This window comes from Brachycentrus maculatus, unplaced genomic scaffold (assembly GCF_059751285.1).
Source record: "Brachycentrus maculatus isolate JH-2025_06_01 unplaced genomic scaffold, ASM5975128v1 h1tg000397l, whole genome shotgun sequence".
Taxonomy (NCBI): Eukaryota; Metazoa; Arthropoda; class Insecta; order Trichoptera; family Brachycentridae; genus Brachycentrus; species Brachycentrus maculatus.
In genome coordinates this window covers 230,715-372,738 of record NW_028281146.1, presented here as the reverse complement: position 1 = coordinate 372,738, position 142,024 = coordinate 230,715, and the positions used below count along the sequence as shown (strand labels likewise).

General features: G+C 33.8%; 4 protein-coding genes across 6 annotated transcripts; 2 read left to right on the top strand and 2 right to left on the bottom strand.

The window, feature by feature from the left end:
* The first annotated feature begins 35,110 nt into the window (after nt 1-35,110).
* LOC148302915 (uncharacterized) lies at nt 35,111-89,654 on the top strand. Of its 2 annotated transcripts, none has more exons than XM_088270856.1 (9): nt 35,111-35,176; nt 58,228-58,533; nt 77,245-77,437; nt 78,301-81,133; nt 82,001-82,189; nt 82,847-83,086; nt 84,544-85,205; nt 85,709-85,818; nt 87,252-89,654. In XM_088270856.1, exons 2-9 carry the CDS (start codon nt 58,374-58,376, stop codon nt 87,962-87,964), a joined length of 5,100 nt encoding a protein of 1,699 aa, XP_088126982.1. In that variant the 5' UTR covers nt 35,111-35,176; nt 58,228-58,373; the 3' UTR covers nt 87,965-89,654. The 2 variants fall into 2 exon arrangements, with proteins under 2 accessions (XP_088126982.1, XP_088126983.1); XM_088270857.1 differs by lacking the exon at nt 35,111-35,176 and adding an exon at nt 55,431-55,564.
* A 6,506-nt stretch (nt 89,655-96,160) lies between these two features.
* Nucleotides 96,161-103,167, bottom strand: LOC148302914 (three-prime repair exonuclease 1). Its single transcript, XM_088270860.1, has one exon. It carries the CDS (start codon nt 102,576-102,578, stop codon nt 101,652-101,654), a length of 927 nt encoding a protein of 308 aa, XP_088126986.1. The 5' UTR covers nt 102,579-103,167; the 3' UTR covers nt 96,161-101,651.
* Nucleotides 103,168-104,185: 1,018 nt separating this feature from the next.
* LOC148302913 (BLOC-1-related complex subunit 7-like) lies at nt 104,186-109,278 on the top strand. Its single transcript, XM_088270855.1, has 3 exons — nt 104,186-104,473; nt 106,900-107,102; nt 108,391-109,278. The coding sequence occupies exons 1-2, from the start codon at nt 104,336-104,338 to the stop codon at nt 107,077-107,079; spliced, it is 318 nt and encodes a 105-aa protein (XP_088126981.1). The 5' UTR covers nt 104,186-104,335; the 3' UTR covers nt 107,080-107,102; nt 108,391-109,278.
* Nucleotides 109,279-114,797: 5,519 nt separating this feature from the next.
* Nucleotides 114,798-125,371, bottom strand: LOC148302912 (uncharacterized). Of its 2 annotated transcripts, none has more exons than XM_088270853.1 (8): nt 125,191-125,371; nt 122,621-122,783; nt 121,636-121,752; nt 120,569-120,626; nt 119,298-119,395; nt 118,285-118,493; nt 117,530-117,759; nt 114,798-115,960 (listed from the first exon to the last, which is right to left on the bottom strand). In XM_088270853.1, exons 1-8 carry the CDS (start codon nt 125,199-125,201, stop codon nt 115,452-115,454), a joined length of 1,395 nt encoding a protein of 464 aa, XP_088126979.1. In that variant the 5' UTR covers nt 125,202-125,371; the 3' UTR covers nt 114,798-115,451. The 2 variants fall into 2 exon arrangements, with proteins under 2 accessions (XP_088126979.1, XP_088126980.1); XM_088270854.1 differs by having other exon boundaries at nt 114,798-115,957.
* Between the last annotated feature and the right edge of the window lie 16,653 nt (nt 125,372-142,024).

The following is a 142,024-nucleotide window of genomic DNA, read 5'->3' as shown; positions in this document are numbered from 1 at the left end:
AATTGGTGAATGTTACACGTGTGTAAAGTGATGACTTGAACCAGCGTATGACGGTCGTCAGACTTCCATATTCGTCTTCATCTTTGACGAGATGTCAAAAAATAATATCTATAAATCTTGTATATAATAAGCCATGTAATTAATAAATGCAATTCCCATCTAAAAAAACAGACAAAGGGGGAAAAATGATAAATGGTTCATGTGTCAAAAACGTTTGAGAAATCATGCCCTGAACACTGTCCACCAAGAAGTGCCATGTGCTCCGTAAGCAGATCACATCGACAACCTTCGGTTCGTCGCTCGACAGCCCTCCTCCATGTCCCAATCAATTTCTCGTGATTCTTCGTCCACTCTTGTCTCGGACACTTCCTTGGCTCCGTCTCTATTTGGCCACGAGTCTCTAGCGACAGGTTTGGCCGCCTCCTCGGCGTGACGTCACTCCGCGCTCAGCCGGTCCTCGCGCAACGCCATTTTTGCAACACTCCCACCGGGTCGCCCACGCGCCGCCTCGCCCACGCTGCTCTGTGCTCCGTATTGCGATCTGGAGTAGTGATGGGTAATTAGCGGGCCGTGGACCACATCCGGCCCGGAGAGATTCCTCCGCGCTCCTGCGGATAGCTTTAAAACAACTCGACGCAAGAACTAATTGATTTGGGAGTCACTTGGTGTTGGATTTTATATCCGGGAATGTTCATAAGGAACTCTCGCGAGAGCTGGTATGATCATCTTCGTGAGCCCTCTTTCCTCCACTGCTAGATATAGATCTCTTCCCCTTCTTTCCATTTCCAGTCGGGTTCTACCCCCCACAGCGACTATGTCGTCGGACCATCTCTTTTGAGGTCTTCCGACGCCTCTTTTATTCTCCGATATGGTCAGAAACGTGAATGTGCTCCAAAGAGCAAGAGCAGGGAGACAGTTTCTGACTGATATCAAGGTCCGGCAGGTGTCCTATCTGGGGCATGTGCTGAGAGGAGACAAGTACGAGCTATTGCACCTAGTGGAGGGTCCACGAGGTGTGGGCAGGAGGCAGATCTCCTGGCTCCGGAATATACGAGATTGGACGGGGATCGGAATTGCCCTTGACAAAGACCAACTAAATTGAACTTCGAGCCCACTTTTCAAAATTTTATTTTTGTACAAATCGCTCACTCCTTTCAAGAACGTCATAAATCAAAAAACTTGATTTTTCAGGAGAACATTTTTAAAGTTAAGAAATATAAAACAATGTATTGAAAATAAATATCAAGCCACTTATTGAACTTTTTACTGTGCAACAGATCTTTTTAGGTAAAACCTGAATGTTTGTTTCTCCATTTGAAAAATATTTAGTATATTTGAAAAATAATTAAACAATACCTTTTCTTCAAAATACAAAAACAACACTTTCTGCCCTGTAGCGGGTAAATATTAAGTTAAAAATATGCCCTTTTGCTGGGATACAGTGCATTTTCTGTGCATTCCGAAAACATGCACAACTGAAAATTGACGATTTTTGCTATATGACGTTCTTGAAAGGAGTGAACGAAATGTCAAACCGTAATAATTTTATTTTAATGACCCGATGATGGAATGATTATTCCATCACCGGTAGTCACGGATAAGTGTTTATAAAAGTGGTATTACACAAAGTGAACGATGAATGATAAGGAGAGTGTTATATTACCATACCACAATGTTAACAATGCTTTTAATATACGAAATATAACTAAATATATGATTAAAGAAAACACTTGTTTTGTACCACTTGTGTTTTATTAAAGACTACATGTTTCAGAAGTTAAACTTTCATCATTCAGTTACTATACAGACCTGAATGATGGAAGTTTAACTTCTGAAACATGTAGTCTTTAATAAAACTCAAGTGGTATAAAACAAGTGTTTTCATTAATCATTGTAACTAAATAGGCATTGAACCTTTCTGGGTGAATAGTTGACGACCCCTGCCGCAAATTTTGAGGACCATAATATAATCATAGCATCAACTCTCACGGAGAAATCGCATATTTTAATTTAATTGTTGAAAATTCAATATGTGTAACAATACTTTATTTATTTATTTTTCACAGTACTCATAATTAAAATTTACAATACAGTGCCCTCACTGAGTTTTCCCGTATCAAGGCCGCATTTTACAATACTTATTTATAAAATTATTTTAAAGAACTTTGTTTATGATATGCAATTAAATGCGACATGGCCGAATGACGCGATCTATTTCAGATCTACCCGTTTCCACTATCCATTTATTACTTTTGACATCTCATCAAAGATGATGAAGAATATGGAAGTCTGGGCATTTACGGGGCTGACGACCGTCATAGGCGGGTTTAAGTGATCACTTTACACACGTGTAACATTCACCAATTCTACCCATTATTGACAAACACGCTACTCAAATTCTTGGGGTTCTATATATCGCTCACTCCTTTCAAGAACGTCATAAATCAAAAAACTTGATTTTTCAGGAGAACGTTTTTAAAGTTTCAAAATACAATACAATGTTTTAAAAATAAATATCAAGCCACTTATTGAAGTTTTTACTGTGTAATAGATCTTTTAGGTAAAACCTGAAGGTTTTTTTCCATTTGAAAAATATTTAGTATATTTGAAGAAATAATTACACAATACCCTTTCTTTAAAATGCAAAAATAACACTTTCTGCCCTGTAGCGGGTAAATATTAAGTTTAAAATATGCCTCTTTTGCTGGGATACAGTACATTTTCTGGGCATTCCGAAAACATGCACAACTGAAAATTGACGATTTTTGATTTATGACGTTCTTGAAAGGAGTGAGCGATATATGAACCAATTTCGAAACATTGTTCTTGAATCACTAGAACTTCACTAGAGACATCTATTGGTGAGATGAAAAGGAGCTTTTTACTAAGCAGAAACTCTTATATTAGTATGTGAGGTCTGAATCCTGGATTATAATCACATACATGAGAAACGCCAGAAAATTTCATTTTAATTTTTATTATTTTAGCTTATAATTTGACCAGTTTATTCATTTACAACACTCAAAATGTTGTATATCCATTTATTAATAGTTCTTTTATGATTAGTTTATTTATTTAATGACTTTATGGTTAATCGAAGCAGGTTGTACAACTTTATTGCATAATAATCAAAGATCTTTTGACCAAAAGAGGTATGGATTTGTTCGATGTGTTTCTGTTTTTTGCGATCTTGTGTAGTTCTTTGTGCGTTTCCAGGCAGTGTTGATAGGCTTTTGTCACGATGTTGGATTATTGGCTAATAAATTAACATGAAAAATCACAAGACTATTAATAAAATTCTTATTGAAATCTGTAGGGAACTAAGGGAGACATGAAGGTTTAAACTTTAGATATTTTAATAAAACTAAAAACGTGCGTTCGCATACGTCATCAAATTTCCGTCATCGAACGTTTTATGACGTCATATCGTTTTATTGTCTATGGTTTATAGAGCTGTAATAGTAGTAGTGAGGATTGTTTGTTTTCCACTACACTATCATTTGTGTTATACAATATGAGGGGAGGGGGGGGGGTGGGAGGGTGGACCATAGACATCAACAAATAGAGCCGCCAATAATTTACCTATAACACCAACATTAAAATTACTCCATCGTTTTTGTGACGTCATTCAGTGCCAACTTACGAAAATAACGTTTTTTCGAAGGGGAATTTTCCAATAGAAAATGATGAATGAAAATATTAATTATATCGGCTGTTATAAACACTTGACGAGTCTAATACAATCCTTTATAGGTTGAGTATGTTAAATTAGTTATTCCTCCCGTCTGACAAAAATCCATTATCAGTTTACATGTCGCATATTAAGTTTTTGTCTATTTAGATACCTAAATATTGTATGTTGTTTAATTTTGTAATATTTTAATATACTATATACAATATAATATACAAAGGACCTCTGTAGCCTTCAATAGCATGGAATGCCTTTCGCTTCTAATAATTGATTTGGCTAACTGCACTCAGCTAAGTGTTATAAAACAGATATAATTTCCGTTTTCAATTCAAATTATAAACAATATTTATTTATTTATTTTTTAAAACATATAACATACACAAGTTATATATAATATTCCCGATGAGTACTTTCTCTTTCTCATTTTGGGACATGGGATTAGGGTTAACAAGACTGGAACACAAATAATAAAGTTACAAAAAGATATATTTTTTTGAATAACCGAAACCAATACATGGCAAAACATAAAAACGATAAACAGGGATAATAAATAGGCATAAGAAGCATATTTAAAAGAAACAATGAGAAAAACATAAGGTATCTAAACATAATATATCTTTGCATTCCTTCCTTATTTCACTATTCGAACATATATATATATATATATATATATATATATATATATATATATATATATATATATATATATATATATATATATATATATATATATACATATATATATATATATTATATATATATATATATATATATATATATATATATATATATATATATATATATATATATACATATATATATATATATATATATATATATATATATATATATATATATATATATATATATAACGTGGTAATATTTTCCTTTTGAAAATTAAGTGTAAATAATATGTAAAGTGGGTGTATAATAATAAAATAAACAATGTGTTGCTTTGTAATTAAAGTTTATTCTTAATTTATCTTTATAATAATTTTTATATCTATCTATCTATCTATCTATCTGATTCTGACAGTTAATAATATTATCGGAAGTCTTTTGTTTTATTCTGAGCGACGCATGCGGCATCTGGTGGTAGAACTGTTTTATGTAGGTACTTTTTTTAAGTACTTAATAAAATGTATAGGTAGGTACCTAGTTATTTTATTACATCTCCCCCCTTGGGGATGAAAATTCATAGTAAAATTTTCACTCGTCCTCCGGATCATCTTCTTGTAGTGAAGGGACTGGTATAAGTTTAGTGATATGATAAAGTTTTTTTTTTTTTTCTTTCTTTCTTTTTTTTTATTTTTTTTTTCTTTCTTGTTTTTTTTTTCTTTCTTTCTTTTTTTTCCGTTCTTTTTTCTTTCTTTCTTTTTTTTGTATTTTTTTTCTTGACCCTTTTAAAGTAGACACAGTTTTTTTCAATCCATTTGTTTTTTTCTTTTGAATTCCTTCATTTTTATTCAGATCTCTTAAAGTATCTTCTAATATAACCAAATGTACAACTTTTAATTGTTCATCTGTATTTTTATTCGATTCTAAAACTGGATTCCGGCTTAGACAATCTACTTCTAAATTCTTCTTTCCTGGAGTATATTTTATTTCATCTTTCGTAGAAGTTTTTTCTACTTTATTTTTATTTTCATTTTTCAAGCACTGTTTCTGTGTTATTTGTATGTCTTCATTTTTATTCTGATCTTTTAAAATATCTTCGAATTTAACCAAATTAACAACTTTTAATTGTTCATCTGCATTTTCATTCGATTTTAATACTGGATTCCGGCTTAGACAATCTACTTCTAAATTCTTCTTTCCTGGAGTATATTTTATTTTATCTTTCGTAGAAGTTTTTTCTACTTTATTTTTATTTTTAATTTTATCACTAGTTCTTAAATTTCCACGTCTTCTTTGATTATCTTCTAATCGTTTTCTTTGATCATCTTCTAATTTTTCTCTCTCACTCCGAACATATTGTAGTAATTGTTTTAATACATCTAATGTTTCATAATCCATTTCCAATTAACAAAATTGTCGTTTTATAACGTGGTAATATTTTCCTTTTGAAAATTAAGTGTAAATAATATGTAAAGTGGGTGTATAATAATAAAATAAACAATGTGTTGCTTTGTAATTAAAGTTTATTCTTAATTTATCTTTATAATAATTTTTATATCTATCTATCTATCTATCTATCTGATTCTGACAGTTAATAATATTATCGGAAGTCTTTTGTTTTATTCTGAGCGACGCATGCGGCATCTGGTGGTAGAACTGTTTTATGTAGGTACTTTTTGTAAGTACTTAATAAAATGTATAGGTAGGTACCTAGTTATTTTATTACATATATACATATATATATATATATATATATATATATATATATATATATATATATATATATATATATATATATATATATATATATATATATATATATATATATATATATATGTATATATATATATATATGTGTATATATATATATTTCATTTCTTGACAATAACAAGTGCTTGCGCAGCGTTCGGTCAGTGTTTTTGCACGCACGCTGTTTCTTATTTTGCAAGTTTCTCAACACACTCCATAGTCCTTTAGTCCGATAGTGACCAGATCGGGCAGGTACCTACCGCGGTCCAGTTACGGGCATGTCAGCGCAGGTCTGGCAACACTCTCCGCGGCCGTCGTGAGAGAGTGGTGGCCACACCGGTAGCCGCTCGGAGAAGGTCGACTGGCAACACCATGATCTGCGGCACGATTCCTAATTCAAGTTTGAATTTGGATTTGAAAAAAATGGGATAGATATTTTTGTTCTCACGATATATATTACACATATCGCTTACTCCTTTCAACAACGTCGTACATCAAAAAACTTGATTTTTCAGGAGATCGTTTTTAAAGTTTAAAAATATAATCAAAGTATTAAAAATAAATATCAATGCACTTATTGAACTTTTTACTGTGCAACAGATCTTTTTAGTTAAAACCTGAATGTTTTTTCTCCGTTTGAAAAATATTTAGTATATTCAAAAAGTAATTAAACAATACATTTTCTTCAAAATGCGACAACAACACTTTCTGCCCTGTAGCGGGTAAATATTAAGTTAAAATTTAAAAAAATATATATTTTTTCGGGAATTGTACAGCTTTACATTTAGTAAAAGTATATAACAAAAAATAGTTACATTCATAAAAAAAGAAAGCCAATTACACATGCTGCTTTTGCTGGGATATGGTACATTTTCTGGGTGCATTCCGAAAACCTGCTCAACTGAAAATTTACGATTTTTGATAAATGACGTTGTTGAAAGGAGTGAGCGATATATTGTATCTCAATTTTATACTTCATAATAAAAATATAGAATTAATAAAATTTTCTACTTATTGTCTTTTTCTACTTACAACCCGCGGATATATTTGCGACTTATACGAGGACATAGGCTGCTCGACATATGAGCTGAAGAAGGTTTCGGGAAATAGACTAGAATGGTGAAGGAGATGTCATTTGTCGCTGTAGACCAATCCACAAGATTGAAACAAAAGAAAAAGCATGTTGAGTGTGTCCAAATACTTATTCACAAATCAGGATAATATCCACTCAGGACTTATTTTTTACATAACTTATTGTAGATAATCCAGATTTGCGAACAAGTACTTGGATACCCTCAAAATGTTGTAAATAAATAACTGGTCAAATGACATGCTAAAATAATTGTTTCTCATGTATGTTAATATAATCCAGGATTCGGACCTCACATACAAAAGCTCAGCTTAATAAAAGCTTTCCTCATCCCACCGTAGAGGACTATTTAGAACTCGGGCATACTGTGTTACGATTTTGATCAATGTATCTAGAAGTTAGATGTATGATAGATGTTCGAATAGTGAAATAAGGAAGGAATGCAAAGCTGAGATAAGCATTATCGATAAAATTAAGAAAGGTGTGTTGAGATGGTTTGGACATGTAGAACGAATGAGTGAGGAAAGAACGGTAAAACAAATTTATGAGGCAAATGTAGTCGGTTAAAGGAGCAGAGGAAAGCCGAGAAAAACATGGCACGATCAGGTATGCCAAATACTTGAAAGTGGTCAGGTTAGGAATCGTAATAATCAGCAAGATCGGAGGAAATGCATGAACGTGGAAGAGGCGAAGAATGTTTGCAAAGACAGAGTGGTGTGGCGTTCTATTTCTCTCTGCCTACCCCTGCGGAGAAGTGTCGTGATGGTGAGTTAGTTAGTTAGAAAGTTATCTAGAAGTTTCAAAAAATTGGGTAGTGTGGTTGTCAATCATGGATAGAACTGGTGAATGTTACACGTGTGTAAAGTGATCACTTAACCAAGCTTATGTCGGTCGTAATCCATGTAATGCCCAGATTCCCATATTCTTCTTCATCTATGTTGAAATGTCGAAAAAAATCGACTTATTTGGATCTTGTGGTTCTGTGAACGTTTCCATAAAGTAATAATAATAAAATAAAACCCTTATCCGCACCCCAATGGTGCATAGGGCACTGCTTCATATAAAACGCAGTGTTATCTTCATCATTTACACATGAAGGAAAGGTGATCAGCCCTCCACTTCAGGTACCAATCCAGGGTAATATTGAATAAATATTACAGTGAAAAAATCACTTATTTTTATTTGACCCCTCCTGGGAATCGAACCCGGGACCTCCAGAACGGTAGCCGAGCGTGCTGACCATTACACTACGGAGGCGGACAAAATAAAGCACAGTAAAGTACAATGTAAAATTGTCAAAAAAGGTAAAAATTATAGTAAGATGACAACTCGGCTGTCCAAACTTAAAACACAGTAAGGGACATTTTTTTGTAGTACGTTTTTTTTTGCATTTTTGGACTAAGTAGAATCTACTTAGTCCAAAAACGCAAAAAAACCCTACCACAAAAAAATGTCCCTTACTGTGTTTTGATTTTGGACAGCCGAACTTCAATCTAATAAAAGGGTTGAACCTACATTTAAAAACGTGCCTTCTACAGCACAAGTGTTCAAGTAAGCCCATATACGGAACTGTCCGAGTATTTATTACTTAAAAGGATATACATTTAATTACTTTAAATATTTGCTTCTCTTTATGTAAGCGTGACGTGAAGTGCATACATACAATTCCATTTTAACTATACTTACTTCAAACTGGGTCAAATTCGTTACCCAACCAACTATGATGATTTTTCTTATTTTATTTGATACCTTCATCTTATAAACTAATCTTCTATCGTACAATGTCTCAAATACCACTTAAAGACTACGATAACTAATAAAACAAAATGGAAATAATAAAATATCAGGCAGATCTTGAACACTTGCAATGGGTCAGTTCAGGAGTCGGTATAATTGGCGTATATGTTTGAGAAGATTTATATTTATACATCTTCTCAAACGTAACGATGTATATGTGGAAGAGGTGAAGATTGTGATGGAAAGACAGATTGGTGTGGCGTTCTATCCTCTCTGCCTAACCCTGCGGGGAAGCGGCGTGATGTTTAGTTAGTTAAAAAATAAAAATAGAAAAATTATAAAGAGAGATCTCATAGAAGCCGTAGCTAAATTGGCAGTACCCATGGAGTCCTGGTACCGGCTTAAAATATGGAAGTGAAGCATGGAGTTGGCAAAAGAAGGACGAATGCAGTCGAAATACGATCTCTCAGTGCGGCAAAACCATGTTTTAAGGATGAAACAAGGAAAGAATAAGCAAGGCTAAGATTAGCATTATCGATAAAATTAAATTAGGCGTGATGAGATGGTTTGGACATGTGGAACGAATTAGTAAAAAAAAAATTATGAGGCATATCGCTCACTCTTTTCAACAACGTCATATATCAAAAAACTTGATTTTTCAGGAGATCGTTTTAAAGTTTGAAAATAAAATTTATTACAAATAAATATAAAGCCACCTATTGAACTTTTCACTGTGCAACAGATCTTTTTAGGTAAAACCTGAAGGTTTTTTCTCCATTTGAACTTGTGTATAATTGAACTCCTAAATGGAGATAATAAATAAATAATAAAATCCTTATCCGCACCCCAATGGTGCATAGGGCACTGCGTCATATAAACGCAGTGTTATCTTGATTATTACTTGATTCTTGACATTATCTGGGCATTCCGAAAACATGCACAACTGAAAATTGACGATTTTCGATATATGGCGTTGTTGAAATAAGTTGGCGATATTCAATAATATTCTAATGTTCATTTTGATATAAATAATAACGCTCTAATACGGAATTGTAAATACGCTAACCGTTTTTTGTTCTGAAACTTGAATCTAATACCAAGTATTTGTTCGGATTGGACCGAATGGTCTTTCCGTGGTGAATTTTCGGTGCCTTATTGACAGTTGAGAGAATTGCGAAGTCGCCACAAGGTCGGAATCGAGTCAGTCTTTTGGCAGGTGGACATTTGACATTCACCAAATAAAAAGTTTATCCGCAGACTCGTTCGCGCATATCGCTCACTCCTTTCAAGAACGTCATAAATCAAAAATCGTCAATTTTCCGTTGTGCATGTTTTCGGAATGCCCAGAAAATATACCATATCCCATCAAAAGAGGCATTTTTCAACTTCATATTTACCCGCTACAGGGCTGAAAGTGTTGTTTTTGAATTTTGAAGAAAAGGTTTTGTTTCATTATTTTTTTAAATATTTCATTTTTTTAAATTTTATTTTTTGTCCGCCTCCGTAGTGTAATGGTCAGCACGCTCGGCTACCGTTCTGGAGGTCCCGGGTTCGATTCCCAAGGGGGGTAAAATAAATATAAGTGATTTTTTCACTGTAATATTTATTCAATATTACCATGGACTGGTACCTGAAGCGGAGGGCTGATCACCTTTCCTTCATGTGTAAACGATCAAGGTAACACTGCGTTAATATGACACAGTGTCCTATGCACCATTGGGGTGCGGATAAGGGTTTTATATTTATTATTATATTTTTTTAAATATACTAAATATTTTTCAAAGGGAGAAAAAACCTTCAGGTTTTACCTAAAAAGATCAGTTGCACAGTAAAAAGTTCAATAAGTGGCTTGATATTTATTTTTAAAATATTGTATTATATTTTTAAACTTTAAAAACGTTCTCCTGAAAAATCTAGTTCTTTGATTTATGACGTTCTTGAAAGGAGTGAGCGATATTTGAGCACGACTCGAAAATAAACTATTCGTTTGTTTTGGTAAAAATCTAGTTGACTTTTGCAGAAACAACGGTATTAAAATATAATGCAAACCGATAAATATGCTGAGATCATTTCTAGGGTTTGAATACATATTATGGCTATGGTATTACTCTGCCTCCGTAGTGTAATGATCCCTACTTTCGGCTAACATGCTGGAGGTCCCGGGTTCGAATCCCAGGTAGGGGTGAAAATAAATATTAGTGATTGTGCACTCTTATTTATTTAATATTACCCTGGACTGGTCTCTGAAGGGCAGGAGTGATCACCTTGCCCTCATGTAAGTAACGATCAAGATAACACTGCGCCAATATTATGCAGTGGCCTATGCACCATTGGGCGCAGACAAAGGTTAGCACAAGAAGAAGATTACTAGGTTATGTCCTCTTATTATTTTCTATCTTATCTACCTATCCATATACATGCATGTATGTATATGTATGTATGTATATCAAAAATCGTCAATTTTCAGTTGTGCAAGTTTTCGGAATGCCCAGAAAATGTACTTTATCCCAGCAAAAGCGGCATATTTTAAACTTAATATTTACCCGCTACAGGGCAGAAAGTGTTTTTGCATTTTGAAGAAAAGTTATTTTTTAATTATTTTTTGCACTAAATATTTTTCAAATGGAGAAAAAACATTCTGGTTTTACCTTCTAAGACCTGTTGTACAGTAAAAAGTTCAATAAGTGTCTTGATATTTATTTTGAAAAAAAAGTATTTTCAAGCTCTAAAAACGACCTCCTATTAAAAAAATCAAGTTTTTTGATTTATGACGTTGTGGAAAGGAGTGAGCTACGTGTCATATTTTTCTGTCAATCCAGTTTTCCTATAAAAATTGGAAAATCCTGTGCTTCTTTGCGTACAAAACCATTGTAGCAGTTCGGCTGTCCAAACTTAAAACACAGTAAGGGACATTTTTTTGTAGTACGTATTTTTTGCATGTATGGACTAAGTAGAATCTACTTAGTCCAAAAATACAAAAAAAAACGTATGACAAAAAAAGTCCCTTACTGTGTTTTAAGTTTGGACAGCCGAGTTTAGTTTCATCAAAATTCCTAATACGATAGTCGTGAAATTCCTATACAAGGCAATTCGTAAAGAGGCGATTTGAACCATTTAAATTCACATGATCGTCTCGCGATAATGAGTGGGCAGCATTTATCCGTTACGTTTCCTCTCCCTCCGACACTTAGTGAATTAGCTGGACGTCATCTCGAGTTGGGCATTAGCGCCGAAACCGGTTGTCCTTGAGGATTGGTATCAAAACACCGAATCTGAGACGTGTTGTGTAATGGGCCGGCGCTGTATCAACACCGGGCATGCCCGCGTCGTGTAGCCACAGTCGAAGCCAAATGTCAAATTCGGCCAGAATTCTGGCGAAAAATAGCCTAGAAATCGGCGCTACTGTTCACAGTGCGCCACGTAAAAATTGAGAATTGAAAATAGCAGTAATAAAAAGATATTTTTATTGGTTGCCTTAAAAAAATTCTCCTCGCTTATTATTTACAAGGATTTGCAGCATATTTAGTTTATATCGCTCACTCCTTTCAAGAGCGTCATAAATCAAAAATCGTAAATTTTCAGTTGTGCATGTTTTCGGAATGCCCAGAAAATGTACTTTAATACCACTTTTAAAAACACTTATTCGTAATTACCGGTTTCTGAATAATCATTCGATCATCGGGTCATTAAAATAAAATTATTACGGTTTGACATTTCGCTCACTCCTTTCAAGAACGTCATAAATCAAAAATCGTAAATTTTCAGTTGTGCATGTTTTCGGAATGCCCAGAAAATGTACTTTATCCCAGCAAAAGAGGCATATTTTTAACTCAATATTTACCCGCTACAGGGCAGAAAGTGCTGTTTTTGTATTTTGAAGAAAAGGTATTGTTTAATTATGTTTTTTAAATATACTAAATATTTTTTAAATGGAGAAAAAACTTCAGGTTTTACCTAAAAAGATATGTTGCACAGTAAAAAGTTCAATAAGTGGCTTGTTATTTATTTTTTCATACATTTTATTATACTTTTCAACTTTACAAACGATCTCCTGAAAATCAAGTTTTTTTTATATATGACGTTGTTGGAAGGAATATGAGCATTACCTAAGCAATATGAGCTTTGTATGTGTAGGCCTTGTAGCCTGTTTTTAAGAGGGATTAGCCTCTTGCAAATCAGATTCCCAGCTGCCAATCCATATCTTTGGTGGTCTGTCCGAAAGTCGTCTTGGGGTTGGACGTGCATTGCGATGTGGGGGAGTCTGGATATACATACATGGAGCTTACTGAATTCTGTGATTGCGATTTAAAGGTTGTTTTTTCATTACTATGTTAAATTTTAACAGGAATTGCGAATACACCTTATAATTTTGTTTAAAAAAACGCAACATGACGCAGTTTGTATTATTAAAAGCGAAACTAATGTTAATTGCAAGTTAAGCATAATAATTATTTAAAATTAGACATTGGTATATATACCAAAAAAAACGTCTTTTTAACCTTGATCAAATTGAATGATAATTTCAAACGTAGTTATGACAAAAAACGCTACTATGAACATATTTAATAAGGAAAAAATAAGAAAATAACATTTCATTGTCAGTTACATTCAATTTTTATTAGCCTTACTCAATTTTTTAAGTAATACTTTTTAGGCGGCGATTCGATAATCGATAATTAGATGTAAATTGACAGCGAAACTTAAGGACAGCGTCACGTTTATTATGTACATTTCGTTACATGACAGAGAAGATAGATATAACGTAGACGGAAGAGAAAGGGAGCTAAATACTACTTGAAATCATGAGGCTAAATAGTACTAATGATTCAAAATAGTACTGAAAATCTTGTCTAAAAACTTGAGTACACATCGCGCGCACAGACTATGACAGCGCGCTGCGGAGGCTTACCACCTTGACAACTAACGCACTCGCTAGTCTTAAGAATAAAAGATGTGGGCAGGTATTCACATTAACGATGTTTGCAGTATTAATATGAAATAGAAATTAAATAATTTAAAAAAAAGATAAATATTTTTTTATTTTTTATTATTTACACAAATATTTATGTTTCATTCTATTTCTGTGAGCCGAAGCGGTTAATTATTAGAAATAGGTATTAAATTGTTCTAGAGTGGGTTCGAACCGAGAAACTCTGACTTAAGAGTCCGCGACACTAACCACGGGACCACAACCAGATACAAAATAGATAAAAACAATAAAAAACGTATTTAAAAAGAACTCCACCGACAATATACACAAGGTGACTTGGTGGGTCTTTACAAAAATATATGTTTATATATTTTTTTTAATAAATGTATACAGTTTATGTAAAAAAATATTATTACGCGTTACACGTAACAAAACTAACTGTTATTTTTTCCTCTTTATCGCACGTTTTGAATCTTTAATAGTTCGTTCGTAACAACACGTTCGTTCGTATATTAATCAATCCTTTCTTTTTCCGTAATTATGACGAATGGCCGAAGACTGATAGAATCATACAACATAAGTACAGAAAAGTTTTGCACCGATTATATAAAAAAAAATTCCCACACTCGGCTTGAATGATACATAGTTTACACCATGAATCGATGGTTTGATTAGTATTATTTTTATACATCGCATCAAAGATGATGAAGAATATGTAAGTCTGGGCATTTACGGGGCTGACGACCGTCTGGCTTAAGTGGTCACTTTACACACGTGTAATATTCACCAATTCTGCCCATTATTGACAACCATACTACTCAAATTCTTGGAAGTTTTATATAACTGATCCGATTTCGAAACATTGCTCTTGAATCAATTGAACATCACTAGAGAAGAGAAGAGAAGCTTTTTATTAGGTTTGATTAGTTTTTTTCATGTTTATAAATATATATATATATATATATATATATATACATATATATATATATATATATATATATATATATATATATATATATATATATATATATATATATATATATGTATATATATATATATATGTATATATATATATACATATATATATATATATATATATATATATATATATATATATATATATATATATATATACAGTATCTACTCAATGAATTAGGGCCACCCATTATTTTTTTGAATACTCTGAAATCTTTTGGATTATTATATTTATTTTACATAAATACTTTAAGTTTTCTATTGACATCTAATATCATGTATATTACCTTCAATAATATGTAAAATATACCTGGATTATTTAAGCCTTTATAAAATTTCAAACCCTTTTTCTGAGAAAGGTCCCTAATTAGCACAGGTAGACAGATAGTTGAAAGTTCAAAAAATAGTCCTATCTTATTTATTAGTGAAGTTTCTTGAGTTCTGGTTGTTGTTTTGTTCAGAGAAGTTATATAGTTATCGTGTCTTGTGAAAAAAACTTAATTTTTAATTTTAGTTCATAAAGTATAATTTTTTTTTGTAAACACAAGTGTTTTTTTTGAAAAGGACAAAATGGGAAAAAGTAAAGATATTTCCGAGGAAAAAAAGTCTAGTGTTATAGTGCTACTGAAATTAAGAATACTATCTATTAGAGAAATTTCAAAAAAAGAAAACGTTTCTCGTCAAACAGTGGACTAAATTTCAAAATCAATAAAAAATCAGTCACCCGCCACCAGCAATCGGCGAAAGAACTGTCGTAGGATTAGAAAAACAACACCGAGGACTGATCGAAAAATCGTTCAAAGTGCCTTAGAAAACCGTAGTGCATCAGCAAAAACATTAAAAATAAAATTGGAAGAAGAGGGTATAAATATATCGGTATCAACACTGAGGCGACGTCTTTACGAAGTAAATCTGAAATGCAGGCGCCCTGTAAAAGTACCAAAATTGACACCACGAATGAAAGCGGATCGATTAAAATGGGCCAGGCTACATCGAAATAACTCGGTAGATGATTGGAAAAAGGTATTTATTTAAATTGAATTTTCAACATATCATTTTAGTAAATAAACTTATATATTTGAATTAAACTTAAATTTTCATTATTTTTCAGGTCATCTTTAGTGATGAGTACCGGTTAGAAGCCGTGACAGAGAGCCGTCGATTCGTCAGGAGAACACCAATGGAACGTTACGATGAGGCTTGTGTGGTAAAAGTTATCAAACACCCCCCTGCAACAATGATATGGTCATGTATTATTAACAATTTACCTGGGCCGTTGTTTTTCGTGGAAGGAATAATGAACCAAAATTCCTATAAGCAGGTCCTCGAACGAATTTTATTGCCCTTCTACCATACACTCGACCCAACAGAAGGTCCATACACCTTCATGCAGGATGGGGCACCTTGCCACCGGGCTAAATCAATAATAAAATTTTTGTCTAACAAAAATCTGCCTTTGCTCCCCTGGCCTGGAAATTCTCCGGACCTTAATCCTATAGAAAACGTATGGAGCATGTTAAAAAATAAGGTATACTCATTTCCAAATCCGACAGTAGACTGTCAAAAAAAAAATATTAAAAAAATTTGGTCAGAAGACGAAGAAATAAAAAACATGATAAAACAGTGCATTTTAAGTATGCCAAAAAGAATTGAGGCAGTTATTTCTGCCAAAGGTGGAAATACTAAATACTAACTATATTTATATGAAAATATATGCATAATTTAAGCGTAATAAAGTGTTCATGTGTAAATAAAATTCAATGTTGTTTTATTCAAGGTTTTCTCTGAGTTATTCCTGTTTGAATTGAGAAATTGCGCGAAATTCTGCGTGGCCCTAATTCATTGAGTAGATACTGTATATATATATATTTATATACATATATATATATATATATATATATATATATATATATATATATATATATATATATATATATATATATATATATATATATATATATATATATATATATATATATATATATTTTAAACACTTTGAGTGTGTCCAAATACTGTTCAATGTATTTCTCAATTTTGGGTGCTTTGCCGACAGCAACAAAAAAACTTGTTCACAAATCTGTATTATCTTCTACTTAAGAGTTATTTATTTATTTATTTTATCCTTGCATACAAATAACAAGAGTCGCTGCTTAAAAATTCCTTTCCTATTCCAACATGGATGGCTGTTGTGAACTCACATGTACTGGGTCACGAGTTTGATGAATGTACCTAGGAGTTCCAAAAAATCCAGAAGTGCATAGTAAATACAGTTCCACGAAGAAATGTCAGTACGAAACTAAAAAATATCCATAATATATCATCATCATTCACTTTGTGTACTACCACTTAATTTTTGTTAAGTGGTATTACATAAAGTGAACGATGAATGATAAGGAGAGTGTTATATAACCATACCATAAACGTAACGTTGCTTTTAATATACAAAATACACAACTTATCATTTATTACCTCGCTCATTAATTTATATATTTTCCTCCAATATCACATCTCATATGTTTGCTTATATTTCCTAGCTCTTAGCGGCTGTAACACGTTTAAAAAGACATCGATTCTCGACAATTGATAAAACAGCGTTTCCAGTTCTGTTCATTCGCTAGATACCTCGTCGTAGGAAGCAGTTGACATTGTAGCGTCCTCTTCAGCAAAATGGCGGCCACATTTTGACGTTTCACGCCTTCGATAAATATGAATATGTCATTCCGTGTTTCATGTTTGTTGCTGCTATTGTACTAAGCGTAGAAGGAGTAAATGACATATTTTAATATTTGGATGATATAGAATTGGATTCTGAAGAGTATTAGGAGATATTTGCCTTAATAAATCGAAGCTTTATCTGCACTTTTCAAATAGAAAACTGTTTTTATCTATGGATAAACGTTCACAAAATAACTAACTAACTAACTAACCATCACGCCGCTTCCCCGCAGGGGTAGGCAGAGAGAATAGAGCGCCACACCACTCTGTCCTTGCAAACATTCTTCGCCTCTTCCACGTTCATGCATCTCCTCATACATACCCGCTGATTGTTACGACTCCTAACCTGACCACATTCAAGTATTTGGCATACCTGATCGTGCCATGTTTTTCTCGGTCTTCCTCTGCTTCTTTTCCCGCTAACATTCGCCTCATAAATTTGTTTTACCGTTCTTTCCTCCATGTCCAAACCATCTCAACACACCTTTCTTAATTTTATCTATAGGTAATGCTTATCTCAGCTTTGCATTCCTTCCTTATTTCACTATTCGTACATCTATCATACATCGTTTTGTCGCACATTCTTCTGAGAGATCGCATTTCGACTGCATTCAGTCTACTTTCATCCTTCTTTTGCCAACTCCATGTTTCACTTCCATACAGTAGAGTTGGAACCAGGACTCCGTTGTGCACTGCCAGTTTAGCTTCCTCTGATAGGTTTTTATTTGCTATAACTGATTTCAGTGAACCATTAACTTTGTTCCCAGCATTCACTCTCCTTTCTAAGTCTTTATCAATCTTTCCCCATCCCTAGAAAATAGAAATCTCAAAATGTATCGACTAATTTCAAGTTTCATTGATTCGGCAGCCACTTGGTAAAATCTATTCATTTTTAATTTAAGTTATACTTATAAACTTATAAGTAAATATGGACCACTATTTCTTAAAATCTATCGTGTTTGAAAATGATGCGGAATGATGCATCGAAACACGTGTCACAATAGGTTTTTAAAAAATATTGGTATTTATGTACTTAATAATCTCACGTGGTTTGTTATTAGGTTGATAATTTGTCGAAAAATAAATAAATTAGTTAAATGGTTCTTGTTACGGATGATATACAGTATGAAATAATTATACATCCTACTGAAATTCTATCATATGCGCCAATTAATGAAAATCTCGTGTTACATACTTAAGTATAACATATAATTACTAATAAAAATAAATATGTACCTATCTAAAAATATGTGTTGGAAAGAATTCTTGTCGATTTTTTGCATTTGTTTTTTGGTGCTTAAATTCGCTCGCTAATTCATTGCAATTTCCGCATACTTTGGTTTTATGTATCAATTCTTTTAATATTATGTATATATATATATATATATATATATATATATATATATATATATATATATATATATATATATATATATATATATATATATATATCTACATATCACTATTTTTTAAGTATTTCAAGATGTGGAAACTTTGGAATAGGTAGATGATTTTGTATATTTGGGAAGAATCTCTTCTAGTAATAGAAAAAAAGATAAATATATTGAAATGAGAGTAAATTATGCACGGCACAGTGAAAGCTAAACTGGGAGTACACAATGAAGGCCTGGTACCAACTGTAAGTTAAGCATGGAGTTGGCAAAAAAAGGATGAAAGTAGACTGAATCCAGTCGGAATGCCATCTTTTACTGTGGTAAAACCATTTATGATAGATGTTCGAATGATGATATAAGGAAATAATGCAAGGCTGACATATACATTATCTAAAGTTGGTAAATATCACTATTTGAAATAGTGAAATTTACCAAGTAAAACTTGCATTTAAAATGAATAGATATTACCACAAAATGACTGCCGAATCAATTAATAAAAATTAGCATTATCGATGAAATTAAGAAAGGTCGGCTGTCCAAATTCAAAACACAGTAAGGGACATTTTTTTTGTAGTAGGTTTTTTTTTGCATTTTTGTACTAAGTAGATTCTACTTAGTCAAAAAATGCAAGAAAAACGTTCTACATAAAAAATGTCCCTTACTGTGTTTTAAGTTTGGACAGCCGAGGTGTGTTGAGATGGTTAGGACATTTGTAAAGAACGGTAAAACAAATTTATGAGGCGAATCTTGTTAGAAATAGAAGCAAAGGAAGACTCGAAATGAACAAGTATATCCAAATATTTGGGCGTGACCAAGAGTCGGAATAATCAGCAGATCAATATGAGAAGATGCATGAATGCTGAAGAGGCAAATAATGTTTCGGGTTGTGGTCCCGTGGTTAGTGTCGCGGACTCTTAAGTCACAGTTTTTCAGTTCGAACCCACTCTACCACAATTTGATACCTATTTCTAATAATAAGTCGCTTAGGCTCACAGAAATAGTATGAAATTGAAATATTTGTGTAAATAATAAAAACACAATTCATATCCAAGAATTAACAATATCCAATAATTAACAATAAATATGGGAGTCCAACACTGCAATATATCGTTCCGAACAATTTTAATTTGTTGCCGACGGAGGTTAGAGGTAAAAATAAAATATGGAACAAAGGCTAAATAAAGGAATGGGTAAATGATCAAAAGTTTATTTATTTTTTGACATCTCATCAAAGATGAAGAAGAATATGGAAGTCTGGGCATTTACGGGGCTGACGACCGTCATAGGCTGATTTAAGTGATCACTTTACACACGTGTAACATTCACCAATTCTACCCATTATTGACAACCACACTACTCAAATTCTTGGAAGTTCTATATATATGAACCAATTTAGAAACCTTGTTCTTGAATCACTAGAACTTCACTAGAGACATCTGTTGGTGAGATGTAAAGAAGCTTTTTACTAAGCAGAAACTCTTATGTTAGTATGTGAGGTCCGAATCCTGGATTATAATCACACACATGAGAAACGCCAGAAAATACCATTTTCATTTTTATTATTTAAGCTTATAATTTGACCAGATAATTTATTTACAACATTTTGAGTGTGTCCAAATACTTGTTCACAAAATCTGGATTATCTCCAATTACAGGAGTTATTTTCATTTGTAATTGGAGATAATCCAGATTTTGTGAACAAGTATTTGGACACACTCAAAATGTTGTAAGAGTTAATTTTATGAAAATTGTAAAATGTTTATATTCTTAACTTTTTTCTCTTTTTTGTGTCTATATTGGGTTAAAATCGTTAAAAACAATAAAAAATGTATTAAAATAGAACTCCACCGACAAGACACACAAGGTGGCTTGGTGGGTCACTGCAAAAAAGTTTTAAATACTTACGTTTAAAATGTGATTTAAATAAATGTATACAAAAAAATAATAATAATAATAAAAAACAAATATTTCTCTTAAAAAAAAAGACAGATTAGTCTCGCGTTCTTTTCTCTCTGCCTACTTCTGCTGTGTAGCAGCCTGATGATTAGTTAGTTAGATAGTTACATATTGTAAATTGGTGTATAATTGATATCCCATATGGTACATTTGTGGTACAACAGGTGTGCGTGCTGTTACAGGCTGTACGCGATTCGGGAACATTTCGTACGTGGCGTAGTGGTTAGGCAGGCCGACTTGTATTCTGAAACACGGGTACATTTCCTGTCACGATCCGCAGTACGTGACTATATTACACGCCTTGTAAACAGATATGAAGGAGTTGAGAGGAAAGCTGGGTAGAATTACCACTTGAGGCAGTGCGTATTTTGTATAATAAAATAATGTGGTCAAATGTTTACAGGGCTTGCGACCTGTCATATGCTGGTTGAAGTTATAATTTTACACATGTGTAACATTGTCCGCCTCCGTAGTGTAATAGTCAGCATGCTCGGCTACCGTATTGGAGGTCCCAGGTTCGATTCTCAGGGGGATCAAATAAATATAAGCGATTTTTTTAGATAATCCGGATTTGTGAACAGTATTTGGACACACTCAAAACGTTGTAAAATAAATCAACTGGTCTTATTTATAATAAAAATTAAATAAGTTTTCTAGCATTTCTCGAGTATGTGAATATAATCCAGCTTCTCTCGTCTTATCATAGATGCCTCCAGTGAAATTCTAGTTAATTCATTAATCTTGTTTGTTTCGAAATAAATAAATATAATTAGAAGTTCCAAGAATTTGGTAGTATGGTTATCAATCATGGGAAGAATTGGCGAATGTTACAAGTGTGTAAAGTGATCACTTAAACCAGCCTATGACGGTCGTAAGCCCTGTAAATGCCCAGATTACTATATTATTCTTCATCTTTATTGAGAAATAAAAAACAATTACAAGTTTATTTTATTTTGTATTTTTTAATTATTTAATATGGTTACAAAAGTTTTTTTTATATTTTTAATTCATTTTCTAAACATTTCTACTTACAATCTTAAAATAAAAGTCGCAGTTCTTTCCAATAAAGAGACTGAGCTCTTGTGCTTGTAGAGGGACTTACACTTGTTAGTTATGTTTGTTGGTAATACATTTTTTTATATAATTTATATTTGAAGCACTAACTTTGTGATTTTCCATTTTATAATTAAAATGTATCTTTATTTTAAAATCACTATAAATATTTTGTTATAACTTAATTATAATGTTTACCGGTTTCGAAGCTAACCGGTTCTTTGTCAAGAAGCGGTTAGCTTCGAAACCGGTAGACATTATAATTAAGTTATAATAAAATATTTATAGTGATTTTAATACAAAGTTACATTTTAATTATTCAATTTTTTTTTATCTTTTTTAGTGTTATTTTCTCTCTTAGATTAACACACATAAAACTCATTCAATTTATTTCTTGGTGTTTTAATTTCTTTCTTTTTTATATTTTTGAATAACAAGTTAACCTCAGTCTCCTCTATAGATTGATACATGGTTCGGTTTAATTGAATATTAAACCTCGGCTTAGCGAGCTATTACCGCGTATTGGCTCAATTTGAATCGCACGGACCTGTGTTGGCCTATAGCTCGTTTAATCAACCGCTAAAGCGTATGCCGACCACATAATCTGGTCGTTAGCCATATTAAAAGCATCAATATGTTTTGGACGTGCGTCAGACTCATCTTAATTACGGCGAAAAAACTAAATACATGTTCAAATTACCCATTTCTTAGAACGTTTCATTTCTGTGTATGTGTTTTAATGGGGTACTCGCAAACATACAATTCAGTAATGTCTCTGCGCACATTTAAAAATATTATTTTACGGGAATTTTTTTTTATACGGGAGTATATATTGAAAAAATAGTTTTATTCCTTTTTTTTAACTTCCAATACAAAAACGGTATTTTTTAAATACCGTTTTTGTGTTGAAAGATTTTTTCTTCGAAATTAATAATTGGTTTTGAAAAGAAAAGAGTTATTGAAAGATAAAGAATTACATTTTCAAAACACTTATATTTTGTATTTTAAAAGAATCGTTATCTTTTTGGTTTTGTAATATAACACTCTCCTTATCATCCATTGTTTACTTTGTGTAATACCACTTTTATAAACACTCACTCGTGATTACCGGTTTCGGAAAATCATTCCATCATCACAAAGTAAAAAAACAATGGATGATAACGAGAGTGTTTTATGACCATACCACAAAATTATCAATGCTTTTAATATGCAAAATAAATTATGTATATAGTTTTTCAATATCCATTTTTAAGTGCGACAAGACGTCTTACCCTAGCGCGGCCGATCGCGTCTTAATTTGGACGTTCCAGATCTCATCCTTAAGTGGTGTGAGTTGACATTTATTCCTCCCATGTCCACTTTATCATAACACTACATTAACATCTTCACAAGACATCCCATAAAATTGCACCCTAATTGGTCATTACAATACTTTCCGAGAATGGGTCTCATGGTGTTCCGCAAGGACGTCTCTCGCTCCCATTACTTCATCTATGGAATGCTCAAAGCACAAGTAAATCATGTCAACAAAAATAATATTTTAATAAAAAAAACTGTTGAAACATGTACATTTTTACATTTTGACATCTTAACTTCAATGAAGAAGAATATGGATATCTGAATTTTTACAGGGCTTACAACCTCTCACTTACTAACCTTTCACCAGGTCGTAAGCCCTGTAAATATCCAGGGTTCCATATTCTTCTTCATCTATGTTGAGATGTCAAAAATGTTAAAATAACTCATAAGAGGAGAAACTCAGATTTGTCAACAAGGATTTAGACACACTCACATGTTGTGAAAATAATTTCAAACCATGAATTTGTTCAAACTATGATTAATAAAATCATTTTGTTTTAATGCTAGATATTTCTATGACCATTTTTATGACCACTGCTGATAATTCGTCGGCAGTTCTCATCATAATTTCGGGACACGGATCTGACTTGGGAAGATGGAAATGAGCTGGAAGCCGACAGAAAAGTCTGGAGACAGTTTGTGGACTCCATATGATCCACTTAGGGAGCGGATATGGTTTAATTTTATTTTGTTTACATAATTCAATCAAGGAAAGAATGCAAGGCTGTGATAAGCACTATCGGTAAAAATTGAGGAGGTTTGTTGAGATGAATTCGGCGTGTGGATCGAATGAGTGAAGGAAGAACAGTAAAACATTTACGAGGCGAATGAAGTTGGAAATAGAATCAGAAGAACACCGAAAAAACTTGGCAGAATCAAGTATTTCTAATACTTGAACGTGGTCAGGTCAAGAGCCGGAATAATCGGCAGCTGCGAGAAGATGCATTAATGTGAAAGAAGCGAAGTTTGTTTGCAAAGACAGATTAGTGTGGCGTTCTATTCTCTCTGCCTACAGGGGCGGGGAAGAGGCGTATTGTTAGTTAGTTAGTCAATTAAACCGTCTTTACATAATATGTAGTTGATATCAGTGTTGGAATACTAGAATTTTCAAAACGCTGGCTGCAGACTTTAGCCGATGTTCGTCTAAGCACTGTGTATGCATACACACATGTGCCTGCATTACAAGAGCTAACAGGTTTTACATAACGTTGATTTATTAATCCCATTACCTCCCCGGAGCTATTCCACAATACACGATAATCACGCAGAGTTTCGCCTGTTTCACGCATCATCTCACCCACGCGAACGCGTTCTCGGCCTATACAAATATCGGGAATAATTGATTCGAATGCCTCATTTTAATCGCAAATTTATGTTAATGTCTTCGATCGCGGTAGGAAAATGCGACAGTATTAACTAAGCCAATTTTATTGCTTCAAAACTATAATATTATCAATATATAAGGATGCCATTCTTCATCTTCTTCTTCCTGGCTCCATTCAAACTTATCGTCTTTGCAGACTGTTGGCGTCAGCTCTCCTCGTCCTCAGGTTGTAGATCCTTCTGTCATGGACAACGTCATCAAGGTCATGCCTTCGAATCATGTTATCTTCTACAGCATCTATGAATTCTTTGGTCTTTCTCTAGATGTCTTTCGAGGAAGATCCATGGCGATTGCCTGGTTCACAATATGATCAGGTTCTCTGCGTCCTATGTGCCCATACCATCTCAATTGCCTTTCCCTTACCTTACTATTGATGCCTGTTACAGGCTTCCACGAAAGCGTGAACTCTTTATTTTGTCTCTAAGGGACATTTGAAATGCCTTTAAGGAATATTGTTTATTGTTTATGTATGTTAAAAGGTTTCTCAATAAATATTGTACATAAAATATTCTTGAAAAATATATATTTTTTAAAAATTACTCGGAAAAAATGGCGTCATTCTTTCTTGGAATTTCACTAAAATGGTATCTTATCCTAACGAACAAAGAAATCTTTTATACGAAACGTTTTCTTCTTAGTATTCTATCGGCCGAGTCGTTAGTATGGTGTGTGGATACTAACGCTCCGTGTCATCGGTGACTACTGACGTCAGTGAGACAATATCATAACACTGGTAGAATTACAAGAACATACTTCGCTTTGCGAAGAAGTTTTCGCTGGAGGAGGCTGTTTGAATATACACAAGTTCAAAAAATTAATGCCAGTAGTGTGTTAGTAGCCAAACACAAGTGGAACTAGGCAGGTCATCATTTTATGATTGAATGTCATCATTTCAAACACATGCTATGCATGTTTTGAATTTTGAAAGCACTAACCTAGTGGATCATATTGATATATTATTTTGAGAAATGAAAATTCTTTGTTTTTTGATCCACTCACATTTTAATTAACAACTAACTAGTTTCGGCAACAACCTGTTGCCCTCTTCAGTTATAAATTAAACCCTGACGAGGGCAACAGGTTGTTGCCGAAACTAGTTTATTTTTATATTATTTTTTGATATCTCATCAAAGATGAAGAAGAATATGGAAGTCTGGGCATTTACGGGGCTTAGTTTATTTTTAATAAAAATTCAGTGGATCAAATACAAAGTATGTTTATTTCTCAAAATAATATATGCCATGCACATAATCAATAAATATAGTCATGTTGAAATATTCACTACATTATTTATAGATTTGGGGTTTAATTTGTAGCACTCCATTTTAATTTATGTAATAAATGTTAAATCAAACACTGATTTTTTGAGTCTACTAAGTTGTATTTTACAAACATTCGTTTTAAAATGCCATAACTAGGCGAAACAATTGACACAAAATTTATTTTTTATGTGTTTTTTACAATGAAATACAACTTAGTATCTTTAAAAAAAATCTGTGTTTGATTTAACATTTAATACATAAAATAATCACTACTCCCCAAACTTGAGGCCACGCGCTAGTTGAGAGGAATTTAGTTTGTACGGTATTATAAACATTTTAGTTTTAGATGAGCTTTACTGTATGTATTTGAATTTGAGGGGAAAGACTAAATGCCGTTTATATCTTCAGTACGGTTTCGTTTCTGAATTCGGCCCAATCGGCATATCGCGTTCTTGCACGTTTGGCGTACTCGGTAAGGAATTTTGTCACACATATGTCATACTCTTCACCGGTTGAGATTTTAACTGCTGACAGGTTCTGCGAGATGTTGAATTGCACCTCTGACTCCATTGTACCTTCCTGAAAACTGCACATAAACAATGCACTAATAGGAAACGAAACGCATGGTTTTATTACCTTACCTTACGTTTTGTTACCTTAGCTATGAAACCTGTTTTATGACGGAAAAATCTTCTCGTTCCGCGCCTTATTGGTCCACTGCGCTTTTCATCTACTTCGATAGTTAGTTTGTATTGACTTACGTGCCCCGCTGACAGTGATAAGGACGTTCAAAGGATTTCTTCTTCTCTCTTTTAAATTTCTATTTTTTACTGCTGGATATAGGCCTCTTCCGTTTCCTTCCATACCTTACCTTATGATTTGTAACTTTAAGTATAAAACCTGTTTTATGACTGAAAAAAACATTTTGTTCCGCGCCTTAGTCGTCCACCACGCAAGATGTTTTCAATTGAAACATAAATACAATATTATAAACATAATACTGCAAAATTTGATCAATGTGGTTGTCAACAATGGGTAGAATGGTGAATGTTACGCAGTGTATAGATGAATACCTAGACTTCCATACTCCCAAAATAAACTTCTTCATCTATGTCGAGATATCAATTAAAATGTAAATAAATATTTGATTATTCCACGTGTTTTCTGAATGTTGGTAATAGAATTATAAGAAAGAGTTTAACGAATGGGTAAGAAAAAAACGGTGAAAAATTGTCATCTCAATGTAATCAAGATGTAGAAGATTTTTTGAATTTTGAATTTTATTTCTTTAATTAGCTTATATTACACTTTTATAAACTATTATTTACACTTAATTTACATAATATATTTACATATTCATAAAATAAATAAATAAATATTTTTAAAATTCTTTCAGACTCTTTTCATTCTTCATACATTCAGGCATCTCATCATACATTTTCAAACCCTTATATGTACATTAAACAATTTTGTGAATATGGAAGTCTGGGTATTCGAATGGCTTACGACTTCTCATAGGCTGGTTCGATCGCATACGAAAGATCGCATTTTTGCTAAATTCTCCTCTTCTTCGTATGATAGATGTTCGAATGGTGAAATAAGGAAAGAATGCGAGGCTCAGATAAGGACTATCGATAAAATTAACAATGAAGTGTTCAGATGTTTTGGACATATGGAACGAATGAGGAAGGAAAGAACGGTAAACAGTTTTATGATTCGAATATAGTTGGAAAAAGGAGCAGTGAAAGGCCGAAAAAATTGGACATAAGCAAGTGATTGAAATACTATTAAATAATAAATAAATAGCCGTGTACAGGTCAGGAATCAGAATAATATAAACCAGCTTATGAAAAGTCGTAAACCCTGTAAATGCAAGACTTGAATATTCTTATTAATATATGTTGAGATATCAGTAAAAAGACTGATAGGGTTAAGTGATAAAAAAAAACGCTATAGAGCCACATGCCTACGTAATCGATATATTCACAACATCAGGAGGTATTTGAATGCGAACAACGTCTTGAGACAGAATTTAATTAGCATGTTTTAAAGGTACAGTGACCTCTTGGACAATACCCAAAAGAGACCCAAAGGAGGTTCCAGGACAACGAAGGTCATAGAAGCATTGACTTCTGTCTCTAAAACATATTTCCCAACTCCGTGGATGAAATAAAACGCACAAAAAGCCACGGTATTGTGTTCTGGCTTTTTTAAACATTCGATTTGATACGGCAATCCTGCGCATTCATTGTTTTTTGCCCTTTTTAGGCTTGGACGAATCGACCCGAGGAATAATGCTTTATTGAGGTTTAGTGTTTTATTAGGTTATTTTTTAGATCCTTTTTCAATGTTGGAAATTCGCGGACTTGCACAATCAGATTTTATTGACCTTCCAGCGGGCGCGTTGTCATAAAATTTATGACAAATCCTCCTTATCGCTTCCTCTGCCCTTACCACTTAATTGCAAGCATCCAGCTCCGAGCTATTCCAGGCTCAGTGTCTATCTAAACTACAGATGTTCCTAGTGTACTAAGAAGTTTTGGTTTTTCTTTGAAATTTAGAAATTTCCTTTAAGCGTAAATTTAAAAAATCGCTCCTTGAAGTGTAAGCATATGGAAATAAACTATTTTTTTCATTTAAATCGTTTCTTTTATAGTTACATAAATGTATTTTTTATTTATTTTAGACGTGTTTTAACAGGAAAACATGTCAGATCAACGGGAGAGAGGAGAAAACAATGGTAGAATTTTTAACTGGAAAAAATAAATTTACACGATGGTGAAAGACAACGTACCGTATTTCTGCAAAAAGCAAGGAGATTTTTAAGTACATTTATCATTTTTAATTACATTACAGCAATTTCATAATATTTATTTAGAGAAAACATAATTTACATACAGAAAACTTGATGAAACTTTGTCAAATACGGTAGAATAAATAACAATATCGTTCAGTCTTGTATTGTATTTCACTGCTTGATTTGTTGATAAAAGAAAAACCTTTGTGATCCCATTATGGATATAAACGACCAACAAGTTTGACCGAGTGTCTCTTATTCCAGTCTTTTTATCTTCGAACAGGTTCTAGATACACTTTCCATGTTTCTATCTTAATGAAACGCATATTTTCCACTTTTCCATCTCTCGGACTACGGTGGGATGGCTATGCTACCATACCGATATGGCACCAAGTCTTCAGCAAGAGAAATGACCATAACTTTATGGAAAACGAACATGTCGAGATACATTTGCTGATACAGGTTGATAAAAGCAGACTCGAACTGAAGGCGAAAAGAAAACTGGACTAAATTAACCTATTCGCGCCATTTTTGGGTGTATCCAAGGTGTGTTAGATTGTAAAATCTGGGTTTATCCGCTTAGGAATAATTATTACATTTTTGATGTCGCAACATAGATGGAGAAGAATATAAAAGTCTTGGTTTTTCATGCATACTGTCACATTTTTATATTTACAGGGCTTATGACCTATCATAGGCTTGTTGAGTGATCACTTTACACACGTGCAACATTCACCAATTCTACCCATGATTGACAACCACACTACTCAACTTTTCGGTACTCCTAGAAATACTCGTATTGTACTCATATATACCCGCAGATTATTACGACTCCTGACTTGACCACTTTCCAGTATTTAACATACTTGATTGTGCCAAGTTTTTCTCGGTCTTCTTCTGCTCTACTTTCCAACTGCATTCATCTCATCATGTTTATTCATCTCCTTATACTTACTTGCCAATTATTCCGACTCTAACCTGATCGCTTTCAAGTACATATTTGACAAATTTAATCAAGCGTTCTTCTGCTCTTTCAAACCCTTATCTGCACCCAATGGTGCATAGGGCACTGCATCATATAAACGCTGTGTCATCTTGATCGTTAATACATGAAGGAAGGTGATGAGTCCAGCTCTTAAGGTCCAGGGTAATATTAAATAAACATTATAAGAGTGTAAATCACTAGCATTTATTTTGATCTCTCCCCTGGAAATCAAACCCGGGACCTCCGTCGCATTAGCTAACTACTAACTATTACACACTAACTATTACACCACGGAGGCAGACACCTCATACCAGTGGCGGTACTTCCCTAGAAGCCCAAAAGCCCGGCCTGCCTAAAAACTCCAAATAAAAATGACTAAATCTAGACCAAATGATTAAAAATACATAATTAATTTGTGACTGTTTTTAAATTATCGTGCGCTTATATGATTATTAAACACTATGCATGCCATTATATGGTGATGGTACTTATTGGTAATGGTTGATATCTGAGGAAGATATTTTATGATAGTGAACATTTTCTTTGTTTAAAGGTGATGGCTATACCTTACAAAAGTTACATGTATGCATATTTTTACAATGATTACAATACATTGTTTATATTTATAATACTTTCTGGGTGCTAACTATACTGGGAATGATATGACATGAAGAAATTATAGGTACATCATGTATTCACGAATGTGAAAAATAATGGCCTTGCCTTACTGGTAAACCCTAGGCACGCCACTGCCTCATACATACCGGCCTATTATTTATTCCGACTCCTGACCTGACCACTTTCGAGTATTTGACTTACTTGATCAAGCCAAGTTTTTCTCGGTCTCCTTTCTTTTTGTAAATTCGCGATGTTATAAATATTTGACGATGTCTAGTCCAACTCTCCCATTGTTGCGCACAGCAGTTTCCTTGTAAGGTGATCAGTTGACGGGTGGCGGGTGACTAGTTGGCTATAACCTGATCCCACCTGCGGTGGATGGGCAGTGTAATGTATACAGCAATACAATACAGCAATCAAGTACTTAATATGACTCACTGGCCGATCTCTACTCCTCGAGTTGTCTAGAAACTAGACCACACCAACTTAGGGGAGATTAAATCCAACCATTTTTCAATTAACCATAGAAAAAAGCGGAGAAACGTTCTCTAATACTGGATTTGGTGAAATTGATCAAGTATGTTTATTTAGGTCACAATTTCCTTTTTTTTTTGGTTTTCGCCTTCTTGCCAATTTTTTTCTTAAATGTGTCAATTTTCTTCAGTTTCACGTCATCTTTAGATTGAAATCCAACTACATTATTATATTTTTCAATTAACCATATAAAAAAGGCGGAGAAACGTTCTTTCATAAACTGGTGAAACTGATCGAGTATATAGTGATCAGGTCTTTAAGAACAGTGTCCGTCGATGGTTACTTAACATTGGAAGGGACAAGGTGGAAAGTGAATTAATTAAAGTCCAGGTGTAATTATCACACTGAAAAACTTTAAAACATAAATTATTTTTGTATCTCCTGTATGTTATGTTTATAATCTAATCATTAAAAAAAATATATGGATATTAAAAATTTTAAAAAAATATATACTTATAAACTTTGTATTACCATGTTAGTATTCGGCTCAACACAGGCCATGCCTAAAGAGCCGTAATACGTATAATAAATGTGTATATGAAATGAATATGTATATTGAATGTATCTATGTATTATGAAAATAAATAAATAAATAAATAAAATAAAATAAATATTTTTTTATGGCACAATTTCCTTATTTTTTTTGGTCTAGTACCTTTTTGCCATTTTTTTCTTAAATGTGTCAATTTTCTTTACGTCAAGTGTAAATTGATTACTGTGACCTTAAAATCGAATGTTTTTTTCCAAAACCGGTAGTCGTAAAGTAGAGTTTTTAAAAGGTTTTACACAAAGTGAACGATGAATGATAAGGAGAGTGTTATATTACCATACCACAAAGTTAACAATGCTTAAGTATACTAAATATATTAAAATAATATGTTTTTAATATATACATAGTACCTACTACGTTTATGAGATTTTATTCAAGGCTACCTTCATTTTTTTCATGTATTTTTACATTTTTTAAACGTAGTATCTTCTAAGATAATAATTATTAGGCGTTTTTTTTTTAAACTAAGTACCTACTTAGAATGGTTGTATGAAAACCCTTCTTTGTTAAGTTACCTTGCATTTGACATTATTTATGAACAATTCACCTTTTCTCAAACAAAAAACGTAATTTTTTCGAATAAAAAGTCATAACAAAAAAAAAGCGTCAACTTTTCTTGGAAATAGGTCTCATAAAGTAGCTTTATGTACTTAAAATATGGTCTTTTTAAAATATTAATCTAGTGTAATTCATATTTTGTTACTAAGGCGTTTATGGTAGAAAAATATGTTTTAAATGTTTCCTGCCTATCATTGAAGAGTAATTGCCGTGGACCCGATAGGGAAATTTCACGCCTATCAAATTCTTATCACGAAGGACGTAGGTAGCCACGTTGAAAAGTTCAAATTAAAATGATCAAATTTTGTAAATTCTGTTGAATATTTTCTTCCTCTATCAAATTAGGCAGTCGAGGTTTATGAATATGTATGTTTAAACCAGGGGTGGCCAACCCACGGCCCGCGGTCATGTATTATATGAGGAATATATTTTTCAACTTGTGATGTATATTTGTGATACACGGTTTGATATATCAACAAAATTTATACGCTCAAGTATTATCTATGACCAAAGTCATGCATGTTGTTATAAAAACAGTAAATAATATTCGTTCGCACGGTCTTTGGCATCGCCAATTTAATGTAATCTCGAAAAATCTCGAAAACCAGTTAAGTTGTGCAACTTTTGAAATAGATTCAACAAAATTAAGTAAGCAAAAAGATACTCAAATCTCGCACTGAGTGGCCATTGATAAATTGGTTTTATTTCAAATAAAATTACTATTCATGTTTGAAGCACTAACTTTGTTTCAAAATCACTATAAATATTCAATTATAACTTAATTATAATGTCTACCGGTTTCGAAGCTAACCGCTTCTTTATCAAGACTGATCAATTCTAAAATATTGATCAGTCTTGATATAGCAGCGGTAAGCTTCGAAACCGGTAGACATTATAATTAAGTTTTAATAAAATATTGAAAGTGATTTTAAAACAAAGTTACATTTTAATTTTAAAATAAAATTGTGAATACTTATTGTTTGATTTATGTTTCATAATTAATAATTTTGATTGTTAAAAATTATCTTAATGTTTATTACTATACAAATACATTTTTTGTTTGTTCAATGTGTGTTTTCTTCTCACATCTGGTCGTAGTAATGTTTTTTTTCATAATTACCCTGATTGTACTTTCTGATTACATTTGCACTCAAATTATTTATAATTTGGACTTACAATCACTTTAAATATGAAATTCGTTGTTTTAAAACAATTTGACTATTTTTTCTAATGTCTGTATGCGGCCCTTGGGAAAATTTAAGGTCATCGATGTGGCCCGGGTGTAATTTGGGTTGACCAGGCCTGGTTTAGACGAATGAAGTACAAATGTTTTATTTTATTTACCTGCTAACACAAGGATATCCAAGGTAACGCGACAGCTTAGGAAAGGTCACCCGCGACCCACGAGATAAATGCGAACATCTGGTCACAATAAAAGTCTATTGAATCAAGCACGTAATCTTGAAACTTCAATTTTACGTCAAATTTACATGAATTTCACGTAGCGCCATTTCAAATCATTGTTTTTATTTTTTAAATGTGTATATTTGTTAAAGTTATACACCCAAATTTGGTTAAAACTAGCTTTTAAAATGTTTTGAACATTTCCAAATCTTTGTACATAAAACAAAAACATATGTAGATCGTCATATATGCCACGTTTAATCCGAAGAACACAGAGTATTTCGAGATAAAATAAGTTAAATAAGAGCCGTTATAAAATGAATAATGCAGGTGGAGGAATGCGTAATTGATCGTGTTATTTGGCCACGTTATCCATGATTGCGTGACCCGTGATGGACGAATAACAAAAAAATAATTTGCTAGATAAATAGTGTAAAATGCGCCACGAGAAAACTCAGTGAGGACATATTATTTTAATTTGATAAAATGAAATATAAATAGAATATAATATATTTTGTAATATAACATACTTATTACATAAAAAAATTGCGCTGTATGCATTCAGAAATTATTTCAATTTATAAATTGGTATGTATATATATATATATATATACATATATATATATATATATATATATATATATATATATATATATATATATATATATATATATATATATATATATATATATATATATATATATATATATATATATATATATATATATATATATATATATATATATATATATATATATATATATATATATATATATATATATATATATATATATATGTATGTATGTTTTTACGTATAAAGGCATTAATATTTTAAAACAACTAGTTTTTTTCTGATTAAACCATGGGTTCTTCCCGTTTGTTTATGCAAATAAACGCAATAATCGGTGATTTATTTACCGGTTGTTTTTTTCTAATACGTCGCAATAAAATCCTACGTAAATATAAATAAACATCTCAGTCGATCCGACCGTTTGTGAGATTCCCGTAATTTGGTTCTGAAGCGAATTGAATATGCTAATAACAGCCATTACAACTGTCAAACTCGCAGCCGACGAGCGCCGCCAATATTAGAACGACTCCCAACTTTATGACGTGGCGGCCATGTTTTTATCTATGGTCGAAGGCTGGCGGTGATTGGGCGGCGGGGTTCGAAAAAGGAACGAAATTCGACCTCTGGCGGCAACCTGACATTAACAGGACATTGCGTTTAGGGAAAATTACTATTTTGAGTAATATATACTAAATAATAATGAATTATTCTTCAATAAAGAATTATTATATGCCGAAAAGTTAAATGGCGTACGGTCAAAACGAGTTTTATTATATAAAAAAAAAAACACGTGGAAATAAAGATTAAAATAAAATGGTTTATTATTTTATGAATGGCTGTCAGAACAATTTGAAGGATAGAAATATAGCATTTAAAGATAATTAAAAAAAGGATTTTAATAATATTTTGAATAAATAACAACATTGTAAATATGATCAACTACTTTTTTTCATTAAAAATCTTTTATTTTGTAAAAACGTTCCTTAATTACCGTACAAAGAAACGACTTTGTATAAATTGTGTGTACCTACTTTCTCTTTTGATCCTTTCTACATTATGTATATGTATGTAAGATGTCATTATTATTCAGTGCCTTATACACCATTAGGTGCAGCTGGAGGTGTGAAAAGGAAGAGATTTTATTTATCTACATTATTAATAAACATTTTCTCTTTATTTCAGATAAGGACAAAACAGATTTGGATTGTGCCAGAGATGACTTTAGGACGACCTCTCTAATTATAGAGTAAGAAATTACATTTTTATACCTTACCAATAAAGTTAAAGATACCTAAGTTGTTGGATTGCAGTGCTGGGCTGGTTTTTCTCGGTCTCCCTCTGCTTCTATTGGCAACTACATTCGCCTCATAAATTTGCTTTGCTGTTCCTCCCCTAATTATTTTTTTCACATGCCCAAACCATCTCAAAACACATTTCTCAAATTTATCGATGACGGTTATATCAACCTTGCACTCTTTCCTTATTTGATGTTAGTGCGGAAGCCTGGTAAATACCCAGATTTCCATATTTCCATCTCAATAGTTTTTTCATCATTGTTGAATCTTCTCAATCAATCAATGTCTTCAATTATTTTTCTATTATTTCGACCCATTTTAGTATACAACGGTGCTTAGAGCACTGAAGTGGATAGTGATCATCAAACGTTACAAGATAACCCTCATTAAACTTCATTTTCCATTTAAAACATAATCGATTAATCCACGAAGAAGATTAGGCCGAGAAGTCTTCCTTGTGGAACTCCATATTTTCTGTACCGTTTGCCTTTATGTAAACCTCTCTAGGATGCCTTGATATTGTATTGAGATCGTATAGCAGTGGTCCATTGTAAAAGCATAATACACACGTTATGTATATAGCAAAACCTTGATATAACGGACCTCTATTCAACAGACTTCGTATATCATGCAAAAAAAATCCAGTCAAGTCTAAAAAAATTAAAAACGTCCTGTTAATATTATACATGCTTAAATTCAAGTGCTGCCGCATGTAAACAATTTTAAGTGGCCATGAAAATCACGTCATACGTCTAGTACTAGAATTTGAGACATAATGCCGTCCTGTTCGTAGACTGCACCTAGTCGGAGCAACAACAACACTGCCAAAAAAGTTATCAGTGGTAAGATCACATCTCGACGATCTAATAACATTTATTGACCGTTCGTCAGATAACGAAATTCAACTACTTTATAAATATTTTTTGCAATTTAAGAGAGAGTTGACTATAAAAATAATAATGAAAAACAGATAACTTCAAAAGAGCGAATAAAACTTGATTTCTTTTCCTAAGCAGGATTACCGAAAGCAAGCCCGTCGATATCAAACAGCAACGTCACTTCACGACGAGTATCCCAAGACAATAAGTAGAATTTTGTTTGTGGTCTGTATTGTTTATTTATATCTAAATACAGTGTTCATATTTTCAAAAGGAGAGCTATTTATATTTATTTCAAACAATATATAAAATTAAAAATAATATAAGTATTAGACTTTCCCTTGTTATTGCAAATGATAAAATTTACGCCCCAACCAGAAACACGAAAAACCGTCATATATATATTTGATTGTAATAACAGCCGGACAGTGTCTGGATTCAATACTCCTATACACCGAATGCAAAACCTCGGCAATGATTTCGCGGACCATATCGTTATCTGGAATATGTCACTTCCTAATTATAAAGCGATAATAATTACAATATATCAGGCTAATGCATAATTCCTTGTTATATATGTTCATCCTTGTTTTTACCAGTACTTTTCGAACCAATAAAAAAAATCTTCAAAGGAGAAAACATTATTTTATCATTAAGTATACAACATGTTATTTTTGACATCTCAACATAGATGAAGAAGAATATGAAAATCTAGGCGTTTCCGAGGCTCCGTCATAGGCTGGTTTAAGAGACCACTTTACACACGTGTAATAGATGTCTCTTGTGAAAATTCTAGTGATTCTTTTGCAATGTTTTGAAATTGGATCATATAAAATAAAATTTCAAGAGTTTGAGTAGTGTGGTTGTCAATCACGAGTAGAATTGGTGAATGTTACACGCGTGTAAAGTAATCACTTCAACCAGCCTATGGCAGTCGTAAGCCCCGTAAATGCCCTGACTTCCACATTCTTCTTCATCTACGCTGAGATGTCAAAAAATAACATGAAATAACTCCTATAATTGGAGATAATCCAAAAGTATTTGGACACACTCAAAATGTTGTTTATGCACAAATTGTCTAGGGCCGTTAATAAAGGAGAAAAAACAACTATTTTTATACATCGGCCTTTCGGCTTTAACGGACTCCCCCTCCCCCTAAGCAGTCCGTTATATCGAGGTATTACTGTACTTGTTCCACCGGATAGTTACATGTTGTATTGTACAGATGTGTCGCTATGACATAACCGCTTAGTGTTGTATTATCTCATATTGTTTTTTTTATAGCCACAAGTGAAAGCAACTTGCCCCAAATTCTCTACAGCTTACTTGCTTTTATTAAGCTACATAATGTATCTAAAAAAACCTTAAACCAATATACCTTTTACTATTTTTATACGTATATTGGCGAACGTGAATATTTTTTTAGAAGGTGTAATTGTTGTCTAAGTATTTTTTCAAGGAATGGCCCGCATATTCTCTATTTTCTAAGGCTTTTCTGCAGGTAGGATAGTAAGAATAGGAAGTTGGATATGTTAAAACATTTCTTGAATGTTTTTCGCAGATACTTTGTGGCATATTTTATAGTATCTTTATAAAATTAATTAACTTTGTTTTCACCCCTTTTTATTAATTCAATTTAGCCTACCGCTTTCGACAATACATTTTCATCATCAGGGTTTATTTTAAATCAAAAACATTAAAATAATTTCACCAAAAACTTCAACACACTCCATAAAAATCCTATTAAAGATTTTTATTTACAACATTTTGATTGTGTCCAAATACTTGTTCACAAAATCTGGATTATCTCCAATTACAGGAGTTATTTTCATATTATTTTTTACATCTCACCAAAGATGAAGAAGAATATGGGCATTTACCGGTCAAATTATAAGCTTAAATAATAAAAATGAAAATGGTATTTTCTGGCGTTTCTCATGTGTGTGATTATAATCCAGGATTCGGACCTCACATACTAATATAAGAGTTTCTGCTTGATAAAAAGCTTCTTTACATCTCACCAATAGATGTATCTAGTGAAGTTCTAGTGATTCAAGAACAAGGTTTCTAAATTGGTTCATATATATATATAGAACTTCCAAGAATTTGAGTAGTATGGTTGTCAATAATGGCTAGAATTGGTGAATGTTACACGTCTGTAAAGTGATCACTTAAACCAGCCTGTGACGGTCTTCAGCCCCATAAATGCCTTGACTTCCATATTCTTCTTTATCTTTGATGAGATGTTAAAAAATAAATATTTTTATGGAACATTTGTTCATTTATTGTACCTATCCATTTTTAATTAAAATTTTTACTTAGTAAATACCACTATTTCTTAAAATCTACCGTGACACGTGTTTCGATGCATTCCGCATCATTTTCAAACACCGTATGTCGAAGGTAATTCTAAATTTTAGAGTTGGGTCCTTGGGACGTTGACGGTTGAAGACAGTAGGGGCTATTTCTTATTTTTATTTACTTATTTGATTATAATTTTTTATTCCTTATTAGTGGGAACATAGACAATAGGGGGGAGGCTTTAGTCATTGTCATATTGTTAATCATGGGTTTATTATTATTTATATTTTTTTGTATTTCTATTGTTTCAAAATGTTGCGGATTATCACTTTTCGAATTAATTATTTGTAGGACATCTGCGTTCATCATCATCTTCTAAAGGCAGCGCCTTGTTGTGTCAGCCACTTGTCTCTGTCAGTCGCCATCCTCTTGAGCTGCGAATAGGAGGAGACGTCCATGAGCCGCTTCAAATCCTGGAAGTATGAAGTTCTGGGGCGGCCTCTTGTTCGTTTTCCCAAGATTCTTCCTTCGAAGATGTTGCTAAGAAAGGTGCTATGTCTAATTGAGTGCCCTATTAGCTTGGCCTTCCTCTTCAAAATATGATTTATAAGCTCTCTTCTTTCTTTTACGTCCTGCAACACCTTTTCGTTGGACTTCCTTACGACCCATGATGTTTTGGTCATCTTCCTCCAAACCCACATCTCAAATGCTTCAAGCCGGTCTTTTTCGTACTTTTGGATGGTCCAGGTTTCACACCCATACAACAAAACATCTGCGTTATTGTGGTTAAATTTGTGATCATTATCCTTTTATTATTTTCTGTAAGTGTATATTTTCTATTGTTCTATTTGGGATGCAAATTTTGTATGAAGGATAACGAAACACCAATCCACATTCTCTATAATTGTGAGGCACTCGCTCGCAAACGAAGTCACATCCTTGGAGGACCTCTACTGGACTACGAGAAGGTAAAGCTCCTACCACCAAGACAGGTCATGAGTTACATGACTCCTGTAGGTGTTGAGAGTGAGCTGTGATACAGAGGGAGGTCATAATAGACCTAATATGGTCGCAGTGACATAAGGGATGCAAGATCCCTTGACCTCACAACAAAAAAAAGCCCTGGGATGACCCTTAGACTTCCATCTTCTTTCGTATAAAAACGATAGATACTAAGTGTATCTCGTATTTTTTTTGACATCTCTATTAATTCAACTGAGTCTAAAGCAGTCGTATTCGCAAGTCGGGGTGACCTGTACGTATTACAGATTCAATACAGCTCAAATCTCGACACTCGTGGGAAAGTCTCGTGCGGCGGTCTGCTCTCGTATTTTGCACGTGTCGGGCTGAGATTTCCCGAATCGATACGTTAATATATTCACGGACGGCCGAAGGCGCTTGTTGTAGGCATTTCCCGGAGTTGGTGATAGCGGAGCACAGAACACGCCGACGCGGACATAACGGTGTGCCAACACAATTCAATCATGCGAAATTTCATACAACTCGTGTCAGATGATGCTAGGAAAGCGATGGAGAGATGGCCCCACCTGAGAACGTGGTAAAAGATGAATAAAAGGTTGAGAAGGGGATGGAAGGGGAAATACTTGTTCACAAATCTGGATTATCTCCAATTACAGGAGTTATTTTTCGTATTATTTTTTGACATCTCATCAAAGATGAAGAAAAATATGGAAGTCTGGGCACTTACGGGGCTGACGACCGTCATAGGCTGGTTTAAGTGATCACTTTACACACGTGTAACATTCACCAATTCTAGCCATTATTAACAACCACACTACTCAAATTCTTGGAAGTTCTATATATATATATGAACCAATTTAGAAACCTTGTTCTTGAATCACTAGAACTTCACATAGGACATCTATTGGTGAGATATAAAGAAGCATTTTATCAAGCAGAAACTCTTATATTAGTATGTGAGGTCCGAATCCTGGATTATAATCACACACATGATAACGCTAGAAAATACCATTTTCATTTTTTATTATTTATGCTTATAATTTAACCAGATAATTTATTTACAATGATTTGAGTGTGTTCAAACACTTGTTAACAAAATCTGGATTATCTCTAATTACAGGAGTTATTCCTGTAATTGGAGATAATCCAGATTTTGTGAACAAGTATTTGGACACACTCAGAATGTTGTTAATAAATTATATTTTGTTCTATGACGTCAGTCTACGTATTAATTGAACAGGCAAGTATAAGATAGCGGGGGATTATCGATTTTTTCTCATCGTTTCTAAACGTAATCGCTATTAGATTATTGTTTATCCTTCCATAATGATACAGATCGATCAGATGTGTCATGCTGTGACGCTAAGATGAATATCAACCGAGTCATTTCAATGCTGATATACACAAATTTCTAACGTTTAAACTTGGTTACGCAATCTCTATTAAATAAGGCACCTACATATATGGAGGCTGTGTTCTCGACCGGCTTGTCACCGTTAAACAAGATTTTGCATATTCGAGGAAGCTTGTTGCTAGAGGTATGCAATCTAATACGTATATATATATATATATATATATATATATATATATATATATATATATATATATATATATATATATATATATATATATATATATATATATGTATATATATATATATATGTATATATGTATATATATTTATATATATATATATATATATATATATATATATATATATATATATATATATATATATATATATATATATATATATATATATATATATATATATATATATATATATATATATATATATATATATATATATATATATATATATATATATATATATATATATATATATATATATATATATATATATATATATATATATATATATATATATATATATATATATATATATATATATATATATATATATATATATATATATATATATATATATATATATATATATATATATATATATATATATATATATATATATATATATATATATATATATATATATATATATATATATATATTATATTACTCAAGTGAAAAAATGTAACTGGAATGTTATTTTTTTTAAATTTAATTTTTTATGTTATTTTTGTCCGCTTTCGTAGTGTAATGGTCAGCACCCTCGGCTACCGTTCTGGAGGTCCCGGGTTCGATTCCCAAGGGGGGTAAAATAAATATAAGTGATTTTTTCACTGTCATATTTATTCAATATTACCCTGGACTGGTACCTGAAGAAGAGGGCTGATCACCTTTCCTTCATGTGTAAACGATCAAGTTAACACTGCGTTTATATGACGCAGTGCCCTATGCACCATTGGGTTTTATTATTTATTATTACTTGTTAAATATTCTGTTTGTTTTCTAATAAATAAATCAAATAAACGCATGGGGACTCCTGACAAGCTTCATCTTGGTGTTGTTACTCTCACCCCAGTCATTCCAGATGTTGTCTAGCTTAGAGATGGCGATACGATGTCTTTATATTTTAATAATGGACTATAATATATTTTTTTTTAAAGTTTATGTTAATCATATTGTACAAGAATGGTATAATTTTTGGTGACCTTTGAAATACTAAATTGGCTGTAATTCAATATGTGGGTCACCGATAGCCATTTTTTTAACAAGACCTTATAACGCCTAATATGGTAGACTAGCCGTAAATGGAAATCACTTCAAGTTTGTGGGTGCTATGCATGCTATAAGAAATAAATATTCAAATCCGAGAAAGGTCATTTATTGCAATTTAATTCTTTACACATATATATATATATATATGTATATATATATATATATATATATATATATATATATATATATATATATATATATATATATATATATATATATATATATATATATATATATATATATATATATATATATATATATATATATATATATATAAATATATATATATATATATATATATATATATATATATATATATATATATATATATATATATATATATATATATATATATATATATATATATATATATATATATATATATATATATATATATATATATATATATATATATATATATATATATATATATATATATATATATATATTTACATTTATATATTTACAAAAAATCAAATAAATATAAGTGATATTTTCACCATAATATTTATTCAATATCACCCTGGACTGGTACCTGAAGCGGAGCGGCTGATCACCTTTCCTTCATGTGTAAACGATCAAGATAACACTGTGTTCATATGAAGCAGTGCCCTATGCACCATTGGGGTGCGGATAAGGGTTTTATTATTATTATTATATATATACATAATATAATAAAATTGTAAAAGTCTGATGATGTCGGTTACGATGAAACCCGGTTGCTGGTCAAATAAAATTCATGTGGAAAAAATTACATAAGTAGTCTTATTTTATTATATAAAATGCAGTTCCACCATGAAATGTCAGGACAAAACTTAAATCTAAGATCTAATCTAATATTTTTTTACCACTTGAGTTTATTTTATTATGACGACTAGTTTCGGAAGTAATGCTTCCATCTTCAGGTCTAAATATAAACTAAAACAAAATAAATAATTATCTGTTCTATAAATAAGGAGAGAGGTAAGTTAGGAGGAGGGGGGTTAGTCAAGGGGGTGTAGTTTGAAAATAAGGTAAAAATAAAAAGCAAAGATGGAGAATTTTGAAAAAATATATTATTTATTAAATTATTATTAGAATTTAAGTTTTTTTGGATTTCTAAATTTTCTAAATCATTCATAATTTGGCCTTTATATGGAACAAGGTGTAATAATTTTAATTTATGAGAGTAGAATGAGTGATTTGTATCTATTATGTGATTTGCAAATTCCAAAAATAATTACTAACAAGACCGCTACGAAGTTTTTTAATTCTAATCTTTAAAATTCTCGCGGTTTGACCTATATATTTTCTATCGCAATCCCCACAAGAAATTTCACAAATACCACTTTTTTGTAATATAAGTATCTATTTTTGATTTTGAGTTATCGAGAGATGTCTTAACTAATGCATAAAGGCAACTAGCCGTAACTCAAGTTGCGGCTGTTTGGCGTAACACGGCTCGAAGAATTCTTATAACTGGCCTCTATCATATACAATGACAGATTTTGCTCTATCTCTCTCCTTTACCGAGATATTCATTATCCAAAATGCCGCAAAATTTTATTAATTTGATATATCGCTCACTCCTTTCAAGAACGTCATAAATCAAAAACTTGATTTTTCAGGAGAACGTTTTTAAAGTTTAAAAATATAACACAATATATTAAAAATAAATATCAAGTCACTTATTGAACTTTTTACTGTGCAACAGGTCTTTTTAGGTAAAACCTGAATGTTTTTTCTCCAATTGAAAAATATTTAGGATATTTAAAAAAATAACTAAACAATGCCCTTTCTTCAAAATTCAAAAACAACATTTTCTGTCCTCTAGCGCGTAAATATTAAGTTAAAAATATGCCTCTTTTGCTGGGATATATGACATTTTCTGGGCATTCTGAAAACATGCACAACTGAAAATTGGCGATTTTTGATTTATGACGTTCTTGAAAGGAGTGAGCGACATGTGTTGGCAAAAAGCATTATCTCAAAACTACTGTTTTTAACTTGCGGCTATTTGCCTTTGCACATAAGTTAAAGAAAATTAAGTTGCAAATTATCGAATACTGGTCCTAAATGCTAACATTCATCAATAAATAAATTTATGAGGCGAATGTTAGCGGGAAAAAAAGCAGAGGAAGACCGAGAAAAACATGGCACGATCAGGTATGCCAAATACTTGAAAGTGGTTAGGTTAGGAGTCGTAACAATCGGCGGGTATGTATGAGGAGATGCATGAACGTGGAAGAGGCGAAGAATGTTTGCAAGGACAGAGTGGTGTGTAGCTCTATTCTCTCTGCCTAGCGTGATGGTTAGTTAGTTAGTTTTTTTTTTTGGTCCTAAATGCAAATTAAATTTTGACCATTTGTGAGTTTAATAATGAATTAACCAAATTCATAGTACTACCAGATTAGCGTGTGTCACGTCTTCCTGATGTGTCCTCGACTCTACAATACGTGTTGACACATACCTCACAACATGAACGTGTGACTAATAATTCCTCAAGGCAACTTGGCCACAGTTTGAAAAACACAAATCTCGCTATATTCCCAATTCGCTAAAATCGACCTCGTACCTATATCTGTGTCCGTACATGCAGAACGTGTTACATAAACCATAGTATAACTTGAAAACTTGACTAATCATCACACTGCTCCCCGCAGGGGCGGGCAGAGAAAATAGAACGCCACGCGACTGTATTTGTAAACATTCTTCGCCCCAACATTCATGCATCTCCTCGTACATATTATTAAACCATATCCGCTCCCTAGGTGGAGCATATGGAACCTTATACATACCCGGCGATTATTCCGACTCCCGACTTGACAAAATTCAAGTATTTTACATATCGCTCGCTCCTTTCAACAACGTCATAAACCAAAAAATTTGATTTTTCAGGAGATCGTTTTTAAAGTTTAAGAATATACTGAAATGTATTGAAAATAAATATCAAGCCACTTATTGAACTTTTTACTGTGCAACAGATCTTTTTAGGCAAAACCTGAATGTTTTTTCTCCATTTAAAAATATTTTGTGTATTTAGAAAAAATAAACAATACTTTTTCTTAAAAATGCAAAACAACACTTTCTGCCTGTAGCGGGTAAATATTGTATCATTTAATTCTAAATATTGATGCACCTATAACTTATTGAAGTAATAAAAAATTAATGAAACCCTGAAGGAATCTCTAACATATTCTAACCCTTATCCGCACCCAATGATGCATAGGGCACTGCATGGTATTGACGCAGTGTTATCTTGATCCTTACTTACACGAAGATAACATGATTACTCCTGCTCTCCAGGGACCAGTCCAGGGTAATATGAAATAAATATCAGAATTTAAAATGTGTAGTGAAAAAATACCTAACATAAAGTCAGAAAATGTAATTGATACTTAAAATAAATAATCGTGACGTCACATCCGACGGATCCGGTATTTCTCGCTAGACTACCGATTGCCGATACATTTTGGTGACCAAAGGGTTAAATATCATTTTGCCATATGTTTTGCAGATACCTATTGGCCTTGGGGGATAATTGTAATATGTTCGGTTGCCCAGTCAGGAAATGCACCCGATTTGGCCGCAGACACGAGCGAGTCGGCCTCCATCCAAACCTTGGCCTCGTGATCATCGGGCCCCGGTCGGATCTCGACTTAAAAGATAGTTCAGCATCATTATATAAACTACTGGCAGCTGCAATTAAAATATTCTTCTTAGTCTTCTCGGTATTCTTAGTCTTCAGGCCTTGTGGCCTGTTTTTAAGAGGGATTAGTTTCCTGTGATATCGATTCCCAGCTGTCAATCCATCTCTTTGGTGATCATCTTGGGTATTTATTGTAACTGCAGACAGTTGGTAGAATTCCATATTGAATTGTTGGGTAATATATCCAAAATTGAACACGGTTTATTTGGTTGAATTCTACATTTATTTAAGTATATTTTAACACATGACGCGTTTCGTCTTCTTAGGACATTATCAAACACACAGTGTGTGGACATTATCAAACACACGGGAAAAGTGTAGCTATAATAAAAAAGACGTTAGTAGAAAGTGGTCATACTCTGTTTACTCTCTACCAATAACCTAGTTAAGTTATGGGTGGGGGGTGAACGGTGCATGACAATTTTTTTTCTGTATATATAATGTATATGTACATATATGTATGTATATATATATATGTGTGTATGTATGCGTATGATGTATATGTATATTTATAAATATATTTTTAAACTTTTTACCTAAAAAAAAATCCTTTAACCACCCTTATTAATTCCTCTCCTTTTCTTCTCCTTCCTGCTAAATCTATTATTTTGTATAATACTCTTTTTTTGTTTAATCTCTGAATGTTTTTTCATAGTTTTATAACATAAATGTGGAATTGTTTAATTGACTTTTTTTTTAACGTAACTATTTTTTGTTAATGTAATGTAATGTTTATTATTGTTAATGTAACTATTGTTTTATATAATTTTTTTATATATAAGCTGTACAATTCCCGAATAAATTAAATAAAATAAAATAATGTCCTAAGATCATTATCAAAAACACAAAGTGTTTGATAATGTCCTTAGAAAACGAAACGCGTCACGTATTAAAATATACGTAAATAAATGTAGAATTCAACCAATTAAACCGTGTTTAATTTTGGATATATTTATTACCCAACAATCTATCTTGGGGTTGGCCGTGCAGTGTATGGGGGAGTCTGGATGGTACTATTCTCCTCACATGCGCGTACCATTGTCTCCTTCGTTGCCTTCCCCACCTAACGACATCTTCGATCTCGCATATTTCCCTTATCCTGGTGTTCCTTATTCTATCTCGTGGACTCTTGCCAGATATGCTCTTTAAAATCTTCATTTCTGACACTCTTAGCGCGCGTTTTGTTACTGCGGTGTCCACTCTGCATTTCGATCCCATGTCATGATGGGTCGCACACAAGTCGCTCACTCCTTTCAAGAAACTTGATTTGTCAGGAGGTCGTCGTTAAAGTTTTAAAATATAATAAAATGTATTAAAAATAAATATCAAGCCACTTATTGAACTTTTTACTGTGCAACAGATATTTTTTGGTAAAACCTGAAGAGATTTTCTCCATTAGAAAAATATCTAGTTTATTTAAAAAAAAAAACAATTAAACAAAACCTTTTCTTCAAAAGGCAAAAACAACGCTTTCTGCCCTGTAGCGGGTAAATATTAAGTTTAAAATATGCTTCTTTTAAACTTAATATTTATTTTTTTCCGGGAATTCTGAAAACATGCACAACTGAAAATTGACGGTTTTTGATTTATGACGTTCTTCGTTAAGTTCGTTAAGACTTCAAAACACTCTCTTTATCATTCATCGTTCACTTTGTGTAAAACCACTTTCACAAAGTGAACGATGAATGATAAGGAGAGTGTTATATTATTGTTATGTTATAATGTTATCAATGCTTTTAATATACAAAGTATTCTATATTCTTCTTCATCTATCTTGAGATGTCTTAAATGAAAGAAGAAGAGTATAATTAATGATCTTAGTTAAAAACGTCATTGAAATAATCGCATTATATCTTGTAAGGTCGTATCACTAACTCGCCGACTCGACAATGCACTCTAATTTTGCATGTACAGTAAAACCTCGATATAACGGACCTCTAAATAACGGGCTTCGGGCCTATAAATAGAATTTTGTTTGTCATATTATTTTTTGACATCTCATCAAAGATGAAGAAGAATATGGTATGGGCTGGGCATTTATGGGGCTGACGACCGTCATAGGCTGGTTTAAGTGATCACTTTATTCTTCTTCATCTTTGATGAGATGTCAAAAAATAATAACTTATATAATTGGAGATAAAGTGAACGAGTATTTGGACATACTCAAAATGTTGTAAAGAATTTTGTTTGTGTTTCGTACTGTTTATTTATTGTCTTATATCGCTCACTCCTTTCAAGAACGTCATAAATAAAAAAACATGATTTTTCAGGAGAACGTTTTTAAAGTTAAAAAATATAACACAATGTATTAAAAATAAATATCAAGCCACTTTTTGAACTTTTTACTTTGCAACAGATCTTTTTAGGTAAAACCTGAAGATTTTTTATCCATTTAAAAAATATTAAGTATATTTAAAAAAAATTAAAAAATACCTTTTCTTCAAAATGCAAAAACAACATGTTCTGCCCTGCAGCTGGTTAATATTGAGTTAAAAATATGCCTTTTTTTGCTGGGATATAGTACATTTTCTGGGCATTCCGAAAACATGCACAACTAAAAATTTACGATTTTTGATTTATGACGTTCTTGAAAGGAGTGAGCGATATATCTTAACACAGTGTTCATCTTTACAAAAGAAAAGTTTTTTGGTTCAATGAAACCTTTTTTTTATATAACGAACTTTCGATTTTAGCGGACACCCCCTTCTCCCAATTTGTCCGTTATATCGAGTTGTTACTGTACTATAATAAATATCCTTGGAGTTAAATTCACTTGCTCTTTAGTAGGTCACTCGACTGTCTTTGTTTATTCTTTCATTGTACAACAAATAGGTTTTTTTCTATTGTTTAAAAAAATGCTTAATTTATATTATCTTTTAAAAAAACATGTTTCGAAATACAGCTATATATTCCAGAATGTAGTCAATTATTTATTTTTTATCATACTAATATTTTAAAATTACAATAATGTACCCTCACAGAACTTTCCATGTATCATTTTATAATTTATATATTTTTTGTATGTTGGGGCCCAGCATTCGTTAAGTCGCAACATAATTTTCGCTATATCCAGGTAACATTTTACGGAATTGATTTTTTTCTCAAAATACCGTTATAAACACCGAAAAATAAAGTTTTTCTTCAAAATAATTATATTATTTTTCAAAGAAAACAGTTATTGAAAGGTAAGGAAAAAAAAGTAATTCTGTATAAAAACAAACAAAAAATATCCTATGTATATTCCTTAAAAAATGGGCTTAAACAGACATGTCGCTCACTCCTTTCAAGAACGTCATAAATCAAAAAACTTCATTTTTCAGTAGAACGTTTTTAAAGTTTAAAAATATAATGCAATGTATTAAAAATAAATATCAAGCCACTTACTGAACTTTTAACTGTGCAACAGATCTTTTTAAGTAAAACCTGAAGATTTTTCTCTATTTTAAAAATATTTAGTTTATTTAAAAAAATTATTAAACAATATATTTTCTTCAAAATGCAAAAACAACACTTTCTGCCCTGTAGCAGGTAAATATTAAGTTAAAAATATGCCTCTTTTGCTGGGATATAGTACATTTTATGGGCATTCTGTAAACATGCACGACTGAAAATTGACAATTTTTGATTTATGACGTTCTTGAAAGGAGTAAGCGATGTGACCTCTCCGGTGGTCCACGTTGGAATGAATTCTGTGTTAACGAATATCCCCTTAAAAGCATTGAAAGCAAGAAACAGCAGCAACAATAAAAGTAGTTAAAAACAATTTTAAAGTTTTATTTTATAAAGTTTATAAAATATTAAAAAAACTAAGTTTAGTTTTTTTGTATGAATGTGCCACAAAGTATCAGCAAAAAAACATTGAATATTTATAAGTTGTAAGTAAAGTAATCCATTCCTGAAGATCACATCGCCCACTCCTTTCAAGAACGTCATAAATCAAAAAACTTGATTTTTCAGGAGAACGTTTTTAAGGTTTCAAAATAAAACAAAATGTATTAAAAATTCATATCAAGCCACTTTTTGAACTTTTTACTGTTCAACGGATCTTTTTAGGTAAAACCTGAAGGTTTTTTCTCCATTTGAAAAATATTTAGTATATTCAAAAAAATTATAAACAATACCTTTTCTTCAAAATGCAAAAACAACACTTTCTGCCCTGTAGCGGGTAAATATTAAGTTAAAAATATGCCTCTTTTGCTGGGATATAGTACATTTTCCGGGCATTCCGAAAACATGCACAACTGAAAATTACCGTTACCGTTAAAATGTACCAAAAATAAAAGTGGTCAAAATAATGTTGGAGATATATTTTATAAAGTTTATAAAATATATTGTTTTAAAATTCAAATATCAACTAATTAATTTTGTATTTACACGCGAATGTCATTTTTATGTTTTTTTTTACAAAGTGTCTTTTTTGTACATATTTGTCAAAGTGACGCTAAGTGTCCTCAAAATATTCGTTTTCACCTTGAAAACCTTGGGGTCCAATGACTCAGTCCGTATTCGGACGACCGAGGTCCACTTATGTCGTGAAATGTCGTGTATCTCACTGGTTTTACTCTTAGTCAGACAAAATATAATATTACTTGTATATTAAAAGCATTATTAACCAAAGTTAGTCAAATGGTATGGTAATATAACACTCTCTTTATCATTCATCGTTCAAGCATCGTTCATTTTATGTAATACCTCTAAGTTAGACAAAATAGCTAGGTACTCGATATAATACTCGTATGTTAAAGCATTGTTAAGTATGTGGTATGGTAATATAACACTCTCCTTATCATTCGTACTTCACTTTGTGTACCACTAAGTAAGATAGATAAAATAGCTTGGTATTAGATATTACTTGCTTATTAAAGCATTGATAACTATGTGGTATGGTAATATAACACTCTCCTTACCATTCATCGTTCATTTTGTGTATATAATACCACTAATTCAGATAAAATAGCTAGGTATTAGATATTACTTGTTTATTAAAGCATTCATAACTTTGTGGTATTGTAATATAACACTCTCCTTACCATTCATCGTTTATTTTGTGTATATTATACCACTAATTCAAATAAAATAGCTAGGTATTAGATATTACTTGTTTATTAAAGCATTGATAACTTTGTGGTATTGTAATATAACACTCTCCTTACCATTCATCGTTCATTTTGTGTATATTATACCACTAATTCAGATAAAATAGCTAGGTATTAGATATTACTTGTTTATTAAAGCATTGATAACTTTGTGGTATGGTAATATAACACTCTCCTTATCATTCATCGTTCACTTTGTGTGTCTAATACCACCTAACCAGCCTAAACAGGTCGCAAGCCCTGTAAATACCCAGACTTCCGTATTCTTCTTCATCTATGTTGAGATGTCAAAAATATTAAATAACTCCGAAGTGAATAAATTCAGATTCGTATACAAGTATCATTTTTTCAGCTCAGTCTCTTTTTTTGGAGAGGCTCAGCGCAACTAAAGTTATAAGATTTTATTAAGAAGAAATGTATAGAAAATGTAAAAAATTGTGTAAAAAATTAAATTATATTAAATAAAAAATTCACACTTTTGTCAAATTGTTTAATGCCGTAACTGCTAGTAAAGAGCGGGGTATCTGCCGAACCCGCTCTTTGGATCCGCTCCTTATACGGGCGGCGCGAGGTCCTCTTCGCGGCTCAGTTTGGGTCAGTGGGTAAGTGGCTAGCCTTGCGACCAAATGTCCATTGTTCGTGTCCTCGAGCCTTATAAGGGCTCCTCGCTAAGGGTAAAGGGACATGTCGCCAATAAACCATCATTAGCCCTTAACGCAGGCCAGTTATATATCGTGGTCGTACAGGAGAAAGTGACCAACTACCAAAACGTAAAATGTTCAGGAGGGCCATTTAAGTCACTTTTGCTTGGCAAGAAAATAAACACCAATGCAGTTAGTAATTTTTAACTAGTCGATATATTATACTTCCAAGTTTTGAATCCTTTGGGATGTTTTTCAGGGCAATATTAAGCTAGTAAGATATCAAATAGTCAATGATCACGTTTTTGTATATAAATGCACTTGGCCACTTTCTCCTGTATGACTACGATATGGCAGAAATTGTAAATAAATTTTATTAGGTAGAGTAATATAATAATAAAAAAATAATAAAACCCTTATCCGCACCCCAATGGTGCATAGGGCACTGCATCATATAAACGCGGTGTTATCTTGATTGTGAAATCGGTGTTATCGGTGTTATCTTGATCTTTTTTTTTTCAGAGTAATAAGTAGAATATTTTATCCTACGGCAAATTCCCTCTCCAAGCATAAGAGCTCAGTTTCTTTTTTGGAGAAGCTCAGTGCAACTAAAATTATAAGATTTTATTAAGTACATATTAAAAAAGTATTAAGTCTGCCTCCGTAGTATAATGGTCAGCACGCTCGGCTACCGTTCTGTAGGTCCCGGGTTCGATTCCCAGGGGGGTTCTAATAAATATAAGTGATTTTCCACTGTAATATTTATTCAATATTACCCTGGACTGGTACCTGAAGCGGAAGGCTGATCACCTTTCCTTCATGTGTAAACGATCAAGATAACACTGCGTTATATGACGCAGTGCCCTATGCACCATTTGGGTGCGGATAAGGGTTTATTATTATTTATTATTTAATAAGTACAAATGTATAGAAATTGTATAAAAAATAGACATCAACAAATAATTTAGCAATGACACCAACATTAAAATAACTCCATCGTTTCTGTGACGTCATTCATAGCTAACTTACGAAAATAACGTTTTTTCGAAGGCGAATATTCCAAAAGAAAATGATGAATGAAAATATTAATTATATCGTCTGTTATAAACACTTCACGAGTCTAATACAATCCTTTATAGGTTGAGTATGTTAAATTAGATATTCCTCGCGTCTGACAAAGATCCATTGCACCAAAAAGTAGTTACAATATAATTATTGCTTTAATTGATTCGGCAGTCACTTTGTGGTAAAATCTATCCATTTTTAATTAATGTTTTACTTAGTAAATACGACTATTTAGAAAAAGTGGTATGTACTAAGTAAAACATTAATTAAAAATAATTATTGCTGTGCCACGTTTCATGACAACAATAAAAGAAGTTTCAGTAAGATTGAAAAAGTGTAAGAAGGAAGAGTATTGTATTTTATCGATTGATCCATCAATCAGTTGGCACCACTTATCACTGTATGCCAACCTAACAGTGCTAAAGTGTCTAAACATGTCGATAAGTTGACGTGATGGGTATTGTAGTCGATGAAAATTCGGTGAATCAGGTCCATTATGCGCCGATCATCTCAACTTCCAATTTTTTCTAAGGTTGATAAAAACATCTGAATTATACCGAGTAAAATAGAGCCTGTAATTTAAATTTCACTTTTTTATATATTTTTTTGACATCTCAACAAAGATGAAGAAGAATATGGAAGCCTAGGCGTTTACAGACCTTACGACAGTCATAGGCTGGTTTAAATTATCACTTTACGCACGTGTACCATTAACCAATTTTACCCATAATTGATAACAACCCTATTCAAATTCTTGGAAATTCAATCCTATTTCGAAACATTGTGCTTGAATCTCTAGAATTTCACTATAGACATCTATTGGTTGACATCTAATTTGTTTACAACATTTTGAGTGTGTCCAAGTACTTGTTTACAAATCTGGATTATCTCCAATTATAGGAGTTATTTTTCATTTTATTTTTTTCATAGTAAAAATATATGAAAAATAACTCCTATAATTGGATATAATTCAGATTTATAAACAAGTATTTGGAAACACTCAAAATGTTGTAAATAAATTGAGTGTTTAAATTATTAGCTAAAATTATAAAATAAAAGGATATTTTCTAACGTTTCTCATGTATACATAGAAATGAAAGCGTTTCTGCTCAAAATTCTTCTTTCATCTCATCGATAAATGTCTCTAGTAAACTTTAAGTGATTCAAGCAAAATGTTTTGAAATTGGATCATATATGTATACAACTTCCAAGTATTTGAGTAGTGTGGTTGTCAATCATGGGAAGAATTGGTGAATGTTACACGTGTGTAAAGTGATCACTTAAACCAGCTCAGACTTCTATGTTGCGATGACAAAAAATACTACTAATCTGTTTATTACACCGCTCTTCCACATTTATGACTCGAACGTCAATACGAAATCACCCGGCGTGTTAAAATTCATATGTGTACGTGATGGACCAGAGACAATACAGAAAAAATTACAGTCGCCATATCGCTCACTCCTTTCAAGAACGTCATAAATCAAAAATCGTCAATTTTCAGTTGTGCATGTTTTCGAAATGGTCAGAAAAGGTACTATATCCCCGCAAGAGCGGCATATTTTTAACTTAATATTTACCCGCTACAGGGCAGAAAGTGTTATTTTTGCATTTTGAAGAAAAGGTATTGTTTAATAATTTTTACATACTAAATATTTTTCAAATGGAGAAAAAACCTTCAGGTTTTACCTAAAAAGATCTGTTGCACAGTAAAAAGTTCAATAAGTGGCTTGATATTTATTTTTAAAAGATTCTATTATATTTTTAAATTTTGAAAACGTTCTCCTGAAATATCAAGTTTTTTATTAATGACGTTCTTGAAAGGAGTGAGCGATATGCATACCGGCATCTGTAGCCACCATTCAGAATCATCAATATTCAGTGTCACGTTCCTATATTATTCCTCTGATCGGAGATGAACAATGATAATTTCGGATCATCATGGATCCGGAACGCAGGACGGATAGTCGATCATTTGAATACAATTATCCGAAGGTTTGCTTCCCGCGCGAAAATTCCTCAGCCCAAACTGGGAGGTATCATTTTGTAATACTCGCAGATCGTGCTTCATTTGTAAGGCGAGCCAACCTATTATTAATTTTTAACACTGATTAAGCTGAGGTAATTATATTTGAATGCGATTATCTCATTTGAATATCTTCTGGTTCAAATATTAAATTAATTGGATTGAGTTTATCGATTTGCAACAGTTGGATACTTGAATCGTAGGTTTTTTTTTTATTACTAAGAAATCTAGTTTGAAGCAAAAAATGTGTAAAATAAATGGAAAATTTCTGCTCTATAAATGTCGTAGAATGGTTTAAAAGCGTTTCTAAAACCCTCCTGAGACCTTTCTAGAACTGTGTCGCCTACTTTCAAAATCCGCCAGATCCATGTAAGTCGATTTTAATTCGTACTGCCCAAAAATGTACTATATCTCAGCAAAAGAGGCATATTTTTAACTTAATATTTACCCGCTACAGGGCAGAAAGTGTTGTTTTTGCATTTTGATGAAAAGGTATTGTTTGATTATTTTTTTTAATGTACTAAATATTTTTCAAATGGAGAAAAAGCCTTCAGGTTTTACCTAAAAAGATCTGCTGCACAGTAAAAAAGTTCAATAAGTGGCTTGATATTTATTTTAAATACATTTTATTATATTTTTTAACTTTAAAAAGATCTCCTGAAATATCAAGTTTTTTTATATATGACGTTTAAAGGAGTGAGCGAAATATGACTTATGTTTGTAATATGTTTTGAAATAAATGAATCAATAAATAAATGTAGAAATACCATTTAATTTCCATAGATCGCGACGTTACGTCACTCTCGACCGGGTCAGTCGTTAGCGATAACAGAATCGTAGGGCTCCGTTGCGCATGCGCGAATAGCTCATCCACATATGGCGCAAAATGGCCGCCTCCGACCAGCTGTTTTTCATTTTCGTAAGAGTCGCTCTCAAACGCGGAAAATTGGGTCGAATTTAAACCAATTCGGATATCACGAGTCGGAATCACATTAGATTTGTCGACAAAATGGAATTTACGAGGTATTTTACTATTTTTTTAAAAAATTTTCTTCATGAGCCCTCTGACCTCCAACTCCTGGATATTGGCTTGCAGCCAGTTTTGACCTTATTTAACTTGTTTGTGTGTCTTAATCCTTGTTGACAAAATCTGGATTATCTCCAATTACAGGAGTTATTTTCATAAAAGAGTTTCTGCCCACCAATAGATGTCTCTAGTGAAGTTCTAGTGATTCAAGAACAAGGTTTCTAACTTGGTTCATATATATAGAACTTCAAAGAATTTGAGTAGTGTGGTTGTCAATGATGGGTAGAATTGGTGAATGTTACACGTGTGTAAAGTGATCACTTAAACCAGCCTATGACGGTCGTCACTCTCCCAGGCATGACCTGGTCTAACACCAGTTTCAGGACTATCCATGGTTTATGGGACAGCCTGTATAGTGCTCTTCTACTGACGTGAATCACGTTGTTCGTTACGTAACATTCCTAACTGCCAGATATGTAGACTGAACCTTCACCAGGAACGGACTTAATAAGTGTTAATAAAAAAAAAATAAAAAATAAAAAAACAAACTAACTAAATAACTAACTATCACGCCGCTGACTGCAAGGGTAGGCTGAGGGAATAAAATGCCACACCAATCTGTTTTTTGCATTTTACAATATATGTAATATAATTTGTTTTCAAACCCTTATCCATGCAAAGGGCACTGCATCAATAAATGCAGTGCTATCTTTCGTTCGTTAACACATGAAGGAAAGGTGATCAGCCCTCCGCTTCAGGCACCAGTTCTTCTTTTATTTATTTACCCCCGAAAAATTATTTTATTTATTTACCCCCGCTAGGAATCGAACCCGAGACCTCTAGAACGGTAGCCGAGGGTGCTGACCACTTCGGAGGCGGACAATACTATTTTATAAAATATAATTTTTCTTTATTATTTATGAAGTTATATCATTTATGCATAAATTGCATAGTATATACATTATTTTTTTAATGTTAAATTCTAATAATTATTTTCTCCTTTTAAACATTTATTTCTTTACTATATAAGGACATATATATATATAAATACATATACTGTATACATTCATTAAAAATTTTATAAAACTAACTTTTTTATTCAGAGACCCACCAAGCCACCTTGTATGCTTGTCGCTGGAGTTCTTTTTACATACCTACATTTTTTATTGTTCTTATCTATTTTAACCTAATATAGACACCAAAAATATATATTTTTTTTTACAATTTTCATACAATTAACTCTTGATCATTTACCCATTCCTTTATTTTGCCTTTGTTCCATATTTTATTTTGACCTCTAACCTCCGTCGGCAACAAATTAAAAATGTTTGTAACGATATATTGCAGTGTTGGACTCCCATATTTATTGTTAATACTTGGGACTATCAAACCTTCGTTGTGGGTAAATCGTGTATCAGGTTTGTGTACTATATTTTTTAAGATATTTTTTCTAGTTTGTTGTTCAACGGTGTTAAATCCGGATCTGGCAGCATTGAGTTAAATGTCATGTGAAAGTGTTTTCTGCGCTTCTAATCTCATCTTGTCTTCTCTGTTTTCTGATTAACATAAATGTTTCATAATTTTCCAATTGATATATTTGTTATAATTTTGACATCTCTCACGGAACACCTATCAAGCATTTGATTGATCGGGATAATAAAATTTAAATGTTATGTAAAAATAAATAAGACGAATGTGTGGCAAAACGAATGAGCAATTGAAGCAATCGAGCATGAAAAATTGACATCTCAGTGTCATCAAGATGTAGAAGAATATGGAAATCTGGGTATTTACAGGGCTTACGACCTCTCATAGGCTGGTTCGATCGTAAACGAGAGATCGGATTTCCACAAAATTTTCCTCTTCTTCGTATGATAGATGTTCGAAAGTTGAAATAAGGTAAGAATAAGCATGATCGATAAAATTAAGAAAGGTGTGTTGAGATGGTTTGGACATGTGGAACGTATGAGTGAGGAAAGAGCGGTTAAACAAATTTATGAGGCAAATGTAGTTGGAAAAAAAGCAGAGGAAACCGAGGAAAACTTGGCACAATCAGGTATGTCAAATACTTGAAAGAGTCAGGAGTCGTAATAATCGTCGGGTATGTTGAGGAGATGCATGAATGTGGAAGAGGCGAAGAATGTTTGCTAAGACAGAGTGGTGTGACGTTCTATTCTCTCTGGCTACCCCTGCGAAAATACAAATACGTATAGAACCTATACACATACTAACAGTGCATTAGTTTTATGAGCGTTAATGAGCGTTTATTAGTTGCCTTAGGCCAGTGTTCCGCAAACATTTTCTATTCAAGGGACACCTACCAAATTAAGAAATTTTAGTTGTGCATACTTTCCATATTATGGTAACATATTTAACGTATTATGTTTAATGCGAAATGTGGGTCTACTTAACTGAGCACAGGCAATCAAAATTTAGAGCAATTGTGTTATTTTCATAAAACTAGACGTTTTTGAAAACTAGACGGTACACACGTTGCGGAACAATGCCTTAGAACATGCATCGTTAAACGTGAACATTTAAGTGAATTCCATTCATTTATTGACCGACCATTCAATACTGTTTGGTGTGCCGTCATAAACATATCTTAATCACAGCAATAATTTCGTTATTTTCATTAACATTGTTGTATAATTTACAGATGTCGTAGAGAGAGGATCACCGATCGCAGAAAACGAATAAAACTTATACGCGAAACACGAAAATTGAGTCATTAATGTCCGAAATACTGAACAGAGATAAAGGGAGGTAGAGGACTCACCAAACCGACGAAACAGCAAGGTACCCATGCCTGATGCAGACGAAACGCTAGAGCAAACAAAAGACGAAGAAACGACAAATATAGAGGAGGAAAGAGATAAGAAGAGTTCGGGAGAGAACTCACAGAGCCCTGGAACTAAGCAGAGAAGTGTATCGTTCAACAGAGACGTCCACGTAAAACGAATCGGTAGGTTTTTGGACAGACTGACAATTTGTGACTCACAAGTAATACGGTATCTAGAAATTAACGCTCTTCTTGTACCTAACAGTTGAAACGTGGATTTCGAAACTCTAACAGTTAGAACATGATATTTGAGAACTCTAACAGTGAAAACATGATTTCTAAAAACTCTTGACTGTGAAAACATGATACTTGAAAACTCTAACTATGAAAACATGACATTTAAAACTCTAACTGTGAAAACATAACATTTAAAAACTCTAACTGTGTAAACATGACATCTATGGTAAAAACTCTAACATCGAAAACGTGATATTTAAAAACTCTTAACTGTGAAAACATGACATTTAAAAACTCTAACTTTCAAAACATGACATTTTAAAACTCTAACTGTGAAAACATTACATTTAAAAACTCTAACTTTGTAAACATGACATCTATGGTAAAAACTCTAATATTAAAAACGTGACATTTAAAAACTGTGTAAACATGACATCCATGGTAATAACTCCAACATTGAAAACATAATATTTAAAAGCTCTTACTGTGAAAACATAACATCTATGGTAAAAACTCTAACTTTGAAAACTTCTAACTATAAATATAAAGAAAAAAGTAAAATCATTTGCATATTAGTTTAGAATTAGGACTGATTGACAATGTTGTAGTTGCTTGCATACACCGTATGGTGTTTGATAACGATGTTAATTGCATCGAAACACCTGTCACAATAGATTTCGAGAAATTGTGTTATTTAACTTTGTGACAGGTAAAAACACGTTTTGTAATTAATTAAAAAAACGATTTTTATAACTTGATGGTAGTGCCATCTTTTGAAAATAACTGCAATACACGCAATACTATTTTTTTAAATGACGGACATCTTGCTTCTTGACGTCTGTTTCAAATCTATAAAAAATAATTAACTATGAAATTTTGCTATGTATTGGGTTGATGCAAAAGTTTTGACCGTTTTTTACATATATTTTTTTTTAATTTTTTTTTCTTGTGTATTATTTATTTAATAAATTATATAATTTCCATCAGTTCTTTTAACCTTCTTTCATCTTTCTATCAACTTATTAATACCAGTAGTATAAAATTCCGCGGATTTTAATGCGAAAAATGAAGTAAGGGATGTTTTTACCTGCTCTATTGAATAATTTTTTTCATCATTAAAATTTTTTCGCAGTGATCGGAATAAATAAAAATCAGAAAGAGCAAGATCTGGAAAATACAGTGGATGCTTGATAACATCCCAATTTAACTCATTTAGCTTGTGTTGGGTCATCATAGCCACATGTGGTCGCGCGTTGTCGTGATGAAACACTGCCCCTTTTCTGTTTACCAATTCTGGTCTATCCTTTTGAAGGACCATGTTCAATTTGAATAATTGCTGACAATATCGTTCTGTTGTACTTGTCTTATCGTGTTCCAAGAGTTCAAAATACACAATACCCTTATTATTCCACCAAACACAAAGTATAACTTTTTTATGGATTTCGGCCTTCGAAGTTGTTAATGGGGCTTGTCCAGGTATAGTCCAATGTCTTTTTCTTGTCACGTTGTTGTACACGACCCATTTCTCATGTCCCATCACCAAACGATGCAAAAAAGGTTCATGTTTTTGTCTCGCACTCAAAGCAACGCGCGTTGAAACACGATCCAATAAATTGGCAGCCGACAATTGATGAGGTATCCAAACGTCGTACCGCGAAACCATTTCCATACGCTTCAAATGTCTTAATGCGATTGTTTGGTTGACTCCCATCATTGACACAATCTCCCTGATGGTTAGACGTAGATTGGTGTCAATTATGACTTTTAATTCGTCGTCATCAGACTTCAATGGCCGCCCGGTACGTGGTTTATCAATGAGTGAAAAATTTCCAGATCGGAATTTTCCAAACCATCTTCGTACCTGTCGAACTTTGATGACATCTGCTCCATACACTTCACAAATGTTTTTGGTTGCCACACTCGCGGTATTGTCTTTACGGAATTCATAAAGTAAACAATACGTAAATGCACTTTATCGAACGACATTTTGAAAAAATACAAGGGGTTATTACTGTACTCTGGCCAGGCCAAAACTGAATAGAAAGTAGAGGGAAAGCATCCTTTATACAATGGAATCATAAAAAAGAAGATTCCATTCATAATTTATGAAAAAAATAATTTTTACCTGGGATCATAAAAAACGGTCATTACTTTTGCATCAACCCAATATTCCCAACCCGTTCGCTGAATCGAGAGCCTACTTTAAAAAAATTTTAAAAATTCTCACGATTCATAATTTGTATCAATAAATTAATTTCTTGTTGCAAAATAATTAATTGCCTGCGATTATTGATCTCGAAGTATATCAAATCACCTCCATTCCACGGAGAAAGATTACACACCTTTGTATAATTTTTTTACTTAATTGATATGTCTATCAATTTATTTCGCAACATATAATTGCTACCATTTCCTCATTGAGAAGTATACTTCTTTACTTTTTATATAATACTAGATGAACCCGGCTGCGGCTCAGTCTGGTTAAATGGGAAATAAATCAAATAGAAAACACACATTCCTAATGTTACATTTCAAAATGTTCGTGAAATAATGAAAATATCAAATATCTGTGAAATAATAAAAAATGATAAAAAGTGACAAAAAGCACGCTGTCCGCCATGAGCTATGTTTAGTATTGCGCGTGTAGCTGTTACTTTCAACACATGGCGCTGCCACCGCTATGAAAAAGTTAATTTATTGATTGAAACAGCATGTTTTTAGCAATACAACATTGTGTAATTTCAAAGCAATCTGTGAATTACTTTAGGAGATTAAAAGTTTTGAACAAGCTAACATTACATTTTTTATTCATATACAAACACACACACACACATATATATATATATATATATATATATATATATATATATATATATATATATATATATATATATATATATATATATATATATATATATATATATATATATATAATATATATATATATATATATATCACAACTACGTTTTTCTGTAATCTTGGTACTAATACCCGTTAGTATAATTATCTACTAGTTTAGTTAAAACATAATATACATAGTAATAATTATTAAAAACAAATAAATTAAATAAAATATTACTATCATTCGTAACTAACTAGTTATACACGTATTTCTTTATTGATAACCCGATATTACAGTAGTTATGAAACTTATACACGTATTTCTTTATTGATAACTTATATTACAGTTCCGACAACTTTATACACGTATTTCTTGATTGATAACCTAATATAACAGACAAATTTATACACGTATTTCTTTATGGATAACTTGTATTCCAGAACCGACAAACTTATACACGTATTTCTTTATTGATAACTTATATTACAGTTCCGACAACTTTATACACGTATTTCTTGATTGATAACCTAATATAACAGACAAATTTATACACGTATTTCTTTATGGATAACTTGTATTACAGAACCGACAAACTTATACACGTATTTCTTTATTGATAACTTATATTACAGTTCCGACAAACTTATACACGTATTTCTTGATTGATAACCAAATATTACAGACAAACTTATACACGTATTTCTTTATTGATAACTTATATTACAGAACCGACAAACTTATACACGTATTTCTTCATACGAATAATAACAGCAATAACAATGACTGGATTTAATGTGAATAACAACAGCAACGTGAATAACAAAGCTAACACGTCGGTGACACGTCTGCAACATGTCTGCAACATGTCTGTAACATGAAAACTGTGGATAACCAGTGGCAAACATGTCGATTTCTTCGCACCTACTTAAATACCAGGATTTTGGGATATCTTTCTGTTTGGTTTGGTGTTTTCTATATATATATATGTATATATATATTTCTTGTGTATTTTGTATGTATGTATTAAATTATATAAAATAACGTTATATAACGAAAAATTTATAATTTTTATTTATCTTAGTTACTGTCGGGATTAAGGTAAGTTATTACAATTTCTAGTGTTTCCATTAATTTAACGGTTTCATTTATATTTTATTTACATATCGCTCACTCCTTTCAAGAACGTCAAAAATAAAAAAAAACTTGACTTTTCAGGAAAACGTTTTTAAAGTTTAAAAATATAATAAAATGTATTAAAAATAAATATCAAGCCACTTATTGAACTTTTTACTGTACAACAGATCTTTTTAGGTAAAACCTGAAGGGTTTTTTCTCCATTTGAAAAATATTTAGTTTATTAAAAAAAAATATATTAAACAATGCCTTTTCTTCAAAATGCAAAAACAACACTTTCTGTCCTGTAGCGGGTGAATATGAAGTTAAAAATATGCCGCTTTTGCTGGGATATAGTACATTTTCTGGGCATTCCGAAAACATGCACAACTGAAAATTTATGATTTTTGATTTATGACGTTCTTGAAAGGAGTGAGCGATATGTGATCCTTTATACTGCATCTAATTACATTTTGTACAAGCACTATCTGCCCACTGATTTTGTTCGCCTCCGTAGCGTAATGGCCAGCACGCTCGGCTACCGTACTGGAGGTCCCGGATTTGATTCCCAGTGGGGGTGGACTAATAAATACAAGTGATTTACTCTAATATTTATTCAATATTATTACCCTGGACTGGTACCCATGAGGGCTGATTACATTTCCTTCATGTGTTCACAATCCAGATGACACTGTGTTTATATGATGCAGTGCCCTATGCACCATCATGTGCGGATAAGGGTTTCAAGAAGGAAGAAGAAAGTAACACTTTCCTTATCATTCATCGTTCACTTTGTGTAATACGTTTTTGATAAACACTAATTCGTGACTACCGGTTTCGGAATAATTATTCCATCATCAGGTCATTAAAATGAAATTATTACGGTCTGCCTTTTACACAAAAATTCAATTTTAAAAAATGAAATTTTAAGTTACAAAATATAAGAAGAAAGCAGTTTTTTTAGTGCGAATTGATTTTTTCGCAAGTGTGCGGAAGAGTTAAATAACAGCGTGTGCATCGACCTAAACTTTCGGATGGTGATATCACCCACAAAACTAAATGATTAACATTTTTCAAAGAATCGTCGATCAGTGGGTGAGTGGTACAGTTAGCTGCGACCGAGACGAGATTCCTGGTTCGATTTCCGACGTCCCACGCCGGCCAGGACACCGGCATAAAAGCTGCAAGTCCTTTTTAGGAGATGGTCCATTCTGCATGAGAAAGCACGATTAGTTGGCACGATGTTGCAATGATAGAGGTCGACGAGAATGACAGATGCAAAGGTGACAGTCTGCTAAGAGACGATGACGGAAATCTAAATATCATTATATTTGCATATTCGCAATATTATTCATATTTAAAGCATTTACTCTGGTTAGTCATTTTTACTTATTTATTTCTTTACAAAAATGTTAATAATATTAGTATATAACCACTCACCGAGATTTTTGTGTCTACCGGTTTCGAGACGTACCCGTCTCTTCGTCAGGACAATCACTACCACAGCATGCAAACAATACCACCCTTCACCACCATAGCACCATTCACACACTACACAAAATGTTTAACACATGCGATTTTTGGTCGACCCGAAGACCAAAAATCGCATGTGTTAAACATTTTGTGTTGTTTTAAGTGTGTAAATGGTGCTATGGTAGTGAAGGGTAGTATTGTTTGCATGCTGTGGTAGTGATTGTCCTGGCGAAGAGACGGGTACGTCTCGAAACCGGTAGACACAAAAATCTCGGTAAGTAGTTAAATACTAATATTATTAACATTTTTATATTTGAAATTGTGTCACTATAAAGCTTCTGTTTTTGCTTAGAAATTTCACTCATGAACTACGTGAAATTTCACTCATGTATTACGAATTGTATATACCTCTCAGATCATCATCTATCACATCGTTCTTCCCAAGGAAGAACACTTTCCATTCCTCGCCATAACACATCATTCTTCAGTAATTCCTTCTCTGTCCAAGCGGCCAGACTATGGAACGAATTACCTCTCCACGTAAACAAATGAACCTTCTCTAATAACTTTTAAGAAACGTCCGAGACATTACTATCTATCATTAGAATCCCAACTGTCCATCAATCCTCCTCCCTTAGTTTTTCCCTCTACCTCCATCCCTATTTTTTTGCACTCCCATTTTACTTTGCCCTCCTTATTATCATCTTTTGTAATTTATGTTTTTTTTAATGTTCTAGTACTATCTACCCCCTGATTGCAAACAGCTATACTCGTATATATGGTATTAAACGTTTTGATCAATATTACTTACTATTCAGGTTTTTGGTTGGTTGGAAGATATTCCTTTTTAGCAACAAACCCGCAAATGTGCTTATTCCTTTTCTGGACAAATATGAAATTATAGTAACTTTAAAGATAAAGAGTATAGTTCATAAGGAACTCTCACGAGAGGTGGTATCATACATGATAAAACTAGTGAAGGACATTGGTACCATAAACTAAGCTAGGACACAAAATGCCGAACCCTCTTCAAGTGGAACGGAAGGCCTGTTGACGACAGTCAGCAGTCCACCTTCTCCTGAGGAGTGCAACGTGGTTTCCTCCCAGCAATGAGCAAATGCTGACAAGTTCCTGATTGGCCCACACTAGATTATCCCTCCTGTTCCCAACACAGGTTCAAATAAAACATGTTTTTTAGCTAGTTAAACAAAAATCCAATCAATGATCTATGAACCTTGTACATAATAAACAAAGCAAATAATAAATGCAACTCCCATCTAAAAAAAATACTTTTGACTTACATTTTCTTTAAATTTAAGTTTTATTTAGTAAACACCGCTATTTCTTAAAATATATTGTAACACGTGTTTCGATGCATTCCGCATCATTTTCAAACACCGTATGTGACGCTAAGTCCAAATTTAAAAGTTGTGTCCTTGGGACGTTGACGGTTTAAGAGGGGGTAGGTCGTAAGCCCTGTAAATGGCCTGACTTCTAAATTCTTCTTCATTCATGCTGAGATGTCATAAAATCATGTAAATAATATTAATACTGTTAACAAATAAAATATTTTAATACAGATAGAGAATTCAGGGAATGCTCTTCGTGAACATTTTCGTGTTTGTTGTGGATGAAAAACACAATTTGGACAGCCCTGAAATCTAAATAATCGCAATAGGGTATTATCACTCGGGAGGAATATCTAATTTAACATAATCAACCTATAAAGGATTGTGTAAGACTCGTTTATGTTTATAACAGCCGATATAATCAACATTTTCATTCATCATTTTCTTTTGCAAAATTTGCCTTCGTAAAAAGGCTGTTTTCGTAAGTTGGTAACGAATGACGTCACAGAAACGAATCTACGCTACTACTATTACAGCTCTTTAAAGCAGATACATAAAGGGATACGCCCCATAACACACCAAATGACGTAAAATTTGATGCCGTATAGCGGTGTACGTTTTTTGTCTTATTAAAATATCTAAAGTTTAAACTTTCATATCTCCCTTAGTTTTCTACAGATTTCAATAAGAATGCTACCGATAGTCTTGTAATTTTTCATATTTATTTAGTATTCAATAATAACACATTATGAGAATGATCCATTAGTGTACGGCGAAAACAAAGTATCTGCCAAATTGTGAACCTACAGTTATGCTTCGCATAGCGTACTGAATTCGTTCCAGGAGGAAATTCGTTGCGTGAAACGTGTTTTTCCATAGCAATACATGTCTAAAAGTTTAAACCTTCATATCTCTCTTACTTCTCTACAGATTTCAATAAGAATGTTACCGATAGTCTTGTGATTTTTTATATTAATTTATTAGCCAATAATAAACACATGAGAATGATCCATTCTCTGTGGGTGTTTCCACTAAGAAAAACACAGTTTCCGCCGTGAGGAGATGACGCCAGTACAGTGTTTAGCGGGGTATGCAGAGAACGATGCACATACCGTAAGGACGGCCACCCACTTGGCTCCTACGACGACAGTTAAATAGACAATTTTTGATTCGTAAATTTAATAGCAATAATAAGGAAGACATCGATGGCGTTATGCAGAATTTAAAATATGTACAAGTTAATGTCTTAGAAGAAAATGGCGTCAACAAGGAAATGAATACGTTCTGAAACGATGACAACAGATTTGCAATTCATTGCATTATTGTGCTACATATATTCTTCTGAGGAGTGCAACGTGGTTTCCTCCCAGCAACGAGCAAATACTGACAAGTTCCGGACTGGCCCACACTAGATTATCCCTCCTGTTCCCAACACAGATTCAAATAAAACATGTTTTAAGCTAGACAAACAAAAATCCACTAAATGATCTGTAAACCTTGTACATAATACATTTGTCCGTCTCCGTAGTGTAATGGTCAGCACGCTCGGCTACCGTACTGGAGGTCCCGGTTTCGATTCCCAGGGGGGGAGTCAAATGAATATAAGTGATTTTTTCACTCTAATATTTATTCAATTTTTCCCTGGACTGGTACCTAAAGCGGGGTGCTGTTCAGGTACCAGTCCCAGGTTTAACCAGGTTCAAAAAAAAAGAATGAAATGCCCAGACATATTCTATTTCATCTGTGTTGAGATGTCAAAAAATAATATGAAAAATAACCCCTATAATTGGAGATAATCCAGATTTATGAACAAGTACCTACTTGGATACACTCAAAATGTTGTTAGTAAATATCATAGTACATTTTTTTTATTTATTTAATAAAGTTACATTTTTAAGTACAATATAATACATTTTCTAAACATTTATACGTATGGCAAACTTTTAGTTTTAGATTTGCTGTGCCTCTCCAAAAAAGAGACTGAGCTCTTGTGCTTGGAGAGGGACTTACACTCATGGTTATTTTGTTTATATTCATCTCGCAGCAGGTCCCGATCGGCCGTACGTGCCGTGGCGTTGTGTAGAGACGTGTGTGTGGGTACGTGTGTGACGTGTATTGCATGTAGCATATAGGTAATCTGGTCTGGTTCAGCCCGCCTTTGTAAATTTTGTGACGGAGTCTTAATGCATTGATGACTTCATCGTGTGCGACATCCTTCAGGGACGCACTGGTCTGCGAGCAGGCGTGTTGCCCACTCAGCTAGCTATAGAGGATAGACCGCCACGCCACTCCGTTTTTTTGTTGGAAAACCAACAGCTACATGACAGTAAACAAAACAACTGAAAATAATAGATTTCTTTTAGATATGGTTATATATCGTAGTCGTACAGGAGAATGTGACCAACTAAAAAAACGTAAAATGTTCAGGAGGGCCATTTGAGTCACATTTGCTTGACAAGAAAATAAACATCAATGCAGTTAGTCATTTTTAACAAGTCAATATGTTATTCTTCCGAGTTCAAAATCGCTTTGGGATTTTTTCAGGGCAGTATTAAGCTAGTAAGATATCAAATAGTAAATAATCACGTTTTTGTAAAAAAAAATGCACTTGGTCACTTTCTCCTGTATGACTACGATATGTAAATACCCTGTCAATCCCCAGACCTCTTTATTCTTCTTCATCTATGTTAAGATATGAAATTTTTAACAAAATATATGAAAATTTACAAAAGTACAATATTTTGTGATGTTCTACATCTTTGTTCACAAATTCGGGTTTCTCAACTTGTAACTTATTTATATTGACATCTCAACATAGATGAAGAAGAAAATCAAAGTATGGGTATTTACAGGGCTAATGGCCTGTCATAGGCTGGTTAAGTGATCACACTATACACGTGTAACATTCACCATTCTACCCATGACTCACAACCGCACTACTCAAAATTTTGGAAGTCAAACTTGTATGATCCATCTCATGACTTTATGTGATTGAGTTTACAGCATCCGTCTATGTTGGATAAAGAAATTTTTTATTTAGCAGAGACCCTTTTATTTGGAAGTATGCAAGATCCGAACCCCGGATTATTTTTACTTACTGAGAAAAATATTTTAAATATTTTTTTACGTAAAATCAAATACAGCAGGACCTCTATAATCCGAACGCCGAAAATTTACCCTCTGTTCGGTCTAGTGGAGCGTTCGGATTACAGTACAGAGAATCCGTAGCGTATTTGAAATAAATTAAAAGTGTAATGTGTAATTTTAAATCTATTTATTCAACTTTTTTAAAGACAAAAAATACATATTTTAGTTCGTCGAGATTTATTTAATAACAAGTTAAAGGCTTTGTATCTCAATTTACGTCAAAGCATCTTCTCTGGCACAGGAATATACCACATACTAAGAAACGCCTGAAAACAAGATTTAAAAAAAACGTAGCTTTTTATATTATATAAACGTAACTCTTTGATATTTTTTTAATTTATCGCTCACTCCTTTCAACAACGTCAAATATCAAAAAACTTGATTTTTCAGGAGATCGTTTTAAAAGTTTAAAAATATAATTAAATGTATTAAAATAAATATCAAGCCACTTATTGAACTTTTTACGGTGCAACAGATCTTTTTAGGTAAAACCTGAATGTTTTTTTCTCCATTTGAAAAATATTTTGTGTATTTAAAAAAATTATTAAACAATACCTTTTCTTCAAAATGCAAAGAAACAACACTTTCTGCCCTGTAGCGGGTAAATATTATGTTAAAAATATGCCGTTTTTGCTGGGTATAGAACATTTTTTCGGCATTCCGAAAACATGCACAACTGAAAATTAAGGATTTTTGATGTATGACGTTGTTGAAAGGAGTGAGCGATATATTTTATGAATTAACTGAGTACGGTCCTTTTCCCAAATGAAGAATTCACAATGAAAGGCAAACATTCAGCTGTTTTCCGTTATTAAAACACAAATAAAGTTGTTATATTTTAAGCATACAAATCAATTTGTATTGAAGCGATAACGCAACACTCGCTTCAATTAGCGTACGGCAGAAACAAAGTATCCGCCAAATTGTGAACATACGGTGATTGCCTCGCACAGCGTACTCAATTCGTTCCAGGAGCAAATTCGTTGTGTGAAACAAGTTTTCCAATTACAATACATGTTTAAAAATTTCATCGTTTTTCTTCAACCCCTTATCCGCACCCCAATGGTGCATAGGGCACTGCATCATATAAACGCTGTGTTATCTTGACACATGAAGGAAAGGTGATCAGCCCTCCGCTTCAGGTGCTAGCCCAGGGTAATATTGTTGGTGATAAAACCGAGAAAGGCCGAAGAAAAATTGACATGATGCTAGGGTGTTGTCAGGAGTCGGAAGAATCGGTGGGTATGTATGAGTAGATGTATGAATGTGGAAGAGGCGAATATTGTTTGCAAAGACAGAATGGTGTGGCGTTCTATTCTATCTGCCCACCCCTGCGGAAAGCGCCGTGATGATTAGTTAGTTTTATTTTCGAATGCATTTTTAAACGAGTTGACAGAATCACAGCAGCTGTTAAGAAGCACGCTATCGCCATGAGCGTGTGTATTTTTCTTCTTTTCTTCTTTTTTTTGCATTTTACAATATTTTATGATTATAAGTGCAAAAAAACATAAATACAAACATACCCATTCCTTTATTTTGCCTTTGTTACATATTTTATTTTGACCTCTTACAACCGAAGTGTTCTTCTCTGTTATACAAATATTCTGACATAAGTTTTTTTTAAATATATGGATAAATTATATTTTAAACACGCAAAACACGCTAGCCAAACCTTAAAAGCTGGTACGAACTATAAACCGAAAAAAGCTGACGATTACCATTCCAATCGACGAACTGAAAATGTAACACTATCCCACCATTCACATCACTAATTGTAACAGTGTTTTAGATTTTTAACCTTTATTTTTTATCAGTCGAATATTGATTCGATTAATCGTCCGATAAATTCAGACTGAGTTTTTTTCCTTGGGTTATTTTACAGTCAAACTTTATCAAGTTTTTAAAATCCCCATTAACACTTGACGCCATTTTAAACATACATAGATATCTCAATATCAAAGGCACAGCGCCAAAGTACGTTTTGCATAACCACAGATAATCTCGCGCATTAAATTGTCTATGACTTTAAGAGGCCGATTAATCCACAGATAAAACCATAAATCTATCTTACAAAGTACCTAAACTTGATAGCCTTTTGAATAGTTATGCAAATATATATCTGGTTTAAACAAATTACATCGTCGCTCGTATTTTTTTTTATTTTCCTCGCCTATCAGAATTTATCTATGTATATATCAACGCTTTGAAATGGCAGTCGTTCGTAAAATATTTTTTACAAACAATATTTTTAAAAGCTTAAAGAAATTTTAAAAATACAGTTTTTTATATCTCGCCATAGATGAAGAAGAATATGGAAGTCTGGGTATTTACAGGGCTTATAACCTGTCATAAGTTGGTTAAGTTATGATTTTATACACATGTAACATTCATCAATTCTATCCACGATTTTTTTTTGGAAAAAAAAGAGGAATATTAGTGTTTTTATTGTTTTCACAAATATTTCAATTTTATCTATTTCTGTGAGCCTAAACGGCTTATTATTAGAAATAAGTTGTGGTAGAGTGGGTTCGAACCGAGAAACTTTTATTTTAAGAGTCCGCGACACTAACCACGGGACCACAACCCGACACCACACTTCTCACATTCGAAACATAGTACTTGAATTTACTAGAATTTCACTAGAGACATCTATGCTGAGATGAAAGAAGCGTTTTATTGAGGAGAAACTTACTATGTGAGGTCGGAATCAAAAACGCATTTACTAGACTTCGGCTGTCAAATAAGCGCTCAAAAACTTATCAAATTAACTTTGCTGGTCAAATTTGCGATCAAAAACACATTTACTTGAATTCGGTTCTCAAATTCACGCCCAAAAACTCATCTACTTGACTTCGGCTGTCAAATTAGCGCTCAAAAACTTTCCAACTTAACTTTGCTGATCAAATTGGCGATCAAAAACATATTTGCTTGAATTCGGCTGTCAAATTCACGCTCGAAAACGCATCTACTTGACTTCGGCTGTCAAATTGGCGCTTAAACGTTTGCTTGACTTCACTGTCGAGTTCAAACAAAACTTTATTTTATTTTATACGTAATTCGAGTGTATTCTTGTGATTTGGGCGAGTAGTTTTTTAAAGGCTTGTCTTATCATATACGTATTTCGATTGTTATATAATTAAAACGTTTCGAATTAAAATACCAAAATGTTGATTTTATTTTTGTTATTTTTATTTATTTACTGATAGCTAGTATTCGTTTACGACCTCTTTCTGGCGTCAACAATTATTAAATTACTTTTTTTTTACAATCCCATTCCCCATTTGATATAAATCATTCCCAAGTATCCCATGTAACCCTTTGTAACCCGGACTAAAGTATTGAAGAGATTTATTATATTTTTTCTTAAATATATTTCGCAGTTACTTTGTGGCACATTTTATAAACTTTATAAAATGAAACAACTTTGTTGGGTGATATATCCAAAATAAAACACGGTTTTTTGGATTGAATTCTACATTTATTTATGTATATATTAATACGTGACGCGTTTCGTCTTCTTAATACATTATCAAACACTCTAGTGACATTATCAAACACTGAGTGTATTATTATATACATAAATAAATGTAGAATTCAATCCAAAAAAACGTGTTTTATTTTGGATATATAACCCAAAAATTCAACATGAAATTCTACCAACTGTCTACAGTTACAATAAATATGAAACGACTTTGTTTTAACCAGTTTTTTTGGTAATTTTTTTCCCCAACCGGTTTCGACAAGAAACTTGTCATCAGTTCATGTTTAAAGCTGACGATGACAAGGTTCTTATCAAAATCGGTTGTGGAAAAAATGTACCAATAAAAAAGTGGTTAAAAACAAAGTTGTTTTTATTTTATAAAGGTTTATTATAATTTATTATGATCAGACACTGAATTTTTCACACTAAGGATGAAATAATATAGGTCACATCTTTACAGTCTGACTTGACTCAGATGAAACTTATATAGTTTTTTTGTTTAAATATGAAATAAGTTGGAAGTCTGAGCATCTCAGGGCTTACAACCTAGCATTTGGCTGGATTAAGTGGTCACTTTATACACTTGTGTAACGTTCACAATTCTGTCCATCAATATTAATTTAAATATTTTTTTAATAGTTGTATTTATGCAATTGTCTTCGATTCCTATAACATGCGAGTAGTTATTTAATAGATTTGGAAGAATGCCTGACAGTGGCGCCATCGGTTTTAGAAATTTCGTTAAATTGTTCGCTGTATTTGAATACGCGTATGTTTTAATATACTTTTGTGACAGATATATTTTTTAAATATTTAAAACACCTATTTCACTGTAATGGCAGCGCTATCTATTGAACATAACAGCAACACAAGCAACACTAAACAAGTTCATGGCGGACAGCATGCTTCTTGACAGTTTTCAATTATATTTTGGTTTCGTAGATATTTTCATTGATACACAAATATTTTCAAATTTAACACATTAGAAATGTGTGCTTTTTGTTGGTTTTTCATTTTCATTTTACCACACTGAGCCACAGAAACGCGTAGTTGGTTACAGTTGGTAAATAAGAACTTAAATAAGGAAGCAAATTAAAACGTAGAAATTATTTCACAAAAATGCGTCATTTTTTAAACAACACCGCGTAAAAGGGTTAAATGTGTTTTTAAAAAATCGTTACGCGTTTCTCAATTTATCAGCTACGATAAACCAAAGAGAGTATTAAAAAAACTAGATATACTCGTTTTCAAGTCAAATTCGTTAATATCGTTTATATGGTGTTTATTTGTTGGAGGTTAAGGGGGAATGCCCCAAAGAAACGTTCAAATATATATATATATATATACTTATATATATATATATATATATATATATATATATATATATATATATATATATATATATATATATATATATATATATATGTATATATATATATATATATATATATATATATATATATATATATATATATATATATATATATATATATATATATATATATATATATATATATATATATATATATATATATATATATATATATATATATATATATATATATATATATATACTGGGTTGATGCAAAAGTAATGACCGTTTTTTTATGATCCCAGGTAAAAAAAAAAATTTTCACAAATTATGAATAGTATCTTCTTTTTTATGATTTCATTGTATAAAGGATGCTTTCCCTCTACTTTTTATTCAGTTTTGGCCTAGCCAGAGTACAGTTATGACCCCTTGTATTTTTTCAAAATGTCGCTCGATAAAGTGCATTTACGTCATTGTTTACTTTATGAATTCCGTAAAGACAATACCGCGAGTGTGGCAACCAAAAACATTTGTGAAGTGTTTGGAGCAGATGTCATCAAAGTTCGACAGGTACGAAGATGGTTTACAAAATTCCGATCTGGAGATTTTTTACTCATTGATAAACCACATACCGGGAGGCCATTGAAGTCTGATGACGACAAGTTAAAAGTCATAATTGACTCCAATCCACGTCTAACCATCAGGGAGATTGTGTCAATGATGGGAGTCAACCAAACAAACGTATTTAGAAATTTGAAGCGTATGGAAATGGTTTCGCGGTACGACATTTGGATACCTCATCAATTGTCGGCTGCCAATTTATTGGATCGTGTTTCAACGTGCGTTGTTTTGAGTGCGAGACAAAAACATGAACCTTTTTTGCATCGTTCGGTGACGGGAGATGAGAAATGGGTCGTGTACAACAACGTGACAAGAAAAAGACATTGGGCTATTCCTGGACAAGCCCCATTAACAACTTCGAAGGCCGAAATCCATAAAAAAGGTTATACTTTGTGTTTGGTGGAATAATAACGGTATTGTGTATTTTGAACTCTTGGAACATGATAAGACAAGTACAGCAGAATGATATTGTCAGCAATTATCCAAATTGAACATGGACCTTCAAAAGGATAGACCAGAATTGGTAAACAGAAAAGGGGCAGTGTTTCATCACGATAACGCGCGACCATATGTGGCTGTGATGACCCAACACAAGCTAAATGAGTTAAATTGGGATGTTATCAAGCATCCACCGTATTTTTCAGATCTTGTTCTTTCTGAATTTCATTTATTCCGATCACTGCAAAAAAAATTTAATGATGAAAAAAATTATACAATACAGCAGGTAAAAACATCCCTTACTTAATTTTTCGCATCAAAATCCACGGAATTGTTTACTACTGGTATTAATAAGTTGATAGAAAGATGGGAGAAGGTTATAAGAACTGATGGAAATTATATAATTTATTTAATAAATAATTTACATAAAAAAAATAAAAAAATTAAAAAATGTAAAAAACTTTTGCATCAACCCAATATATATATATATATATATATATATATATATATATATATATATATATATATATATATATATATATATATATATATATATATATATATATATATATATATATATAAAATAGATGGTTTGAGCAAGTGAATCAAATGATTGAACAAAGAATAGTAAAAATAATTATGAGGCGCATGTGATGACAGCCGAAGTCAAATAGATGCGTTTTTGAGCACCAATTTGACGACCGAAGTCAAATAGATGCGTTTTCGAGCACCAATTTGACGGCTGAAGTCAAATATATGCGTTTTGAGCGCTAATTTGACGGCCTAAGTCAAATAGATGCGTTTTTGAGCACCAATTTGACGACCGAAGTCAAATACATGCGTTTTCGAGCACCAATTTGACCGCCGAGGTCAAATACATGCGTTTTTCAGCGCCAATTTGACGGCCGAAGTCACATAGATGCGTTTTTGAGCACCAATTTGACGGCCGAAGTCAAATAGATGCGTTTTTGAGCACCAATTTCACAGCCCATGTCAAATAGATGCGTTTTTGGGCGCCAATTTGACAACCAAAGTCAAGTTGATAAGTTATGAGAGCTTATTTGACAGTCGAAGCCAAACGGAACTATACTAAGGTATAAGTTTTCTACTGACATTTATAGGAAATTGAATAAGAACTACTAATGTAGTTTTTTCCACATTAATTTTATTTGACCGGAGACCGGGTTTCGTCGTAACCGACCAGTCTGATGATGTCGGTTACTAAAAAAAACTACATAGTTCTTATTTTTTTATATAAACTATGGTAATTTAGCTAATCTTATGGTATTCATTTTAATAATAATATGTTACGCGTACACCGTGACTTTGTCTATATGCTAGTTCGTAGTTGAAGGCTCCGGCGGAAATGAGATGTCAGATTCCTTAATCTTGCATTATTTATAGTTTAACAAAACAAACATATGTCGGGTGCTTACTTAAACAAATTACTGATAATTAATCAAACACATGCCACCTAAATTCCTTTCATACAGTGCTATACGTACAGGCATTTTATAACGAGCACATCTTTATTTGCATTCATAACATGTCTAAAATATATATATATATATATATATATATATATATATATATATATATATATATATATATATATATATATATATATATATATATATATAACTTATTATTAATTAATTATGTTTGTTGGTAATATAATTAATTTAAGGTTATCGAAATACTTGGTTCCCAAATATTTAAAGTTCTGTTTTGTATTTTTAATTAATGTTTTACTTAGTAAATACCACTATTTCTTAAAATCTACTGTGACACGTGTTTCGATGCATTCCGCATAATTTTCAAACAGCATCGAAACACGTGTCACAGTAGATTTTAAGAAATAGTGGTATTTATTAAGTAAAACATTAATTAAAAATGGATAGATTTTACCACAAAGTGACTGCCGAATCAATTAATGAAATTCTGTTTTGTATATTAAATGCATTGTTAACATTGTGGTATGGTAATATAACACTCTCCTTATCATTCATATTTGACCTTATGTAATACCACTTAGTAAATACTAATTCGTATTCAGAGTAATCATTCCACCATCAGGTCATTAAAATAAAATTATTACGGTCTGACATTTATGCAAAAATAAAATTTGTCTTCTTTCTACATATCGTAGTCCAACTAACAAAACGTAAAATGTTCAGGAGGGCCATTTGAGTCACTTTTGCTTGGCAAGAAAATAAACACCAATGCAGTTAGTCATTTTTAACAAGTCAATATATTATACTTCCATTTTTAAAATGCTTTGAGATTTTTTCCAGGTCAATATGATTTATTTTTTTCAAAACGTATTACATACATAAGTCATATATATAATATTCCCGATGAGTAATTTCTATTTCTCATTTTGGGACATGGGATTAAGGTTAACAAGACTGGAACACAAGTAATAAAGTTACAAAAAAGATTTGTTTAAAAAAAAAACAAAACTAATACATGGCAAAATATAAAAACAATAAACAGGTATAATAAATAGGCATAAGAAGCATATTTATAAAAAATAAATGATAAAAACATAAGATACGAAGCATATTTAAAATAAACAAATGAGAAAATATAAAAAATGAGAAAATATAAAAAACAAAATAAGAAACTATGACTAAACATTAAGCAAGTAAGATGTGAAATAGTCAATAATTACGTTTTTGTTAAAAATACACTTGCTCATTTTTTCCTGTATGACGACGATATTCATTTTGACCTCATGTTTAAAAAAAATCTCCTAAAAAGGCCTTGCAGCTTTTATGTTAGTGTCCTGGCTGTTCCAACCATCATACAGATGTATTTCAAACACCGACATCTTTCCTTCTATGAATTTCCTTACTAATTGAGTGTGTTCCTTCGTCAGGACCGTCGCGCGGCCCGGCCGTCAGCCCCCCGGGCGCGGCCCCCGTGCGCCGCCAGCCGCTGGAGGGGCTCTCCCGCGCGCAGCTGGCCCGGGAGGCGCAGCTCGTGCTGCAGCAAGCCCAGAGGGCCACGTGCAGCTCCGGCCCGCCGCGCGGCCTGCCCGCCGACCGCTTCCACTCGCTACCGGCCAGGGGGTCAGTGCGACGCTCTATCCACAACCATATCTGTCTTTGGACGTTGAAATGCGTCATATTAACCTAGCCTGGGAGATCGAAATCCACCGAAATACGTATGGACGTACATGTACGACCATACCAAACTTTCCTCGAAGGAGTATGGCTGTACATGTGTGGCAGATACATTCTCCCGAGGAATTTTACGTGGTTTCCTCCCAGCAATGAGCAAATGCTGAGAAGTTCCTGTTTGGCCCACTCTAGATTATCCCTCCTGTTCCCAACACAGATTCAAATAAAGACATATTTGATTAGCTAGAAGAATTTATATCGAAACATGTTTAAAACATGGTTTATGACAAAATTATCGATGTTTCGTTAAATCATGTTTACTAGTGTTTATTTTTTTATTTATTTAAGAAAATACGTTGCTTATAGCATCGACTTTCATGTAAAATTATAAAAAGTAAAAAAAAATAGCAAAAAAAAACACTACCCAGATACAGCTTTGTCCGCAGAAACTCACTCGCGGATAGGTTAATATATGGATTTTAATTTTGATTTTAACTTTACTATTATAAAAGCTAGTTTTCTTAGCTAAATTTCCCCTTTTTAATTTTTATAATTTTAAACAGTTAAATGTTTCAAAATATGGTTTTTGATAAAAAGCACAGTCAGTCGGTCCCATTCAAAATGAAAAACCTGTAACAGGCGTCACAAGTTTTGAGGTTCTGACTCTTGTGGTTGAGACAAATAATGACGACACACTCGATGACGTCGCGAGTTGTTTGTTTTTCTTGCCATTGATATAGAATATAGATACTTTAATCCTATCATAATCATTTGTATCTCTCTTATTCAACATTATTTTATTGATTTTTTAGACGTCGCCGTAACAGGCCCACCCTCGACATCAACTCTTCGGATCCTCCCAGGAGAAGGAGCGAGGAACTAGGTATCACGTCTCAGCTGCCGGCGGAAAACCTCAAGTCTTCGCTGACCAGGTCCGTCAGCGATGTGAGCGCCAAGAAGCCCAAGAAAAACTCACTCCTCAATCTCTTCAAGAAGACTGACAAGGAGGACCTCGGCTCGTCTCAACAGGCCAAGAAGACAGCTGTCAAGAGAAGCAAAAGCGACGTCAGCGACCTCAAGTCCAGCGTAGCTCAGAGACCTATCAGGAAAAGGACGGGAAGCGAGTCGGAAGAGTATCTTAACTCCGTGTTAGGCAAGAAGAGCCAGTTATCCCCGATTATCGAATCGCCTAGCGTCAATTTATCGGAAGACTATTTCAAGTCAAAAGCGTCTAAAGTCGAAAAGGTCGTTTTAGAACCGACACAGAAACCTCTTTCTACCGAGAACTCGAACAGGGCGGTCTCCGCTTCTCCGGAGCGCAAAGTCAACCCGGTCGAAAAGCCGCCGAGGATCAAAGAGCCCAAGCCCCCGGCTCGCCCCAAAAGAGCCAAGACTCTCACTGGAAACGACGAATCCTTCAGTCGAGCCAGGAAAACTATCGACACATTCGGCACCTTACCCAAATCGACGCAACGCAGAAAATTGCTAATAGATGAGATAGACACTAAAAACTTGAGCTCCAAAGATATCAAGAGATCTATCAAAGATACGATAGAGTCGTTGGAAAACGGCGTACAATCGGAAAAGCCCTCTGAGATGATCCACAGCAGTCAGAAGCCGCCCGAGAAATTACCGTTAACTAAAGGTCAAACCGTCGATACCATGATTAAGATCCTCAACAAAGATAAGTTCTCTCCTCCTCCGAAGGCGTCTCTCCTCGCTCCCGCCAGCGTCGCCGCTCACAACAACAACCAGCCATTTTCCTACACCAAGCCCAGCGTCAGTCCCGACCCCAACTTGTACATGAGGTCGCTCAGTCCCGAAAGAGTCCCCAGTCCCGTCAACAAAACCGTCCCAGAGAACGGGCCGGGCATCATTTACGCCCAAGTCGTCTGCGGCAACGGAGATAACTTCGGATCCAAACAGACCGTTCACACCACCGTGAATCCCGGAATCCGACCGGGACATCATTCCGAAGAAGACGAAGGCCTAGGCTACGAGGAACACAGAATGCAGTCCTCTTATTCTCGCGATCGAACCGATTTCGCGTACAGCGGAAGAAAGATAGGCGACGATCCTTACAGGCACTTGGAGGATCTGATTGCCGAAACTGACAGCCCCATCACGCCGCGGTTCAAGGACTTCGGGCAGCGATCGTTCTTGGACAAAGAACCCGACTACGCGAACGAATATCCTTTAGACGAGTCGCACGATCGGCGATTCGTCGACTACGAAAGGACTCGAGGCAGAGCCGACGGAATGGACGCCAGACTGAGGGGAAGCTCCACCGAGCGGGATTTCGAATTAGATAAAAAGAAAGCCGAGCTGAGTCACCGAAGAGATCTGTTGGAGTCCAGGTTGAACGCCAGGAAAAATCGAGACCAGATAAGTCCCGGTAATAACGCGGGCCCGAGGTACACTCCCGAGAAGGACTTCGACGTTGAGGATGCGAATCCCGTCGAAGCGACCAAACGGTACGTCTCCGAGATGACGAAATATTACAGAGATGACGGAAAGGTTAAATCCGGGTACACGGACGAGTACACTTTAAATACGAGCCGGGATAAAGACGGGACTTTGAGTAAAACGGAGCACCGTTCCAAGTCTAAATTCAACCCGGAGACGTCTCTGTTCGAACCGGTCGCGGGCGAAGATATCGACCGAAGAGAGTTCATCGACCGGCGGTTGGCCGAAGAGCCCGCGGAGACCAAATACTTCTCGCCGCCGAAACCGGTGAGGTATTTCCCTCCGGAGCCCGAATACGAGCCCCCGAGTCTGGACTCTCAGGTCAGCGGGCCGAGGTACTCTCCCGACATCAAGAAGTACAAATCGAGATCTCCGCGCCGTCAGGGAACCAGTCAAGACGGACTGAACAGCCAGTCGAGGTACGTCAGCTCGAAGTACAAACAGGAAAAGTTCGCCCACGGCAGGGACCATTACGCCTCCAATCCGGAGATAGTCCAACGAGGCAAGAGTCATCCGGAAGATCAGTACGACCCCGACCGACCGGAGACCTACCACAACTCTCTGAGAAGAAACAAGCACTACGAGAGCGACAAGCATTTCCGGAGCCAAATCGACTATTCGGAGCAGACCAGCTCCAGATCGCTGAGGCAGCACGACTCCGAGGAGAGGAGAGACTTGGGCTACGGAGGAGAGACCTCCGGGCCGGAGTCTTCGAGGAGCAGATACGAAAACGACCGGGACCGCGACAACAAGTTCGCCGACTCCGGAATCGAGAACGACTACAGGAAGGACTCGAACGGAGACATTCACTCGAAAAGAGCCGTTTCGTCTTCCAGAGCCTTCGGGGCCGTAAGAAACGGAGATCCGAGGAACGATAGCGAAGACGAAGGCTTCGCATCCTCTCTTCTCATCGCCAGCGAAAGGCAGCACACCGAGGACAACCATTCCCCGCCCAAGTCGAGATACTCCTTGGACTACGACCGGGACAACTCGGAATACCGCCAGGACAGGAGGAGGACAACGTCCCGGCGGGAGGAGTTTGTTCACCGAGAGAGAAGCATCGATGACGGCAGCTTCTACGACCCGCGGATTGACAAATTTGAAGAGCGGAAAAGTGCTGCTGACAAGCTGGACTCCAAGCCCCCGAAGGCTTCCAAGAAAATAAGCGGTTTAGAGAAGGTGAGAACAAAAAACAACCATTCTTTAAATTAATATTACATAAATAATAACAAAATTCTTATTCGACTGTTGTAATGATTGGGTATTTAATGAAGTCAGTCTTCAAAACAGACCCGAGTAGACAGTGGAAGCTTATCATTATATTTTTTCATAGTAATATATATTGTAGCTAAAGGTAAAAATCTAAAGTGAGGATAATTGGCGGCCTCCATTAGTGTAGTGGTAACCATGTTTGGCCATCATGCTGAAGGTCCCTGGTTTGATTCCCAGGCAGGTCATAATTTTATCAATTGTCACGCATTATTATTGATTGTTGCGCGGATAATATGATGGATAATCCTGAAATTATCCGGAACATTGGTCTGTATGTTCCCGATAGTTACCTAAGACAGCGCCGACACAGATTGTTTCACATTCCTATATACAGGACCAACCTGCCGATCGATGGTTATACCTGTAGTAAGAGCTACCGCTATGATGAACAATATCTCATTGGATATTGATCTGTTCCATGTGTCTTAAGGAGTTTTCCGAAGCGGGATTCTTCTACACCTTTAGCAATAGTTCTTGCATATATTTTAATGTATACAATTAATTTTTTTTATAGTTTGTATGTATGTATTAATTGAAATAAATAAATTGAATTGAATTGAAATTGAATAATAAATTTCACATTAAATGTCACATTTCGCTTCCATATAACAGCACACTCCAGACTAGAGTTTTGATTAAGGTTCTTACAATTTGTGTTTCTCAATTCCCATATTTAGGCCATCACTAGATAAGCACATTTAGAAATAGGTAGATATTTGAAGAGCTACGGTTATACGACTTGTGCTTATATGGGGATTTTTCCGTGGTGTTCAGGTGAAGCAGCTCTTCTCCCGTGACTCTTCGAAGAAGAGCAAGAAGGTGAAGGAGAGTGAGAGTGCGGCTGCTGCGAGAGAGAGAGAGAACGCGGCCATGGTGCGGGAGGAGGACTTGAGGAGGAGGTACACGGAGTACCGGGGACCCAGCCGCAGCAGCAGGAGAGATGCAGATCTGGCATACCACTCCGTGAGGATTCCTTTATATATAACCTTTTTTTAACTCTTATCACTCTGTAGGCCAGACATTCTGGCCCGTATGATTCTATGTTCTGTATGTTCCCGATAGTTACCTAAGACAGCGTCGGCGTAGATTATTCACATTCCTATACACAGGACTAAAATCCTATTAATGAAAAAGTGGTGAAAACAAAGTTAATTAGTTTTATTAAGAGTTTATAAAATGTGCCACAAAGTATCTGCGGAAAACATTAAAGAAAAGGACAATTATACTTAACCCTTCACTGCGTGACTTTTATTTGCATGACTGCATGACTGCATTGACAGTTTGTTTTTGAGAGAAAAGTGAAGTTATTATTTTGGCGTTCATAGCGCGTCTTTTGGCTAAATTATGAACTATATACGTGAGTGATGAATGTATCTTATCTGTAACAACAAAGAATGGTTGCTTATATTTTTAAAGAACGTTTTAACACTAACTTTTGGGTATGTAATAAATTTGATACACTATGCAGTGAAGGGTTAAGTGACAGTCGATGTCAGGGGGACCTGACATGAATTCAATTGAACTAGAAGCTATTTTAAGTAGAAATATAATCTCAGCAATTTGACGACGTTTTTGCAAAGGCAGAAGGTGAACATTGTTAAAGAATATTTTGTTGTGCAGGATTTCGACTACAGCCAGAGACGCAGATTGGCGACTCCGCCCCCCAGCGCCATTCCCTCGGACAGGAAGAACAGCGGCGAGGCCCGGCGCGCCAGCAGTCGGGAGGCGCTGGAGAGGGAAGAGAGAGATGACAGGGCTCACAGGGCTCACGGGACACTCAGCAAGAGGACGGAGGCGGCCGGAAGCAGCGGCTGGTTCAAATCCCTGGACAGGCTGTCCCGGAAGAAGAAGGATAGCAAGGTACTAACAAGGGCATTTTATATTTTTATTTAATTAATATTTTTTTTTAAATTTGGGTTAGCAACAGCAACATATCCCTCACCCCTTTCGAAAACGTCAAAAATAAAAAATTGTCAATTTTCAGTTGTGCATGTTTTCGAAATGCCCAGAAAATGTACTATATCCCAGCGAAAGTGGCATATTTTGAACTTAACATTTACCCGCTACAGGGCAGAAAGTGTTATTTTTGCATTTTAAATAAAAGGTATTGTTTAATTACTTTTTTAAATATACTAAATATTTTTCAAATGGAGAAAAAACCTTCAGGTCTTACCCAAAAAGATCTGTTGCACAGTAAAAAGTTCAATAAGTGGCTTGATATTTATTTTTAATACATTGCATTATATTATTAAACTTTAAAAACGTTCTCCTGAAAAATCTTATTTTTTGATTTATGACGTTCTTGAAAGGAGTGAGCGATATGTAAAACAAAACATTAAACAAGCCAATTATAGTTAACCACAGAAACATAAAGATTAGTAAAAAATATTTAGTGTAGATCTAGTGAATGAACATGTATTTATGAGAGAAAATGTGCATGTGTGAAGTGTGTAAGAGGGTATATATATATATATGTATATATTATATTCAGACTCCCATAGAGGAAATATTCAACTAATTACATCTTATGATAGTCAAACTACTAGCTTGCTAATACGAATGCTCTGTAATCTGAATCTAATAGAATCTAACAATCAAAATGTTTCAACTATAAGTCCAGATTGTGTGTATATTTTATAGTGTTTACAGTCTGTCAGTCTTTAATGAAACTATATTACAGTTGGATTATTTAAAGTTCCGATAAAAGAAATCAACAAATCAGTTATTGATGCAATGAATTATAACACATTGTTGCCGGGCGGTTCTCTCATCAACCCTGACCCTAATTAGTACATTAATTAGGGTCGTATACTAATCACAAGTAACCGCAAACCCTATTCCCATCTGTACAATGTTGCGTACTTCTGTTTATGTTGCGTACTAAATTTCTACCTATGTTGCGAAACGGGGTACTTCTAGAAAATTTGGTGACGGATTTACAAACTTGTATTTATTCAGATTGGCAGTGACAGGTATATTGAAAGCTTTTAAATGTAAATTCACAGTAAAATCGGGATACAATTTTATATTGTTTCACATTTTCAATAAATTTTGCAACTTAGTTAAAAAAAAAATATTGCTTTGCAAGAGCAGATCTGTCAGGAAGCCTAGATGCTTCTGTATCAGATCTGGGCATGCGGCGGGGCAGCTTTCAATGTACAGTGTTGCGTATCTCGCGCCCTACCAAAAGTAAGCAAATAGAAAATGCTTAAAAGCGTCTCCCGCTCTCTACCGACAGTGTGTTGGCAGAGAGACGCCTTAAAAATTTCCTGAAATGTGTCAATCTGACATTTAATGGTGTCATTTGTTACTTTCAGATGGAGAAAGATAGTGTTTTAACAACGACTGAAGAGGAATCAAATATATCCCCGAAAAGATACACATCGGGATCCAAGGCTCCAACCAAAAACCTGCGTTTCTTTGGCGACACGGACCAAGAATCTACCGGAAGCGGCTCAAAGACAAACACCCTGAGAAAGAGATCCCAAGAAACTAACGGAAAATCAACTCTAACGAGATCAGGAAAGGTTTTGTCGAGTTCCGTACACGCTCTGGACAGATCCGTCAAGCCTGACAGCAAGTACAAGAGTTCTTCTTTGACTAATCTGCAAAACGGGAATCCCACATTCGATTCTCGCCAGAACCTTCTCGCCAATAGCTACAGCAGGGAAAAGTACAATAATAACCGCAGGGACTTGCACAACATCTCTGAAATCCACAGCAACTCGGAGGACGAGGGCCACTTTAAAGACAGAGATGATGGGGCTCTGAAGAAGCCACCGATGAGTCCTTACAGAGAGAAACGAAGGTCTCGGAGCCACAGCGGATCGAAGACCAGCAAGAGCACCACTTTGAAGAATGGGTACGGCGGAAGTCGGGGTGATCTGATCGATGACAGAAACACTTCGGAGATCCATTCCAGCAAACACGATGTCAGGGGAAGCAGACAAGAGCTGACGGGCAGCAGAACAGATATAAGGTAAGAATAAATACTACTCAAGTACTCAGCAGCAAAACGTTATATGATAGATGTTTGAATGGTGATATGAAGAAAAAATGCAAGGCATAAGCATTATTGATAAAATTAAAAAAGGTACGTTGAGATGGTTTGGACATGTCGCTCACTCCTTTCAAAAACGTCATAAATCAAAAAACTTGATTTTTCTGGAGAACGTTTTTAAAGTTTAAAAATATAATACAATTTTTTTAGGTAAAACCTGAAGCTTTTTTCTCCATTTGAAAAATATTTAGTAAATTTAAATAAATAATTTAACAATACTTTTTCTTCAAAATGCAAAAACAACACTTTCTGCCCTGTTGCGGATAAATATTAAGTTAAAAATATGCCGCTTTTGCTGGGATATAGTACATTTTCTGGGCATTCCGAAAACATGCACAACTGAAAATTGTCAATTTTTGATTTATGACTTTCTTGAAAGGAGTGAGCGATTTATTCTTAACACATTGTTTGAATACTTATAGGACCAGGAGGCGCAGAGCTCCTCAAGCCGGGAGTCCAGCCGGCAGCAGCACGGAAGGAGAGTCTAGTCTACAGTCACAGAGGAGCGTTGTCTACCTGCATGCTCCCACTGGTAAAAACAATCAATACATTATGAATAATTATTATGTTGTCTGAATAATTATTATTATATATATGTCCGCCTCCGTAGTGTAATGGTCAGCACGCTCTGCTACCGTTCTGGAGGTCCCGGGTTCGATTCCCGGGGGGGGTCAAATAAATGTAAGTGTTTTTTTCACTGTAATATTTATTCAATATTAACCTGGACTGGTACCTGAAGCGGAGGGCTGATCACCTTTCCTTCATGTGTAAACGATCAAGATAACACTGCGTTTATATGAGGCAGTGCCCTATGCACCATTGGGGTACGTATAAGGGTTTTATTATTCTTATTATTATATTATATATATATAAGAGCCAAGGTGATCAATCACGGCTTGAATAAGTATAAAAGAGTCATAAATGGATAATTTACAAAACTGTATCTGGGGGGTGAGTTTTTTTTTGTAATTTTATATCAATCAATAATATAAACAACATATTTTCATAGAAAAAAAAATATTTACACCATGAAATGTTTAATCATGTTGATTTATATCAAAATTATTGATGTTTTATTCCATATGCTTTCTTTGATATAGTCATTACGATGACGTCCCATAACTTTGTTTTAAGGTAAATGTTATGGGTAAAACAGAACAATTATCTGAAGTGTGGTATTAGCCTTTGAATACAACCACAGATGGCAGTATAAGTGCCATTTTAGAGATAAATGAAACCGGGTTTTAGTCACAAGCGCGGATGTTCATGTAAGTCCATACTCCTATAAGGAAAATTTTCTTTGGACGACCATACAGTACAGCAATACTCTTAGACAGGTTAAGTTAAACTATATTTGTTTTGAATATTGAAACCATTAACTTTTGGATCATATTGATATATTATTTTGAGAAATAAAAGACTTTGTTTTTTGATGCTCTCACATTTTTATTAACAACCAATTAGTTTCGGCAACAACCTGTTGCCCTCACAGGGTTTAATTTATGACTTAACATATAAATATATATATATATATATATATATATATATATATATATATATATATATATATATATATATATATATATATATATATATATATATATATATATATATATATATATATATATATCTCCTTAAAATACCCCCCCCCCTATCCTTATCAAAATCCAACAACTTGTACACTGTTTCTTTTTATATATATATATATATATATATATATATATATATATATATATATATATATATATATATATATATATATATATATATATATATATATATATATATATATATATATATATATATATATATGTTTAGTCATAAATTAAACCCTGTAGAGGGCAACAGGTTGTTGCCGAAACTAGTTTGTTAATAAAAATGTGAGTGGATCAAAAAACAAAGTCTTTAATTTCTCAAAATAATATATAAACGATATATTTTGACTATTTTGGGTATTTGTTGCAGTTGGTGATATTCCCGTTACCGGGCGAGTGTCTCGCGGAAGGTCGAGGGACGACGTGTCTTCGATCAACTCTTCGAGGCTCCAACCGCAGACAAAAACAGTGTCCCGGTCGTTCTCAGTCCTCGCGCCGTGGAAACCGAGGTTCTACAGGGAAGGATACGACATCAACTACTCCCAAAACCAGCAATCTACTCTCAAAAGATCAGACAAGGCGGCGCCGAAACAACCAGTTAAGAAAGAGTCAGGGTTTCTTTTCGGTAAGGGCAAATCGGCCTCTACAAAGAATCTGAGCAGTTCGAAGTACGACGCCCGCCCGAGTGAAGAAAGATCCGTGCAAACCCGATCAGGAACTTCCACACTATCCAGAAGACCTAATACAAATGTCCGGGCTGCAAACTCTAATGGCACATCAACCTTACGAAAGTCCGACGGGAAATTAAGATCAGCACACGACAGCAGCAAGGAGAACATAAGCCACAACATCGGGACACTGTCTAAGAGCAAAAACGATCTCCGCTCCAGAGAGTACAAGAAGAGTTTGTCCAACGATGTCCTCGAAAGAGATTCGCCGCAAAAGGGCATGAAGAGAACTTCGGTAGAGAGAGAAAGACTATCTCGTTCTATTTCGATGCCCAAGGACCCAAACAAATCAGCTGGCTGGTTTAAAATAACGAAAAAGAGTAAAAAGACAGAGAGCACTAACAGACTTTATTAAAAAATTTAATCTACGCTACAAATCGATGTATTTAAGTGTAAATTTGTAAATGGTTTACAAAATTTACGATAAATTATTTCTAAATCAGAATTGGAATGTAAAAAATTTGTAATCTTCTCAGTCAACATGCACAATGATATAATAATTATTGGAACTGATGAAAAATCAGAATTTCAATAGATCTAGGGGAAAAAGTCATCATCAAATGGTCCATAATAACCTTCTTTCACCCGTAGCATTCGTCACTAATTCAATTTAAAACATGAATACTGTCTTCTATTTTGTGTTGTATGTCATTGTTGAAAAAGGTTGTGTTAGTGTTCTGTATTTAGAGAATTTTGTATGACAGGAACGATGCACCGCGAAAAATTCCAAAATTCTCTGTTAACATTTGAAAAAATAAAAAAATCAGATACTGGACTTTTCACCCTACGGATGATATATCAATATTAAAGGTGTCTTAACTGAGAGCATCTTTATATGAAGAGAGATGGACGTCTGACCATTCCAGGGCTTAAGTGATCACTTTATTTACTTGTGTAACATTCCCATTCCGCTTTTGAATATCAATCAAATTGAATATTTAAAACTATATATGAACGAATTAGGAAAGAATCTCACCTGTATGTTCAATGGATCATTCTCATGATGTGTTGGCTAATAAATTAATATGAAAAATCACAAGACTATCGGTACCATTCTTATTGGAATCTGTAGAGAAGTAAGGGAGATATGAAGGTTTAAACTTTACATATTTGAATAAAACGAAAAACGGACACCGCTATACGTTATCAAATTTAACGTCATCAGGTGTATTATGAGGCGTATCCCTTTACGTATCTGCTTTATAGAGCTGTAATAGTAGTAGCGTGGATTTGTTTCTGTGACGTCATTCTTTACCAACTTACGAAAACAACGTTTTTACGAAGGCAAATTTTGCAAAAGAAAATGATGAATGAAAATATTGATAACATAAATCGGCTGTTATAAACACTTCACAAGTCTTACACAATCCTTTATAGGTTGAGTATTTTATATTAGATATTCCTCCCGAGTGATAATACTCTATTGGAGAAAGCTATAAATTTCACATATTCTTAACTGATGGCAGCACCATCTTTCAATATTCCACATCTACTAAAATTTTCACCAACTTTCACCAATTTTCACCAAACGAATCTCACAACAGCTTATATATACATACATATATTTACTACTTTAAAAATGATTGCATTATTGGTGTTCAGTAATTTGCCATGATAGTGACCGCTACACAAGTGTGTAAAGTGATCACTCAAGCCAGCCAGGTCGTAAGCCCTGGAACCCTCAGACTTCCATCTTCCCTTCGTATAAAAACAATAGACACTAACTCAGTAAAGACACCTATAAATTATATCTCTTGAATACTCTTTCATGTGAATTCTGACCGTGTTTAAAGTATTTGAGTCAATTGTACATTTTAGACTTACGATACCTACCGTGTTGACAATTGTATATTGATATTTTACATTGAAAAATTATCAATCAAAACTTCATGTTTATAATATATATTAGTCTTTAATTTTTTATGTATGTTCGTATCTAGTAACAAAGCCATATTAAATATTATTGACAAAATAATAAAAATGCAAATTTATCTAATAATTATGAAATAATAACCAAGTGCCTTCAATAAACTTATATTTTATTTTTTGCTATATTTTTTTCTGTTTTATATATATATATATATATATATATATATATATATATATATATATATATATATATATATATATATATATATATATATATGTATATATATATATATATATATATATATATATATATATATATATATATATATATATATATATATATATATATATATATATATATATAAATATGTATATTAGTATTTTTATTTTTATTACTATTTTTCTTAAGTTCATATTCTTTCAAACATTTTCATGTGATGAAGATGTCAGTTTTCGACTGTTAAAATAAAACTTAAATTTAAGTCATTATACATTTACCATAATTGTTTTTAAATTTATTTAATTTTAATATTTTAATACAAATTCATCAATTGTTGAGTTCTAATTTTTATTTTCAAAATTCATTTGAAATGAAACGATGAATTAAAATAAAACGTTTTATGTATTCATATTTAAGAAACTAGCAGAGAAAAAACAGCAAAATGATTTGGATTTACAGTGTCTGATTTGATATATGTTACATAGGAGACATATTACAGTAATCTGAAGATTAAAGTAATATGTTTCTCTAAACTTACATTTAAGACATATTACAGTAATCTAAAGATTAAAGTAATCTTTCTAAACTCACAGTTACGACATATTACAGTAATATCAAGATTAAAGTAATCTCTCTGAACTTGCAGTTAAGACATATTACAGTAATATCAAGATTAAAGTAATCTCTCTAAACTTGCAGTTAAGACATATTACAGTAATATCAAGATTAAAGTAATCTCTCTAAACTTGCAGTTAAGAGATATTACAGTGATCTCCCTTAACTCAATTTTTTGTATTTGCAAATACATTTATTGTTTATTGGCGAATGTTACACTATTCTTTTTCAGTCGTTTTGTTACATACAACAATTATCTCTCTTCATTTTTTAAATATGATACAATTTGTTTTCTAAAAATTATTTTGAGTCAAACTCCTGTTGGTATTGGAGCCATTTCTCAAAGCTTTTCTTTAATATTGAAAATACAACGAAAATGCATTGATTGAATTTAATTAAAGGCATCAAAAAAAGTAATTTATTTAATTATAATGACTAGTTTCGTTTATACTTAGACCTGAAGATAGAAGCATAGCTTCCGAAACTAGTCGTTATAATTCAATAAATATAACTCAAGTGTTTGTCTTTGGCAATTTAATCAAGTGTTACCACAATGTGGGTGCCGAAACAATAAATAAAATAACAAGGTGTTGAAATGTGTGTGGCAAAATTAAGTATACTCAAACATGGTGTCTTTTTGACAGCTGATTTTTAATTATTGACCATTTTTATCAACGAGAATTTCATATAAACAATACAAACACACTTACAATTGTGTTGTCATTGCTTTACTTAGAACATATTCAAGGATATATTTTTTTTACCTTGTAAACATAACTATTTCTTGAAATCTATTGCGAAACGTGTTGAGATGTATTCTGCATCATGATCAAACACAATATTACTGTTTATAATGATGCTGAATGCATCGAAACACGTTTCCATATCTTCTTGGCACCACCATCCATCTTTCATTTAAAATCAACAATGCCATGTTTCCATTACTTTTAAGTGTTGGAGAAGAATTAAATTATATATCATTTATATTTGAAGCAATAACTTTGTGATTTTCCATTTTATAATTAAAATAACTTTGTTTTAAAATTACTATAAATATTTTATTATAACTTAATTATTATTACGGGGCTCGGGTATAGGTAATAATAACTCATAATTAGGATGCAATCGGTTTATTCAACAGGTCGCCATGACAGTACAATGACAAGTGTGTGCAGTCTCCCCTACATCCATCTCATAAGGGATATAACGTAAACATTCCCTGCGTACGCCCCGCCCTGCCCCTAGCAGGCGCACAAGGTCATAGTTGCTACAAATATTGCGCCGTAACATTATAATGTCTTCCGGTTTTAAAGCCAACCGCTTCTTTTTCAAGAATGATTAATACTAAAACACTATCTACTTAACAATTTTTTTTGGCAGCTAGGCAAAAGAGCTTGGGTAGATCTCAGTTGGATTTTTTTGCGTTGATTAGCAGTTACAGCCAAAAGGGATCAGGGATGATGAGTTTTTTGATGAAAAGTTTAGTTATTAATCAGTCTTGAAAAAGAAGCGGTTAGCTTTGAAACCGGTAGACATTATAATTAATAATAAAAAAATAACAAAACCTTTATCCGCACCCCAATGGTGCATAGGGCACTGCGTCATATAATCGCGGTGTTATCTTGATCGTTTACACATGAAGGAAAGGTGATCAGCCTTCCGCTTCAGGTACCAGTCCAGGGTAATATTGAATAAATATTACAGTGAAAAACTCACTAATATTTATTTGACCCCCCTGGGAATCGAACCCGGGACCTCCAGAACGGTAGCTGAGCGTGCTGACCATTACACTACGGAGGCGGACAAAATTAAGTTATAATAAAATATTTCTTGTGATTTTAAAACAAAGTTAATTTTAATTAATTAAATTATACTTTTGATGTTAGCCGAAGGCTTTGTGAATTGGCACCATTACGTTTTAAGCTTATTACGGTGCTATACTAAGATATGTCAAAGACATTAGTTTTAAGGACTTTTGTAAATATGTTTTTCCTGACATTGTGTATTAAAACTGTAACATTTGAAATACTTTTATAAAAATAAATGAATAATTAATAACACAATGACGCATTTTATTATTGCATACCTACAACATTTAAAGTGTGTCCAAATACTTGTTCACAAAATCTGGATTATCTCCAATTACAGGAGTTATTTTCGTATTATTTTTTGACATTTCATCAAAGATGAAGAAGAATATGGAAGTCTGGGCATTTACGGGGCTGACGACCGTCATAGGCTAAATAAAAAACTTATTTTAAAACTCACCAATAGATGTCTCTAGTGAAGTTTTAGTGATTCAAGAACAATGTTTCGAAATTGGTTGATAATATAGAACTTCCAAGAATTTGTTTCCAACTTCCAAGTTGTCAATAATGGGTAGAATTGGTGAATGTTACGCGTGTGTAATGTGATCACTTAAACCAGCCTATGACGGTCGTCAGCCCCGAAAATGCCCAGACTTCCATATTCTTCTTCATCTTTGATCAGATATCGCTCACTCCTTTCAAGAACGTCATAAATCAAAATACTTGATTTTTCAAGAGAACGATTTTAAAGTTTAAAAATAATAACAATGTATTAAAAATAAATATCAAGCCACTTATTGAACTCTTTACCGTGCAACAGATCTTTTTAGGTAAAACCTGAAGGTTTTTTCTACATTTGAAAAATATTTCATTTATTTATAAAAATAATTAAACAAAACATTTTCTTCAAAATGAAAAAACAACATTTTGCGCCCTGTAGCGGGTAAATATTATGTTAAAAATATGCCTCTTTTGCTGGGATATAGTACATTTTCTGGGCATTCCGAAAACATGCACAACTCAAAATTGACGATTTTTGATTTATGACGTTCTTGAAAGGAGTGAGCGTTATCAAAAAATAATATTGTATACCTATGTCAAGTGAGTAGTCCTTTCGCAAATCACGTTATGTTGAAACATTAAGTTTTTTAGCTAATGGTGGCAGCCAGTAGAATATTATCTTCTACCGATTTGAGGTTTTTTGAGAGATTTCGCAAAGTAAACTGTGGATCGGCATAGCGAGTTTTGCAAGAGCATTGATTTTTCTATTCCACTTTATTCCTAACTTAACGAGTTTTGACAGATTAAAATGGACATTACTATAGTTAAAAATGGACGTTATTATTTTTAATTTTCTACCGATTGGAGTCATTTTCTAAAAATTTCATTAATTGATTCGGCAGTCACTTTGTGGTAAAATCTATCGGTTTTTAATTAATGTTTTACTTAGTAAATACCACTATTTCTGTAAATATTTAAACACACAACTCTATATTTGGCCATTAACTTATCACGCTGCTGGGAGAAATAGTGGTATTTACTAAGTAAAACATTAATTTAAAAAAATTCTAAAAAACTTAATTTTTGAACATAATGTGGTTTGCAAATGGACTATTCAAGTGTCCGCCTCTATAGTGTAGTGGTCAGCAAACTTGGCTACAATACAAGAACAAGGTCCCAGGTTCGATTCCCAAGGGGAATCAAACAAATAAAGGTGATTTTTCACTCTAATATTTATTCAATATTACCCCGGACTGGTCCCATAAGCGGAGAGCTGATCACCTTTCCTTCATGTTTAACGATTAAGATAACATTGCAGTGCCCTATGCACCATCGGGTGTGGATAAGGGTTTGAAGAAGAATGATTAATGTGACACGTGTATAGCAGTGGCGGTTGGTGACTTTTTGTAGAAGGGATGCTGGACATCAAATGTTTATACTCGTACTTACTACGTACTAGATATCAAATATGCACATCTAGACGCCATCTCCATAAATCCATAAATCAATAATTACATATAAAAAACATGATCAATTCATTTTTATTTATTTAAATTATGAAGTAAATCGCAGGTTGATAATATTCAATAACAATTTGACTTCAGTATTCAAGCTCAAAAGCAGCAAACTGTCAAAGCAATGCGCACTAAGAACAATCCAATAGAGGATGTGATTCTGTTCATAATACAAATTGGTATTAAAGACGTTTTTTGTATGTTGGATGCTGTCTAATGACTAATATATTAATATATCGTATACAGTTGATATGGATGTTGGCTTGCGGATCTCAGTGCACATGCGCGGAAAGAACGTAGGTTCTGGCACTGTGCATGCGGTTTACACATCGCTTCCAGACCAAGTATTGCTTGCGTACGGGCGTTTTACCCATTTCACAGTATTTGAGAATGTATGTGTATTTAGACTCGCCCGCGATCTTTGTATCGTGTCGTTTGTTGCGGGTACGCTGAGACGGGACGATATATGCACAATGTTTTATAATAATAATATTTGTATAATCTGGAAAGCGGCATTTTTGTACAAAAATCACATTAAGGTCGCTGTAGAAATACCAAAATATTTAAATTGCAGTATTGCTGTTTAAGGATAGAAGTCCAAATCTTTTTACTCTAAAATGCAAGGGATGCGGAGCATCCACAGCATGTATGGACGGACCGCGCTTGGTGTATAGAGGTAATCACTTAAAGCAGCCTGTGATAGGTCAAAGAGGACCGTGAATATAGAAGAGGCGAAGAATGATTGCAAAGACGATTCAATGGCGTTCTATTCTCTCTGCTTACCTCTGCGGGAAAGCGGCGTGATTAGTTAGTTGGTTTATTTAATAAAAAAAAAACAAAATTTTACCAAAAATATAGAAATATTTTATTAACAAAAATTATACAAATTTATCTTAAAAAATAGATTATTCATTTAGTAAATCAAAATTGAATAAAAATTATAATATTTAAAACTAATACATAAAAGTCAATCATTATAAATGGATACAAAATGTAGTTTACATATTGCACTTCTGGTTAAAGACTGTTACAAATCAAAAAATTACATTTCTATGTGAATGGATTTAAAAGTACACATATTGCATTCCTTAAAAATAACTATATACATAAATAAAAGCGTTTATTTGTTCAAAATCTTAAATCTCCTTAAGTTATTATTGAATCAACCATTGGATTGCTGCGAAATTTCGACACAAATTTTTTGAGATCTCAATTTAAAATAAAAATTTTAACAAATAATTTTTTATTACAACAAAGATTTTATAATCAAATTTTTACATCATCCAAAAATATTATTCACAGCCTTTATATTATATTTGAATACATATACAGTGAAACCTCTATTAATAATTTTTAAAGGAACCTATTGAAATAAACAATGAATGCGGGATTAAGAAGTCAACACACAAGGAGATACGATAGAGTGAATATACCCAATATGCATAACCCTTGGTAGGTTAAAATTCTTAGGAGAATATAAATTTTATGGTTGGGACTGACCGGAGCCATTTCGCCGTAACGTAACACGTTACAAAGCGAGCATTCATATAGTCAGTACAGCGAGCCGAGCGCTCCATCCATTGTTTCAGATGCTCGCCGCGAGCGATGTTACGACGTTGCGTTACGACGCAATGCTCCGGTCAGTCCCTACCTTTAATAATAATAGAACCCTTATCCGCACCCCAATGGTGCATAGGGCACTGTGTCATATAAACGCAGTGTTATCTTGATCGTTTACACATGAAGGAAAGGTGATCAGCCCTCCGCTTCAGGTACTAGTCCATGGTAATTTTGAATAAATATTACAGTGAAAAAATCACTTATATTTATTTTACCCCCCTTGGGAATCAAACCCGGGACCTCCAGAATGGTAGCCGAGCGTGCTGAGCATTACACTACGGAGGCGGACAACTTACCCCTACCTTTAGATGTGGACAAATGTATTTATTTAAAAAAAATACAAAACTATAAAGAACAAAAAAAATATTAAAATTGATTGCATTGTAAATAATCTGTGATCGACATTTGTTTTTTAATCTTTTATTTTCGTAAGTCAACAGTAAATTCGGCTTTGCAAAAAATATTTTTTCGGCATCGGTTATTGAGAATGTGCGTAGTAAAAAGTTTTCAATCTTTTAAAGAATGTGCATGCTTCTAAAAATGAAGGTACAGGCAGCGACTCCTCTTCATCAATATCGACCACTTCAGCTATATCTGTCAACCTTGCGTCACACAAGCTGTTGATAGTTTCTATCCCGCACTTTGGAATATTTTCATAGAATGTAAAAATTTTAGAAGAATGTTAAAAAACATTGATAAAATATGTTAATTATGCACCGTAATTTAAACTATGAATATGGTAATATAACTAACTAACTAACTAACCATCACGCCGCTTCCCTACCCCTGTAGGCAGAGAGAATAGAGCGCCACACCACTCTGTCCTTGCAAACATTCTTCGCCTCTTCCACGTTCATGCATCTCCTCATACATACCCGCCGATTGTTACGACTCCTAACCTGACCACTTTCAAGTATTTGGCATACCTGATTGTGCCATGTTTTTCTCGGTCTTCCTCTGCTTCTTTTCCCACTAACATTCGCCTTACAAATTTGTTTTACCGTTCTTTCCTCACTCATTCGTTCTACATGTCCAAACCATCTCAACACACCTTTCTTAATTTTATCGATAATGCTTATCTCAGCTTTGCATTCCTTCCTTATTTCACTATTCGCACATCTATCATACATCGGTATAACTATGAATATGGTAATAACGTAATAGAGAAACAATGGATGCAAACTATTTTTGTATGAAATGAATTTGGGGTAGGAGAAATAAACGACACATCCGGGAAAGCGATTATTCGAGGAATGATAGAGGTTTCACTGTATTTAAAATGTCGATAGTGTAAAGGCAAAGGGTTATCTGTTTAAGTTTGTTCCACAAAATGTCTAAAATAGTGTATTCCATAAGCTGGCAAAAGGATAAAGCTGTAGTTGCAATATTTATTTAGTTTTATTAAGATATGAAAGATATGTATATAAAAATACATAAAACAAATGAGTTATTGAATTTCACAATTTTGTTTTCGCTCTCCTGTAAAATTTGGTCTGAGACAGATATACCCCTTTGCCTTTAGACTACGGATGTGTTTCTTGAAGTGATCACTGTTTTTCTTATCACCATCTGCCAAAAACTTATGCTAAAATATATTAAATCAAAACATTGGTACACAAGAGGCATATATATACCTTAATATAGGGTAAAAACCGCGGTCAAACCACAAGCTGTATACAAAAAAAAAGTGAAAATCATGTTTTCAGGCGTTGCCCAGTATGCGAAATTATTTGTGTTCGGATCTCGCATACAAATAAAAGCGTCTCTACTAAATGTAAAAGCTTTCTAAATCCAATCAAAGATGGCTGCTGTGAACCCAATCGAAGTATTGAATGGGTAACTGAGTAAGTTAACAAAAAAAATCTTTAAAATGTCAATTGGTATATTTTAAAAACATAGTATTTATTAATTTGGGACAATAATGTGATGATTTAAATATATAGCATTCAACATGACTAGTTTCGAGAACTACAGACTTTCTTCTGCTGAAAAACAATATTCAGCTTGATCCTCCTTTTCAATGCAAAACTTTGTTCACCGATGAGGTACATTTTTACATTTTGAGTGTGTCCAAATACTTGTTCGCAAAATCTGGATTATCTCCAATTACATGAGTTATTTTCATATTATTTTTTGACATCTCATCAAAGATGAAGAAGAATATGAAAGTCTGGGCATTTACGGGGCTGACGACCTTTATTTGACTCTTTTACTGACTAATAAAAGAGTTTCTGCTCAATAAAAAAAGCTTCTTTTCATTTCACCAATAGATGTCTCTAGTGAAGTTCTAGTGATTCAAGAATAATGTTTCAAAATTGGTTCATATATATGTAATAAAATAACTAGGTACCTACCTATACATTTTATTAAGTACTTACAAAAAGTACCTACATAAAACAGTTCTACCACCAGATGCCGCATGCGTCGCACAGAATTAAACAAAAGAGATCCGATAATATTATTGACTGTCAGAATCAGATAGATAGATAGATAGATAGATATAAAAATTATTATAAAGATAAATTAAGAATAAACTTTAATTACAAAGCAACACATTGTTTATTTTATTATTATACACCCACTTTACATATTATTTACACTTAATTTTCAAAAGGAAAATATTACCACGTTATAAAACGACAATTTTGTTAATTGGAAATGGATGATGAAACATTAGATGTATTAAAACAATTACTACAATATGTTCGGAGTGAGAGAGAAAAATTAGAAGATGATCAAAGAAAACGATTAGAAGATAATCAAAGAAGACGTGGAAATCTAAGAACTAGTGATAAAATTAAAGATAAAAGTCCATGTAAGATTTGTGAAAATTTAAATAAGGGAACTCGATATCACTCTGAAGCAAGGTGCTGGTTTAAAACAAAGGAGGATGATAAGATTAATAATAAAAATGAAGATTTACAAATTACACAGAAAAAGTGCTTGAAGAATGAAAATAAAAATAATGTGGAAAAAATTTCTACAAAATATAAAATAAAATATACTCCAGAAAAGAAGAATTTCGAAGCAGATTGTATGAGCAGGAATCCAGTAATAGAATCGAAGGAAAATGCAAATGAACAATTAAAAGTTGTAAATTTGGTTAAATTAGAAGATATTTTAAAAGATCAGAATAAAAATGAAGACATACAAATAACACAGAAACAGTGCTTGAAAAATGAAAATAAAAATAAAGTAGAAAAAACTTCTACGAAAGATAAAATAAAATATACTCCAGGAAAGAAGAATTTAGAAGTAGATTGTCTAAGCAGGAATCCAGTATTAGAATCGAGTGAAAATGCAGATGAACAATTAAAAGTTGTAAATTTGGTTAAATTAGAAGATACTTTAAGAGATCAGAATAAAAATGAAGGAATTCAAAAGAAAAAAACAAATGGATTGAAAAAAAACTGTGTCTACTTTAAAAGGGTCAAGAAGAAAAAAAATACAAAAAAAAAAAAAAAAAAAACTTTATCATATCACTAAACTTATACCTGTCCCTTCACTACAAGAAGATGATCCGGAGGACGAGTGAAAATTTTACTATGAATTTTCATCCCCAAGGGGGGAGATGTAATAAAATAACTAGGTACCTACCTATACATTTTATTAAGTACTTACAAAAAGTACCTACATAAAACAGTTCTACCACCAGATGCCGCATGCGTCGCACAGAATTAAACAAAAGAGATCCGATAATATTATTGACTGTCAGAATCAGATAGATAGATAGATAGATAGATATAAAAATTATTATAAAGATAAATTAAGAATAAACTTTAATTACAAAGCAACACATTGTTTATTTTATTATTATACACCCACTTTACATATTATTTACACTTAATTTTCAAAAGGAAAATATTACCACGTTATATATATATAACTTCCAAGAATTTGAGTAGTGTGGTTGTCAATAATGGGTAGAATTGGTGAATGTTACACGTGTGTAAAGTGATCAGTTAAACCAGCCTGTGACGGTTGTCAGCTCTGTAAATGCCCAGACTTCCATATTCTTCTTCATCTTTGATGAGATGTCAAAAAATAATAGGTACATTTTTGGTTAAATGGCTATGTCAATAAGCAGATTGCCTAATTCGGAGTGGAGAAAACCCAGAAGCCTTTGTCAAGACGCCCTTACATCCATTTAAAGTCACTGTTTGGTGTGCTTTATGGGCAGATGGAATCATTGGCCCATATTGTTTTAAAGACGATGCCTGCCAGAATGTTACGGTCAATGGAGAGCGCTGCAGAACCATGATTACTGACTTCTTCGTACCTCAGTAGAATGGCATTGATGTGACACAGGGTTACAACAAGATGGCGCAACATGTCACATGGCAGGTGCCAACATCAATTTATTGCTATTATTAAAAAAAACAACCTATATATTGATATATCCGTAGGTTCAATAATCCAGTGTCTGATTAGAATAAATAATAAAAAAAGTTAAAACACAAATTGATGGAGCCATTAAAATATTGCCAGAAGCAAACTAAAATACTATTACACAAACACATTTTTGTAAAAAAAAATCACAAAGACAAGCAACGTATAATTAAATGTACAAATTACTTAAAAACTAATTTTGTTATTTGTTGATACACCACAGTGTAATTTAATTTACTAGTTTACGAAAGTTACACTGACTTTGTCAAATTTATTTTGTGTCAATTTACGATGGTGACATTCCAACTAACAAATGTCACATTCGGCTTGCACATACTGATGTGTCAAGCGTAAGAACCCGGTAACGTCGAAGGCTATATAAACGAGTAAATATATATATATAGACTATATAATGTATGATAAAATAACAACTATATAGTTTTTTCCACATATATTTGAAAATATTTCAAATATATTGTAAATATTTTAATATACATGTGTATATATTTATAAATAATAAAAATATTAAACCCTTATCCTCACCCGATGGTGCATAGGGCACTGCATCATGTAAACACAGTGTTTTCTTGATCGTCAACACATGAAGGAAAGGTGATCAGCCCTCCGCTTCAGGTACCTTGAGTAAATTTATATATTAATTTTAAATCAAACACAGATTTTTTGAGCCTACTAAGTTGTATTTTACTAACAAAAACACATAAAAAAATTATATTACGACAATTGTTTCGCCTAGTTATGGCATTATCAAATGAACGTCTTTGTTAATGAAATATAACTTAGTAGACTCAAAAAATCTGTGTTTGATTTAAAATTAATACATAAATTAAAATGGAGTTCTACAAATTAAACGCCAAATCAAGAAATACCTTCAATAAATATTATAGTGAAAAAATCACTTTATAAATATATATTTGTATATATTTTCCACATAAGTATATGTGGAAAAACTATATGGTTTTATTATATAAAATTAAGTTTCGGATATCGCTCACTCCTTTCAAGAACGTCATAAATCAAAAATCGTAAATTTTCAGTTGTGCATGTATTCGAAATGCCCAGAAAAATGTACTATATCCCAGCAAAAGAGGCATATTTTTAACTTAATATTTACCTGCTACAGGGCAGAAAATGTTGTTTTTGCATTTTGAAGAAAATGTAATGTTTAATTATTTTTATAAATAAATTAAACATTTTTCAAATGTGGAAAAAACCTTCAGGTTTTACCTAAAGAGATCTGTAGCACAGTAAAAAGTTCAATAAGTGGCTTGATATTTATTTTTAATACATTGCATTATATTTTTAAACTTTAAAAACGTTCTCCTGAAAAATCAAGTTTTTTGATTTATGACGTTCTTGAAAGGAGTGAGCGATATGTCAGTACAAAACTAATATCTAATAAAAAGTAATTGCATATAAAAACATTTCCCTGTAAGCCAATCTGCACGTTTAGTATTTAGACTATTACTAAAACATCTCGATAATTAGTTACTCCTGAGATGGAAATAGCTTCTTCTTTGCCACATGGCGAGGAAACTTGTGCCCCTTTTGCATTCGAGATATTTGGGAAAACAGTTCGCAACTGGAGTCGCACCAATTCACCGCTTCGTCAGCAATGCCGATGCAACATTCCAAGAGCATCATGCAGTCGCTTTCCGCCCTGTGAGCATCCACGGGGCTCCGACCCAGAATCTCTTCGTACAAATTCGACAATTTGAAACTCTGCCTGCCGTTCAAAGTCAACCGTTTATTTCCGCTGAATCCGGGGGAGAATGATGATAGCTTCCTCTTTTCCGGCGTATTCTCAGGGGAGCTGACTGTCATGATATTTGGCATACTCAAGTCAGGTTCAGAGTGTTGTTTTTCTAGATTTTCTATTAAAACAAGATCCGTTTCGTCAATTTCTACATCCCAATCGCTTTCGGCCTTGTGGATTAATGTCTCGATCAATTTCGGGCGCTGTCTATGTTTCAAAACATATTTGAACATCAGTAAAGAGTCCGCACACATCACGTCTTGTTGGATTTGGATGTTCGTGTCACCAATCTCCGCCCGAAGAATGGGGTAGTCGAAACCGTATCCATTGTGAGTGACGAAACAAACCGGCGCTTGGAGCTGCGTGAGGAAGAACTTGATTCCTCTGACGGAATTGGCGTCAAAAGGACTTTCATTTTCCAGCAGTTCATTTGTCACCCCGGTTATTTTGGAAGCGATCGGGTTTATCGGACGGTTGGGATTGTAGCACTGGACAAATTTATGCATCACTCGAGGGAGATTTCCAGGCTTCGTGCTCAGTAAGCTGTCTCGACTCACGGCGACCATCGCGAGTTCCGTGACCTTGGTGCTGCTGCCGTCTTGCCACGGAAATCCGGTAGTTTCTAAATCCAGGAACACAAACGTTTGAATAATCGCCATCGTCCAATATACCAAACCCAACTTTCGAGAGAATCCTCACAAGATAAACTAGGCAACATACAGGGACTAGTTGTAAAACATTCCAACAGACTGTCGATTTGTTATCATTAACATTTTGCAGTTAAACCAATGTTTTAACACTCTTCAATCAATTATTTACACAATTTTATTGCGAATTTCACCCCCATCCCACTTACAGTAGAACTTCCATTTACAACTGTAAGTTACAGTAGAACCCCTCTTATCAGGACTGGGGATATGTTCAGAACGCAAAAAACTTCAGATTATCAAAGGAAAAAAATGTCAAAAATGACTGTATATATATCTCTTTCTACACCAAAAACACTGCGCAAAACCCGTTATTATTATTGAAAAATATTACACACGCATATAAAAAATTAAAGTCTATGGTAAAAAGCCGGTTTTCGTTCAACAAATTCGGCTCGAGCACTGTCGGGTCAACCCAAAGATTATATACTAGTATGGGTCAACCGGAGTGGCGGACTAGCCGAGCAAAGGCCGAGGTTATCTCAGTTTTGCGACCAACGGGTTTTTTTTTAATTTTTCTTGGAATGTCAAAAAAAATACATGACAGCTGACAGGACTTGAGCAAATAAACATAAACAAAGTCATGCTCGTCATACTATATGGAACAAACGAAGTAGGTACCCCAAGTATAACGAAGCAAATTGACGCATTTATAAAAAAAACATAATTTTAACCTTTTTCAGGTAATCGTAGTTCAGATGGAAGGTGAGTTAAGTCCTTGGAGGAATTTTTCGAAATGTAGGGGGGAAACGTGCGAGTGGTGAGCAATCTTACTCCAAAACTGAATTAAGAACGCTGAACAATGATCACTCAACGATAACCATTAAAAAATCGGTTTCAAATACGAGATTGTATAATTTACAATTCGAGATAAAAACTTTCGCTCGAGTGATCACCGTTATCAGATGTAACACCGTGTGTGAGGAAAAATTTAGTTCTGATTGTACGATACGGAGTCGTAATAATTGTCGGGTGATGCGGAGTCGTATTAATTGTCGGGTGGGTAATGAGGAGATGCATGAATGTAGAAGAGGCGAAGAATGTTTGCAAAGACAGAGTGGTGTGGCATTTGATTCTCTTTGCCTACCCCTGCGGGGAAGCAGCGTGATGGTTAGTTAGTTAATTAGTTAGTTTTATACGATACGTGGTACGATGATAGCACCGCCTTCGCACCCCATCTAGAATTTTATATTTGCTTCATAGAATAGTCCCAAAGTTAAGTACGTGGATAGTATTGTTTCAGATAAGCCATATCAATTACGTATTTTTATTATAAACTGTTTGAAAGCTCGAGAGTTCAGACTGAAATGAAAATTATTAAACTTTTTTTCACTTCACAAAAATAAGGTGACAATGAATACACAGTTTTTATTCATGATGTGTATTTTTTATTAATCTTAAAAACAGGCTACAAGGCCTACAACAAGATGAAGAAGAAGAAGAAGAAGAAGATTTTTTTATTTGAAAACTGGAAATATTTCAGTTTCCACGACGCCAGCAACTTAACATCACTCTACTATGATCGCCTGTAGATCGCTAAAAGTAGCAAAACGCAGTCTAATTGTCAAAAATCTATGGTTAAAATATTTTTAATTGCTGATCGCTGTCAAATTTGGTCTTTGCTGTCAAAGTTAGAATTGAAAATTGTAATAACTACGTTAAATTTTTATATTTATTCAGACTGTACCACTGAGTCTGGCCACTGAATAATGGCATCAGCATCTTCAAGCAGCGCGAGAAGTTTATTCGCAGATTCCAAAATTCGTTTAGCAGAAAGGGTGCAAGTCAACGTGAATAATATCGCTTCCCTCACGAGACAAATTCAACGAGGATCAAAAACAAACGAGGTACGTTGGACTTGTTATATCAGCAACAAGATCTCAGTCTTTTTTTTTACTTTTACAGTCTACTAATTTTTATTTTATTAAAAACACATCAAATAAGATTTGTGATAATAGTTTCGCCTTGCTATGGCATTTTAAAACTAATGTAAATGCAAATACCATAACAAGGCGAAACAATTATCACGAATAGTGAAATAAGGAAGGAATGCAAAGGTGTGTTGAGATGGTTTGGACATGTAGAACGAATGAGTGAGGAAAGACGGTAAAACAAATTTATGAGGCGAATGTAATTGGAAAAAGGAGCAGAGGAAGACCGAGAAAAACTTGCTACGATCAGGTATGCCAAATACTTGAAAGCGGTCAGGTTAGGAATCGTAACAATCGGCGGGTATGTATGAGGAGATGCATGAACGTGGAAGAGGCGAGGAATGTTTGCAAAGACAGAATGGTGTGGCATTCTATTCTCTGTGCCTACCCCTGCGGGTACTCTAAAAATCTGTGTTTGATTTTAATATTTGATATGTAGATTAAAATGGAGTTTACAAATTATATGCCAAATCTATTCATGTTTTATTTCTTCTCACCTTAGTCAAGCAGGTACTGTAAAAATTGGAAAATCAAGATATGATTTTTTTACCCCTTTCAAAGTATTAATATGGCCGTACCCAGCTGGCTGTGATTTTTTCAACAAAAATAAATCCTAAAAAAGGAAAAATTTTGTAAACAGATATAAAGAATATTATGAAAAATTACCAAATATATACACTGTGTGGGGTTTGAGCTGCCGTTTACTCAGAAAACACAGTTTAAATATTCACAAAATGTCAGGGTGGCTAACTCAATACAGAAAACACATTTACTTATAAATATAGCGGAATATAACTGTGTTTATAACATATCGCTCACTCCTTTCAAGAACGTCATAAATCAGAAATTGACAATTTTGAGTTGTGTATGTTTTCGGAATGCCCAGAAAATGTACTATATCCCAGCAAAAGCGGCATATTTTAAACTTAATATTTACCCGCTACAGGGCAGAAAATGATGTTTTTGCATTTTGAAGAAAAGGTATTGTTTAATTCTTTTTTTAAATATATCAAATATTTTTCAAATGGAGAAAAAACCTCCAGGTTTTACTTAAAAAGATCTGTTGCGCAATAAAAAGTTCAATAAGTGGCGTGATATTTATTTTTAATACATTGTGTTTTATTTTTAAACTTTAAAAACGTTCTCCTGAAAAATCAAGTTTTTTGATTTATGACGTTCTTGAAAGGAGTGAGCGATATGTTTATTAATTTACAGTGGAACCTCTCATAACGAGTTTAATTCGTTCCAGAATCTTACTCGTTATGCGAAACACTCGTAACAAACAAATAAATGAAAAATACAATAATGCATTCCAGACCGAAAGAAAACTCAAATTTTTTGATATTTTTTTTAACGTTTATTCAAATAAAATTACGTATAAATTGTTAAGGTGTGTTAAAACTTACAATATAATTTAGATTTGAAAAAAAACTAACTAACTAACCATCACACCGCTTCCCCGCAGGGGTAGGCAGAGAGAATAGAACGCCACACCACTCTGTCTTTGCAAACATTCTTCACCTCTTCCACGTTCATGCATTTCCTCATACATACCCGCCGATTATTTCAACTCCTAACCTGACCACTTTCAAGTATTTGGCAAACCTGATCAAGCCAAGTTTTTCTCGGTCTTCCTCTGCTCCTTTTTCTAATTACATTCGCCTCGTAAATTTGTTTTATCGTTCTTTCCTCACTCATTCCTTCCATATGTCCAAACCATCGCATAACCCTTATCCGCACCCAATGGTGCAAGGGCACTGCATCGAATTGACGCAGTGTTATTTTGATCTCTACTTACATGAAGGCAAGGTGATCACTCTTACGCTTCAGGAACCAGCCCAGGGTAATATGAAATAAATATTACAGTGTAAAATCATTTATATTTATTTTCACCCCCCCTGGGAATCGAACCCGGGACCTCCAGCACGGTAGCTAAACACGCTGACCATTACACCACGGAGGCGGACAATTTTTGTAAATTTATGAATAATGCTTATATACAACATTTTGAGTGTGTCCAAATACTTGTTCACAAAATCTGGAGTATCTCCAATTACAGGAGTTATTTTCATATTATTTTTTTGACATCTATTAGATGTCAAAAAAATTATATGAAAATAATCACTTAAACCAGCCTATGACGGTCGTCAGCCCCGTAAATGCCTAGACTTCCATATTCTTCTTCATCTTTGATGAGATGTCAAAAAATAATATGAAAATAACTCCTGTAATTGGAGATAATCCAGATTTTGTGAACAAGTATTTGGACACACTCAAAATGTTGTATATGAATAATTCTCATCTCGGCGTTGCATTTTTAAATGTTGCTTTATCATTTTTAGCTGCTGATACGATCGTCCAGGGAATTTGCGCAAGTAGAACACTGTATGGACAACACGGAGGCCAACCTGAAGAAGATGGAACTGATCGTGATCCATCTCGGCTTCCAAAATGAAAACATGGTCAAGTCGGCACAGCTCTTGGACGAGATCGAGGAGCAGGTGGCGGCCATGAGAAGATGATCGCTTGCATTCACCACCCAACGGTGCGTAGGGCACTGCGTCCCATCCATGCAGTGTCATATTGATTATTGATTACGCAAAAGAAGGTGATCAGTCGTGCGCTTCAAGTACGAGTCCATGATAATATTTGATTAATATTAGAGTGAAAAGTCACTAATATCTATTGTCCGCCTCCATAGTGTAGTGGTTAGCATGCTAGGCTACCGTGCTGGAGGTCCCGGGTTTGATTACCAAGAGGGTCAATGGTGCATAGGGCACTGCATCCCAACAATGCAGTGTTATATTGATGATTTATTACGCAAAGGAAGGTGACTAGTCGTTCGTTTTAAGTACAGTGGAACCTCTTATAATGAGCACCTCTTATAATAAGTAATTTGCATAAAAAATTTCAAAAAGTTGCTCCCTTAACGCATAACGAGTTACAGAGAAAGGGCAAGTCCCTTTTTCACATTCACTTGCGAGCCAGGACTTCCGCACCAGTCAAAACAAAAAATGTTGTTTTTCATCTCGCCAATAGATGTCTCTAGTGAAGTTCTAGTGATTCAAAAACAATGTTTCAAAATTGGTTCAAATATATATATATATATATATATATATATATATATATATATATATATATATATATATATATATATATGTATATGTATATGTATATGTATATGTATATGTATATGTATATGTATATGTATATGTATATGTATATGTATATGTATATGTATATGTATATGTATATGTATATGTATATGTATATGTATATGTATATGTATATGTATATGTATATGTATATGTATATGTATATGTATATGTATATGTATATGTATATATATATATATATATATATATATATATATATATATATATATATATATATATATAGAACTTCCAAGAATTTGAGTAGTGTGGTTGTCAATAATGGGTAGAATTGGTGAATGTTACACGTGTGTAAAGTGATTACTTAAACCAGCCTATGACGGTCGTCAGCCCCGTAAATGCCCAGACTTCCATATTCTTCTTTGATGAGATGTCAAAAAATAATATAAAACAATGTTTTGCTTAACAAGTAAGATTCTGTAACAAATTATGCTATGAGAGGTTCCACTGTACTAGTCTGGGATGATATTGAATCAATATAAGAATGAAAAATAGCTCATATTTATTTGTACCCCTCTGGGAATCGAACCCGGGACCTCCAGTATGGTTGGCAGATGCGTTAAACACTACATTACTAATTTTGAAGAATTATAAAACAGGTGGAAAAATTATATGCATATTTTCTCTAAAGAATAATTTCAGTTTTGTTTTATTTTACAGATTCAAAGTGGATTTAAGAAAATGGAATGAATTACACATTTTTTCTTAGAAATTGGCAGTGCCAATGGACCAATCTCTCACACACACGTGGGTGTGGCTTCTCTACTCTTTTTCGCTTCTAAAATACAAAAATAAAACAGTATTCATAACGTATATGTGAAATTATTTAATTGGCTTTTATCATTGTCAATCTAATTATTTTTTCATATTTTTTATGTCTTCTTCTTTCCATGTTCGCTCCCTAGGTGGAGCATATGGCCAACACGAGACGTCTCCAAGCCACTCTGTCACGCGCCATCTCCTTGGCTTCCTCCCAGGTCAGTCCGGCGTCTCGAAGTTCCGCTGAGTATAGTCGGTGAATGGTCGTCAGCGGCTTTTCGGGGCGCCGGAATCCTCGGGGTTGGAAGAAGAGACACGAGGGGTTGATGCTCTCAGGTGGCATTCTGAGGACATGTCCCAACCATATTTTTTTTTGTAGACTGCGAAAAAGCTTTTGTAGACTACGAAAAAGCTTTCGACAGTCCGCATTTTTTTTATGTACAAGCTGTATAATTCCAAATCAATTAATAATATATAGTCAGCAACGCAAATGTGGTTCAAAGAGCAAGAGCAGGAGACAGTTGCTGACTGATATCGAGGTCCGGGAGGTGTCCTATCTGGGGCATGTGCTGAGAGGAGACAAGTACGAGCTATTGCACCTAATGGAGGGTTTACACCTAATTTGGGGAGAGTAAAAGAAAAAAATATGAATTTTCTTATACAAAAATTATATTTGCATATTAAATCATGTATGTATAGATTCAATTATGAAAGTAGTGAATAGTTTTTGTTTTAAGTAATAAAAGTTAATAATAAAATGTGACTTTAAATAAAATACAAATATACATAGTTTTATTTTTTCATTAAATACATAAGATATCAATTTAAACGTAAATTTATTTATATAATATAACAAACCAATGTTCATAACAATTGTTCTTAAAATAACAATAGGGTCTTTACGCACTTTACATTTTAAATATTTAAAGCATTTTCTAATGACATTACTTAAAAAACATGTTTTCACTAAAAATTTTCCGTTTAAAAAAATAAGAAAATTACTTCTAACCCTTATCCGTACCCAATGGTGCATAGGGCACTGTATTGTATTGGCGCAGAATTATCTTGATTGTTACTTACATGAAGGCAAGGCGATCACTCCTGCGCTTCAGGTAAAAGTATAGGGTAATATTAAATAAATATCAGAGTGTCAGTAAATTCACTAATTTATTTTCACCCCCTCTGGGAATCGAACCCGGCACCTCCAGCAGGGTAGCTAAACACGCTAACCATTACACCACGGAGGCGGACTAAAGTCCTCCAACAAAATTTATGGTATGTACAATTGCACGGAATAAACAACAGTTGCTAAGTCACGGATTTTGTAGTGCGCAAAATTTGTAGGTAATTTGAAATATCTGTATTTTACATGCATTTGGGAAATTCATTTAGCATAGTATTATTTTTAAATATAGGTACCACTAATAGTGTGTTATGGTATATTTAAAAATACATTTTTTTGAGTAAATTGATTTCTTTTTTAATATGTGTGAAAAGACCCTATTACGAAGAAAAAACAAATTATCTAAAAGGTAATATTAATTAACAGAATAAAAGAGAAAATGCAAAAAAAGTTTCACTCAATTATCTTAAATATATTTTTATGTATACTATAAATATAAAGATTATGATAATGTCTAAAATTCCCCTCCATTCTGGACTCATCCGCATCCGGACAGCCCTTAGGGCATCACAGCGGATCCATGCAGCGTTAGCTTGGTAGTGGGATGAAGATGACGCAAGTCAAGGACATTACGTGTATATATATACATAGGGAAGGAAAGGGGTGAGAGGGTCGGAGAATAGAAGCAATGTCTAAGGCACTCAGGGTTGCATAACCGTACTCATAACAGATTGTGTAATGTGTACACAGCTAATTTGTACGAGTCCCTTGAGGAAAAATGCGGGTGAAATGGGAAGAGCAGCAATCACTACGGCACTCGGGGTTGCGTACCCTCACTCGTTCCGTAAATTGTACACCGCTAAGGAACTGGAGTGGTGTGGGAGATTTTTTTTCAACACGTAGATGCCAAGGCTACCAAATAAGGGAGAGCTTCTACAGATTGGCTCTCTTGTTGACTTCCGAGGAGGCTTGTCCTTAGATGTGGTGTTCGGAGGGGCGGAAAGTCATCACCCACCGCGGAAACATAACCTCAACCAGATGACATTTAATGGCAAACATTAATTTATGATCGATAATCCTGAAATTAGCCAGGACATTGGTCTGTATGTTCCCGATAGTTACCTAAGACAGCGTCGGCATAGATTGTTTCACATTCCTATACACAGGACCAACCTGCCGATGGTTATGCCTGTAGGAAGAGCTACCGCTATGTTGAACAATATCACATTGGATATTGATCTGTTCCATGTGTCTGAAGGAGTTTTCCAAAGCGGGATTCTTCTACACCTTTAGCAATAGTTCTTGCATATATTTTTATTTTGATGTATATGATTGAATTTTTTCATAGTTTGTAATGTATTTATTTATTGAAATAAATAAATTGAAAAATTGAAATTGAATTTCTAGTGTTATCAGCCAGCAGTCAATTATTTTTAAATTAAATTGATCCACCGTGGTGTTAAAAGCCGAAGACTTGATGGACACATCCGATTTTGGTGACAAAAACACCCTCTAATACATGGTGGATAACTAAAAATTAAGTTAGTTAAAAAAATATTAATACTTGAAAAAAAAATATTGTATGAATTCTTCTTCTTTACGAGCCCACTGCTGGATATAGGCCTCTTCCCCTTTTTTACATTTACTCCGGTCGGTTGCTGCTTGCAGCCAGTTTCTACCCCCCACAGCGACTATATCGTCAGACCATCTCTTTTGGGGTCTTCTGACACCTCTTTTGCTCTCCCAAGGTCTCCATCATAGAATTCTTGGGGTCCATCTTGTGGGGTCTTATCTCGCTATATGTCCTGCCCGCTGCCATTTGAGTTTTGCCACGCGATCCATGATGTCTCTACTTTGGTTTTTTTCCTGGTATATTCATAATTATATTATTTTTTGACATCTCATCAAAAATGACGAAGAATATGGAAGTCTGGGCATTTACGGGGCTGACGACCGTCATACGCTGGTTTAAGTGATCACTTTACACGCGTGTAACATTCACCAATTCTACCCATTATTGACAACCACATTACTCAAATTCTTGGAAGTTCTACATGTATGAACCAATTCAGAAACATTGTCATTGATTCACTAGAACTTCACTAGAGACATCTATTGGTGAGATGAAAAGAAGCTTTTTTATTGAGCAGAAACTCTTGTATCAGTATGTGAAGTCCGAATCCTGGATTATAATCACACACATGAGAAACGCCAGAAAATATCATATTTAATTTTTATTATTCAAGCTATAATTTGACCAGATAATTTATTTACTTACGTATTTACTTACTGTAAATAAATTATTCATATTTAATTTAATCCCTCAGGCTATACCAAGCATGGATCTTTCCACGGATCGCTGTGTGCACTTCTGCATTTCTCTTTGTCAGAGCCATAGTCTCTAGTGCATATGCGCTCATTGGCAGTATGCAGGATTCATAAACTTTTCTTTTTAAACAGGTCGGAACCTCTTTATTTCGTAGAATCTGTTTCAAGTTTTCCAAAAGCCTATGAATACTAAAAAATGTTCATTTTTCACAAGGGAGTCAAATATGAATGTCTTCTTTTATATATTAAATGTTAAATGATGTTAATATTATTAATATGATAGTCAAAAATCAATGACTAACCAATCAGCTCAAGGGATCAATAACTAACCCATCTTTCCCTTTATTAATCTTAATACAAATATACAATTACAAAATACATCTTTAAGATAAAAACAAAATGCTAACGCTCGATAGTTCACAAAAAGTAATGACATTATTAAAGAAAACACTTGTTTTGTTATTACTTGAGTTTATTTTATGAAAACTAGTTTCGGAAGTTAAGCTTCCATCTTCAGGTCTAAATGTAAACAGTTTACATTTAGACCTGAAGATGGAAGCATAGCTTCCGAAACTAGTTGTCATAAAATAAACTAAAATGGTAAAAAAACAAGTGTTTTCTTTAAAAATTTCAACATGTCTTACTACAAAGTAAATGCTGAAACAATAAATAAAATAAAGTAATGACAATGACGCATTATTTAATGCAGTGCCCTATGCACCATTTGGTGCAAGTGAATAGAAGATAGAGCTTGTCAGGAGCTTGGTCCACTCCATTTTTCTCTATGCTGCTGAAACATGGACCATAAAAACATCAGAAAAGAAGAAAAATTGACGCTTTTGAAATGTGGTATTGGAGGCGCATGCTCCGAATCCCACGGACAGCTAGACGCACCAACGAGTCCATTCGCCAGGAACTACACTTGGATGGCTTGACTCTGGTCAGTGTCTGTACAAGACAGATTCAGTTCTATGGACACGTTGTGCGTGACAACGAGGATAGCCTGGAACGACTGGTTGTGATTGGTAGCCTGGAGGAGAAGAGAGGGAGAGGAAAATCCCCACCTGACGGACCGATGGAGTTAAGGCAGCAGCAGGCACCTCGGTGGTTGGGGCGCTAGGTGCAGCGCAGTCAAGGGATAACTGGAGAATAGTCATTGCTTCCACAAGGGTCACAACCCTCAGTAATGAGGAATAACACGGAGATGAAGATAGAGAAGGTCCAATGATAATACTTGATGCAATATGATGTCGAACTTAGGCCATGTCTTGTATATTTACATAGTACGGAAGGCACTGGCTCATAAATCCTTATCATTTCGCAAACTGGTATATTTTGTAAGGCTAGATAGTTAATTTTGCAGTTATGTACTGCCAGTCCTGGGGTACCAACCTAATGTATGGAAGCGAAGCATGGAGTTGGAAAAAGAAGGTTGGGAGTGTACTGAATGCAGTCGAAATGCGATATCTCAGACGAATATGTGGCAAAACAATGTAAAACAGATGTTTGAATGGTGAAATAAGGAAAAAATGCATGGCTGAGATATGCACTATCAACAATTAAGAAAACTAAGCATAATCAAGTATTTTAAATAATTGAAAGCAGTCAGTTCAGGAGTCAGAATAATCGACGCGTATGTATAGGGAGATGCATGAATGCGGAAAAGGTGAAGAATTTTGCAAAGACAAGAGTGGTGTGACAATCTATTCCCTCTGCCTACCCCTGCGGAGCAGCATGATGCTTAGTTATTTTTTTTGACATCTCATCAAAGATGAAGAAGAATATGGAAGTCTGGGCATTTACTGGGCTGACGACCGTCATATAGGCTGGTTTAAGTGATCACTTCACACACGTGTAACATTCACCAATTCTACCCATTATTGACAGTTAGTTAGTGACAGATAAACGATAAAAGAAATGAATTGATAAATTTGGGTAAATCAATATATCAAATGCTATTTTCAATAAAAATATCAAATAAACACCAAAAATTTCACTAATTTAGACATCACAATAACACAATAATAAAACAACAAGTCAAAATGGACATTAATTTTGACATCTTGTTTTATTTTTTTGATTCATAATTCAAGCATTTTTGAATTGCTAGAAAATTGGAACAAACGCAATACTATTTCGAAATAATTTTAGTACATTTCTCAAGTAAAAAAATGCAAAGTTTTGCAATTTAAAACCTGCAAATTAAATTTCTTATCAAATTTAACAACATTATTCTATTCATCTTAAGAATATATAGTTTGCTGTATTTGATTGTGTCCATAAGTAACGGAGAACTCTATGGCTAGTCCATGGTAGTGTTACCAATTGCAGTAAAAGCTTGTTGATATAACGCATTTGCTATGATGGCGAAGTTTGTTAAGGAAATGAAATTTAACGCGGGCGACATTCAATCATTATTTCTTGACATCTCAAAATAGACGAAGAAGAATATAGAAGTCTGGGCAGTTACGGGGCTTACGACCGTCACAGGCTTATTTACGTTATCACTTTTTACACACATGTAACATTCACCAATTCTACCCATGATTGACAATCACACTACTCAAATTCTTGGAACTTCTATATATTACATATTAGTTCAAATTCGAAACAGTGCTTCAATCACTGAAGACATCTATGGAGAGATGAAAGAAGCTTTTTTATTGAGCAGAAACTTTTTCATTTGTATGTGAGGTTTATCTCTGTTGAGATGTCAAAAAATAAAATAAATAAAATAATTCCTATAATTGGAGATAATCCAGATTTGTGAACAAGTATTTGGACACACTCAAAATGTTGTAGACATTAGATCACATTGAAAGAATTATTTTAAGCTATATTTTTAATTTAGAAAGTATTTGATGATATTTTGTAATAAAGTGACACCTACCAAAGCAAACATAATAAGAAATTGGATGTTACATATTTTTTAAATATAAACTTGAAGGTAAGGGAAAAAATGTGCCAAATACAGGAACATTATGTTTTTGTAACGCACAAATATATGCATGTCAAAATTACATACAAAACATTGCCGTGCATCATAGATAAAAAAAAAACTTCCATCATATTTATGAAAACCCAGACTTTTGAAATAGTATTTGGACACACAAAAAATGTTGGATTTAGAGAAAATTAACCTGTCAACCGGGCGGGACGCATAAATATGTCAAACGTAAACAATATCGGGTACGGGTAGGACATATGAATACGTCCTTGAAATATATGTTTATTATATTATATATATGGACGTATATTTTTCCAACAACAAAGGTATTAGTCATCCATACATGTCTCGACATGAATTTAAAACACGGAGTGAATCAGTATTCGCGCCCGTTACAAGTTGCGTAATTGGACAGCGGACCGCCCGGTTCACAGGTTAAGTTGCGACTTATCGAATACTACACATCAAAACTGGTCTTCGTTACAATTATGGACACAGTCAAATTAAACAAAAAAAAAACAAAACAAAAAAACAGTAATTCAATTAAGAAACGATTTTCTCGAGTCAAATTTCTTTACCGTCCTCAAATTCGAATTCCTTCTCCCAACTCTCGTCCGAGTTGCTACTGGCGCTGTCCGCAACCGCCGACTTGTCTGCGAGCTCTTCGGAGAGGCTCTTGGCCTTCCCCTTCTTCGGGTCTTCGTCCACAAAGTGGTCCTCGACCAGCTTGCTCTGGATGTCCGAGGGCTTGGAGCCCTTCTGCGCGGGCTTTTTCTGTCCCTGCGTCAGTTTCTTCGCCATGGTTTTTTGCACGCTCGCGACCGTATCGGAGCTTTTCGATTTCGAATCGGGGGTCTTTTTCAGGGGGGTTATTTTGGACTGCGATTGAGTTTTCTTCGGGGATTTCGTCTGACAGAGTTGGGGGCTGGATGCCGACTTGGCGGGCGACGGGGCGACCGCCTGCTTGGCCGGCGCGGTCGCGGTCTGCTTGGCGGTGCGAATTTCTTCCTCGTACTCTTCCAGCAGTTTTATCTGCTGCTCTTCCGACAGTTCTACGTCCATCGCGAAGTCTTCTGGAACAGGTTCGAGTGTGAGCAATGACATATTGACTGTTGGCAGCTAGAAGGGTGACTGACAGTTGGCCATTTTTCAGAAGTTGTATCTGAAGCAGTATAAACTAACCACTTAACAGTCGAATTTTGGCGAGAAAATTGGTCGGTGCAGAAAATGATCACCATGGAAACAAATACATGAATATATTTGGGTCGGGCAAATTAATACCACCCAGTTGGAATAGGATTTGCCCGAGCAGCACTCGGACTCATCAATGCAACACAAACTTCTTGCCATGTGAAGGATAAACTGACAACTTGTTATTGAGGTAGTATAATTTTTAAAGAAAGTAATGATGTAAACTAAGGAAACGATGTAAACGTGTAATCAAAGTGGTGTAGGTGTGAATAAAAAAAATCTATATGTGTTGTATTTAAAGTCCAATATGTGATATTGAGCTGTTTTGGAAAATTATGATGTTAATTTTTTTTTTATGATTATCTTCTAGTCAAAACCCAACAGAGTAGGACTAATTTTGCGCGTTGGTTAGTTAAATACATACATAATACGCGCATGTATGTAAATTGCCTTCGTGGATAAAATTTCCAATAATTTATAAATTTTATATCTTAAAAATCCTGTTAAATAATTTAACAGTAAACAGAAAAAGAAGATGACGCACATTTAATAGAATCCGATTGAATAGATTGATAACTTATGTAATTAACGACAAGAAGAAGTCTAAGTATAATCAATCGTAAAACCGACGTTTACTAGCGCGTTGCTGCAAAAGCGGAGGTGCATGAATTGTGGAAGAGAGGTCCCTACCATACGGGAGGTGTCCTGCCTTACATCTTGGAGATGCTCCAGCCCAAGAAGACCGAGAAGAAGGCGCCATAATACGGCGACTCCACTTTCCCCCTTCAGACTCAGCTGATGATTTTTATTTTTTTTTCATTTTTATATCATAATCCATATCTCGGTAGTGTAAAGGCAAAGGGGTTTATCTGTCTCAGACCAAATTTTACAGGAGAGCAAAAACAAACTTGTAAAATTAAATATTTTGTTGTTTTGGTATATGTACATATCTTAAATAATAATAATAAAAAAAACCCTTATCCGCACCAAATGGTGCATAGGGCACTGCTTCATATAAATACAGTGTTATCTTGATCGTATACCCATGAAGGAAAGGTGATCAGCCCTCCGCTTCAGGTACCAGTCCAGGGTAATATTAAATAAATATTACAGTGAAAAAATCACTTATATTTATTTTACCCCCCCTGGGAATCGAACCCAGGACCTCCAGAACGGTAGCCGAGCGTGCTGACCATTACACTACGGAGGCGGACAAAAAATCGGACATATCTTAATAAAACTAAATAAGTATTGCAACTACAGCTATATCCTTTTGCCAGATTGTGGAATACACTATTTTAGACATTTTGTGGAACAAACTTAGAATATGTAATTTTTTGCAGGTATACCCCTTTGCCTTTACACTACCAATCTGTATAAGCGCCCTTGAGGTAGTGTTTTACGAAAATAGCACTATATCAATCATCCAAGATAATAATTATTATTATTACCATTGTCCCACTGCGAGCCGGCATCGTTGGCCTCCGCCAGGTGCGGGGAGGAGCCGCAGTTGGAGCGCACGCTGTCCGAGGGCGAGGGCGGCGTGCCGGCGGGCGTGGGCGAGGCGGCCCCGCTCAGCGGCTCCAGCACGCTGCTCACCACCGCGTCCGTGGGCTGGTAGGCCAGCGCGCTGTGCAGGTTGCTCAGCCGGTCCTCCAGCAGCGCCTTCCTGAACAGGTACCTGGAACGAGAGACAAAAGACACTATAGGGATTTCTCATGATGTTGTTTTATTGGCTAATGAATCAATATGAAAAATCACAAGACTATCATATTTATTGTAACTGCAGACTTGGTAGAATTCCATATTGAATTGTTGGGTAATATATCCAAAATAAAACAAGGTTTGTTGGATTGAATTCTACATTTATTTATGTGTATTTATGTATACGTGACGCGTTTCGTCTTCTTAGGACATTATCAAACACTCAAGTGTTTGATAATGTCCTAAGAAGTGAAAACTAAAATTGTGAAATACGGAATACTTAATTAAAAATTATGATTATAATTTATTTTTGATGATCAAATATCATATATGATTTCTTTGAAAATTTCAATCGAAAATATTATTTGGTTTAGAAATTGTGAAAGTGATATATTTTTGTGCTAATCGCGAAAAACGTCCGCTATAGACTAGAGTCTATTGTTCGAAGCGCCCGACTACAATGTGTTAATTTGCGATATAAGTAATAAGCGCAAGTGCCTACCTCTCCCAGAAGTCCTCGGCGGAGAGCGCGGCCGGCACGAGGCGCGCGAGCTTCTCCCGCAGCACGGGGCAGGCGCGCAGCAGGCGCTGCAGGGCGGGGGCCGCGGGGGGCGCGTGCACGCAGCGCCAGGCCTGCAGGCGGCCCAGCGCCTCGCCCTCGGGGGCCACCAGGTACGTCGCGTCCAGCCGCTGCAGCGCCAGCACCTCCTTCTGCGCAGAAGGAGATATATTATATTTTATATGCGCACACACACGCACAACGCATGGATACAAATACTAATTTATGTATTGATTGTTAAATCAAACACCAATTTTTTGGGTCTACTATGTTGTATTTTATTGTTAACCTTCCCCTCCCAGTTATATATATCTACTACAACTTAACTTTTCAAATGAGAATATCAATTTAAAATATAATAGATACCGGCCCAGAATTTTTGTATTCCTCCGTAATATAATTATTTATTACATGAAAGTATTATAATACAAAGTTATTGATTTTCAGCGACGGAAATAAATAATTTGTGAAAAAATCAGGAATTAAATCACCAATACACAATTTTTTCTGTGTGTGCGCTTGTGGCGTCCTTTGTAAGTGTACCCGCATGTTGTCTTTACAACGTCTTTTCTCCGCCAGTAGCGCGCAGGTCGTCTTTTACGGCGGTTGTGTCGCTACGCCAGATATTGCAGTTATTTGCTAACTAACTAACCATCACGCCGCTTCTCCGCTGGGGTAGGCACATTTCCAAACCATCTCAACACACTTTTCTTAATTTTATCGATATTGCTTGTCTCAGCTTTGCATTCCTTCTTTATTTCACTAGTAGAACATCTATCATACATCGTTTTATCGCACATTCATCGTTCTTTGTGTAATACCATTTAAGAACTCTACATCACGACTACCAGTTTCGGAATAATTATTCCGTCATCAGATCAACTGTAGGCTGATGAAAATTGGCTTCTGAAATAAGCAGGATATGCCGTTTTGACATGATGAAGTGGTTTCCCTACCTGGAGCGGCGTCAGAGGAACTGGTTCTCCATCCGTGATGATGTAGACTTCAGTGTCATCATCATCCGGAGACGGGTTCAATACTGTGTTTACTTGATCTGGAATACAAATTTAAATACAACATTTTGAGCGTGTCCAAATACTTGCTCACAAATCTGGATTATCTCCAATAAACCTGTTAACCGCAACTTGTAAGGGGCGCGAATACTGATTCACTCCGTGTCTTAAATTCATGTCGAGACATGTATGGATGACTAATACCTTTGTTGTTGGAAAAATATACGTCCATATATATAATATAATAAACATATATTTCAAGGACAAATTCATATGTCCTTCCCGTACCCGATATTGTTTGCGTTGGACGTATTTATGCGTCCTGCCCGGTTAACAAGTTAAAGGAGTATTTTTCGAATTATTTTTTGACATCTCATCAAAGATGAAGAAGAATACGGAAGTCTGGGCGTTTACGGGGCTGACGACCTTCATAAGCTGGTTTAAGTGATCACTTTACACACGTGTGACATTCACCAATGTTTTTTAAAAATATATCGCTCACTCCTTTCAACAGCGTCATTATTAAAAAAAACATGATTTTTCAGGAGATCGTTTTAAAAGTTTAAAAATTAATATAAAGCCACTTATTGAACTTTTTACTGTGCAACAGATCTTTTTAAGTAAAACCTGAATATTTTTTCTCCATTTGAAAAATATTTAGTATTTTTAAAAAAATAATTAAACAATACCTTTTCTTCAAAAAGTAAAAACAACACTTTCTGTCCTGTAGCGGGTAAATATTAAGTTAAAAATATGCCGCTTTTGCTGGGATATAATACATTTTCTGGGCATTCCAAAAACATGCACAACTGAAAATTGACTATTTTTGATATATGACGTTGTTGAAAGGAGTGAGCGATATCTTTAAATGTACTGAAAATATGACACAACATTATCATCTAATAAATTTGTAGAACCCGTAGTGACCTCCTTAAAAGGGTAATGCTTCTCAATATACGTTTCCCATGCTTTCAGCATTTCTCTTATTACACCATCAAATTATCGCTCTGCTACTGCCTCCACTCATTATGTGAAACATCCCTCGTCAAGGGATCATTTTTTACACAACCCGTTTTGCTGGTTATGAGAGGTTCTTGTGTATTTATTTTGACCCCTGGGAAATGATTCCGGGACCTTCAACACGTTAGCCAAACGAGCTTACCACTACACTACAAAAGCAGACGCAAAATTACATTTGATCAAATAAAACATACCCATAAATGTACTAAAACTTTTCTTCATCGTGTTGGCTGTAGATTCAGGCTCATCCAGCTAAAAAAAATAGTAAAAAATACATTACTTTCAATTTACATCAATACTTCAATGAATATATCGTTCCGAACATTTTTAATTTGTTGCCGACGGATGTTAGAGGTCAAAATAAAATATGGACCAAAGGCAAAATAAATGAATGGGTAAATTATCAAGAGTTAATGTTATGAAAATTGTAAAATGTTTATATTCTTAATTTTTCTCTTTTTTTGTGTGTATACGTATTAGGTTAAAATCGTTAAAAACAATAAAAAAATGTATTGAAAAATAACTCCGACTAAATAAACCGACAAGACACACAAGGTGGGGTGGGGTCTCTGCAAAAAAAAAATTCCAAATATGTAAAAATTGTGATTTAAATAAATGTATACAATAAAAATTATTATTATATGTATTTCCCCTCATACTGGAAGTCCTGAAGAGAAGAAGGTGGACATGGTTGGGACATGTCCTTAGAATGCCACCTGAGAGCATCAACCCCTCATGTCTCTTCTTCCAACCCCGAGGATTCCGGCGCCCCGGAAGGCTGCTGACGACCATTCACCGACTATACTCAGCGGAACTTCGAGACGCCGGACTGACCTGGGAGGAAGCCGAGGAGATGGGGCGTGACAGAGTGACTTGGAGACGACTCGTGTTGGCCATATGCTCCACCTAGGGAGCGAACATGGAAAGAAGAAGACACAATAAAAAAATATATATTTATATATATTTTTTATTTGCAGTGGATACTTATTCCTCCATGCAAGTGAGTTTACTTTATTAACCACTCAACAGTCGAATTTTGGTGAGAAAATTCGTCAGTGCAGGAAATTATCACGAAACAACTCGAAACTAGACTACCCGAACACTGCTCGGGTTAGTGAAAAAAAACCAATGCATTAATATATTCGGGTCGGGCAAATCAATACCACCAAGTTAGAATACGAAAAAATATCATCTGAGGATACATAAACCTGCGGATATTGCAGTAATTCATAGCTAGGACTAAGTTGGATTATTGTCCTACCCTCAGGGTCTTCCCGATGGCCGACGATGTGGTGTTGATGACGTGAGAAGCTTCACTCTTCACGGCTGTACTCAGCTCATCCAGATCTTTCTTTACCATGCCTAGCACCTCTACCGACTGAAAATAAATAAATGAATATTATAAGGACTTTTTTTCATGCAAAGTGCTGGAACGGCGTTCCGGCACCTTTTATCATGGATAATTTTTTTTTTCTAAATTTTCTAAACCAATTAGACGAAACAATGTTAGCTCCTACGTAATTACAATATATATTTTATATAATTCGTCAAAAATATGGTATTGTGCAAGAGTGATCACCTTGCCTTCATGTAAGTAATGATCAAGATAACATTGTGTCAATTTGATGCAGTGCCCTATGCACCATTGGGTGCGGATAAGGGTTATAAGTAAGTAAGTAATAAACTATTTTTTTAGTAAAAAGCTTAACATTAAGTGAGTACTGGGACCTTTTTTGTTTAAAAAAAAAAGCCCTGTATATTATGATTGTTTCGGCAAATATTTCAGAAACACGTGTCACAATAGATTTAAAAAAAATCGAGGTATTTACCAAGTAATTCTTAAATGAAAAATTGATAGATATTAGATATTGTCACAGAGAGACTGCCGAATCAATAAATAAAATTGGTAAAAGAATTCTCTGCAAGTATGAGACAGGAAGTCTGCTTCTTTATTTTTTTAGGAATAACCTGCAAAGCGTCTATTTTAGATGCTTGTCTGCAGGTAGGATAGTAAGGATAGGGAAGGTAAATGTGAAAAATACATCACAAACACCCAGAACAACTGAAAATAAATCCTTCTGGAATTCATTTTGCAATTTGCGGGAATCGAACCCGCGATGAAAGTTTCCCAGTCGAGTGTCTACCCAACTACGACACAGCGCCTGTCCTGCCTATTTTAATCCGGAAATGTTGTGGGAAACTTTCAATGTAAGGGTGAAGGGTGGTGACTTGAAACCATTGCAGACCTTGTCCTTGGCTGCCGATATCCACGAGCCCCACCACCCCCCGGAGTTAGGAGTTTCAGCAGCCTCCTCTCCCTTTTCTACATGTTCCTCGGTCTCCGGAGTCCCCTCGGCAGACTCCACAGGACTCTCTTCCTGCGGGCCGTCATCCTTCTTCTTATCCACCCTGAAACCGGATGAACGAAAACAATTTATTATTATTTTATTCTATCGGACATTGGGTTATTTATTTGAACTTCGTGTACAGAAAGAAATAAGTCATTGCTAAAAAGCAATAAGTTGCAACCAAACAAAAACAAACTAGTGATATTGGTCAAAATGATTGATACCATATATAGCTGTTTGCAATCAGAGGGTAGATAGTACTTGAACATTAAAAAAAACATAAATAACAAATTGATGATAATAAGGCAAAGGAAAAGGGGAGTTTAGGGAAGAAGGTAGAGGGAAAAACTAAGGGAGGAATTTTGATGGACAGTTAGGATTCTAATGATAGATAGTAATGTCTCAAGCATTTCTTAAAAGTTATTGGAGAAGGTGCATTTGTTTACGCGGAGAGGTAATTCATTCCATAGTCTGGCCGCTTGGACAGAGAAGGAATTACTGAAGAATAATGTGTTATGGCGAGGAATGGAAAGTGTTCTTTCTTGGGAAGAACGAAGTGGTAAACCATATTTAAACATATTACATACATAAGTTACGTATATACTATTCTTGATGAGTATTCCACATGTATTTTACGTGTGAGATATTTGTGTTAGTGATTAGTTATATTTTCTCATTAGTTTCCTTTAAACATGCTTCTTGCCTTATGTTTTTTTTATATGCCTATTTACTGTACCTGTTTTATATTTTAAATTTTTCCCTGTGTTTTCTTATTTGTGTTTCAGTCTTGTTAACCATAATCCCATGTCCCAAAATGAATAGTGGAAATTATTCTTTAGTTCAATAGTGTTCTTTCTTGGGAAGAACAAAGGTTATTCACCTTACGGATGATATATCAATATTGTCTCAACTTGAGATGAAACATCTATGATTTTTTATTTTTTATATTCGTTAACGCTATTAATTTTGTACGGGTGTGAGTCGTGGCACCTCATCAAAACTCAGAGCAAGATACTGCAATGTTTTGCAAATAGGTGCCTGAGGCGAATACTGGGTGTAAAGTGGTATTTCAATTCAATTCAATTTAATTCAATTTATTCAATAATTAATATATACATTACAAACAAACATTTAAGGCGTATACATTAAAAAAACAAATTAAAAATTACGCAAGAAGACTCTTGTTAAATGTGTAGAAGAATCTCGCTTCGGAAAACTCCTTCGGACACATGGAACAGATCAATATCCAATGTGATATTGTTCAACATAGCGGTAGCTCTTCCTACGGGCATAACCATCAGCAGGTTGGTCCTGTGTATAGGAATATGAAACAATCTATGCCGACGCTGTCTTAGGTAACTATCGGGAACATACAGACCAATGCTCTGGATAATTTCAGGATTATCGATCATACCGCGCAACAATTGATAAAAATGCGTAATCAAATACACATTCCTTCTAGTCTCAAAACTATTGTAGCCAAGCATACCCTGGAGAAACTGGGTCGGGTAGAGCCAAGGATAATAGCCGTACTCTCTCATGTAGAGATACCTCAAAAACTTCTTTTGGACTTTCTCTACCATAAGAGAGTACTTAAGCTCGTGTGGCCCCCAAATCATCGAGCCACTCTCGAGTCTACTTCGCACCAAGGAGTTATAAAGAGTTCTCAGCACGCGGGTATTTTCGAAAACCCTTGCAGTAAGCAGAACAAATCTATGTCAAAAGTATGACTTTGTCAGGAATGACGATGTGAGGAGAAGAACCCAACAGCCCCTCATACTGGAAGTCCTGAAGAGGAGAAGGTGGACATGGTTGGGACATGTCCTTAGAATGCCACCTGAGAGCATCAACCCCTCATGTCTCTTCTTCCAACCCAGAGGATTCTTTTTTCATATAATAAGGAAAGAACGATACATGTTCCATGTCAAGTGACACCTTTAAAGTAATTAAACTACCTAGGTGCCCCAATATGATTGTATTCTAGGTACTATACATAACTTATATTACAACATTTTTTTGTATCGGAAAATGAAGTCACGATTACTTTTATCACTGTCATAAAATTTGATAAAACAAAAACAACAGAAAACTGTAAATAAAATACTTTAAATTGTAATACGTTATTTAATTACAATTATATGATGAAAAACTATTCCCTGAAATATATATATATATAAGAGCCGGGATGAAGTAGCATGTCAATTAATTAAAATAATTAAGTAATTCAGTCCATTACGGCAGCCAAAATAGAAAACATATGATCTCAATATCTTATTATGCACATTGCGTAACTACGCCAGCTTCTGATAACAACAATAACATGTGATAACCGTAAACTAGAATACCAAAATACAGCCAAATGTTCAGCTGTGAATTACAGCAAACCGAGGTGGGGAAAAGTTCAAATAATTAAAATATGCGTAATTATTTTGTTTATACAAAGAGCGTCCGACAGACGGTGTACGCACCTATCCGACATCGCAGTTGCGGTACTTCTCGCGTTTGGCACTTAGAAGAACATTTATCCTGATTGTTTTGAGGGTACACGGTTAAAATTAATTCACTTTTATCAAAATGTCATTTACTCTGTTGACAAGTCTCTCGAGTATTTGTTGACAACCGCCATATTGTATTTGTCAACGTTGACACAAACTAACACCTGCGTAAATTATGTCGGACAAAGTATTTTAGTAAATCACGTAAAATAAATTAAAAAAATAAAACCAATAAGAAGTTTCGTCCGCATTAAAAAATCAACAACATCGATTTTAAAATGATGTTATGCTTACTTTATTTAAAATTGTATTAAAAATATATTTACAAAAACGTGGGTAGGTTTTCACTTCCGTACCGATAAAATACACGCACTTTCAACTTCACCTCAATGCACCCAATTTTATCTGCGGGTTTACAATGCGGTATTTACTTTTATAGTATGGATTAATATTTTTTTAATGTTCGTATAATAAAAATGAACTATTTGTTAATTCGGGGCTTACTTCTCCTCAGGAGCTAAAATATTTAGTGACATTATTTTATATTGATCGCTGACATCTTGTTGAATTCATTGGAATGCTATTTCTACAGTGTCGGTAAAATGTTCAAAGATGTCGCTATACGTATCATTCTACGCCAGCCGAGGAAAAAGAAAAGACATTTCTCCGATTTAAAACTCATAAAACCTACATTTGATAAGTTTAATATTATTTTTCATTATTTTATTTGAATTCAGATCAGGTTTTCATAGTAAAACACGTCTACGCACAGAAAAAAACATGATGACAGCCAACAGGCGGAAAATTTGAAGTAACCGCTTCTCAAAGGTGCAGATAGAACACCAAATGTACCTATACACTTGTCTGATTAAATAATCAAATAATCATTCGAATAAAACATTTATCGTTACTCAAATATATCCATAAAGAAAAAAGGGTAAACATTCCTCGAAGGCAGTCCTGTCAAAAAATTACGAAGAGACTCCATGTCACCTAAATATTTTTTGATGAAAATGGCGCCATATAAATTAGTATTATTATTATTTTAAGTACATTATCTATATATTTGAATAAGATAATAATGCCTTTGGAGGGTCGGAGTGCCACGGGCGCCAGAAAAAAGGGAGCCAAGTAAAAATCTCTTTGTTTACCACTAAAATTTTGAGAGTCGAAAACATTTTTTTAGATATCGGTATAAAATCGGAAGAAATTTTGACATTTGGAGGGCACCCTAAAAACTTCATACGAGGGCGCTAAGGAACCAAAGAGAAGTGCTCTAAATATATATGCGGGGTATATTGTTTCACCGAATATAATATTATTGTGTGAGTAGGTACTTGTATATTTAAAGATTTAAAATGGGTAAGTGCGTGTTGTTGTTATGCAGCAGGTAAAGTAAGTACCTACCTGTTGCAAAATAACCTTTTAGCGTCGGAGTGTATAAAGTGACATCGGAGTAACGTATAATAGTAAAACTTCGAGCATGAGACCTAAGTTACGCTTGCAAATACCTAGCAAAAAGAGGGCGATCTACAAAAAGCGCCTAGCAAAATTTTTTATTTTTGTAAATAATACAATGTTTTAACAAAATACGAAGAGAAAATAGAAATCACTTAATATATGGTTTGCATTCTAAAATATCCATAATAATATAATTCCACAAAAGTCATGTAGTGTCACAGAAATATACCCACAGGCTTTAAGTACTATCAAAATTCAAAAGTAGTTGCATTCAGGTGTGGTGCGAGTAAAAAAGGACTGATATTTCAGTGATACACGTAAGGTTATTTGAATCGGAATTAAATTTCAGATATTGCTGACTATTTACGTGTATTTTTTAAATATATAAAATTAAAGAACCATTTTGAAGAGAAAAGAAAATATAAACCATGATTTTCCCAGAAGATTTTGTAGCTATAATAAAAATTGAGTTGCCATTCTCCTCGATACATGTCAGCTTTATTGACAGTATTGTCCCGACGACCTATAGAATGTCCCGATATTATTTTATTTTATTTTGATTTAATCTTCATGTACAGAAAATAAATAAGTACATTGGAGGGATTATTGCTAAAAAGCAATATCTTCCAACCAATCAAAAACAGACTAGTGATATTGATCAAAACGTTTGATATCATATATGGCTGTTTGTAATCAGAGGGTAAGTAGCACTCGAACATTTAAAAATGCATAAATTACAAAACTGACAATAAGGAGGGCAAAGGAAAAAGGGAGTTTAGGGAAAGAGGTAGAGGGAAAAACTAAGGGAGGAGGTTTGATGGACAGTTAGTTATTAGTTGGCTGAGGTCTTGAATGATCATGAAAATATGGAAACAGGGGAGTGCGAAATCTCATTTGTTGTCGAAAATACTCTAAAAAATCTGCCAATCTATTCAATTAGAAATATTTATTTCTTAAATACGCCATTCTTTTGTTTTTTTTTTTACTTAAGATATATTTGTCAAAATCTCTGAACGTCCAAAGGCTTACGACTTGGGATCAGTGCATATATCGCTCGCTCCTTTCAAGAACGTCATAAATAAAAAAAAATCGTCAATTTTCAGTTTTGCATATTTTCGGAATGCCCAGAAAATGTACTATATCCCAGCAAAAGAGGAATATTTTTAACTTTATACTTACCCGCTACAGGGCAGAAAGTGTTGTTTTTGCATTTTGAAGAAAAGGTATTGTTTAATAATTATTTTTAAATATACTAAATATTTTTCAAATGGAGAAAAAACCTTGGAGAAAAAACCTAAAACGATCTGTTGCACAGCAAAAAGTTTAATGAGTGGTTTGATATATATTTTTAATACATTGTATTATATTTTTAAACTTTAAAAACGATCTCCTGAAAAATCAGATTTTTCGATTTATGACGTTCTTGAAAGGAGTGAGTGATATGCATCTTATGCATATATAACATACATCTTTCATAACAACATCTCATATACATGTATAAACTTTTCTATAATTAATGCAATATGGAAGTTCAATCACTGAAAGAAAAGTGAACTTTACTCAAGTGTATAAACGTATAAAGTGATGTCGGGAGGTTAGTCCTAGGATCCTCAGACTTCCATCTTCTTTCGTATAAAAACGATAGATACATTGTCTCAAGTTGAGACACCTATAATATATAAATTGGTTTATATTTTGTTGAAAAATTAATTTAATTTATAAATAATACAATCGCATTTACTTCTTTTGACTACGTTCATATTTCCTCATGCAGATGTAATATGTTTTAATGGTAGTACAGTGGTCAAGGTACGTGCTTTTCCACAATATAACTTCGAGTTCAATATCGGGAATAAATTATTGCATTCTCTGTGAGGCGCTCATATTGCACTGTGCCTTACTATACACTATGCAGAGTAGAATTATGGCTAAAAGGCGATAAATAGAAGTTATGGCATGGCTTTAGACTATAAATAACCAAATCGCCATTAAAATAAACCATATAATACTCATAACAGCGCCTAAAACAAATGTAAAACCCAAAGTTTTTTCGAATAAGAATATGTTGTTTATCACATTTAATGTGTAAAAGGGATTGCATTAACATATATAACATATGAAGTATATAATAAATTAATATGCAAAGGTCCTGAGTTATTGTAAAATAAATGGTAACAATTTATTCCTTTATTTTAAATTCATGTACAGAAAAATATATGTAAATTGGCGAGCTTATTGCTACAAGCAATATCTTCCAGCCAACCAAAAATAGACTAGTGATATTGGTCAAAATGTGTTTTACTTTATATAGCTGTTTGCAATCAGAGGGTCGATAGTACTTGAACATAAAACACTATAAATTACAAATTACTGCTGAATTAATCATGAAACTACTTACAATAATTAAAGAAAACACTTCGTTTTTTACCACTTGAGTGGTAAAAAACGAAGTGTTTTCTTTAATTATTGTAACATGTCTTACCACAAAGTTAATGCCGAAACAATAAATAAAATATGAAACTACTTTATATGAAATATTAATGAAAATTACAAATTGATGAAAATAAGGGTGGCAAAGAAAAAAGGGAGTTTAAGGATGGAGGTACATCCATACATCTAGTCATACATGCCCTCCCATTACGCAGACTTTTGACACTGCCAGTTTTTAGGTTCTGATTGATCTGATCGTACCAAGTTTTTTTCAGTCGTCCACGTTCTGTTTTCCCTCTTGTAGCCACGGCTGAAATATAAGAAAAATGCTTTTTATCCTTTGAATAAAATTTAATTTGAATCAAATTTTGTAATTTAATCTAAGAAAACTGATATCGCGGAAAATTATTTGAAATAAAATATGAGAATTAAAAGAGATTTATCATTTTATATGTTTTATAAAAATACGAAATATTATTTTGGCAGATTTTGCATCTCGCGGCAAAAAAATACCGCATTTGACAATCTAGAAAACCGCGCAAAAAGTCGCCATGTTTGTTTTCCAAAACAAGAATGCTGCTTTATTGGTCACGATCGAAGATCAATGCTCATTCGGACTGGCCGCGCATCTCGAACACAAGTCGACGGAAACGTGCCGTCTCTGTTGCTCTCACGAGCACTATTAGGAGGAGAGAAAGAGACGACTGGCGCTGCTGGCGTCGCTTTGGAGGGAAAAGCAATTTATTCCGACGTTTTTTGTATTCTTTTTTCATATAATTTAGGGCTGACGGGTAAAAACGGCCACCGAATTGCTTTAACTTGCCGGTAAGTAGGTACCTACACATATTTGTTTATTTTTTATTATTATTTATTTTCACTGCGTTTTTCACTCTGTATCATTGACTTTTTGGAAATCCGTATTTTAATGAATAATGAAAAATTCACTTTAAATCAAAAAAGACCATAGTATTATTTTTTGACATCTCATCGAAGATGAATAAGAATATGGAAGTCTGGGCATTTACGGGGCTGACGACCGTCATAGGCTGGTTTAAGTGATCACTTTACACACGTGTAACATTCACCAATTCTACCCATTATTGACAACCACACTACTCAAATTCTTGGAAGCTCTAAATATCGCTCACTCCTTTCAACAACGTCATGTATCAAAAACCGTCCATTTTCAGTTGTGCATGTTTTCGGAATGCCCCGAAAATGTACTATATCCCAGCAAAAGCGGCATATTTTTAACTTAATATTTACTCGCTACAGGGCAGAAAGTGTTGTTTTTGCATTTTGAAGAAAATGTATTGTTTAATTATTTTTTTTAATATACTAAATATTTTTCGAATGGAGAAAAAACATTCAGGTTTCCTAAAAAGATCTGTTGCACAGTAAAAAGTTCAATACGTGACTTGATATTTATTTTTAATACATTGTATTATATTTTTAAATTTTAAAAACGACCCCCTGAAAAATCTAGTTTTTTTTACATATGACGTTGTTGAAAGGAGTGAGCGATATGTGTTCTCCATTGGGATAACATTTTTCCATAACTTTTTTAAATGTCTCGAGAAGCGTAAAAGCTACGTTCTTTTTTGTTAGGGTTGCTTTCTTTAGGTTCTTTTTTCTCACTTTGAATTTGTATATTATGTTCATTCTCTTGTCGGTCCATTAGAAATTCATTAGTCAAGGGTTCAGAATGAGATTAAATCATCTCATTAGTATATTCACTGTTATAATAATATCACTCACTCCTTACAAGAACGTCATATATTATCAAAAATCGTCAATTTTCAGTTGTGCTCGGAATGCCCAAAAAATGTACTATATCCCAGCAAAAGAGGTATATTTTAAACTTAATATTTACCCGCTACAGGGCAGAAAGTGTTGTTTTTGCATTTTGAAGAAAAGGTATTGTTTAATTCTTTTTTTAAATATACTAAATATTTTTCAAATGCAGAAAAAACCTTCAGGTTTTACCTAAAAAGATCTGTTGCACGGTAAAAGGTGCAATAAGTGTCTTGATATTAATTTTTAATACATTGTATTATATTTTTAAACTTTAAAAACGTTCTCCTGAAAAATCAAGTTTTTTGGTTTATGACGTTCTTGAAAGGAGTGAGCGATATGTTCACTGCACGGAAACAAAACATTTTTGCATTATTGCCAAAAAAGATGAAGTTTTAAATGCGCGAAATAGCGAATTGTGCGAAAGTCGATATTTTTACATACTGTGAAACGCCTGAAAACATGATTTTCTAATTTTTACGTAATTTATATTTTGACCAGTTATTATTAATCAAAATATATGTAAAGAAAAAAATGTAAAAATTACTTCTTTTTACTATTCGGACACACTCAAAATGTTGTCATTTTCGTAAAATAATACCTTATGAGTCATTTATAAATAGTAATGTCTGGATAAATTAACGTAAAAAAATTTATTACACATTTTGCTACAAAAATATTTATAGGTTATTCAGATTTTTTTTTTAAACGGGTCTAGTTGTATTTTCTAGGGTTATTTTCCGAGAATCTGAAGCCATTATGGAACTTGCAGCCCCGGCTTTTGGGGCGATATTAGTGTGTCAGTGATTGATTTGTTGACTGATGGTATTGGTGTTGTCAGATTCAAAATAAAAACATTTTATTTGAAATATTTCTTGTCTAATTTTAGCGCGTCGAAAAATCATTAATTTTTTTGCTGTAATTTACATTGAATAACCTTTAGTTAAACCTCCAATTTTTCTGTGTTTAAGAAAAATGATGTAATTGTTATATACTTATTTGTTTAAAAAATAGTATTTTTGTTTTTATTATTTACAAAAATATTCCAATTTCATACTATTTCTGTGAGCCTAAGCAGCTCATTATTAGAAATATGTATCAAATTGTGGTAGAGTGGATTCGAACCGAGAAACTCTGACTTAAGAGTCTGTGACACTAACCACGGGACCACAACCCGACACTACATAATTTTAATTTCAATTTCAATTTATTTATTTATAATTAACATACACATTAGAAACTTAAAATTTAAAGCGTATACAAAAAATCGAAAATAAGCATGAATACTATTTCTAAAGGTGTAGAAGAATCCCGCTTCGGAGAACTCCTTCAGACGCATGGAACAGAGCGAATTGGTGAATGTTACGCGTGTGTAAAGTGATCACTTAAACCAGCCTATGATGGTCGTCAGCCTCTTCATCTTTGATGAGATGTCAAAAAATAATATGAAAATAACTCCTGTAATTGGAGATAATCCAGATTTTGTGAACAAGACTTCGCTCACTCCTTTCAAGAACGTCATAAATCAAAAATTGCAAATTTTCAGTTGTACGTGTTTTCGGAATGTCCAGAAAATGTACTATATCCCAGCAAAAGCGGCATATTTTCAACTTAATATTTAACCGCTACGGGGCAGAAAGTGTTGTTTTTGCATTTTGTAGAAAAGGCATTGTTTAATTATTTTTTTCAAAAAACTAAATATTTTTCAAATGGAGAAAAAAACTTCAGATTTTACCTAAAAAGATCTGTTGCACAGTAAAAAGTTCAGTAAGTGGCTTGATATTTATTTTTAATACATTGTATTATATTCTTAAACTTTAAAAACGTTCTCCTGAAAAATCAAGTATTTTTATTTATGACGTTCTTGAAAGGAGTGAGCGAAGTATTTGGACACACTCAAAATGTTGCATAAAGAAAGTACTGAACTTAATGAATAATTTGATTTAAAAATATTAACCAATATAAAACAGTAACCATTACTTGGTGAGTAAAATATTTTATAAAATCAGTCAATTTTCAATTGTACGCGTCGAATTTTTTTAAAGAAAACTGTTTCAATCGATTCTGGCAACACAGTTCGAAGGTAGCCCGCGTAAAATATTCAAGAATTCTTCTTTTTTTATCAATCCACATCATTCCTTATGCCCTTCTGTGACAGCCAGTGACGCTATTGTCAAACCGATTCCAAATCATACGCCCGTCTCGGTCACCCGTCCCCAAAACGGCCAAGGATGAAAGAGACGCGGATATTGGAAATATCGCAGTAGCGCGACGTTTTTATGCCATCCGAGAAAAACGAGCATTTGAAAGTTGAACGTAAAAAATCGCCAGGTTAAATAAATTGACGGAATGAGAATAAATTGCAAGTTCCTACCTCGGATTTTTTGCTCCAATCTGGCAACACTATTTTCAATCCCTTTAATGCGGATTCTTCAGCCAAAAAGAGTGTTTTTTGCCTGGAATTTTCACTCATGAATTACATGAAATTATAGTAACTTTCATAAAGAGTAAATCCACTCACGAGCAGCTATATATAAGCTATATATTTAATACATTATTTATATAATAATAAATCCCTTACCGCACCCCAATGGTGCATAGGGCACTGCTTCATATAAACGCAGTGTTATCTCGATCGTTTTACACATGAAGGAAAGGTGATCAGCCCTCCACTTCAGGTACCAGTCCAGTGTAATATTGAATAAATATTAGAGTGAAAAAATCACTTCTATTTATTAAACCTCCCTTGGGAATCGAACCCGGGACCTTCAGAACGGTAGCCGAGCATGCTGACCATTACACTACGGAGGCGGACAAAACTACAACTGCATTTTTATTTTTTTTAAATTTTTATTATTATTTTTTTATATTTATTTAAAATATAACTTTAATATATAACATATGGTTTTGCAAAGAAAAGAGTCATTGAAAGGCATGGAGTTAAAAAATTATGAAAATATTATTCAATATATGTAGTTATATTCTAAAAAAACGAATTCCAATATTAATTCTATAAAAAAATGCGTTGGAGATACGTCTGGCCCCTTGGGCGGCAGGGCGCTTTCTGAAATGGTTGTTTGCGAGTTCAGACTAAATTCAAAAAAATATATGTCCATGGGGTTCGTTCACATTAGCAGTGTCGAAGTAACTCATGCTAGTACGAGTTCGGGTGTGCAACCTCGAATACTCTAGCCCTACCTGTGATTATCCATCCTATCAATGCAGTGTTATCTTGATCTTTAATTACTTGAAGGAATGTGATCAGTCGTGAGCTTCTGTAAGATGTCAGTTCAAGTTGGTATGTTGTAAAAATTTGGTTGGTTGGAAGATGTTGCTTTTTAGCAATAAGCCCGCCAATGTTTTTATTTATTCTCTATACATGAAGTTTAAATAAATAAACAAAATTCGTATGAGAATTAATTATATAATAATAATAAATCCCTTACCGCACCCCAATTGCGCATAGGGCACTGCTTCAAATAAACGCAGTGTTATCTCGATCGATTACACATGAAGGAAAGGTGATCAGCCCTCCACTTCAGGTACCAGTCCAGTGTAATATTGAATAAATATTAGAGTGAAAAAATCACTTATATTTATTGAACCCCCCTGGGAATCGAACCCGGGACCTCCAGAACGGTAGGCGAGCATACTGACCATTACACTACGGAGGCGGACAAATAATTATTTAGAATAATAATTAATTAGTAATTTTTATTTTGATCATACTGGGATTTGAGTTCGGGACCTCCAGCACGCTAGACAAACGCGCTAACCTCTACACTACGGAGTCGGACGAAATTTCAGAGTTGTATTATCATAATAATATGGTTTCTCTGAACCCTTTACATACTGTGATGTGAAAAAAAAGAGTGATAAACATAATTTGAATATTTCACTTTAAACCTATCATTTCCTGTTATACCGACTCGTCATCCCCCCCTCCACCTCCCCTCACACACACACACACACAAACACACCTCTCGTGTTCATCCATCATCTTCATGGGTGCATCCAAAACCCAGCATTATTTTTGTCCAAAAAATAAAATTAGAGCTCGATTTTTTTAAAGTTGGCCTAACGCTATGTTGAACAATATCTCATTGGATATTGATCTGTTCCATGTGTCTGAAGGAGTTTTCCGAAGCGGGATTCTTCTACACCTTTCGCGATAGTATTCGCGCTTATTTTCTATTTTGGTAAATGTATACGATTTAAATTTAAGTTTGTAATGTGTATGTTAACCATAAATATATAAATTAAAATTGAAATTGAAAATTGGTGATGGGCAACTTTCTTTTATAAGATTTTCGATTAAGGGTGGGATCTCTAAAGTACAAAATTAGAACGCGACCAGCAGCGCGAGAAGCCAGACGTATTGGCTGCGTACAATTTTTTTTAAAATATAAATTGATTTTTTTTAGAATGTTTGTTTTAAAAAAAAATAAAACCAAAGTTTGAATATAGTTTACCCCCAGGAAGACCACCTAAACGATGGAGAGATAGCTGGTCTTCCACCTCTCAGGAGCAGACTGGAGAATGACAGGATATAGTCATAGGACTATATAAAGAAGAAGAAGAAGATTTTAAATATAGAAAACACTAACTTTGGGGATAAATAAAATGATTTGTTTTTTTTTTTAAACTCTTTACCCTACAATTACTCCTCTCTTTTCGAAACCGTATATTTATCGTAGAGAAAAATGTAATATTTTCTACACAATACATTAATTTTCGTTAAACCCAGAAAAAAATAAAGATTTTTTAGGTGTTGGTCAAAACACCGATTTTGTATTGAAAAAATAAGTTTTTCTCCGAAACAACTACATGATTTCGAAAAAAAAGAGTTACTGAAAGGTATAGAATTACAACAAAAAAAAATTCAGTACATATTCTTTCCAATTCTAAAACAAATTCCAATACATATTCTAAAAAAAAAGTGCGTGGACAACACGTGTGGCTTCTCACGCAACCGTTCGCGTACTGATTTAAAACATTTGAGAGTACATCTTTAAGCCAGCCAAATGCCAGGCCATAAGCTCTGGAACGCCCAGACTTCCATCTTCCTTCATATAAAGAGGAACGATGTTTTATATCAAGTTAGAAAGTTGTAAAAAATAACACTCTTTTTTTACTAATTGAGTTTATTTTATTAAAACGACTAGTTTCGGAAGCTATGCTTCCATCTCCAGGTCTAAATATAAACTTAATATAAAGTATTGTTTTTCTTTTACAATTTATCATGTTTTACCACAAAGTGAATGCCGAAACAATAAATAAAGTAAGAAAATAATTCTGTCCGCCTCCGTGGTGTAATGGTCAGCGTGTTTAGCTACCGTACTGGAGGTCTCGGGTTCGATTCCCAGGGGGGGTGAAAATAAATATTGGTGATTTTACACTTTAATATTTATTTAATACTACCCTTGACTGGTTCCTGAAGCGCAAGAGTGATCACCTTGCCGTCATGTAAGTAATGATCAAGATAACACTGCGTCAATTCGATGCAGTGCCCTATGCACCATTGGGTGCGGATAAGGGTTATAATAAATAAAGAAAACGATTCTGAAAAAGAGTTTGAAAGAATGATTGTGGAGACTCGAATGCATCCCTGGGCCCCCCGCGGTCTAGTAACTTGATTTCTTGACACATATAAATGAATTGAACTTTGAAAATATTGTCAATACAAAAGAATCACATATCTAATTTTGTCTCGTGCTCCTTGCATTGGTCGTCAACCTTCCATTTCACTCGAAACTCCTGTGGAGATCTGATTGCTGTAGAGAGAGTGATCCCCTCATCTGGTCTGAAGCAATACAGTGTCTAAAATATGTATGTTTTCATGCGCCAGCATTTATTTGATGAATATATCTAGCCAAAGATTGAATAATTTAATGGAAATCCCTTTTTGTAAATCCAGACTCGCGGCTTTGCGCTTTAGTGTCTTTACATTCATTTTTCATACCTCCAAAACTGTTTAATTCATTCCACAAAGCTTATATCGCTCACTCCTTTCAAGAACGTCATAAATCAAAAAACTTGATTTTACAGGAGAACGTTTTTTAAGTTTAAAAATATAATACAATGCATTAAAAATAAATATCAAGCAACTTATTGAACTTTTTACTGTGCAACAGATCTTTTTAAGTAAAACCTGAAGGTTTTTTCTCCATTTGAAAAATATTTGGTTTATTTAAAAAAATAATTAAACAATACCTTTTCTTCAAAATGCAAAAACAACACTTTCTGCCCTGTAGCGGGTAAATATAAAGTTAAAAATATGCCTCTTTTGCTGGGATATAGTACATTTTCTGGGCATTCCGAAAATATGCACAACTGAAAATTGACGAATTTTAACCATAAATTAATTTGATTTGAATTTTAACCATAAAATAAAAGATTTAAAATTTTGCTTAAATTATTTATTAAAAAACAGATCTAAGTACCTTCTTCTTTTAAACGTACAACTCATATAGTACATATTTGCTAACTTTTTTTTTTCATTTTTTTGATTTTTTGTTTTCTATCAAAATCAAATATTTATAGTTTATATTAGCCCTTATAATCTTATTTTATTTTTGATATCTATTGTATTCTTGCCAGTACCCTTTATTATTATAACCCAAAATAAAATGTATACCCACACACAGGCCATGCCTTTGTGGGATCTTTTTTTGTATTTTAAAATTAAATATTTTTTGTATATTTTTTGGTACTTGTAATTATAATTTATTGTGTAATGCAAAAGATTTTAAAATAAAGAAAAAAATGCAGATATACTGGTTAAACAATTCATCATACATTTTGACTTGTCAATATATGGATAACAAGTATGGAGTATAAGTGATCACTTCAAACACGTGCAACATTTACCATTCTACCCATGATTGACAACCACACTACTGTTTTTTTTTGGAACTCACATATATCATAAATCTCATAACACTTCATATTTGAGTTCACATTTACCATCTATTGTTGGTTTGGGAAAGTTTCTAGTGGACTCATGTACATGGTCAGGTCTTGTTTAACCTCGGCTCTTAAGCATGTTTGTGCTGCAACCCTTGGAGCATATTGGTCTTCGGGTCAAGCAAAAATCGCATGTGTTAAACATTTTGTGTAGTTTTAAATGTGTAAATAGTGCTATGGTAGTGAAGGGTAGTATTGTTTGCATGCTGTGGTAGTGATTGTCCTGACGAAGAGACGGGTGCCTCTCGAAACGGGTAAATAAAAAAAACTAATGAGAGTGGTTATATATTATATTTATTCAATATTACCATGGACTGTTACCTGAAGCGGAGGGCTGATCACCTTTCCTTCATGTGTAAAACGATCATGATAACACTGCGTTTATAAGACACAGTGCCCTATGCACCATTGGGGTGCGGATAAGGGCTTTATTATTTTTATTATTATATATTACTAATAGAAATAATAATAAAACCCTTATCCGCACCCCAATGGTGCATAGGGCACTGCTTCATATGAACACAGTGTTATCTTGAGCGTTTACACACGAAGGAAAGGTGATCAGCCCTCCGCTTCAGGTATCAGTCCAGGGTAATATTGAATAAATATTACAGTGAAAAAATCACTTATATTTTTTTGACCCCCCAAGGAATCGAACCCGGGACCTCCAGAACGGTAGCCGAGCGTGCTGACCATTAATTACACTACAGAGGCGGACAAATATATTACTTTGTTGTTTTGTAAAAATAAGTATTTTTATTGATTTCAAAATGGTTGCCGACCCCAGCTAGGATCGTGACAAACAAAAAATTGTGTAAAATTTCACTGACAAGAAAACCTCGTATGTATTCTTAATCGGTTTTGGGCGCATACAACAAATAACGTATTATGAACTCGTTTAAATTGCTCGCATCATTTTACTTATGTATTTATTAAAATACACATAAGCCATTGATTTATTGCTGTCCGAATGACGCACAGTTGTCAAACTGACGCGCAACTACATATGTCTGTAAACGTCTCAAAACGAAACTAAACATATCGCTCACTCCTTTCAACAACGTCATATATCAAAAATCGTCAATTTTCAATTGTGCATGTTTTCGGAATGTCCAGAAATTGTACTATATCCCAGCAAAAGAGGCATATTTTTAACTTAATATTTACCCGTTACAGGGCAGAAAGTGTTGTTCTTGCATTTTGAAGAAAAGGTATTGTTTAATTTTTTTTTTATATAAACTAAATATTTTTCAAATGGAAAAACCTTCAAGTTTTACCTTAAAAGATCTGTTGCACAGTAAAAAATTCAGTAAGTAGCTTGATATTTATTTTTTATACATTGTATTATATTTTTATCTTTAAAAACGTTCTCCTGAAAAATCATGTTTTTTCACATTTGACGTTGTTGAAAGGAGTGAGCGATATGTTTATCTGTGAAAGTAAACATATGACAGAAATATTTACATATTTTTTTCATCAATTGTTTATTTTTATTTTTAATTTATGCATTCTTTTTTGACATCTCAACATAGATGAAGAATAATATGGAAGTATAAGCATTTACGGGGCTTACGACCGTCATAGGCTGCACGTGCAACATTCACTAATTCTACCCAATATTGACAACCACACTATTCAAATTCTTGAATTATATATATATATATATATATATATATATATATATATATATATATATATATATATATATATATATATATATATATATATATATATATTCCAAGAATTTGAATAGTGTGGTTGTCAATAATGGATAGAATTGGTGAATGTAAAAACGGTAAAACAAATTTATGAGGCGAATGTTAGCGGGAAAAGAAGCAGAGGAAGACCGAGAAAAACATGGCACGATCAGGTATGCCAAATACTTGAAAGTGGTCAGGTTAGGAGTCGTAACAATCGGCGGGTATGTATGAGGAGATGCATGAACGTGGAAGAGGTGATCAGCCCTCCGCTTCAGGTACCAGTCCAGGGTAATATTGAATAAATATTGCAGTGAAAAAATCACTTATATTTATTTTACCCCCCTTGGGAATCGAACCCGGGACCTCCAGAACGGTAGCCGAGCGTACTGACCATTACACTACGGAGGCGGACAAAACTATGTCACCATATAGACTTTGAATAAGAACGATTAACATAGTCCAAATCAGTCACCAAAATTTCAGCTACAAAATCATTGTTGGCCAGTGTATTCTGGTGATAGAAAGAAAATGTGGTTTGAAAATGTTTGCATATATATTTATGTATATAAAGCTATAAATTGTAATAGTCTGGACCTACCCGCAGTTGGCCTATGATTAGCTTGAGGTCAGATGGGACCATATTGCACAACTGGCCGATGAGGCTCCATGGCGCTGCCATTTCATACCATTGTAAATGGAAAATAATAAAAAAATAAAATTATTAATTTTATTTTCATGACCTGATGGCGGAAAGATTATACCGAGACCGGTAGTCATAATAAGTGGTATTACACAAAGTTAACTATGAATGATAAGGAGAGTGTTTTAAAAACAAAACTATCTATTTTAACTTACTAACGATTGTTAGGTTAGGTTATTTTAAGTTAGGTTAGGTTAGGCGTGTGATGATGCCGCTTTTTTCCATATTGATTAAAATAAATAATAATAATCGGCATGATAAGAGTCATGAATGTGGAAGAGTCAAAGATTGTTTGGAAAGACATCGGTATGGTGTTTTATTATCTCTGCCTACTCCTGCGAGCAAGTGGCGTAATGGTTAGAGTTGCTTAGTTTTTATTTTATTTTTGAGTTTGATATATTAATGAATAATCGAATTATTCAATTATTTGATTCTGCAGTTACTATGTGGTAATTATAATCCATATTAAATTTTAAATTGACTTGGTCAATTGGGAAGAGAAAAAAGACGTTTCTGGAGAGATTATGTGAGAAGAGCGAGTTCGGATCGAGTGGTGAGGGTGGCAGCGGACAGCAGCATAGGCGGGATCAGACCCCCAGGAAGACCACCTAAACGATGGAAGGATAGCTGGTCTTCCACCTCCCAGGACCGACCCGAGAATGACAGGACCTAGTCCTAAAAGAAGAAGAAGAAGAAGAAGAAGAAGAAGAAGAAGAAGAAGACTTGGTTAGTACCACTTATTCTTAAAATCAATTGTGAAACGTGTTTCGATGCATTTCGCATCATTTACCTATGGTTTGAAAATGATGCGGAATCGAAACACGTGTCACAATAGATTTCAAGGAATAGTGGTATTTAGCATGTGAAATTGAAATGAGAAAAAAATCTGACCTTTATCCGCACCAAACGGTGCATAGGGCATTGCATCGTATCGAAGCAGGTGTTGTTATGATATGTCATTACATAAAGACAAATTTATTAGTCAAGCGCTTCAGGTACCAACCCAGGGCAACATTAAATATATGAAAATTAAAATATGAAATATTAAATATATGATATTAATATTCAAATATATAATATTAAATATATTAAATACGAAATATATGAAAATTAATATTAAAATATGAAAATAAATATGAAAATTCTATATTTTATGAAAAATCACTCTTTACTTTGACCCCCTGAGGATCAAACCCGGTACCTCCGGCATTTTAAACAAACGCGCTAACCACCAGTTTGTTTTATATGGAGTAATACAGAATTATTGCAGTACAACAGTGTTGGATGGCAACCGTTTATGTGAGTATTTTGTTTGAGTAGAGATCGCTCCTCGCTTGAGCGATAGCAGTCCTGTACCAACTGTATAATGAAATTACACGTTATCACAGTGCACTTTATCGACTGCGAGATTCCTTACCTCAAACGGACAGAGTATACACAACATAGTATTTATTCAAATACTAAATATTTATACATTCCAACTAAAAACGTAGTAAAACTTAATTTAACGTTAAAACTTAATTATACATAATTTAATGTAAAAGCTTGATTAAACTTAATTTGATGTAAAAGCTTGATTAAACTTAAATTAATGTAAAAGCTTGATTAATTTTAATTTAATGTAAAAGCTTGATTAAACTTAATTTAATGTAAAAGCTTGATTAAACTTAAATTAATGTACAAGCTTGATTAAACTTAATTTAATGTAAAAGCTTGATTAAACTTAATTTAATGTAAAACTTCATAAAGGTTTGAT

Coding starts and splice junctions, on each gene's coding strand:
- LOC148302915 (XM_088270856.1), top strand. CDS start 58,374: ATGCCTGATGCAGACGAAACGCTAGAGCAAACAAAAGACGAAGAAACG. Junction 82,190..82,846: donor CAGATCTGGCATACCACTCC/GTGAGGATTCCT, acceptor TTTGTTGTGCAG/GATTTCGACTACAGCCAGAG. Junction 85,206..85,708: donor GGCAGCAGAACAGATATAAG/GTAAGAATAAAT, acceptor GAATACTTATAG/GACCAGGAGGCGCAGAGCTC.
- LOC148302914 (XM_088270860.1), bottom strand. CDS start 102,578: ATGGCGATTATTCAAACGTTTGTGTTCCTGGATTTAGAAACTACCGGA.
- LOC148302913 (XM_088270855.1), top strand. CDS start 104,336: ATGGCATCAGCATCTTCAAGCAGCGCGAGAAGTTTATTCGCAGATTCC. Junction 104,474..106,899: donor GAGGATCAAAAACAAACGAG/GTACGTTGGACT, acceptor TATCATTTTTAG/CTGCTGATACGATCGTCCAG.
- LOC148302912 (XM_088270853.1), bottom strand. Junction 121,753..122,620: donor TATCGGCAGCCAAGGACAAG/GTCTGCAATGGT, acceptor ATTTATTTTCAG/TCGGTAGAGGTGCTAGGCAT. Junction 120,627..121,635: donor CCATCGGGAAGACCCTGAGG/GTAGGACAATAA, acceptor TATTTTTTTTAG/CTGGATGAGCCTGAATCTAC.